At 38.3% G+C, this 139,697-nt stretch overlaps 13 protein-coding genes, 1 long non-coding RNA gene, 1 other non-coding gene and 1 pseudogene across 25 annotated transcripts in view; 7 read left to right on the top strand and 9 right to left on the bottom strand.

Annotated features, from left to right (window-relative positions):
- Positions 1-878, bottom strand: part of LOC131310250 (uncharacterized) — a 1,044-nt gene extending 166 nt beyond the window's left edge. Inside the window, exon 1 of the mRNA XM_058337171.1 lies at positions 1-878. This exon is cut by the window's left edge and continues 166 nt beyond it. Coding sequence (XP_058193154.1) covers positions 88-519 — 432 coding nt within the window. The 5' untranslated portion in view covers positions 520-878 and the 3' untranslated portion in view covers positions 1-87.
- A 6,062-nt stretch (positions 879-6,940) lies between these two features.
- LOC131310249 (probable glucan endo-1,3-beta-glucosidase At4g16260) lies at positions 6,941-8,587 on the top strand. Its single transcript, XM_058337169.1, has 2 exons — positions 6,941-7,168; positions 7,479-8,587. The coding sequence occupies exons 1-2, from the start codon at positions 7,093-7,095 to the stop codon at positions 8,438-8,440; spliced, it is 1,038 nt and encodes a 345-aa protein (XP_058193152.1). The 5' UTR covers positions 6,941-7,092; the 3' UTR covers positions 8,441-8,587.
- Positions 8,588-9,210: 623 nt separating this feature from the next.
- Positions 9,211-19,641, bottom strand: LOC131310248 (pantothenate kinase 2). The gene is made up of 10 exons (XM_058337168.1): positions 19,421-19,641; positions 17,050-17,253; positions 16,328-16,374; positions 15,348-15,464; positions 13,432-13,551; positions 13,235-13,329; positions 13,048-13,141; positions 11,693-11,824; positions 10,296-10,408; positions 9,211-9,673 (listed from the first exon to the last, which is right to left on the bottom strand). Exons 1-10 carry the CDS (start codon positions 19,482-19,484, stop codon positions 9,556-9,558), a joined length of 1,104 nt encoding a protein of 367 aa, XP_058193151.1. The 5' UTR covers positions 19,485-19,641; the 3' UTR covers positions 9,211-9,555.
- A 1,977-nt stretch (positions 19,642-21,618) lies between these two features.
- LOC131310247 (type 2 DNA topoisomerase 6 subunit B-like) lies at positions 21,619-30,960 on the top strand. The gene is made up of 12 exons (XM_058337167.1): positions 21,619-21,737; positions 21,888-21,996; positions 23,264-23,347; positions 24,143-24,169; positions 25,061-25,169; positions 25,250-25,325; positions 25,467-25,487; positions 27,331-27,527; positions 28,540-28,687; positions 29,643-29,835; positions 29,987-30,117; positions 30,493-30,960. Exons 1-12 carry the CDS (start codon positions 21,702-21,704, stop codon positions 30,793-30,795), a joined length of 1,434 nt encoding a protein of 477 aa, XP_058193150.1. The 5' UTR covers positions 21,619-21,701; the 3' UTR covers positions 30,796-30,960.
- A 1,101-nt stretch (positions 30,961-32,061) lies between these two features.
- On the bottom strand, positions 32,062-34,899 carry LOC131310245 (uncharacterized). Of its 3 annotated transcripts, none has more exons than XM_058337165.1 (3): positions 34,690-34,899; positions 33,152-33,479; positions 32,062-32,281 (listed from the first exon to the last, which is right to left on the bottom strand). In XM_058337165.1, the coding sequence occupies exons 1-3, from the start codon at positions 34,780-34,782 to the stop codon at positions 32,271-32,273; spliced, it is 432 nt and encodes a 143-aa protein (XP_058193148.1). In that variant the 5' UTR covers positions 34,783-34,899; the 3' UTR covers positions 32,062-32,270. The 3 variants fall into 3 exon arrangements, with proteins under 3 accessions (XP_058193148.1, XP_058193147.1, XP_058193149.1); XM_058337164.1 differs by having other exon boundaries at positions 32,062-32,273; XM_058337166.1 differs by lacking the exon at positions 32,062-32,281 and adding an exon at positions 32,731-32,952.
- A 3,288-nt stretch (positions 34,900-38,187) lies between these two features.
- On the bottom strand, positions 38,188-43,329 carry LOC131310244 (ADP-ribosylation factor-like; annotated as a pseudogene).
- Positions 43,330-49,264: 5,935 nt separating this feature from the next.
- Positions 49,265-52,953, top strand: LOC131310243 (uncharacterized). Of its 2 annotated transcripts, XR_009195153.1 has the most exons (4): positions 49,265-50,333; positions 51,333-51,805; positions 52,473-52,579; positions 52,676-52,953. It is a non-coding gene; the product is annotated as an uncharacterized LOC131310243 (long non-coding RNA). The 2 variants fall into 2 exon arrangements; XR_009195152.1 differs by having other exon boundaries at positions 49,265-51,805.
- A 360-nt stretch (positions 52,954-53,313) lies between these two features.
- LOC131310242 (polygalacturonase At1g48100-like) lies at positions 53,314-57,996 on the bottom strand. Its single transcript, XM_058337163.1, has 7 exons — positions 57,420-57,996; positions 56,130-56,261; positions 55,651-55,878; positions 55,500-55,544; positions 55,202-55,409; positions 54,260-54,450; positions 53,314-54,008 (listed from the first exon to the last, which is right to left on the bottom strand). Exons 1-7 carry the CDS (start codon positions 57,813-57,815, stop codon positions 53,616-53,618), a joined length of 1,593 nt encoding a protein of 530 aa, XP_058193146.1. The 5' UTR covers positions 57,816-57,996; the 3' UTR covers positions 53,314-53,615.
- A 24,124-nt stretch (positions 57,997-82,120) lies between these two features.
- On the bottom strand, positions 82,121-88,375 carry LOC131310235 (probable polygalacturonase At1g80170). Of its 3 annotated transcripts, XM_058337151.1 has the most exons (10): positions 88,239-88,375; positions 85,262-85,470; positions 84,640-84,768; positions 84,321-84,491; positions 84,186-84,206; positions 83,839-84,046; positions 83,616-83,697; positions 83,382-83,490; positions 82,847-82,963; positions 82,121-82,714 (listed from the first exon to the last, which is right to left on the bottom strand). In XM_058337151.1, exons 1-10 carry the CDS (start codon positions 88,285-88,287, stop codon positions 82,403-82,405), a joined length of 1,407 nt encoding a protein of 468 aa, XP_058193134.1. In that variant the 5' UTR covers positions 88,288-88,375; the 3' UTR covers positions 82,121-82,402. The 3 variants fall into 3 exon arrangements, with proteins under 3 accessions (XP_058193134.1, XP_058193135.1, XP_058193133.1); XM_058337152.1 differs by lacking the exon at positions 88,239-88,375 and having other exon boundaries at positions 83,839-83,916; positions 84,107-84,206; positions 85,262-85,785; XM_058337150.1 differs by lacking the exon at positions 88,239-88,375 and having other exon boundaries at positions 85,262-85,656.
- Positions 88,293-91,801, top strand: LOC131310241 (uncharacterized). Of its 2 annotated transcripts, XM_058337161.1 has the most exons (8): positions 88,293-88,451; positions 88,965-89,048; positions 89,852-89,932; positions 90,046-90,185; positions 90,292-90,382; positions 90,481-90,553; positions 91,291-91,353; positions 91,450-91,801. In XM_058337161.1, exons 1-8 carry the CDS (start codon positions 88,390-88,392, stop codon positions 91,522-91,524), a joined length of 669 nt encoding a protein of 222 aa, XP_058193144.1. In that variant the 5' UTR covers positions 88,293-88,389; the 3' UTR covers positions 91,525-91,801. The 2 variants fall into 2 exon arrangements, with proteins under 2 accessions (XP_058193144.1, XP_058193145.1); XM_058337162.1 differs by lacking the exon at positions 88,965-89,048 and having other exon boundaries at positions 88,309-88,451.
- On the top strand, positions 90,423-137,049 carry LOC131310236 (ATP-citrate synthase alpha chain protein 1). The gene is made up of 14 exons (XM_058337153.1): positions 90,423-90,433; positions 131,483-131,500; positions 131,830-131,939; positions 133,497-133,673; positions 133,777-133,938; positions 134,077-134,157; positions 134,276-134,327; positions 134,438-134,552; positions 134,664-134,745; positions 135,089-135,184; positions 135,263-135,364; positions 135,840-135,956; positions 136,047-136,163; positions 136,731-137,049. Exons 3-14 carry the CDS (start codon positions 131,841-131,843, stop codon positions 136,800-136,802), a joined length of 1,272 nt encoding a protein of 423 aa, XP_058193136.1. The 5' UTR covers positions 90,423-90,433; positions 131,483-131,500; positions 131,830-131,840; the 3' UTR covers positions 136,803-137,049.
- Positions 92,881-96,265, bottom strand: LOC131310238 (E3 ubiquitin-protein ligase BOI-like). 2 transcript variants are annotated; one of them, XM_058337156.1, is made up of 5 exons: positions 96,112-96,265; positions 95,970-96,021; positions 94,726-94,873; positions 93,668-94,023; positions 92,881-93,531 (listed from the first exon to the last, which is right to left on the bottom strand). In XM_058337156.1, exons 3-5 carry the CDS (start codon positions 94,829-94,831, stop codon positions 93,007-93,009), a joined length of 987 nt encoding a protein of 328 aa, XP_058193139.1. In that variant the 5' UTR covers positions 94,832-94,873; positions 95,970-96,021; positions 96,112-96,265; the 3' UTR covers positions 92,881-93,006. The 2 variants fall into 2 exon arrangements, with proteins under 2 accessions (XP_058193139.1, XP_058193138.1); XM_058337155.1 differs by having other exon boundaries at positions 94,726-94,910; positions 96,112-96,264.
- LOC131312215 (U1 spliceosomal RNA) lies at positions 101,558-101,718 on the top strand. Its single transcript, XR_009195784.1, has one exon. It is a non-coding gene; the product is annotated as a U1 spliceosomal RNA (small nuclear RNA).
- Positions 102,046-109,154, bottom strand: LOC131310234 (CRS2-associated factor 2, chloroplastic). 2 transcript variants are annotated; one of them, XM_058337148.1, is made up of 7 exons: positions 108,615-109,154; positions 107,252-107,567; positions 106,673-106,821; positions 105,410-105,635; positions 104,762-104,889; positions 103,896-104,040; positions 102,046-102,837 (listed from the first exon to the last, which is right to left on the bottom strand). In XM_058337148.1, the coding sequence occupies exons 1-7, from the start codon at positions 108,945-108,947 to the stop codon at positions 102,470-102,472; spliced, it is 1,665 nt and encodes a 554-aa protein (XP_058193131.1). In that variant the 5' UTR covers positions 108,948-109,154; the 3' UTR covers positions 102,046-102,469. The 2 variants fall into 2 exon arrangements, with proteins under 2 accessions (XP_058193131.1, XP_058193132.1); XM_058337149.1 differs by having other exon boundaries at positions 106,694-106,821; positions 108,615-109,099.
- LOC131310237 (uncharacterized) lies at positions 112,198-120,564 on the top strand. The gene is made up of 9 exons (XM_058337154.1): positions 112,198-112,487; positions 113,795-114,146; positions 114,736-114,769; positions 115,865-116,104; positions 117,978-118,067; positions 119,126-119,191; positions 119,278-119,369; positions 119,492-119,539; positions 120,084-120,564. The coding sequence occupies exons 2-9, from the start codon at positions 113,824-113,826 to the stop codon at positions 120,193-120,195; spliced, it is 1,005 nt and encodes a 334-aa protein (XP_058193137.1). The 5' UTR covers positions 112,198-112,487; positions 113,795-113,823; the 3' UTR covers positions 120,196-120,564.
- On the bottom strand, positions 121,770-125,501 carry LOC131310240 (uncharacterized). 3 transcript variants are annotated; one of them, XM_058337157.1, is made up of 7 exons: positions 125,345-125,501; positions 125,063-125,264; positions 123,930-124,012; positions 123,341-123,427; positions 122,991-123,139; positions 122,770-122,901; positions 121,770-122,337 (listed from the first exon to the last, which is right to left on the bottom strand). In XM_058337157.1, the coding sequence occupies exons 2-7, from the start codon at positions 125,205-125,207 to the stop codon at positions 122,148-122,150; spliced, it is 786 nt and encodes a 261-aa protein (XP_058193140.1). In that variant the 5' UTR covers positions 125,208-125,264; positions 125,345-125,501; the 3' UTR covers positions 121,770-122,147. The 3 variants fall into 3 exon arrangements, with proteins under 3 accessions (XP_058193140.1, XP_058193142.1, XP_058193141.1); XM_058337159.1 differs by having other exon boundaries at positions 125,063-125,219; positions 125,345-125,489; XM_058337158.1 differs by having other exon boundaries at positions 125,063-125,219; positions 125,318-125,356.
- Positions 137,050-139,697: the final 2,648 nt, after the last annotated feature.

Below are 139,697 nucleotides of genomic sequence, written 5' to 3'. Positions count from 1 at the left end.
AATTATTTCCTCTGAGTCAGCCATCGCCAAGCATAAACAGCCCGGATAAGTTCAACACCTAAGCTGTCCCCATTTCGTGTTATAATACTAGTACTGACCAGCTTTCCCCTCCCATTCACCAGCAAACATCTGCTCACCCCTGATTTCACCATTCCCACCTGGTTTAAACCCCTTAGCACCTCCTTTACCATTCTGTTTGGCAGCTGGATTAAACCCTCCGTTCTCGAACCCGAACTCGATATCTCCGTCTCTGCCGTGAACCGCGTTCTTCGACTTCGTATCCTTGTGTTTGGAACCGTGGCTCTTCTTGTCCTTGGGATGGCTCTTTTTGTAACGCTTGTTACAAAGCCGTCCGAGAAAACAAGCAATGGCTGATATGATGACAATCACAGCCAGGACAATGAAAACCGACCCGAACGAGCCGTTGGAGGAGTGTGAAGAAGGCTGATTGCTGTTAACAGAGTTTGGGTAAACCTGGACAACTGGCTGCTCCTGGACAACTGGCTGCTCCGTCGACATATTGAATCTGGGGATTTTAAGACTAATTAAGAGGGGAAAATTGGATTTAGTACAAGTTGTGTGATGGGTTTGTTCTTGGAGTGGAATGGAAGGCAGAAATGGGTGGAGTCATTGAAGAAGCAAGAACTTATGCAAACAGGGGATTAAGGGTTAGTTCACAATTATATGGGGGGTTTTGAAATCATGAAAAGAGGAGCTTTTTCTTTAATAAAGAGGAGATAAAGATTATTCCTTGTGGTTTTCTTTATCCCCGAAGAAGGGGGTGTGTTTTCATTGCTTTGTTTGAAGAGAAAGTAAGATTTTGGCTGCTTTGGTGATCAATAACTCAAGCCCCCATGGAAGACCAGTCCATCCACCATGGGATAGGGGATTTGTGTAGCTTTTTTGAATCATGGTTTGAATGAGAACAACTTTAGTGCATTCCATATATATTCATCTTTATTGTGTCTCCTAGCTTCATAGATGTCATTGTCACATGCTAAATGAAATCTTTTTGTATAGCAGTAATTTTGGTTGTCGATCAAAATTAATTGCTTTTGTGAGGACAACAACAAAAACACATCAAGATTGAGAGGCAGATTGAACAACATGAGGGCCAAGGGGTATGTGATGATGATAGATCGATATTTGCTAATGGTATAAACTTGATTATGTTGGGAGTTTACCCGTCACTGCATGCTGCTCAAGACTCAATTTCTATGAGAGTAACTGCAAAAGTCCACCACATTATTTGGGCCTAATATAATTTGGATGAACTCAACACCACTCGATAGGGGCTTATTGAACAGCTAGCATGATGTGTCATTTGTTGTCCTTTTATCCCGTCCCAAAATACCCACTTCGCCAATGGGCTCTAGCCCAGGTGACATCTCCTGATTCGAGCTTCATTGTGGCCATTTGGGATTCAGGGCTATGGAATTAGCCTCTAAAACTCACTATAAACTATCTTACTAGCTCTCTGTTTAACTAGCTCTCTGTTTAACCTCCGCTGGTATATGTAATATTGGGAAAAAAATGTAAAATTACCGCTTCTATCATGAAAATTATTAAAATGGATTGCAGAATCAATTTTAGTCCTTGTGAGACTTGACAATTTGTTGCCTCAATGACGTCCAGCGTTTTATATAAAATACTACACTGAGATTCCCAAATCATTTTTTGCAGCAATACCAAAAAAGAAAAAGTCAGTGCGAAAGTTGGATTTTGTAGAAATATATATCAGCTCAATGGAGACCCAGCATGCTTGATTTTTCATCTTTATTCTTTTCTTATCCCCAAAGCAGGAATCTGCCGGAATTAAGGTGGGGTTTTGTGTCCTCTAATGATTAAAACAGTCAGTGGGTATATTATGATAATTATCATGCATCTAATGATGCATATGATTATAAGATTGGGCAAAGTCCATTTTCACCCATGTGATTTGGGCCATGTACGGATACACCCATATAGTTCAAAAGTGTGCATATAATCCCCGTGATTTGTGAAAACGTGCAGAAAACCCTCCATGCCGTCATGTTTTTCATCCATATTAACGGAGGTGTATCTCACACGACTCTAGAATCTAATCCAAGTGGTTCATAATTTATTAAATAAAGAAAATAACATATCTGTAAAAAAAAATCATCTTGATCAGGCATCAATAACCCAGTGATTTATTCTTGGTAAATTCAAATTTGAAAATTCAATTTCATAATAAATTTGATTCGACAATGAGATTTTCATTTTTCGATCGACTTGAACTTTGGCATGAATGTAGTACTCGTCAAACTCTACAATATCAACGGTTCGGATCCAATTTTTGGTACATGGATTGATTAGATTTAAGGAAGGAGAAGAATCAAGAGAGAGAATGAGGGTATATCGGTCTTTTAATGTTGTGTCTGTTAATATGGATGGAAAACATAATGGCAATAGGGTCTATCTACATATTTTCACAAACCACAGAGGGTTACGTGCACACTTTTGAACCATATGGGTGTATCCGCACATGGCTCAAACCACACGGGTGAAAATGGACTTTGCCCAATCTCTTATAATCATATGCATCGCTAGATGCATGATAATTATCATAATATACCCACTGACTGTTTTAATCATTAGATGCATGATAATGAATGTAATTTGGAACAATGTTAATTGACAAAAGCCACTCTTCCAGTGCAAAAGGGCAAGTTCCTATGGAGCCTTTCTCCTGGCCCGTCATCATAGATATGGTACCCGAGAACTCTTGAATAGCTTCTTTTTTGGATTCATATAAATTTATTAATAGTTGTAGACTCCACTGAAATGTACGAACGTCGAAAGGTTTTGGACAGCGGTGCCCCATGAGCAACTGACACTTTTTTCTCCAAATAAAAGGTGGAGAGTGCGAATTTTTCCACCCATATAGTTAGCGGCTGAACAAACTTTTCATGATTAATGTAGCTGATGGATCATCTTGCTGCCTGCGCAGGCACTTATGAAGTTGGGCAAACATGAGCAAAAGTGGAAGAAAACCAGTAATTCTTGCAACCGGCCCGTTGTATTCTACTACATAGCTATATCGATGCCCGATCAAATTAAACCATTGCATGGGTCACTTGCTAGCTCGACATGATCACGAAGAAAACAAACAAATCAAATTAAATAACTGAGTCTGAACTTAGAATGGGCCCGTTATTGGCCGCATAACAAGCGTGCTACGCCTAAAACCTATGGATACGTAGGACACATTGAATTTGAAACAGAAGATCTTTCTTCTCTCTCTCATTTTATGATGTAAGGAAAATTAGGATTTGTTCCGCTAACTAAAATAAGTACTACTTATTTTATGTATTGTGAGATAATGACTTCTGTCTCGTAAAGTGATAAATAAGTACTTAAAAAAATAAAAAACTTTAGCAGAGCGGGACCTAATGGGGTCAATGTCACAGGGGTGGTCATGTAGAAGGTGACGAGTCCAGTGAAAATAATCCCCTAGAAATAATGAAATAGACTGCTTCTTCAATTGTCATTTTACTGGGTCTGCATATATTTTTCTAATACGAAAGAACCCAGTTGTTAGAATTTGGTTGCAATGGCTAGGTGGTTTAAGTTTTGGTGAAAATCCTAATTCGCATGAGTCACAAATATCCAAACAACAAGCCCCGGGTTAGTCCGGTTGGTTGGTGGGTTTCCTCCAAACACAATTGATTAGGATTGGACTCTTGGGGTCAGCAGCAAAAAGTAAATTTCTTTTGCATCTCCTAGCTCCAACGTGCATGGATGGTTTGTCTTTGACTAAACCGAAAAGGGGATTAGTTGAGGTGCGCGTAAGCTAGCCCAGGCACCCCGGACCCGGGGATCCTGTAGGGCACTCCGCCCTACAAGGGTTGGTTGTGCACAGCCGTTAATCTCATCAATCAACGGTCCAAATCAAAAATCAATTTTGACCGATAAAAACTATTTCTTATATACCGGTCAAAATTAAAAACCACATCTCAGCCATTCATTGCCGAGATCGACAACCCGTGTGCACCCTGCAAGATGCCCTACAGGGTATTGCACTACAGAATTTCCCCATCCGGGGCACCCCAACCGTCTAACAAAAAGAAAATCCCAATAACATTTGCGTGGCGGGGGCCTTCTCGCATGGTATTAATATATGATGATATTGTCGCATTTCTCAGTCAAGGTTAGGTAGATTGCCTATAGTTAAGTCCATTCATGACTAACTATTGGCAGGATTAATCCATAGTTAAAAGCCAAAAGCCAGAAATCAGCTACAGAATCGGCCAAATTATAACTAAACAGATGACACAGTTTTATTAGCAAAAACACTACGGGACCAACCAATAATGGGGCCCACTTTTCAAAAATAATCAGTGGTTTGGATTATTTGCATGGAACCTCGAAGTTGGCCCCACAATTGGTCGGTACCCGTCGGTCCCCGTAGAAGGGCTCTTTTATTAGTTAATGACTTGGTGAGATCCACTTTTAAAAGATCATGTCCATCCGCACACTTAATGAAATGGATTTCTGCAAAATAATAAATCGTTCATAAAAGATATCATTTGAATATGGAAAAGTATTCAATACACATTCCTTTTATGAATTTTTGTAGCCCATTTTACAAAACATTTTGGCTCATTTTATGAATTTTTATGGCTCGTTTTATTTTTGGGTGCACCTTTTACCAATTTTGTGGCTCATTTTATGAAATTTTTGTGGCCCGAGATATGAATTTTGTGGTGGTTTATTTTTTTGAATATTTGTGGTTACTTTTACAAAATTCCATGGTGTTGTTTATGAAATTTGTAGTAGTAAAAAAGATGACGCAAGCTCAAAAAAGGCAGCCCCAAAGTTATGAATTTTTGTGAGGTTAGTTTTTGTGGTCGTGTTTATGATTTTTTGTGGTCCAATATATAAATTTTTTGGTGTTCAATTACGAGATTTTGAGGCGATTTACGTATTTTTTTTTATACAAAAGTACGTACTATACCCCAATTTTTATGGGTACCCTAGCCATGTCCTTCGAATTTAAAAGTCTCCAAAACAAAAGTTGACTGAAGACGTGCAGTGGATGATTTTTCGATTGGCTTGAAATGCAGAGAGCAGACATACAAGCACAAGTTTAACTTTATTTTATTTCCAATTGAACTTTAGTGAATTTGATTACAGGGAGGATTTGCAACTTTGTCATTTATATTCCACCTTAACTCATGAACTTATCCAGTCTAATTAAAGTTGAGCTCAACAAATTGGAGAAAGCTATAATATATAGAATGTTAGGAACCCCTTCCGTTTCAAATTGTTCGTCCTTTGTATTCCCTCCGTCCTATTTTTATTGTCTATTATTTTGTTTATTTTTTTTATGTCTTTTGCCTATATTTTATAGTGTGAATCTTAAAAAATGTATGCAATATAGATTTTGTTTGATAGATCCCGATTAGTTCAATAATACAAAGTTTTTAAAATTATGAAAAATATTATAGATTGAAATATATAAGCAATTCAAAAATGACACGCAATTCAAAAATGAACAATGAAAATGTGACGGAGAGAGTACTATTTTGAAATGTTCCAAATTGTTAGTCCTCTTCGAAAAGTCCAAACAAAATGCATGTATTCGATCTTCCAAAATAGTCTATTTACCAATAACAAGTTGAAATATGAATGCATTCAGGGCCGGCTCTAGGCATAAGCCCACCAGGCGGCCACCTAGGGCCTCCCGTTTTTGGGCCAATAATAGGGCCCCAAAATATGGTATATGTTAAGTATTATGTATGTCAATTATTTTTCAAATGGACTAGTCTGGTTGTAAGAACTCTGTCTTAGATTTGCAAGGTTATGGGTTCGTTCTTGCAACTTTTAGTTTTAAAGTGAATAGTTTTTGAATTTGTGCCAAAAAATGTCCTCTAGCAGACTCAAACTCGAGACCATGGTGTCCAAAAGTTGATTTAAGCACGTGCTGCCACTAAACTACACGGTAATATTAGTTCTCAAATCAAATAACTAATTTATATAGACAAAAGTGAGAGGCCCCATTTTGAATCTCGCCTAGGGCCAAAAAAAACTCAGGGCCGGGCATGAATGCATTGTAGGAAACCAATGTATTTTTGAAATGTGAATGCATTTATGTTACGTGCAATAAATGTATTCACACTTAAAAAGATACATGGATTTTCAACAATGCCCTAATATTTCAACTTTTTGCATATGTTATGTGTAATTTTGGTGTATGTTACGCATGTTTTTGCTAGTTACGAAAGGGGTGTCCCATGGAAATATATGGTACAAATAGTTTTGGATAATGAGACATTTTTTGTGCCTGTTATGCTTGTTTGGTGTATGGTATGCATATTTTTTGACTCATTAGTTACGCATTTTTATAGTATCAGCTACGTGTTTTTTTTTTTTTTTTTGAGATTATGAATAGCTGTGTGCGGTACACCCCAAAATAAGTATTGAACAAATAAATACCAAATGAGATTAGAATGAGTGGAACTTGATACGTTCCTTGAGCTTGTGCATGTTTTGGCACAACTCAACAGCCCATTTTTCAGAGCCATTCACGTGAGAAGGTGGCCCAAAGTACCTCTTCTGAACAGGGCAAATTATGCAAAGCGAGAAGTTTTTGGGTGCCGAGCGGGCACCACACACGTGATATCCCGTTAGCGATCCCAACCGTCCAAACGTATTTTGGATGGCCTAGATTTGTTTCCTCTCTCTCCTCTCACCACACCACTCTCCGTGCAAAACACATTTTAACGGTTGGAATCGCCAACGCGTAACGCCATGCGGTACCCGCTCGGCACCCAAAAATTTCTCAAAGCAAAGCTAAAGCCAAAAGCCTCTCTTCTCAGCACCGACCGTTGGAATTTGGAAAGTTCATACAACGGCTATCACAAACGGAACACATCTCAGTTAAAGGAATCAGTACATCCAAAAGCAACCTAACCATTTCAAACCAAAATCAAACCAGTCCCCATAACCTCTCTCTCTCTCTCTCTCTCTCTCTCTCTCTCTCTCATCATCTACTACTATATAGGACCTCCATGGCTCCATGCATTGCACAGGAGAACAAATTCAACTAACACTATCAAGATTTCAAGAATGGAAATTCAACATCTCTTTCTCTCTCTAACCTCTCTCCTCTGTCTCTCCATCCTCCTCTTTCCACATTCAACAGGTTTCTTTCATCAATACCCATTTTCCATACTGATTCTTCTAAATGATTTTCTTTCCATGGTAGAGTTGTTTTAAAATCGAAGCCGTTACTACTTCATGACTTGGCACGTTCACAGTAAAAAAAAACTCGTTATTTGTTCTGCGAGATTTCTTCTAGTATCTTTCTCTTTCACTTTGTTTGGTTCTCATCTCAGAAATATTTTCTGCAAAATTTTTTACTGTTTCGTCAATCCGTATTTTTTCGTTTTTGGTGATTTTTTACTAGTTCTACTTCCTCAAGATTTCTGACATTACTTCCCTTGATATTGCAGCGGCTGCCCCAGTAGGAATCTGCTACGGCCGCGTCGCCAGCAACCTCCCTCCACCGTCCACCGCCGTCGAACTCGTCAAATCAAACGGAATCGCCACCGTCCGTCTCTTCAACACCGATCCCGAAACTCTCACGGCGTTTTCCGGCTCTGGAATCTCCCTCATGATCGGAATCCCCAACGAAATCCTCCCTTCCCTCGCCAACGGCCCCGTAGATTCCTCCCTCCACTGGCTCCAATCCAATCTTTTCTCCCACGTTCCCCCAAATCAAATCCGGTACATTGCCGTAGGAAATGAAATCCTCCTAAAAGACACGTTTTATAATGCCTACCTAGTTCCTGCCATGCAAAATATGTACAAAGCTTTACAAACCTTAAACCTAGCCGATACGATCAAGCTCTCCTCTGCTCACGCAGCTTCTATTCTTTCCAATTCATACCCTCCCTCCGCCGGAGCTTTTGATCCAAATTTCCTACCCATTATGATTCCTCTCCTGCAGTTTTTGCGCGATACTCAATCGCCGTTGATGGTGAACGTTTACCCATACTTCAGCTACGTAAACAACCCACAAGATGTATCGCTAGACTCTGTTTTGTTCCGTTCAACCAACATCGCAAATGACCAAAACATGGCTTACGACAACGTCTTTGACATGACCGTCGACGCGTTTGTGTACGCGATGGACAGGGAAGGGTTTGCCGGGATCCCGGTGGTGGTGACGGAGACGGGGTGGCCGACAGGCGGTGGAGCGGCGGCGAGCGCCGAGAATGCTTTGGCCTATAATGGGAATGTGGCGAGGAGAGCTTTGGAGAACGTGGGTACGCCCAGAAGGCCTGGGGTTGGAGTGGAAGTGTTCTTGTTTGATCTGTTTGATGAGAATGAGAAAGATGGGGAGGAATCTGAGAAGCATTTTGGGGTTTTTGGTGTTGATGGGGTTAAGACATATCCCCTTAATTTCAACTAAAATCAACTCCTATGGTATTGTTTGCTAGCTTCCACTTTGTACTGAAACAGAGTGTTATTATAGGGCATGTTTACTAGGTTTGAAACAGGAATGCTAAAGTACATTCATCAGTGAATAATAATATAAGTTGGTATTTTGATGATTCAACAATGTGATTGCAAAAAATTCAAATGTGGAGGCCATATTTAGGTGTACTTTTTCTTTTTTTTTTGTCACAGCAATATACATCAGCGGGTTAGTGAGTTAGTTGTTAGGGGAAGGGGAGGCCACCAAATGAGTGGGGCAGACATGGGAATCGAACCCAAGCCAAACGAATGGGGCAAAGGGTGCTCGACCAACTAAGACACCACCCACATTCATATTAAGGTGTTCAAGTTTCAACTAGTTAACACATACGTCAACTACTCCAATAAACCAGCTAAAAAAAGAACTACCATGTTCTACTACAATCTACCCATTTCTTAGTTGTAGGAGACACAAGGAGCCTACTTTTGTTTACCAAATGTTTGGCCACATTTAGCAAAGCCCTTAACAGGGTCATTTTCAGACGACGTCAATAGAGAAGGGGGCATAAGGATCACATATTTATTACACAGTCTCGGGTAGACCTCAACCTCAAAAGCTAGCTCTTGAAGTAAGCGTGTCCTCACACTTATATACTTCATATTACTTTGATACTCAGAAGATGTGGGACTTCGCTTCACAGGATTGACCCTTGGAGACATATGTTCACCTAGTAGAGAACAAAGATTTCTAAAAAAGGATATATGTGAAGCCAAAAAAAATCGTTCGAGCTCTGTTTTTATTTGATTCCATTGATAGCACCGAATTAGTGGTAGTATATTAGTATACATATACGGCTTACAATAGTGCCTTCTGGAATCATAATACTTTTCACCCTTTTGCGGGGCTTTCTCTAAGGAAATGGCTAGTCCAAATACAAGACAGCAGAGTTGTAATTGGGTGTGGAGAGTCTACAGTTTGATACCTTGGACTAAGGATAAGTGCTGAGGAATACTGAAACACCGTGCTTGATAACTAATGCAATTTGTAAGCAGCTCTGAAGCGGCAAAATTCTTCTAATCTTCTCGTATAGAATGTAATGATTGGGTCGTTCACGAACTAGGGGTGATTATAGTATCAAGACCATGAGTTTCATAGCTCATGAACGCTCCCAACGCTCCAAGAAACCCTTCATGCTTCAAAAACATTGCCTGTGCCTCTCCTTTTGACCTGACAATGGAAGGATACATCCACAATGGGAATCCATCGGTGCAAATCGACACGAATGATAAAATAGAGAAATGAAAACAAATGCTACAGCAGAATGGCCAAGATTGAGGTTGTCATGGTGATGTTGCATTCATGAAGATAGAAATAGATATACAGGGAGTTGGGAAAATTTTCATGTGATTCAGTAAACAGATTTCATGTTATCCAGTAAACGGAACAGAAATTGAATTATCATGTCAAAGATAAAGAAAAAATTAGACACTGCATAATGCAAAACGCCCTTTTGGAATATTAAGCGGAGTGAAGCGATCGGTTCATTTATCCTATCCGACTTATCCTATCCGACGACACCAATTACAGAATGCAGATACATCTAAATTGTAAAACGCAGAAGATTTGTTCCTAAGAGTTAGATTGTCCAACTTAGGTATCAAGTTCTATCAGAAATGTTAAGGCATCCAATTCAAAACCAATTGACAACAAAAAAGGCCCAAGCTCATATACTAGTTGTTCAAGAGATAATTACCCAATGCGAGACAAACTCTAACAGTAAATATAGACTGCAAAGGAGGAATTATCATTACTGGAACTCCAAATTACTACAAAATTGAACAATAATTACCAGAAATGAACAGCAACAGAAATTGTGTCCATGGTGTAAGCATGACCACGAATGAAAAAACCTCCAAAAAATATCCGCTTGAGTCCAAAACGAAGTGCATTCAAGTAAGAGATCTGGGGGAAACAAAAGATTTTAACGATGTCAGAATCTCCAAGAAATTAAAATATAACCCAGGATGCTTTCTAAATAAATAACACACATAACAGACAATGTCTGGGAAATAAGTACAGCTTTATTCTGCATGTGATAGGTATCATGCAAACATGAGAATTAAAGAGCCTAACAGACATGCTTAAAAGTACCGAGGAAAGCCCACCGTAACAAGATAATGACAATTAAAGCTGGAAAACCAGATGTGTGCTAAATCAAAGACATTGACATGTTTTATGTCTTTTAGATTGAGCAGTAGAGCTGGTATCACAAGAATCTCTAAGGCCATGCATGCAGCGAGGCCCTTGATGATATGGAACCAGGTATCAAAATGGGAAACGGAATGCTACCATGCACGTCACAGGCATGGAAATGAATATATGAATTTCACGTTTTAGAAGAGACTCCCAAAACCTCCAAGATTTTACAATACCTTATTGGAAACGATTACACAATACATAAGCATACGTTATTTTATAACTAGCAATAAGCATAAGTTTACAAGTAAATACACGGACCCTGAGGTTCATTGACAAAGCTGATTTGTTTCTAGATCACAAAATAAAGCCAAAAAGTAGACATGAAAGGGGATCCAGTAAATAGTTAGGACAGGTGCAACAAGGTGCATGATCAATAAAAATGATATCAAGCAAACCGTATTTGGAATTTGGGTTATCACATTTTCTAAGATCAAATCTTAATATGTCTTGAATTCGAAGTCAAAACCAAAGTGACAGATGACAATTAGACAACTCATAACATCTAAAGGACAAAGACCCTATTTCTTTTCTCTCTTTTTTATGGAAAAAGGCCTTATAAAATATTCTAAATGGAGCAACTTAATACCACACAATGCAACAAAGCCTAGTCTATAGTATTTGAGACGGCCAAATGACCAATTTTCCACTATTGCACTCCATATAGATTAGGAATTTTTGCACAATGATAACTGCTATAAAAGTGTATTCAGCTATGAACAATGTAGTGATAATTGTCAACAACTATAATATATGATGTGAAGCGTTAAAAAATTATATGAGGAATCTACAACGTAAACTACAATGAAAAACAAATCAATGTTTTAGCAGTGAAGAAAAGGAATGCTGACTTCTTTGAACTTCAGCTTCCTTAAGTTAGAACGCTTCATGGAGAAACATTCACACGATTGTGTGATTGTTGGAAGTCTGCTTTTGCATTCAATTTATGACCTTTAATGCTCACAAAAACCGAGTCCCATAACAGTTTACCTGCCCAATATTATTTGAGATCATTCTTAGTAGGGACCGAGAGATATCTTCAGGCCTGTAGTCTCCAAGTTCTTTATTTTCAGAAATGGCCTTTCCAAAGCTAGAAGCGATGGTTGTTGAAGTAAGACCTATCTGTCACCATTAAAAAACTAAGATTTGAATGGCCGCTACATAGAGAAGAGAACTGAATGAAAATAAATAACAGGAAATAACTGCTACTAATTTACAGGGAGATTTCAATGTCAGAGCAATAAAGTTCAAATAATAGAAGAGATACCATCACACAGATTGTATCTCTACCAGATCTTTGATCTGCATGGGCAAATGAAGTCCCTAACCTAAGCTATAGGTGCTGATGCATCCAACCTTTATTATAAAAACTGCAGCAAGATGCCGTATGACACTGTAGTCCAAAAAATACACCGAACGACATTTAGGTGAAAAAAAGACACTAAGACTTTACAAAGAGAGCTGAGACGTCCCATCGTCAGTCTGAAATATTATCCCTCACACAGTAGTATAACTTGAAAAGCTTCAAATGGGAAGTCAAAACACATCCATCAAATCTGAATGGTAACAACCTACAGTACAATACTTGCCAAGAAAATGCTCAGCAACATCAGAAATTTTATGAAACTTTCTATACTAGCGTTTGCTTAGCACATATATATCGATTTTCACAATTACCAACCTATCTGTTTTAGCAGTTTACGTGACACAAGAACTAGACACAATTCAACATACTTTTGAATGAGAAATGATACAATAGTGGGGAAAAGGGAATCAGAACAAACGAAAATTATCGTCATGCATATCAACTGCTCCGTTACAGGCCCCAAGAGGTGAACAAGTCCTGTCTTACCAAATGGATAGATTGCCGCCAAAACATGCACAGGTTTCAGGCGTGGGAAAATTAAGATGCCTTATATGCTACCTCTTTTGTATATGAGCAGAATCAAGAACATGGCATCTTAAATGCTCACAGGAGTGTCGCCCTTATAGACAAAGTCAACGTCGACACGAATAGCCATAGAATTTCTATCTCTTGAAAGAGAAGAGATTTTGAAATGATAAGTACCAAACAAGAATCAACTTATTGGTTGTTATTCACTTAAACAGTCATAGATTACATAATGGAGTAACCAGAAGTCTTACGGAACTTCAATGTGAGCTATGAAACCCTATGCAAACATAGCATATCTTACTCCGCGGTTGACGTGATAAGGAAAAAGCCTTATCCAGATTATAGTTTCACCTCAAAGAAGGCAACCAAATCCACTCCACAATTACAGAAACAACAATTTTGCAATCGTTTACTTGTTTCACTGCAAGTATGATATCCAGAATATGAATACCTTCTTGTAGTCCGTTCCACCGTAGATGTCTCCAACAAGCATGTCTATAACTCTATTATTCCCATTGTGGCTCAACTCTAGCAATTCATCAAAACTAGAAAAACAAATACAAAAGATTAAACACCTTAAAAAAAAAAAAACAAGGCTAGTTAAAAAAAGAAAGGTTAATAATTTCGGCATGGATAACCTCTTGCAGTTGGTTAAAAGCCTTCCCAAACCCCAAAAAGTGCCACCACCAACACTTGTTCCGCTAACTCTTTCAAACTTTCCATCTCCATCCACCTACATGATGGCAAACTGCGAAAAAATTAAAAAAAAAAAGTGAAAAAAAATTGGACCGATTACAAATTCACTTACTGTGGAAAAAGAAATGATGAGAATAACCTTTATCATGCTGACACCAGATCCAATATTCACAAGGAGATAAGGGTACAAATCATTAGGGTCTATCTGCACATACTCCTCACGACCATCGATGTAAGTAAAAGCTTCCGGGTGCACTGCCTACTCGACAAACAGGTGGAATAACAATTCAAATTGCCAGCCAAAATCACTCACAAAGCAGAGAAATATGAGAGGTAAGAGAGAGATTTTCTGGTCAGAAACAAAAAAAAAAAATAAGAAAAAGGAATAGTCATGCTTGTAATGTATAAGGGCTAAATGCACACTTTTGGTCAACTATGGAATTACAGTATCACCAAGAACTCTCAACGCAAGAGCAAAATATACACCAACTTCTAAAGGATCATAAAGGTCCAGAACCCAATGGGCTGAGAGCTCCATTATAGGAGCCTGACCCATATCATGATTTAGTTCTGTGAAATTAGTAGCCCCTTCAAAGAGAAGACTATCACAATTATTCACCAAGACTCTCAACGCAAGAGGAAAATATACACCTAATTCTGAAGGATTTGTAGAGTTCCATAACCCACTAGGGCTGAGAGCTCCATCACCGGAGCCTGACCCCTATGAGGCTTTAGGTCTGTGAAATTAGTAGCCCCTTCAAAGAGAAGACTGCCACAATTATTCACTGACAAGAAAGCATTCTGAATGACAACCACTTGCTCAGAAATCACTGAACTAACAATGTAGCAATATGTATCATAAACATTATTAAAAGCTGGCAAAACAAATAAAGCACTTCACTCTCCTTGGTAGGTATGTGCGTGTGTCTTTTTTCTTTCCCCTTTCCCTTTTTCATAATGGGAAAGGAGAGGGGAACTAAAAATCAACAACTGTCCAAAATGATAAGTTTCTATAAGATATAACCCACATATTGAATGGATATTTTCCCATTGAAAGGGCATAAGCGTGTACAGTGTAAAATGGTATAGCCTAAACTTGAAAGAATCAGATTGCATATCCTAAACTTGAAAGAAATCGTGTCTTTACTCACGGGTAACAGTACAGCTTAAACTTGAAATCACAATGAAACTGCATGTACAACGATCGCCCTATTTTCAGATACAACCAAGTTGACAATAAACTATATTGAGAAGACGTATTACTGTTTAGTATTAGCATTTGATATATGTTAATGACATCATTAAGAGAAGCATACAGATGGCAAGTTACCTGACCTGGCGGTACCCTTCTAGACCTGAGCTTAATGGGGAGGGATTGAGAGTTGGAAAATTTTGCAAAGCGTAGGTGCGGGTTCGGGGGCTAAAAAGGTAAACGCAATAGGCTTTGTTGTGGCAGTGGGAGGTGGGTACCTCGGTCAGCACCAATATGTTTGCACGAAGTTATGCCAAAGCTAATTATGCTACCAAGTTCACCCCATCCAGACTACCATCAACGAAGACTAAACTAAGCGTATGTTTTTGTATACAGAGAAATTCAAGTTTAGTAGACTGAGTGTCCTATACATTCATACTTAAGGGCTAATTATGCTTTACACCCCAAAAGTACCACCCCATTTTCACTTTCCCCTTAAACTTTATGCTTTCCTGATTTTGTCCTTGAACTATTAAATTCTTGTCCATGCCGTCCAGTTGGCAACTGCAAGCAAGTTCTCCAATGGAAAATACCGTAAGGTAGTGCACCCATCATCCAAAGTTTGAATATTTTATACTTCAAGTGAAAAATGGGAAAGTAAAATATTTGGACTTTTAAGGGAACACAGTGGGAAAAGTTTAAGGGTTATACGGCCTTTTCCGTTTTCAATTCAATAGTTGAACGACCAAATTTTCAGAATCCTATTCTAAATATCTCCTCCTTGTGTCTATCAACCTGCAAAAGCATAAATATAGAACCTGTACATAAAATAAGCAAATCAATATATGGTATCAGGATCTCACGTTAAGTAGAAAATTTGCTCCAGACACAAGACAATCCATTTCGTCTACTTTGTCAAGGCCAACACCCAGCTTCTCTTTGAATAGATCTGCAAACCGGTAAGCCCCACCTCCGGTGGCCTTCACAAAGTTCATAGCTAGTTAGTGGAGTTCACAAAAAGGAATGATTTCAATGTGCTACAAACACTAGGGTTGTGTTTGGTCATAGAAAGGAAGTTGAACTGCTCTACCGTATTACATAGAACATTTCCGCAAAAGTTCATCAGCTCAAATAGGATCATTGCAGACAGTAAGACAGTCATGGTATGACTCAATTGTCAGTTTTTAGCTGTAGAGCTATATCGATGGTAAGACTTTTTGGAGGTGAAATGTTCCTCACAAAATTGTAAAATGTGAAAGCATCATTTAACTGTTCACCTTTTAAATATCTAGATGTCTCAAGAGACTGTCCTAAGTTTCTTTTTATTCACTAAGAAAATTCTTCCACTAAATATGATTAAGCACTTGGCTCTGAAAGATGGAGATCTCTAAAACTCAACCAAAGCTTAATGTGATTTCTGAAAATTGCTTCACAATGCTAAACAACTTTGCAATTGGATGTACTAGAGTACAGAGGCTGAAGGCTTTTTGATGAGCAGATGAGCAAAGATCAGATTATTGCATGGATGTGATGACAAGCACTTCAAGAAAATAATACAACTGCCTGTTATTCTCAAGACCTTTCTAACATTTAACAAATGCCATTCCGAATCAAATCATTCCGGTAATGATGTTAATGTTCAAAATCGAAGCTTAACTCACACCATGCTGACATGAACAGTAAAATAATCAAAGTGTAATAATCCCTTGATCTCCCTAGTTCTACAAACTGTTTTATGTTTCCTCATACTAAATCGAGTTCCATATAAAAGCAATACCTCCCAGCTACTAAGATAACCAGAAGCGGATTATTTCGCAAATTTGCAATCCTGTCAGAACTGTACCTTTATAGTGTCCTTGTCGCGACCGGCAGCCTCATGATGCCAACGACCTGAATTTATATGCACCCATAAGCAATCAGAATTGAAAGTGACATTCAAGAATTGACTTCGAGCTTATTCTGACTTGGTTTGAGTTCAATGGGTATTAAAGTAGCTTAGTTTAGTTAAGATTCAATTTGAGTTGGATTGCCTGACAAGCCATTTTAACTGACATTGACTTGATACATCCTCAGGTGATTGAGTTAGTCATCAACTTGTTACCAGAAGCAACTTCCCAAAAGTGAGTTACCAAAAAAAAACCTTTCCAAAAGTGCAACGATCTTAAAAATAACACAAATAAACAGATCATAAAAGATAGGAAATAAAATTTACCATTTGCATTACAAATTAATCAACAAACTAGACTGCCACTGCAAAATTTCTACTAGTAACAGGAGGAACGCTAGATTCTGGAGAACAACTTTCTGGTGGGATGAGCTTATTAAGAAACCATGATGGCATGATTAATTAACAAGTTGGAGCTCAAGCAAACATAAACTATGTAAGGAATAAGCATTAACAAGCTAGTTGAATTTGTGGGCAAGATCAATACATATTTAATCAAAATAAACATGCAAGGCGCATCAATTAGCCATCGAGCTTGCCATTACCCCGAAAGAAGACCATGAATTACAATCATAAATTTTTTGGGAATCAAGGTGCAATGGAAAAGAGAGAGACTGTACCGTGTCGGTGAAGCTGCTTAGATGAAATAAATTCCAAGCAATCGTTGATCTTGCTTGTCTCAAACTTTGCAAAATGGAGCCTACCACCAAGAACCGGATAATCATTACTGTCATTGGAAACTCCTGAACATTCCTTTGAAGACTGTTTACCCTTATCATCAGGCTCACTATTATTTGAGGAATACACCAATTTGATGAGAGAGCCTACCCAAAAAGACAAGTTACTACATATGTTATTAGTCTATAGATAGCACAAAATAACTTACAGCCGCTTGGACAAAATGCACCAAAAGTCAATTAAAAATATCATGTGAAAACTTTAAAGGCCATATTTGTTCCCATGCAATGGACTATTTTGAAATAATCTGGTAGAGTCTCTGTTTGGTATGCAATCCCTGGGTTGGATCGTATCCACTCCCACAAACTTAATTCCCATTATACTCCATATGGGGAAAATCCTTGTCCAATTGGACGAATGTTGGTCACTACATTGTGGGACATGGGAGTCGGATTGTTAGTTGGACTAACAATCCGACTCCCATGACACCTTAGTCAGCCTAATTGATACAACAGTAAAAGCATGGTATCAGCAAATGCATGTTACAAGAATTACGTCATAGGGCTTGTCACAACCTAGTTTCATTTTTAGATATGCGTTGGAGTTCAATAGAATTATGAAATTGATTAAGAAGGGAAAAGAAGGGTTCATTCACTTCATTGAATAAGAATGTAGATTAAAAAGTAAATGTGCAACCCACAATTTTATTTACTTTTTGATAATCCAAATGTGCAACCTAATAAAATGATGCAGCACAATGGAAAAGTTGGAAGACTTCTACCTTTCCATGGGATCAAAAGAATTTGACTGAACTAACTTCATAGTTAAGGTAAATTTCTTAGCAATAATATAAGGGAAGGCAGAAAATCAACACACATAGCCAAAATAAATAAGGCCCAACAAAAGCACCAACACGGCCAAGGCCTAACTTGATGGATCCTGATATAGTGATATACTCATGCTAGTCTGCACCAAACATTCCATTGAGCAACAAATGGAACAAAACTTACAAAAATTTAGGAACCACGTAAACCTAATTTCTTTAAAAATTGCTACTTTTCCTGCCAAATCACATAAAAGAAAAATGATTATTCCCTGTGAAAGTTGGTCTATTCTATGGACATCCACTCTCATTCAGGCTACCTATGTATTAAATTATGTGAACGTGGTGAGAAGGCCTATTTTAGCAGATAAAAATTTATTGTTAAACTGTCACGATATTCAAACAAATTAATGGAATTCCTTGTTGGTATTCAAACCCTTTCTACCTAACCAAATGCATTTAAAACCACTACTGCCTAACCAACCAAGTAACATGCTGAAGAATTCCTCTTTGTTTCATTTTCCTTCAATTGACTTCATTTAAAGTTCTGGTCATTTTAACCAAATAAATCCCACAGTTTTTTTAACTTTTCTATCAAACAGGAGATAAAGCAAATGAACAGCTCTAATAGTCACACCAAAAAGAAAAGAAACAGAAACAAGGATGGGGAATCAAAAAGTCCAATTCCAGCTCTTGGACAGGAATTAAGAAGTCAGATTGGAATTTGGTCTTGGCTTCCGCCTGGAACGTTCCTGGCAGAATTTTTTTATAGGATTTAATTGTTGTATGTCTGGTTGTTTGTTCTCGCTGACTTTTCACTCTGATAGTATCTAGGTAGTTATATGCCTGTGTGTTTTTAGAGTGTTTTAGTGGGGCTCTTTTGAGTTGGTTGTAATGTTTCTGGGGAATGCCCCTGTGCTTTTGTAATGGGTTTTGTCAAAAAAATTAACTTACCCAAAAACAAAAAACAAAAAAGTCCTGTTCCATAGCAATTAAACAAGGAAAGCACTATACTCAAGTGGATTACTGATAGAGAGAGAAGATTACAACAGCTGTAACTTTTCTACCAAAGAATGAGGAACCAAAGTCCAATTCCAGAGTTTTCCGGTCTGCTTTGCAGTATGTGTCATTTGAGCCTGCAATGTGCACGTGCTCGTGTCTAGATGATTGATAGTTTTGATTCATTCCTGTTCTATGTAAATGAATTCGCTGGTACTGCCTTCGGGCTTCGAGTGAAATTTCGCCGTGATCAACAAAGAAAAGAAAAAAAAAGTCCAATTCCAGAGCAATTAAACAAGATAGCAATATAAACGAGTCGATTATTTTTTGATATACATATAGAAAAGAGAGAATTCACTATTCAGCAGCTGTAACTTTTCTACCAAAGAATGAGAAATCAATGTCCAATTCCCCTATCAAACAAGGGAGGGAAAGCAATAGGCATGAGTCGATTTTTTTATACTGAAAAAAGAAATTGAGAAGATCGTTACCTCCAATATCTATGGCCAGGTGTGACCCTTCATCGGCTGATGGCTGTGGCGACGCAATCTCCATCGCTCTGTCCGTGATTCCTCAACACCTTCAGTTCTCTCTCTCTCTCTCTCTCTCTCTCTCTAGATACGCATGTTTATATTGTGATGAAGGTGTACCACTGTACTGACTTGTGTGACTTAACCACTCTGCTAAGACCCAGTAAAATTAACGGGAACCGATCAACCTGACCCCACAACGGAAAAGCCTCGGAATTTGGCGGTCTTCACGAAGCTGTCCATAAAAGGTAGATGAAACTTTTCATCTAATCAGAATCGTTCATCGGCCTTTCATGAATAGTTTCATGAAAATTTTAATACTACAGTATATGGTAACATTTTCGTTTGGTGGCGGCTGCTTGGTAACATTTTCAGATACAGCTATATTTGCATTCGGATTTCAATAATACTACAATCACAAACGCTTTCATACAAAAATTCTCTTATGTTGAGTGTGAAGCCACAGGCGCAATATATGCGCATCGCGTGTGAACTCCGCACAGAATTGTTCGGATTTGGTGTATGAAAGCAAGCGTGGATAACGTTTTTTATGTTTCGTGTGCAAATTGACCTTGTAAATGGCGTGACACTAAAGCAGTCTGAGCCTGACCATAAAAATGCTTAGTTAATTACTACTCCAGTATGTGTGCCGGTCAAAGATGGCGTGCTTTTAATCCCATTTGGTTTTGTTAACAACCCATAGGGCATCTTTTTAATGCTCCTCATCCTAACTTAGGTATACGAACAAATTTACGTGAAAAATTTGCAGAAAGGTTTAACTCCATCACTAATTTGCGAACATTCTAATTAAAGTCAAAACAAAATTTTAGGCAACAAGCGCTTTTAAACATGACAACATGACGTTAGGCTAATTAAGCCGGGATGGGCCCAAACTATTATGACCGCACCATGCCAAGTTTACGTCAATAACCCAGAGAGAGGTTTAACTTCATTGCTGACTTGCGAGCATCCTAATTAAAAATTTTAAATCAGGACAAAATTCTAAGCGGCAGGCTCTTCTGGGCAGGTAGCATGGCGTTAGGCTAGCTAAGTGGGGATAGGCCCAAACTATTATGCCCACAACCATGCCAAGGCCCATAGACCTACGTTAGGCTAATTCATTGCTAAAGCCCAAGGCCTACCGTTTTGTACCTACATCGGCCCTTTCCCATGAAAACATTTTCTCACCCAAACTGCTTTGTTTGGAACTTGCGGAAATAAAGGGAAAAAAAAAAAGAAGGAAAATTAAAATTTTTTCCTCTCCCATTATTTGGTTTGGAGAGAAAGGAGAGAAAACAGAAAATTTCTAAAATTGTGTATAGTATATTTTCCCTCCCATTTTTCTTTAATTTTCCTTTCCTTTCCTTTCTCTCACTTTCCTTATTTGGAAGTTGATGAAAGTGAGAGAAAATTGAGAGGAAAATTATACTATTCACACTTCTAAATTTTCGTATTTTCTCTCATCTTTCTCTCCGTTGTTTGGCAAAATAAGTCAAATAGCTTATTTTTGTCCTTATTTAATTTTGTTTTGCATTTGTTAGTTTTTCGTCGATTTTTAGGATTATTGCTTCTTCATGACGAGAGAAATCTAAAAAGTAAAAATTATTATCAAAATCCAATTTTTTTGAATAAAGACAAAAAAAAGTTAAGTTTTCTGTTTTTATTCAAAAAATATAGGTTTCTATCGTAATTTTTTACTTTTTCAATTTCTCATGTTATGAAGAAGCAATAATCTTAAAAAAATGACAAAAAAAAATTAACAAATGTAAAAAAAATTAAATAAAGAAAAAATTTATGCCTTGTTCTCTTTGCTTTTCAAAAAGTATTTTTTTAAAAATTTCCCCTAGATTTCCCCTATCTTCTCACTATTTTCAATATTTCACTCTCTATCTCTCTCCATTTATTATCCATACTATTTAAAAATAATAATAATAATCAAAACACAAACCAAACACAGCATAAGCCATTTGACTTATTATGCCAAATGAGGCGTAAATAATGGGAGAGGAAATTTTTTAGGGAATTTAATTTCTACACTTCATTTTTTTTATAACCACATTTTTTTATTTTAATGTTGAAAGTGTACTTTTTTTTTCTTCTTTTTTTTTTTGTTAAAAGAAAAAAGTGACAAAAGATGGAGTGTATAAAGCTCAAAATAGAGAAATCACAACACGCGGGAAGTGTTCTTTCATTCATCAGTTTCAGTGCGTCTGTTTCTGAGAGAGAACAACGCAATAGAAAAATGGAGGTTTCTTCAGTTCAGCAACTCTGTGAACACGTGAGTAGCTGCTATCTGATCTCTCGAGCAAATCCAAATGATGTTTTCTTCCGAACTTGCAAATTTCTGTTGGCTTCGTTGTTTGATTTTTGATTCTTCGTCGTGTTTAATTTCACATTCTATTCTATGTATTTGACAATATTGTAACAGTTAATTTCTTGTGCAATTCAAAGATGCCGCATGTCCGACCACCTCTGTAGACTCTCAGTCCTTCTCAAATACTCTCCGTCGTCCGATCCTACTCTCGTTCGAATCTCAGGCAATAATCTCTCTCTCTCTCTCTCTCTCTCTCTCTCTCTCTCTCTCTCTCTCTCTCTCTCTCTCCATGTGCGTGTGTTTTGATTTGGTATGTACTGTACAGGTTTTATATAAACCATATGCACGTCAATGCATGTAGGCAATTTCGGATTTCCCTAATTTTCCGAAATATTTACTTTCAAAATGGTCACAGGTTCTAGTTCTACTTGTGGACTTAAACTGAGTTCACGCAATTTTTTTTTTGTTTTTATGTCTTTGGTAATTTTTGTCTAAAACTTACCTTTCTTAATTTTTGTTTAGCTTTTCCTCGTAATTTTTGGACTGAAGTTGAAAGAAATTCATATAAAACGATACTGTAGACAACAACCAAAAATATTATGCTGAACTCATTCTCAGTTATCTGCGCTATTTTTATGGTTTACATGTAGTATAGATGACATGAAGACGTGTATGTATGTATGTAAGTTATTTTCCCTAATCATTTACGGTATTTGCTTCCAAAATGGTCTCAGACTCTCAGTTTCTTCTTAGTTAGTTATATATCTTCCTTTCTTTCAGATACGAGGTTGATGTTGCTTGTCCTTAGTGTAATAGGTTTTACGTACTGCATTGCCGTTTTGATTTAGTGAGAATTGAGGGGGTGAAATAGACTCGGTTATATCGACCCAATTGCTTAAACGTGTGGCAAGTGTCGGCGATTTTTGTCGTCTAGTGTATGGCAAGGATTATCCTGAGAATTTTTTGCTTGGGATGTTTTGATAAACTCTAGAAGCAACGTTAATTTGATGTTCAGGCTTAGAAAGGATTGAGAAGTAATTAAACAAATTGTGGAGTTGAGTTGTTCACTAATTTGAAGGTAAATAAGGATCTAAATTTGGGTATGTGTCGATTTCAAATGAGGATATTTTACTTTGTCTCAGTAAGAATATTTCCCATTAATGTTTGATTGTTTACTTTTGAATTTCAAAGTTGAGTTTGGGAGCTTTACCTGGATGATTTCAAATGATCATTTATAGCACTATTTTTCATTTTTCATCTTAAGGATCCTTTTTGTACATGTATGCTACCGAACCAAAGTTTCTCTCGTTCTATTCAAATCCATAATCTACTCTAGTGTGTCTAGTGTCACAAACCACCCAACCACCTCTATTTTTGCTAAAATAGAATTTCTTTTCAAATCCATAGCTATCCAAATGGATTCTACAATTTTCTTAATGGGCAATTGTTTTGTAACAGAATGAGACTTTTTTTGCTTTTACCACTAGCAGTTTCAGATACAGGCGTCGGGAGCTGCTTGGAGGAATTTCAGTGCTTGAAATATGCAGTGGATCCTGCTTCAGCTGAAAAATGGGGTAATGTAGAATGATCCAATGTGTCAATATATTAAATAAGATTGTATTCCAATGTCTATCTTACAAAAAGTTGAGAAGACCGATATGTAGCCTGAATTAGAGCTCCATAGTCAGTACTAATTTGTGATGTTAAAGTGAAATAGATGCTTAGGGGGAGTGATGCCTTACACTTCAAATTGGAAATGGAACTTGTAAATTTAGTACTTGAAGGATTCGTGCTGATGGGAGAACCAGAATTGAATATTAAGTCAGCCTCTCTTGTTTTGACCATTCAAAGAGTGCTATTAATGCGTAATCCCAGTAAACTAAAAACTCAGGACTTTGTAGTATTGGCTTACATACAAATTCTAACATGTCATTGATGAATCGATTTCATGTTACTTTGGTCTGTGCAGTAATCAAGGTGGTCCTCATGACCCCTCCCATTATCTTATCTTCTATATCCTTTCAAGCACTAACAAGCCATTGCTGTTGGCTCTCTGTGATTTATTTAGTTGAAAATTACGAGGGAGCATTTAGTCTTGGTAAAAAGGTAATTTGTCAGGTAGTCCAACAACTGCAACTCTTCAAAAAACTTACCAAGTCAACCACTTCAAGAATGCCCATGCACATATGATAGAATGATGCACCAATCAATGTATTGATGACGTGGAAGCCAGTAAAATTATGGATAACTAATAAACCATTTGCATCTCAAAAAAAACTAATAAACCATTTGAATTTAGTTTGTAGGAAAGCATTGTACTGGTATTGAATTTGGGTGGTCTTTCTGACATGATTTACCATGCATTGCAGATGGAGTGCTTTCTCTTACAACTACCAGTAAGTGCCATTTCATCAGAGATATTTTTCTTTTGGGTTGACAATATTATATTCACGTAAGCTTGAGACATTGTCAGTTTAATAAACTTGTTTATATCATTGGAAGGCAGTGCAATAAAACCCATTTCATTTTACTAGCTGCACAGGAAAAGTAGGGGCAACATAAGCTGTGGCTTTAAAGATTCATGCACCTGTATCTTATTTTTCGTTGGCATTTCTTCACTCTGCAAATAGCACAAAGAATTTATGTGTTTACGTTTGGGCAAATTAGAGTTGCCACCTGCCGGCGATGCTGTTTGTTTCAGTTATCGTTGTTGTTTGGGTGATCCAGAACCGATATCACCAACTGCAACTTGTGTCACGTGGCCACACTGTAAACCGGAGCCACCTTCCACAACTGTTTTGCACAAGTTTTCGCTTGAAGGGAGGGTGGCCCAATGGATTTTGCTCTTAGCTTGAACAACCTAGATATCCTGATCACTTCGTCTATAAGGCTGCATGCTTCATTGGTCTTTGTTTGTAGTGCTCCTCTCCTCTATCAGGGTTTCTTGGACATTAGTTACCATGCTCCTTGAGATAAAGGTACAAAGACTTTGATGTTTCTTCCAGCAAACTGAAGGATTTTCATACTTTTAGAGCACACATATTTGATTAGTTTAAATTTTCTGCAGAAAAAAGTTGATGGGAAATTACTCAAATCATCGATGAAGTTATAAATTCTTAATCATACTTATCAAAATGTTGTAGCATACTAGCGGGCCAGCCGCTGTTATTATTAATAATGAATCAAAGTAATACACATCTTCCTCTCTTTTGCCCCAAGGGTAAGGCCCTTAAAGCGTGTCTTTATGACTTCTCATTTTCCTCTGCCCTTATTTGTTTATACAACAGATATTACTGATGATGAGATATATCAATATCATCTGAATCTAAAAGAAAATGTTCCCACGAGAAGTCTCACAAAGCTACCTTCAAGCTCTAAGAATGGTGCAACATTCAGGCATGCTACTTGCTACAATTCTTCCTTGTCATTCATTTGTGAACTATTTGTCAACAACCTGCTAGTTATTTTTCTTCCAGTGGAACTGAAATGAATCTGTCCATATTTGGAAGTGTTGATGCCTTACTGATGAAGCTCACACATTTTTTGGGGAAGGTAGATTGCTGCATCTCAAATCTCAAAATTCATGTTCCAAGCAACTTATGCTTCTATCTCTAAAAGGCTAGCAATTTCTGATTGTTTCATCCATTTTTGCTTTTTGTTAATATGATGTCTTACTTGTGATTGTTTTTGCAGACTGTCATTTTGAAGATTCCCGTAAGTTCAATATACTACCTTCAATGCTCTATGATTAGACTATTTCCCTGTTCTCTATTTTCTTGGAAATGATGAAGGCATTGAGGTTTTTGGACAATATCAGGGACCTTCTGACATTTCTTGGGTAATGGCTGTTGAATTCTTACCTGGTCTTATTGGATTGGCAGATAAGTCTAGCGACAGAAAATGGAAATACCATTTCGAATCATACTCTCAAACTTTTCTCTGCGTACCCAGCGCCAAGTTGGTTTGTCTGCATTTTAACATCCCCTTTGGCTCTTACTATTCATTACATTGACCGCAAAAAGGATGTTGGAACATAGGCATGTTGCCTCTGTGTCATGACTCATACGGTGCATGTCACTTCTTTAGGGTTGCCAATTGTTTTACCCCATTCACTCGTGGCACGTCTCTCCTTCCATCCATAACAAACTGAAATGGGTAAACTTTAGTTCCAGATTTTTGAAAATTTTCTTTGATCAGGCGTCATCAAGTTTCTACCAATTTTTTGGACTAGTTTGTTTAATGTGTAGTAATATACTTTAAATGTTTCTGAAAGGCACCTTGAAAAAGGCAATCCTCTTGTTATAGTACGACTATAAATCCCAATGTCATCATAGAGATGTCACTTGTGTCATGTTTTTTGGATCTCAAGGAAGTTTGGAAAAGAAGCTGGTACAAATGCACCGAAATATATTCTAAAAATCAGAGATAGAATGGTTAAATGAATGGGAGAATCTTCTAGCTACAAACTGGATGTGCAACATCCATGAGATCGTATTGAATTTTGCCCCTTGCATTTTCTCAAGAGGTTTCTCTTTCAAGAGTGGCTGCTTAGGAAAAACATCCTAGCTGTCTCTACACCCCTACCTCCTTTATCACTGAGCGGTCACTTAGGGGCCTTAGCTGGGATCCGGGCTGTTTCCCTCTCGACGATGAAGCTTCGTCTCAATGGCCAACGCCAACTTTGACCCCTGTTATTTTGAGGTCATATCTAGTATTCCAAGTTTGCCGATTTGGTACCTCTCTCGCAACCCGCACCAAAACAGTGCTTTACCCCTGGATGTCTAGCCGACTGCTGGGCCTCAAAGCATTTCGGGGAGAACCAGCTAGCTCTAGGTTCGAGTGGTATTTCAACCCTAACCACAACTTATCCGCTTAGATGATCAGTTGGTTCGGACCTCTACTTAGTTTCACCCAAGTGTCATCCTGGTCATGGATAGATCACCCAAGTTTGGGTCCATAAGCAGTGACAATTGCCCAAGGAAGACTCGCTTTCACTGTGGCTCCGGTGGGTCCCTTAACCAAGTCACTGCCTATGAGTCGCTGGTTCATTCTTCAACAGGCACGCGGTCAGAGCCCCGGGCTCCTCCCACTACTTGGGAAACTAGGCTACCAACCCATTGTTCTTTGTCCCACTTCAACTTGCATATAAAAGGGCACTCAGGTCTCCCTACCCAACAACTTGACTGCCCCTGAGCTGGGGAAGGTCACAGAGTAAGAGCACCCAATGATTGTTCTGTCCATACTCTAGATTTTTGGAAAAACTAAGTCTCGCATTTGTGTGGACATTGTCACCAACTTTTCGTCACAACAATGTTTAAATACACTCACAGCAGTTAGTCAAAAACAATTATCCAGATCCAATATCTTCTGGTCATGGAATCTGATAAAAAAATAATAATACGGAGTAATAAATTTTTGCAGTTGCAACTTTGACATAGTCTTCCACTGATTGTTGTGCGATCTGGCATAGTGATGTTATATCATGTTTTGTCAGGCCTGGATTATCTTTGGTGCGACATTGAACCTGACTTGCTGATTGTTTCTGAATCTTTTCTAGAATGTTGTAATTGAATTGGCAGTCGAATGCGGTGATATTCCTGGATCACGATGTGAAAAAATTGTTCCAGCAAAAGAATGCAGTGTTTTATCTTCTGCTGCATCCAACATTGAACGCCTGAAGTCCGGACTCAAGGAATATGTTTTCAAGCATGGAAACAGTTCAAGTGACATCTGTCACTCTTGCTTCTCCGATGGGTGAGTGCCAACTGGATTCATACCAGCTTCCCGTTTATGTTGTTGTTCCAACTTGTGTTGATTTAGAGTATTGCTGTAGTTGCACCACTGCTGGGAGATATTCTTCACATAAGTGCTCCTGAAAAGTTCTCTCAACAACTCAGCCCTTTGGATTTTTCTTTTTTACAATTGTATTGTACTCGGAACCACTTTTTCTGTTGATTTGTACCACCATGTCTTTTATTTCAATTTAGTCAAATAGAAACGCTAATTACACAGCAATCTGAACTTGATGTTGATCTGAGGTGTTACTTTTGTATTGAATCCTTATCAACTTTCTCAAACTGTTCTGTTAACCTCCTTGTCAACAAAATCTAATGTTTTCCTCAATTTTACACCTTGCAGATGTTGGGGAGTTGAAGTTATATTTACAAACGAAGTTTAAACATTTTGATTCGTTGGAAGCTACCACATCACTTCATGATGACCGTCTGTTCAAGTGTCTTCCATGAGTCAAATTTTTTGTTTTAAGAACATTCAAATCATAAACTTGATCAATAGCTCAATTCACTTCCTAACAGCTGACTCGGATCTTAGACCTGAGCTTAGGAAGGCTTTTGATCTATGTTCTTGCAAAGATATTTGTCTATAGTGGTTAACTTGTCCGGCATGGCAACCTTACATTTGGTGAATATGGGATAGTGTTCAGTCAGTTCTGTGTTCTTCTATGTTTGTCATGACCTATTCTGGTTAATTATAAAGGTTTTATTATCTTGCCCCATATCGTTTATAATCGGTGTTTTCAACCTATAGCATCCGATCAAAAAAACCCATAGCTAATTGTGTTGGACGTTGTTGTTTACTTTTGCAATGAAAACCAATTTGTTTGTAACAAATGGACATGATTAAGTACTGGACTGTATCTTGTACACCATGTGTTCGTTGACATTACAGATTGGACAATATGTGTGACCTGTAAGCCTTAATTTAACTATGGCTTTAAGTTAACTGGATTTTCTTTGCATATTTTCAGGGTGCATCTGAAGGTTGGAAGTGGGGTGGCTTGCTGCACAGAAAGCCACAGAAATAGTGGACAAAAGATGGAAGCCGTGATTATTATTAACGAAGTGTCAAATCCAACCACTCCCTCCTGCTTCAGAGCATGTGATGCGAAAACAGAGGTTGGAAACTTGGAATTGTGTTTAACAATATGTTATTCTAAGGGAAGTTTGGAACTTATGGAAAATAAAATAAAATAAAAAATTTGTTCTTTCATTGTTTGGTTTGGAGAGAAATAGGGGAGAAAATAGAAAATCCCAGTATTGCTTACAGTGAGATTTTGTGCAATTATCTTGTAAATATGTGTTAACCACCAATTGACATGGCTATATCAAAGGATTTTAGTTAGTGAGACGGGAAAGAAAATGTTAGGTTTTTCTACTCCGGATCATCATCCTATTCTGTGGAAGCATATTTTGGCTGTATGACCAATTCTCAGTCCTTTTGGCTGCCATTGATTTTGGTCTCACACTCCACCAAATCTACTTAGCAAATCTTAAGGACTTGTACGTCATAATTGATCTGCTATCAGTATCTTCTTTTTAATCGGGCTGGTCATTGTATCTTACCTTATTTCTTCGGGTACTCTGAGCAAGCTCTTGTATATATTGCTCATCCAAATGATATGGCGTGGAAGTACCTAAGATTGGTTATTGACTTGAAACATAAGAACCAGTCTGATAAGACAATTGGGAAATAAGTAACAAGAAAAACTTACCTGAGAATCAAATTACATCACATTACATAGAACTGTACTAACATTTATGCCATTTATGTACTTGCGTTTATACCAATACAGGCAATAAAAGCTATCCATGCTGGAATCCTACGTGAGGGCATGCGTTCTTCTCGTATCTGTTCCTCTGCAAATAACTATTATGATCACTCCTTGTGTTGCTTTTTTTCCCCCAACATGTTTCAATTATAAATGGAGTAAGGGAAAGGGAAAGAGAGAAAGGAAGATACGCGTATCATTTGCGTTTGTGCCTGGGTTTTATTTACTTTATGAATCCAATCAAGTTATGTCTGCCTGGTTTATAATGCTAACTTTCTGATGATCCAAAACACTCTTTCCAGGTTTTATATTTCAAGGACTTCTCACCTTGTTCAATTTCCCAATCAGCTCTGAACGGATTGACAAGCATTGACTGGAAAAATTATGGGTTGTCTTTGAGGAGCATTGCGGATCAAGATGGCTACATATTCCTAGAATGGGAGAACTTGCCGGCAAATACCCATGTTGATCTTGTCCTCCACTGTTATCATAAGGAATATCCATCGCATATTTGTTATCATTTCTTTAGCATCTTCTTTTGATATTACATGAGAGTTTGCGTCATGTCCTTACATCCTAGTTCTTGTTATTTTCTAGTTAGTCTACCCTTTGGCACACATTTTGTCTATCCCTTAACGTGCTGCTAAGGTCATGCTGCCATCAACCCTGCACAAGACTCGTCTTGAACGAACAATTACGCGAAAGGCTGTTAAGCTTGCATTGAATGATTTGAAGGATAGAAACACAGGAGCTCTTCTCAGTTCACATGCTATCAAGGTCTCTCTCTCTCTCTCTCTCTCTCTCTCTCTCTCTCTCAATCAAGAAAGAAAGAAAGAAAGAAACCTCAAAGTTAATGGGATTTGGATTTGGATCTTGGCATCCTTTCCCTTATACACTAAGGCTATTATTATGGAAGGAGGACTTTGATAAGGAAATGAAACATGATATCATTGGGCCGTGTCTTGGATTATGGAAGGACTTTGATAAGGAAATGAAACATAAAATTCATTTCTTCATGGTCAAATGATATACTATCGCTCGAATTCACGATACAAACGCAGCTTAAGTTACAATTGGGCCGTGTCGAAGTTGCAATGAGTACTGAATTCTATCCATACTGTGTAGGCTCACATGTTCTGTCCTGATTCTCAGATATGCAGTTATGCCCCTGATCTTGCAAGAACAATTGCGGGTCTGGTCTTGTCTTCTAATGACTCGCTCTTCCAAGGAGAATGCCTTTCTCTTCTTGGGTTACAGCCTCAAGAAATCGGAGGAAGAATCGTTGAAGACTGCATCAATGAAAAGATTATCTCAGCTATAGAGATCAATGATAGAAAGCCTCAAACAAAACGCGAAGCTGCACCTTTTCTTTTTGAAGATGACTTCAACCTGGAACCATATGTCGACGACGACGAATACAAAGGCAAGGAAGTTTTTAGTGCGTTAGACCTATAGAAAACAATGTCTGCGATATGCCATCACTCGCTTTAGGTGACTAGTATTTTTTTTGATTGCATGACATAAGTTACATAATGAAATCTAGATATAGATGCTATGGTAATGCGGTTGGGTGTTCACGTATAGGAGCAGCCACTTTGTGCGTACACCAAAATAAGCCACGCAATTAATCGACTCGTATAACCCATTAATGGCTAATACCTGTTATGCCATAGTGATGTGTGGATCTAAAATGTTTTGTTAATGGCAAGGTCTTTCACTTGAGGGCTCCAAAACACTGGCGGAACCACATTAAAGCTTGTGGGCCCTGCCCCGCGTACTTTTAAACACACTCAATTAATGATTTTACTTTACTTCAATTCCTATGATATTAGACAACAAGAACTGTGTGATATATTGAATGCATTTTCACTTGCAAATGTCTCTTAAGTCAACAAAGGTAGCTCAACCCATAAAATCAAGGGATAAGCCCGGAGAAAGAAAAATTGATTTGCAACTTCGTGTACAAACACTAAGTAGGTTAGGATCGTAGAGAGAATACAAGACACAGGATATATTAGGAAGACACTGGCTTTCATTAACTTAATTTTTACAAAGGTGAAGCTCTCCTTTTATAGACGGAGTAAGGAGGCTTAAATAGAGTTTACATAATTGGTGCCCATCCATTTTTCTACTACATAGTACATCATCTAAGACTTTTGTTACTGGGCATTTACTACGTTTATTTGACTATACTATTACAAGACTTTACTTTACAGGCATTTATTACTTTACAGACTTTCACCCCTCTGAAAGGGAATGAAAAGACCGATACGCAACACACCTATTAATATTTCTGTACTGAATGCAATTGCTTGCACATATTCATTCCTCTATAGGTAAACATCTATTAATTTCCCTCTCTTTTCCTTGCCCAATCTTTCCCTTAACTAAGATCCCAAACACTGCTATCGTAAAGCATATATAACCTTAGGATTACACATTAGGAATTTTAGTTTGAAATCCTAAGGGGTTGATCAAATGAGAGCATGGCAACATGGGATTTATTCTTCCAAACTCGCACAATCGATTCACAAGCCAATACAATAACTCCCGGGCCAGCCTTGGTTGTTGATTTCAACGCTCTAGGATTAGGTAAGTTGTGCATAATATAGTTCGGACATTCTGTAATACTCCATAAAACAAGGGATTTGAGCATGAAAGAAATACTCCCAAGGCACAAAACATGATTGTTATTTCTATAAAAAAAAAATTTAAAAATAATAATAATAATAATAATAATAATAATAATTAATAAATAAATAAATAAATAAATTGATGGGCCACCCTCGTGTTCTATAACAAGGCCATAAAAACCAGCAAACATCATATTCAAACCTTCCTACATTGTATGAGAAAAAAATGGAAAAAATATATATAGATAAAAGCTGCATCCAGGATCACGCCACCAGAACGTGTTCCACGAATCCACATCACTTCATGCCTGCAACCAGACAAAAACAAAAGGAGCCAGATTAGTAAAGTTGAATGACATAAATTGCAGTCCATCGGTTAATCAATGGTTATTCAACTTATTCTAAGAGCAACTTCAACACATTCGTCAAATTTGTTATCAAAAAAAAAGTACTTTGTTGAATTATATTGTCATTTTGAAGACTAATGTTTTTATTTCTAAAACTTGTGACGCCAACCCACTCTTCAAATTTCATGTATCTAATTATCTATCTTTATGTCAAAATCATAAATAATAGAGCGACCACCATCGATCTGAATTAGAAAATCCACCCAAAGAAATGAAACGGAAATAAAACACACATCAAGCACCAAAATTCTGAAAAACCTTCAGGTGAACTAACTCAATTTAAGATAACCACGAAATTGCTTAGGTGAGTTGATATGTGGAATTATCTTCTTTCCCTCCTTCAAAGAGGGAACCACCATCTGAATTAGAATATCACCCAAAGAAATGAAACGGAAATAAAACACACATCAAGCACCAAAATTCCGAAAAACCTTCATGTGCACTAACTAAATTTAAGATAACCGTGAAATTGTGAGAGTTTGCACCTCCGCATCATAAGAGTTCAGTACCCCAAAACTGAAATCCTAGATCCGTCTTTGTAGCAACATAATATGACCAATCATGTCAAGACCCTGATCACAGGCGTATGAAACTTCAACACAGTAATGCATGATGAAGTAAGTTTATGATCCGAAATATGTACTTTTTTCCAGCAAAGTTTCATAATTGTTTGATTGAGCATTTCTGGTCCTTGCATTTTTGTTTCAACCCTAAACACACGAAGAGACCTACACAAGCTTCAGAAATAATCTAAGAAAGAAAATACCTTACCTGAAGATTCCAACGTAACTCTGATTATCTTTCTTTTGAGCTGTTCCCTAAACTCTGCAATCCGTTTGTCACGCCTTGCAATATCTTGGTTACGCTTTGCAATCTGTTCCATGCACCAAGCAGTCCGTTTCTTGCTGCAAGCAGTCTGTTCCACAACCACAGCAATCTCTTTTTTGATCCTTGCAATCATCTCGTCTTGCAAGGCAATATGTTCCTTGAGCTTCACAACCACTTTCTCTGCCGCTAAATGCCTTTCCATGTTTTCATTCGCCCTCTTAAGACTTTCATTGGCTTCAGAAAGTATATTATACGATGCTGCCATGTCCTCCTGTTTTTTTTTTTTGGCAACACCACAATAAGTTCAGCTCAACAATTGCTTCAATAGGCTCTGATCTAGTTCGCTATCAATTACTTTTAATGATCAGGAAAACGCGGTTTCAGTTGTTCTCTAATTGAAGAAATCAATGAAAGAGTGTTCTCAAGTAAAATCCTTGAGAAGTTAACCCCTCCGCTCCCCTCCCTTGTCTTGCCGCCTCAAAATCATCAATTACGCGAACCAATCTGTGTGCGGATTAGGGAATCTCTAACAGAGTGTTTTGAGTTTCGTGCTTTCGTTTTGTCTGCCTGGGAGATGTGTAAAGTTTAGTTGGAGCTGTTGATGCTACTCCTTGTTTTGGTTGTTCGATCTGTTCTAACAAAAGACTATATCTTGGTTTGTGTCCTGTTGGTTGTATTAAGGAGGTGCATGTGTCATCCTTGCCGCTTTCGAGTTATGTGGCTATGAAATTTTAACCTACCCAGAAACCCCCCAAAAACAGAAAGAGAAACCAAAAAAAGAGACACAAAACAGCAGCAGTAATAGGGAGGGGGGGTGGGGTGGGGTTTCAAAGGCCTTGAGAAAATTTCTATAGATTCACAGAAGTAAGCAAAAGTTAGAATAAACCCTAAAGGATGAAACACAGAGAGAACAGCCCTGGCCTTTAGGAAGCTAATGAACAAAAGATGACACAATTCGACACAAGAAATAAAACACACAAACACCAAAACGACACAAGAAATAAAACACACAAACCCAAACACCAAAACACGCGCATACACACACACAAGATAAGCGCAAAAACACGCGCATACACACGCACACACAAGATACGCGCAATTATGTAGATGAATCAAGAGAGAGAAAATCTATCTACCTATCTATTTTATCGGTAAAGGGAGAGCACAAGTTGGTCAAGTTTGCGTGGACAAAATTCTCAGGCTGTCTCATATTTTCACCATACCCGCATTGCCCTTCTAACTGTCACAAAATTTCCTTACTACACCACGTGTTATCCCCAAACTAAAATTGTTTGACTTCGTAACTACCTAAAGGATAATAATGCCTTTTCTCTTTTTTCGAACTGAAAAAAAGTTGCATTTATATTTCAGGTTTTTGTTCTCTCTTATATTGATTTTGCCTAAATTAAATCAAATTGCACACGTATCGGATCGCATGTGCCCAGCCGCTAGTCAGAGATAGAGATATAGAGAGAGCGTACATCATCACTCATGTCTTCATAGTCGTCGTCGTCCTCCTCCTCCTCCTCGTAGTCGAATTTCTCGTGATTCTCCGTTGAGTCCGTTCCTGCCATCCTCTCTCTCCCCGATCTGCTCTGTTTACAAATTAGGTTACAAGGGCAGGGATAGGTTTTGTTTTGGAAGTTGAGAAAAGACAATGGGAGAAAATTGTTAAGTAAACGAGAAATCTCTCTCTCTCTCTCTCTCTCTCTCTCTCTATCTATCTTCTCGAAATTTCTTATACATCACTACTCCTCTGTGGGAAAAAAATTTCAGTGCCGAGTCGGTATCAAGTAATGCTTGCTCGCACATCCGAGCCGTCCATTCTGTGTTTGAACGGCTCAAATTTGGAGAGAGAAAAATAAGAGAGAAAGTGTTGGAGTAAGATGAGAGAGAAAATGGTGGAGGGAGAGGAGATAGAGAGTTTCAATCTGAGCCACCCAAAAGTGTGTCGAACGGCTCGAATATGTCCAACGGATATCATGTAGGATATACCGGTTCGGAACGGAAAAATATCTCCCTTTGTGGGTTCCAAAGTAAGAGAAAATAAGAGAAATTTTTTGAGATTAACTTATTCACGGAAGAGTCGTGATTCTCTTATTCAAGGAAGTATTCACTATAATTTCGTTAAAATGATATTCTCAATTTTTTTTTACCATCGTTTGGTTTTAAGGGAAAGACGAGAAAAAATAGAAAATTCTAAAATTGTGCATAGTACATTTTTCTTTTCTTTTTATCCTATTTTCCTTTCTCTTCTTTTTTTTCCATTTTCTTTAAGTTCCAAACAAAGCATAAATAATTATACAAATTGCTATATATTTTTTTTAATTCTTAGGCCCTTTTCGGTTAGGGGAAATATGGCCCCTTTCCGCTATAATTCATATTTTTTAAGTACTTATTTTCTGCGTTATGAAATAAATCATTCTCTCACAATAAACTTTTAATTTAAAAAAATAAGTACTTATTCAATTTCCTTTTGAATTTATGAGTTTTGTTTCCCTTTTTGTGAATTTTTTATTCATATCGACGAGAGAAATCGAAAAAATTAAAAATTATGAACCGAACTAATTGTGTTGTGAAAAAATCTGTCATTTTTCGCTATTTTGTCTTTATTGAACTTTATTAAGGTTTTGATCATTATTTATTTTTTAGATTTCCATTGATAAGACGAACCAATAATCCATACAAAATTAACGCAAAATTAACAAAACGATGACTTCAAAAGAGTAGATTTTTGTTTGATCGGAAGTGATCGTCCAGTGTGCGGGCAACATGTACGTTCATGATCAATGGTGTTAGTCTACAGTAGTAGCCAACAGTGACGGGCTACAATAAATTTTTGGGTGTCCAGTAGGTATATTCCACGTGATACCGACTCGATATATTCGGGCCGTCCAATACACTTGTGGACGACTCGGATTAAAACTCTCTCTCTCCTCTCACCCCAACATTTTCTCTCTCCAAATCCAAACCGTCCAAAAACTCAATGGACAGCTTGGATGCACCGAGTGAGCACCACGTGGTACCCGCTTAGCACAGAAAATTTTCCCGCGGTTTTGGCGGCTTTTTTTGCTGAAATACTCAGTTTAAGTTTGGGTCCAACAATTGCTTGTGAAAAACAAAATCAAGATAATGAACAGAAGGAATTGCCTATGTGAGTTGGTATGTGAAATTACCTAGGTGAGTTGGTATGTGAAATTACCCTCTTACCCTCATTCAAAACAAGAGGAAACATTAGCAGATGGGGCTACAATGCCTCAAATTGTGCATCTTGTATCTGTCACTTGAAATTCCCGATTGTCGTTCTCTTGTTTTTCTGGGGTGATGCAATATTGTCGTGCTCGAAAAGAGACGACCTAATCTATTTCTTCAAAAATTGTCACTAGAAGGCCAAGTATGTTGGTGGGGATAATAAACTTCAGCCCCAGCAATGATGTCTAATTCGCGATTTAGTCGAGATGCGCGTAAGCTGGTCCGGACATGCAGTTATTAAAAAAAATGATGTCTAATTGACCGAGGGAAGAACTCCATCACGTTACCTAACAAGTCCGCCAACACAAACAAAACCAAAGCCAGCACATGCAGCTACTACATATCATGATCTTCGTGGGTGAATTTCCAGATTAACCAAGACTCCTCACAAATGACCAAGGATCAAGCAAAAATGAGTTTGAATGCAACGCGTTTGTGCTTCCTCGATCAAAAAAAAAAAAAAAAACCTGCCGAGAAACCAGAGTTATATGCTGAATATGGGGTTTTTCACGGGACTAGTTACATGACAGTCGTTGCTCTGACAATCTCGAATGGAGTCCTGAGGAGCTGAATCCACAAAATTCACCCCCTTTGAAGGACATTAGGTATTTACAAAGAAAAACACCAGAGCAATGACTACTTGTCCTTCAGAAAATACTTTAGGTATTTGCAAAGAAATTTTGGCATCCCAGTTCCAGGGAAGACAAATTAACAGTCAAGCACCACAAGAATGAAAGGAATCTATAAATAGGCACAGCATCTTCAACTTTACGACAGACCGGAGCACCGTGATTCATGCATAATTTCTTCTCATCATGAATTGTGTTCATTAAGTAAACATGGTTCCACCGATTACAGGGTACAAATCAAACAAGCACAAGAGAAAGGCATGTTCAATGATGACCACTGAAGCTTTAGTCGTGTCGGAGATGCCACTGGCAAGATTTCAAAGCAGAGGTAGCAAATCGGTACCATTTAGTTGAGTAGCTATTGTGTGATTTTCTTTGGGGAAGTACCACAAACAGTTTGCTTTCAATGTTGACCATTGAAGCTTTAGTCGCGTTGGAGATGCCGCTGGCATGATTTCAAAGCAGAGAACTTAACAGAGCGGATGAAGAACATCATCTTTTGGTAGCTTCCTTAATGCATTCTGGATTTTGCATTGTTACTGTTTGGGAGTTTAGGCCGAAAATGTATTCTTTAACAATCCATTTTCAAAATCACACAAATAGAGCCGCAATTTGAGAATCGCCTCAAGAGAACTACAACAAGAGAAGCTTTTGTAGTTCTCTTTTTCCCTACGGACCAAAAGATGGAATTACCTCGACCCGACCTTTGATGGAATTGCCCCAACCTTAGTTATGAATAATCAAGGACAACATAGTTAAAAACCAATAATAGTAGTAATTGATTTGTATGATGATACTTTCAAGTACCACTGTTGTGGCTTTATCAGTCTCCTAAAACAACTCTTGGCCCTTGGGGCCAGTTCGATTGTCGACTTCAGGGCTCTAGATCAGTCAAGTTGCGCCATGGGCTGGTCCTAACATCATCAGGTAATCGCAAACAAGGAATTTGAGCTTGATAAAATAACCTCTTACGGCAGTAGCTTCATATGCAAATGAGCACGGTGTTGATATATGAGAAAACATGATTGTTGGGCAACGAACCCAGTCCACAGGCGTGTTATGTAACAAAGCCTTAAAAACAAGTTGAAACATGAAGTATAAACAGAACCATAATATGTATTAAACTGTCTCAAATAACGTCAGCAACAAAATTATCTCATCACCATAACAAATATCATATTCAAACCTAAACAATCTACTAGACATTTCAACTGCGAAATTCTCAATGAAGTGAAGGGCGTTCCAATAAATGAATTCATAACCACATTGTCTAACAAAAAACATGAGATAGATAAACACCGTCCTGCATCCAGGATCATGCCACCACAACATGTTGCGCATTACCTCATGCCTGTAACCGAACAAAAGTTGTAGGGAAAAAAATGAATAAAAGGAGAGAGATTAGTTAAGCGTAAAACATAAATTGCGCACCATTGCTTAGTCAATGGTAATTCTTAGAGCAGCTCCGACCCATTGTTCAAATTTGATGACCACAAATGTACTTTGTTGACCTATGTGTCTCACTGAGGAATAATATTTCCATTTCTGAAACTTATGACAGCCACCCTTTTCTAAAATTTCATCCATTTTATAGTTTCTTATCTGTTTCTTTATGTCAAACCCATGAATAAAGGAGGAAACCACCATTTGTTCAATCGACATATATGAAGAGACTACGCTCGATAAATTAGTGCTTAGATTTGCTGCGTGGGTTGAAACTTGAAACACGTTTTTTTTTCCTGTGGCTCTTCAAAAAAATTGAAAAAGGCATTTGTAGAGTGGGTTGGAGATGCTGTAAGAAAGAGTAATATAGGGTATCTGATACTAGCCTTGTTAGCAATGTTGTTGGAGAGCCAATCCAACCCCTCATACAGCCCCTCCCCAGAGGTTGCGCAGGTGCTCTGGATGTACCTGAAAAGAGCAAATAATTGGGTTAAAATGGCATATAATGATGGCCTTATTTCAGATTAACAAAGGAAAACTATCAATGCGAAAATACCAGTGGCGCTGTCGGAGAGAGTGGAGACCAAGCTTGTCGGTAATTTCAGCAGCGTTCATCGCATTAGGAAGATCTTGTTTGTTAGCAAACACAAGCAACACTGCATCTCGCAACTCATCCTGGAGTAGGAAGCCTAACTGTCAGTGCTCATAATACTTCTTAATTCTAGTCTTCAAATATATAAAAGAAAAAACTGCTACTCGAGCATCCCATAGAAAATACAACATAGCTAAACAACATATAACATAGAATTGAAAAATGTAGTGTCAAATGGTTTGTAGGTAATAGCATTTGCTATCTGACATCTATCAAATATATTCATTTAACGCAGTAAGAGAAGGAGAGCAAATGTTGACTGAGAGAAGCTGAACCTTAATTTTAGTCTTAACTATGCAACTGATAATTATTCAAATCCCAAACTTCTAGAAGCATCGAAATATATAAGACATTTCCAGTACTTTTGCAGGGTCAAATAGATTTACAGAAGAAAATACTACAAGAATGAACACATGGCAAGTTACCTCATTCAACATGCGATGCAATTCATCCCTTGCCTCAACAACACGGTCTCTGTCATTGCTATCCACCACAAAAATAAGACCCTGTGTGTTCTGGAAATAGTGCCTCCACAATGGGCGAATCTGAACAACAGTTTTCCACTCCTTAGTATCCAATCTTAAAATTAGGTTTAAAAAGAAGGAAACAGAATACTCCAGCTATTCTATTACAACAGATTAGCCCTTTGAATACGTGTTCATTGGCTATACACTGATCATAAACAAATACATCAAGCCCATACCTTGTCTTGGCCACCGACATCCCAGACAGTGAAGCTGATATTTTTGTACTCAACAGTCTCAACATTAAAGCCTGCAGTTTTTTTTTAAGTTAATAAATATATTAAAAGGAAGGCATTAAGGGAATGCCACCCATATACAAAAAAGGCCACGAGACAAAAAGGCCTTGTACACTTCCAGCGCAATGGAAAAGCTCAAACCAATCGAAAAATTAGTCAAGAGACTGATCAGTACAGAGGTTTTTCCACCCCTGCAGATATTACCATTTTGCAAATAAAATTACAACACTTCTCTAAACAAATCAAAGCAAAACTACAACATTGTTGATAAGCATCAACAACAAAGTGACTCCTGAGTCCTGGCTCCATAATTATAAGATAACTTTAGCTAATTAGTATAATGATTCTAATAGTTGCATCATATCTCCATCTAATCACCCAAAGGCTTGCAAGGCTGAGATTTCCACAGTCATCCTTAAAAAAAATTATTAACTCGGATAAGGTGCCTTTATAAGTCGGAACATGCACGTGTGTGTGTGTGTTAAATTCAAGTGAGCACCATGAGCGGGTGCAAGCCTTCGAACTGATGTGCTGGCAGACTTCTATACCCTATGGCAATTCTGCCAGGGGGATATGCATCTGTGCAGAAGGTAAGCATTTTATTACATCAGAGGCTTTGCAACACAATTCTCTAGAACTAAAGGCTTGACTCTTAAACAAGGGAGACATCAAGTCACTCATTCCCAAATGAATACCCCCTAGAGTTGGAGGTATACGGTAACTGACTTCTGATAACTGATAAGCTTTCGACTCCCTTTCAAAAGTCAGTCATATGTCGCCAAGGTACGCATTTTATTATCTTAGTGGCTCAACGACAATCTACTATGTCACTAACCGCAATCCCTACCTCATTGGATTGCATAGATAATCAGGTCAACAAATGTAAAGGAGAATCCAGGAAGAGATCACTCCAGAAAGTGCTTCATGAAGTACAACTGAATCCATAAAATGCTAAGTACAACTGAATATTCTTCGTAGGAGAGCTAGACAACGGAAACAAAACCTAAGAAACATGACAGAAAATGAAAATAGGTGGTGGTTCCATAGCATTTGAAACACGGTTTACTATTCAATTTAATATTGAAGGAGTGAAATAACAGATACTGCAAAAGGAAATAGTGAATAAATCTAAGTTGAATGGCCAGTCGATCAGGAGGAAAATGATTGAATTCAATACCAAAGCCTACTATTCAAATCAATAGTGATAAAAGCTGATGAATTAAGCTCCCTCTTCAATGGATTAATCACAAAAAAAAAAAAGCTTGTCTATAGAGCAAGGAAACAAGATAATAAGGTCATAGTAAAAATTTAATGAACCTTAGATGCAAAACAATTACATAATAGCACTTACCAATGGTGGGAATGGTGGTCACAATCTCCCCCAGCTTAAGCTTGTATAAAATGGTGGTCTTACCAGCGGCATCAAGACCAACCATAAGGATGCGCATCTCTTTCTTGGCGAAAAGCCGGCTGAAAAGCTTGGTGAATGTCAACCCCATGTTGCTCTCAGGCTGAATCCCTACAGGTGAACGCAACAAGTTGGGTATATCAGCCAAAACAATCATTGAGATCCTCCGGTATCATTCAGATTCACACTTGGAGATAAATAAAGAACAATACTTCACAAATGTCCCTAGATCAGGTGATCTAAGATTCTGAAGCTAAGAGCATATCATCCCTTAGAAATCAGGTAAACCGTAAAACTTCACTGTGTTAAACTCCATTAAAATCTTATATTTCAATGCAAGAAGACTGTTCAAATTGCAGTTGCACTAACCTTGAGTGCCACAGATCAGAACAAATTTAACGCAATCCTCAGATCAGAAAATTACAAAACTGTGATGCCTTATACTTCCTATCAACTACACAATCTTCAAATCGAAAATAATATTTCCAATCAACAAAGAAATTACAAAACCATGAAAACGTATCCTAAATCAGTTTTTGTTCAAAATTGGAATTAATAGAAATAAAGCAAATTTAAACGCAAGTGCACCTAAAAAGCTTATAAGATCCAATCGATCAACCGCTAAGATGCGTACTAGAACGACTTTGTAAAGCTCCTTTATGGATTCAAATTTCAATACATTTCTTCATTTAGGACAAGTAACGCACATCAAACAACAAAAATTCAAAAACCTTCATAGTGGTTTATCGGCTTTAGGCTAGTGCCCTTGCCTTGAAACTTGAAAACTACAAAAATATTCCAGGGAGGGGCTGGGCTTCACCCATCTAGCTCGACCAGTATTGCCAGTTAAGTGATGATCAAGATCACCTCTGTTCAAGGTCTCCTTTCTCTAAACCGTGGGGAGCGTCAAGTAGTTTACCAAGTACAATTTAAGACGACCGCAAAATTATAAGAGTTTACACCTCCACAATCCACATTATACGAGATCACACGAGTTGAGTTTTGTTCACCCTCCACTTAAGATGGTAAACATTACCCTCCTTCCTATTGGCTGAAATGATGTAGATCTCACCACAAAGTGATGTCATGCTTACCAAAAAGTGTATTGCACAGGTGGAACCTACACCATTTCAACCAATAAAAGGGAGGTAATGTTCACCCTCCTTAAACAAAATTGCACTCAGGTCACACTCCCCAAAATTGAAACCCTAGATCCGTCTACATAACAACGACGACGTATTTCCAATCATGTCAAAACCGAGATCACGAACATTCAACATAATCCCAAATCAGCAATAAACAGCCTTAAATCCTAACAAATGCACTCCATAATAGGCCATTTCAAACAAAATACAAAATACAAAAAAAAAAAAAAAAAGTCTTTTCAAAAATAAAAAATGATTACAAGAACATATTCGATAATTAGCTCATAACCCCTGATCCGATCATCAGATACCTCAAATTGACAAAAGATAACTTGAAAGCTCTTATCTGAAAAAGAATGCCATAGATCTCACGAATTGTGCATATATATCAACACATAACGACTAAAAAAATTCAAAAAACGTAAAAGCATTTCAGAGGAAAAAAACAGACTTATTTTAAAAACATGGAATAATTACAGGGACATATATATATAAAAGCATTAGCCTATAAACCCAGATTCGATCATCAGATGCCTCAATTGGAATAAGAACGGGATCCGAAAGAAAACCCAAGATTTTTCACGAACGCTTTTGAATTTGCGTACACGTGTACAGAAATATAGTAACGGGTAACAGAATCATGGAACGGAGATTTGAATGCAGCGAGGTTTTACCTGCCGGCAGGATTTGCAGAGGGATCTAGAGAGAGAGAGAGAGAGAAAGAGAGAAACCAACGCCCAGTATATGAAGGCGGAACGTTAAGACCAGGGGGCCAAATAAAGGAGATCTATCTCGGCAGTAAGAGTCCGAAAATGGGTTTTGGTTTTGGTTTGAATAACGGAAATGCCCCCTCGTGCCTTGGGTATGGCCCCGTATGGGCGGGCGTTGAAGTTCCTTCCTTGGGTACTTCTGCATCTAGAATTCGGTTGTTCCAGCAATCAGATCGTGCCACGTCATAGTATGCATTTTTTTTTTTTTGGAAAGGAATCTATCTAGTTAAGGATCTCGCTTCTCTGCGATCAACATTTTTATTTTACCGGTCCCGTTAATGGGTGTCCCTGGGCAATGATTTATGTGTAATTAATATACCTTAATGTATGAGTTGTATTTACGAGTACTCATAAAGTATCATTTTTCATCACTATTTTCTAAACTAGCCATAAATATTTGTAATACTTTTTTGTAGTGACAATATTACTCTCATTTCCTTTTAGAAATTAGGTAGGTGAAAGGTTTCAATACAAATAGAACTTGTAAATTATAGAGTAATTTTTATTCCGTTGTTCCTGTAACATGCATGTTTTCTAAACTAAACAAAAATGGTTTAATCAACAGCAACATTAGTTTGGGATAATAAAGAACCTTAAATGTATGTGATTGAAATTCTGAAGAGTAGTTTCTAGTAGTACCCTATACTCAAATGTAATTTTTTCCGTTCTAGTAGTTCTTTACATGAAGATAAACTATAAAAGAAATAGAGAAAAACAAAAATAATCTATAATCAGAGAATTAGGTTTTTTCAGGAAGAGAGAGAAAATGGATGAGCACTACCCATGGATAGGGCTGTAAATGAACTGAGTCGTTCGTGAACTGTTCAAGGCTCGACTCGGTAAAGGCTCGTTCGAGTTCGATTTGTCTACTAAATGAACCGAACCTGAACCTCAATTTTAGGCTCGTTTCATAAATGAGCCGAACATGAACGCAACAGTATTCGACTCGATTAGGCTCGCGAACCTGAAGTATATGTATATCATGGGGATTTTATATAGTTATAGAGTAAAAATTTTAAAACTTGTACAAGTCTAAACGTTTACAATTACTAAAAATTTACTTATGTATATGTTTTTATCTTTTTATATGTATATGAACATATTTATGTACATAATGAAAATTTTATTTGCAGTTTTAGACCTGTATAAGAACATAAAAATATGATATTATTGAAACGTTAAGGCTCGTAAACAAGCTCAAGTTCGACCCAAACCTGGGCAAGCTCGGTTCGAGTTTGGCTCGTCATAATTTTCATTGAGTTCGGCTCGAGCTCGAGTTCGCTAAAAAACTTAACGAACGAATCTGAGTATTCTAATATTCGGCTCGATTCGTCTCGTTTACAGCCCTACCCATGGACAGCCACATGAAGAAAAAATTATTATACGCCTCTGGAGCACAACCACATGATTTCCACCACACATACACATTTTGATCTTTTTATTTTTAGAAGATCGAACATTTATTTAGGGATGAAGGGAGTAACAAGTAACGTGCTCAATAAAAAAACAAACTCATTATCCAATTCTTATTTATCCAAGAAAATTTTAGTCATTTATTATGGGAATATGTGAATATATAGGAAACATAGGCCTTGAGTTTATTTTTTGAAACCAAATTGCATACGAGGTAAATTTGACACTTAAATGGTGTATACTCCAATTGATACAAGTAGTTAGAGAAGAGTACTCTTCGTTTACCGATGCAATTAATTACCGTTCCAAGTTAAAAATGGTGTGTACCAATATTTTTAGCTCATTTAATATGCTTTTTCTTGTGCCCCAGGGCAACCGTTAGCATTTGCCTTTTTTTATTAGCAAAAAATGTGGGAGGGGGCGATCAGCGTAGCAACCTCTCTTGAGCTTGACCATAGAGGCTCCCTACCTTATGGTCACTGCGATCAACTACAGAGAAGAATGTTCAGTTCAATTTGAAGCGTTTGTATTGATAATTAATGGTTTAGATCTATTGAATACTTTTACCGGAAAGAATAGTATGAAAACAAATATGGACCATTAAAAACATTATTCGATGGTTACAAACACTCGGACTACCTGCAATTTAAATCTGGACTGTAGACAAGCCATTTCCTTGCAATAAAGCGAAATTTCTCCAACGGACTGGACGGACTAATTCGATAAAAATACAAATACAGATGTCAAGACAATTCATTTTCTTCACATATGCATTAACTAAATTTTTCTTTAGGGCAGCAATTTTCACTCTTTTTGATAAATGCATTACAATTTTTGTCTTTTAGTGAGACTTTTATGTTTAATATTTGTGCATTAAAAGAACATAAGTGAAGTGCATTTATCAAAAATGGAATGGGAAAATTATTTTACGGAAACAACTTATATAAAATTCGTAAGCTATGAGACGAACGTAAACCAGTCGTACAAAATTGAAATTTTTTCAAACAACCCCCTCAACTCTCATTATAATCTTAACTCTCATATTAATTTCCAGAAAATCCACTGCACTCTCATTTTTACTCTCATTTTCAAACAACCCCCTCAACTCTCATAAACTGAAACTTGATAGGACTTCAATTACATCTGTTCCACCTTGCAAATATCAAGGATTCTTCAGACCACAGGGGAGCTATGTGGTGGTAAATGAAGGTTAGGGGGTGTATCCGCGCAGCGAGAAAACCATGAGGATGTAAGTGAAGTTTGTCCTAGTAAAAATGAATGGGTCTGATTCTGAGAGAAAGGAGGTGCAAATAGAATTCTTCGTTGGGGTGGGCCTATCATTTTGACGATGGTATCTCGACGATAATAATTTTGTTTATTCTCTTTTGAAGAAAGTGAACATTACTCTTTTTATGATTGGTTGAAATTGGACACATGATGAAAAATACGCAGGCATATTTACACTAACATCCGAATGATGGTGGATTTTGATATTAATGTCATAACCAAAACCAAATCTTACTCAATTTTTTCCCACAAGAATCCTACACGAATTCAAAACGACGTCGGTTTAGATTGAAGATTAAAAGAAGAAAGAACCCTAACTATCGTGGAAGAAATTCATTTTATGTATTCACTTGTTGGAAAGAGTGGCATCAATAAATCTTTTTGTACTTTAATTTATTAACATGTGTTATTGGAGTATATATGTTATTTGTATTCGAGATTTGATTAGTGTTCTTAAAGTAAACATTGGCTTTTGTAATTCATAAATTAACTTTAATGAAGCACATTTATGTACTCCCTCCGTCTCTAAATAAATGTCCATGTTACTATTTCAGACATTTTAAAAACCGAAAAATCTATGAGTACCGACCATTGGGGGAGAGAAAACGTACCGACGGCCGCCGGCGGGCCATCTCCGGCCACCGGACGGCCGATCCGAGCCGTTCAAAAATTCTAAAAAATAAAACCGAGGGGGTCAACGCGGGAATCAAGGGCATCCGAGGTGTTTAGGGTGCTTGATCAAAGCACCCTTTTTTCGTGTATATATGTACACACACATATATACACGAAAAAAGGGTGCTTTGATCAAGCACCCTAAACACCTCGGATGCCCTTGATTCCCGCGTTGACCCCCTCGGTTTTATTTTTTAGAATTTTTGAACGGCTCGGATCGGCCGTCCGGTGGCCGGAGACGGCCCGCCGGCGGCCGTCGGTACGTTTTCCCTCCCCGTGGTCGGTACATATAGCAACACTCTTTAAAAACTCATTTATATCTTTCAAAGTATATTATTTTTATATGCAATATAGATCTTATTTGATAGATCTCAATTGGTTCTATTATACAAAATTTTGAAAATTATGAAAAATGGTAGTATAAATTAAAAGATAGAACTAATTTAAAAAAATTGGGGAAAAGTGAAATTAGACACTTATTTAGGGATGGACAGAGTATAAGAAATTGGCTTCTCTGCAATCTAAAAGTGGACTGCAAAGGTAGTTTGTATGATCGGTGTTGTCCAAAAATATTTTTAATAGGCCAAATTTGTGGAAGAATCCGACAAGTAAGATACTAAATTAATTTTGAATGGGGCCAGCTATTTGCAACCACAAAATTCCTGAATGTAGCTTGTTTATACTATGGTTCACATTAAATGTGCATACGAAAACATGCCACGTTCAAGAAATTTGTGGTTGCAAATAGTCCCGCCCTTTTGAATTTTTATATCAATCGGTAGATTTACATGCAAAATGATGTCGTTTTGAATTCGTGCACGATTCTTCAAAGGGAACTTTGTTTAGAGAATAAGAATTTGTTTTAACCGAGTATAATATTAGGACCACCACAATGAAAATGGTCTCTCATAAATGTGATTGCAAAATGTGTTTGGTCCACAATTGGTGATTATAGTTGCATCAAGTACCAAAAAAATATTTTAATTGAATAAAGAAGTTAAGTTTTTTTATATTCTTGTCTAACAAATCTAAATTAGTAACGTTAAATAAAATTTTAGAACTCATAAAAATAGTCCGGATCCAGTCAGGGATCTCGTACGGAGGCTCTGGTGCGGACCTCGCTCTCAGCCGTTGGATTGTGTTTTGAATGATCAGGATCCTTGACTCCTCATAAAAATATTTCAAATCAAAACGATTTAAAAATAACACGAATAAGAGAAAAGTTAGAGGCATGTTTGCTAATAATCCAAAAGAATTGGAGTATTATTTTGGTTTGAATAAAGGAGATCAATCTCGGCAGTAAGAGTCCGAGAATGGGTTCTGGTTTTGGTTTGAATAACGGAAATGCCCCCTCGTGCTTTGGGTATGGCCCCGTATGAGCGGGCGTTGAAGTTTCTTCCTTGGGTACTTCTGCATCTAGAATTCGGTTGTTCCAGCAATCAGATCGTGCCACGTCATATGTATGCATTTTTTTTTTTGGAAAGGAATCTATCTAGTTAAGGATCTCGCTTCTCTGCTATCAACAATTTTATTTTACCGGTCCCACTAATGGGTGCCCCTGGGGCAATGATTTATGTGTAATTAATATACCTTAATGTATGAGTTGTATTTATGAGTATTCACAAAATATCATTTTTCATCACTATTTTCTAAACTAGTCATAAATGCTTGTAATACTTTTTTGTAGTGACAATATTACCCTCATTTCCTTTTAGAAATTAGGTAGGTGAAAGGTTTCAATACAAATAGAACTTGTAAATTATAGAGTAATTTTTATTCTGTTGTTCCTGTAACATGCATGTTTTCTAAACCAAACAAAAATGGTTTAATCAACAGCGACATTAGTTTGTGTAAATAAAGAACCTTAAATGTATGTGATTGAAATTCTGAGGAGTAGTTTCTAGTAGTATCCCTATACTCAAATGTAATTTTTTCCGTTCTAATAGTTCTTTACATGAAGATAAACTATAAAAGAAATAGAGAAAAACAAAAATAATCTATAATCAGAGAATTAGATTTTTCCAGGAAGAGAGAGAAAATGGATGAGCACTACCCATGGACAGCCACATGAAGAAAAAATTATTATATGCCTCTGGAGCACAACCACATGATTTCCACAACACATACGCATTTTGATCTTTTTATTTTTAGAAATTAAGAAATGCATTTTGTTCGAAGCCTAGGTTTGCAGATCGAACATTTATTTAGAGATGAATGGAGTAACAAGTAACGTGCTCAATAAAAAAACAAACTCATTATCCAATTCTTATTTATCCAAGAAAATTTTAGTCATTTATTATGGAAATATGTGAATATATAGCAAACATAAGCCTTGCGTTTATTTTTTGAAACCATCCAGAAAAATCAATAATTCATAAAAATTAGTGCAAAAGTTTTTAAAAAGACGAAAACCTTTGATAAAAGATAAAAATTTAATAATTCTTCGCCGTAACAATTTGGAATGAAGGGGACGGAGTGTAATAATTAGAGAAAATGGCGGATCAGGACGTCTTTTGATAATTAATACTCGTTAAAAATATTTATTAATATCAAAAAATATTATTAACGGATATTAATTATCAAAATACGTCATTGTCAGTAATTTTCTCTAATAATTATCCGTTAGGGCATCGGAACGGGTAAATCAGTTGGAAAAATCGCGGGACGAACCACCCAAGAGGCGAGAAACCCTAGCCCTAGATATCTCCAGTCGAGAAACATGGCGAGAGCAACGAGTAGCGGCACCACCACAACCACCCTAACCCTAAATCATCACCATTCCTCTCCATTCCCTTCCTCCTCCTCTTCCCATCACCAGCGGACTCCGCAAGCCCTAACTTTGCGACGTGGAAGGAAGGCACCGTCGACAACGAGTTCCTCCAGAGGAAGAGCCCCAAGATATGCTGTATCTTTCACAAGGACAAGCGGTTTGACGAGGACGACAGCGATGACGATGATGATAAAGATTGCAATGGTTGTTCCGAGGAGAATCACGGCCCCCCGTGAGTGGACGGTGGGTTTATCCCTTGATTAGTTGCACCTAAGCTCGCCCGGGCATTGAGTTATGAAAAAAGGGAAGGAAGAATCACGATCCCCGGTGGTGGAGGGGGCTTTGCCCCCAACTTTAATTGAGTTCCGCTAGTAGAAAGTGGGATCGGTCCTGCTTCAGTCCACGTGCGCTTAAGCTCGTACAGATACCTGATTATGAAAGAGAAGAAGAGGAAGAAGAAGAAGAATCATTGCGGCCACGTTTATCGTGTTGCTCATTGTTCTCACGGAAACAGAGGAAATTGATGTAGAAACATAGAATTTAGGAAGGAATGTGTGTTTGAATGTGTTTCGTAGAAGGATAAAGCTTGGGAATTTGGGGGTGAAGTTTTTGTCAGGGGACTTTTTGCATGTGGAGAAACATGGGAGTGTTGAGTGAATTGGTTTGTGAATTTGCGTATTAACTATTAAGCATGTTCTAGTTTTCATTTTTATTTGGTTTCCATCACCATGCGATAAGGTTCCTTCCATTTAGATTTTCAAATTCTTTTAGAGAATTGAGTCTTGTTTGTATGAATTGGCGAATTGAGTTGACAATTTCTACACTAAGACTATCTCTGTGTCAATCAGTATATTGTTCTGACGGAAATGGATGTAGAAACATGGAAGTGGGATGAACCTGTGTATGAATGTGTTCCGTGGAAAGGTAAAGATTAGGACTTCAGGGGTTAAGTTTTTGTCATGATTCTTTTGCATTTGGAGAAATTTAGGAGATTTGAGTGAATGCTGTGAATTGATTTGAGAATCTTCATATTGAGTTTTTTTTTTTTTTATTGGTTCCATTCACCATGCTATAAGGCTCTTTCCATTTAGTTTTCATCCTGAAGAGGATGCTTGCTGTTCTAGCAGTGATGGACGAGAATGCTTATATACATGTGCAAATGAAATACCTGGATTCCGGGGTGAATAGTTTTTGTCAATGTTCTTCTTTTTAATCCTTGAACCTCGTTGTCATTGAGAAATTCTTTGGGAGAATTTACTATTGTTTGTATGAATTGGTGAATTCAGCTGTGGATTTCTAGTTGAAGACTGTTTATGTGTCAATGACTCGTCACTTTATGGTGAGATCCCATTCAGCTTCTACTTACTGCTTAGATTCAGAACTCTTGGCCATTGTAAGTGTGTATATCGGTTTTGTTGGTTTATATTAGTGAAAAAGGGATGTTAAAGATTGAATGCGCTTGTTATTGACCATTAAGTTCATGACTCATTGAGACAAAACTTGGATTGGTAAGCTTCATATATGGAATGATGGGTCAATGTGTGCAAGAAGTTAGATATCTGTTTTGGTCCTCGGAGAACTATGAGCTGATCATTTATGTAAGTTATGTTGTCACGCTTCGCAACTACTCTACGAGAAATTGCAACACTCTCAATGAGAGCATTTACATGCCAATAAATCCTCTACTTCTGTGGCAGTTGGGTGCTTTGGCAAGATGATGGTTTAGAAAATGACGCGTTTAGAAATGTCATCTAGAAACATCATCTAATCTTGCACATTCTTTACATCATCTTTGCGGTTCTAAATGACATTTAAAGTTGTAGTAATCGGTCTTATATTATCAAGGTGCTTTCCTATTCTGAATAGGCAAAGGTTTCTTGGCTTTCAGTTGAGATTTTCTTATTTTTGCTTTATTGCCACCAGGCCTCAAGCTTTGCATAATTCCTTTGCAATTGGGTGGGGGTCATGAGAACATGCATTCAACGACCCCCTCATGAAATTATTCCAGAAATTTGCTTTGCCTTTCATGTCTCAGACGCGATTGTGCTTGAGTTTAATTATTTGTGGGAAGTCCAGGTGCCTAATGTGAGCATGCAAGTTGGTTGCCTGAAGAAATTGCGAGAGGCCATGGGGGGTGCCATGGCCAGTTGTCACTGTATTTTACACCCAGAGAAGGTACTAATGTCCCTATGAAAGTGATCTCTTGTTGCACGATGCAATTAATGCTCTAGGGAATCATTTATGCGGAACGTGAGATACATATTGTCAATTGAGCGGGACTATAATTTTCTGCTGTAGAGATAGGGGGAAAAAATCAGTAGAGGAGGAATCCAGAGAGGGTGATAAATGTTCTTATCTCTGCTTGCCAGGAGGAAAATATGAAGACTCTCCAAGAGGTAAGTTCAACCTTCACGTTTCGGCTTCACAAATGACTTTCAAAATGCCAGTTCAGAACACCTTCTTGTCGGTTGTCGTGGTGTCATTGCTTTATCTGCAATTTTGGAAGATATACTTCAACTCAGTAGCTACATGTTTTGCTCTAGGTAGATAGTCACTAGTCATGAGTTGATTCCTCCATACCTTCTTACCACTGCTAAAATAATTTTCCTAATCATCATATGTTGAGTTCATCTCAATGCATCATGATCAAAGGGATAGACCTTTTAGCTTCTTTAGTATTAATACTTAATGGCTATCGTTCCAGTTTCCCATCCCAACTTGGCTGAATCTATGCCGCCCTGTATATAACTATTTTCTTTTATCAGCGCCCAGTACATAACTTCTTTAGTGATTTGGCAATCACTTTCTTTTTCTCGCTTTAGATAAACTGTGTGTAAAAAGTTGAGAGCTCAGTTGTTCATAATCAAGCAGCTCTGGCATCAGCAGAGGGGTTGCCACAATATTGATTGGATTTTGTTCTCGACAGACACGATCCTTCTGATTCTCCAAGATCTGAAGATATTTTCCCATTTGCCAACATCAGTTTAAAATCAAGACGGCTAATTGAGAAGATTATGTTATCACCACTTCTTATAGACTATATCTCTTTGTTGCATAGCTTAGGTCAGAGATAGGTGTCATCGGAAAGCAAGGACGAGCTACATGCGGGGATGCTCCCTTGAACTCTTTCTTCTTCAATCACTTGGTTTCCGCGGGAGGGATTTCTTGAGGTTGGCGGTTCGTCAGTTAATATTTTCTTGTAGCGGGACTGATGTAGTAATAAAATGCTTGATGTTCAACTTATTTCGCATGCTTTTTCTTTGCAGTGTTCGGCCACTATGAAGAGGGACAGGGTTTGATATGCAAGTTGCAGAAGTGGTGCTATTTTCCCTCCAGAATGATTGTGCCCTCCTAGGCCCTACTGACTCCTTTTGAATAGTTAGCTAATACTTGAAACTTTAGATCCAACCAGAAAGCTTAACCTATTTGGTGGATAGGTCCCAATGTTATAGTAAGTGATCACTCATTTCATACTCAACCACTGTGTTACTTATATTTCTTACATACTCTATATCCAACAGCCTTGCGGTTAGAGGAATGGACATCACTCATAACCGTTGGCATCTTTTTTTCTTGAGTTTCCTTGTGTTAGATTGTGAACTGGTTGCTTACTATTCCTTAAAACGATGGTTTTCATCATGTGTTCTCTCACTAAGTAGGGCCATATTCCAGAGGGAGGCATATGTATAGTACTGATCCAATCTACTGCCAAGATCCAGGGTTGAAGAGCATTTATGTACTTGGATCATAATGAGTCTGGGCGCTCTCATTAACTTCGTACACCCTGAGGGAAATGACCAGATAGAGTTTAAAATATACTTGGTGAATTTCAAATTTGGAAAGTGTAAACAACTGTCCATATTTTAGTGGTAGTGTTTAGAAGTGCATTGATACTGATGAAAAGTGTACTGAAATTTGCAAATCATTAATGTGTTCAAAATTGCCAATTATTTTAGCACACATCTTCTAAATACGAATGTATGCATATATAACGATGGAGATATACTTAGCAGACAAGGATTCATTAGACCTACTATCAACCTCTTAGCTACAAACTATATTTACTCTCACACAAACCAGGAACTAATGTAACCCTCATAGAGAACAATAGCTAATACAACCACTGCTGATCCTAAAGGTGTGAAAGGGGTCAGGAAATAGTGCCGACCACACAAGCAAATACACCGGAATTTACATTAGCTGGGCTCAACATGAATCATGATCAGTTTGAATCCGGTTGCTTGATGGCTTGCCAACTTGTAAACAATCTATTGGAGGTGTAGTGGGAGTGTTCAACTCTCCAAAAGTCTGCCAACAGAAGGGATCATACATATGGTACTTTTCTAGTTGTGGTTTCAGCTCTATGTCAGCTAGCGTGACATCGACACATGGCAGGTTGTCACTGCAGGCAAGGTGTACAGGTTTCACCGTGTAAGTTCCTCTTATCTTTTCGTATGAGATTCCTGATAGAGCAACAGCGGATGATTGGTTCTTGCATGTGCTTTTATCACAATAGTATTGGTCAATCACAATGGGGAGTTGGACTTCAGAAACTTGAATGTTTGAGAAAAGTACACCTTGCACAGACCCTGACCCACCCTGCAAAAGTACATTAGAACTAGGTAAGAATGTCAAGTTGAGTTAGTAAAAAAATGGCTTTTTTAGGCGAACTTCTATTATATAGTACAAACTCCATATCGTTTGAAAACTTCATTTTACTTGAGTCTTTTTAGCGATTTCCATTGGTGGAAGATAGCTTGCTTGGATTTGAGACTTTTTTGGTACTATGAAATCTTATCTGTCATCTCAAATTCGTATTCAATCAGATGAGTTCCAGATGGAATCTTTACCTGCCACGTCTTTATCCTGACACCATTCATTGTGTTATGCATATTGATATCACGAACCGTAATGTTCGAGACACATGCCCTACTCGCATCCTTTCCTAGCCCACCAATGCTGATTCCATGTCCAGGTCCACAGTTCACATTGTGTATGTACACATTTGTGCATCCAGTTTGTATAGAAACACAGTCATCTCCTGCACAAAAGCATTAAAACTTGAGATCCTAGCATACCATTTACTTGATGCATTGACATTTTTTCTTCATTGTCTATGACTGTTATAAACTGGTTTTGTTGCAAGTTGTTAGCAGAAGAATACAAGGAGAAAAGGGAAGAAAGCATGTTCTTATTTGTAGTGAAGACAAAAGAAAAATTTAATGAATGTGACAAAAAGAGAAATGTCTTCCTGTGAATCCTGTCTGTGGGGCATGTGGGTTCAAACCTAATCTCCCTCAAGGCATGACGCGTGTCCGGCCAGCCACAGTAAGCTTATACTGGACAAGGATTATATGACAGATGACTTGGTGCCATGTGTCTCAATATTAGTGGTTGAAAATTCAGTTATGTGTTTTGTATATATGGTGGCTTTTAAAAGGATAAGTTTGGGGCATGATTTGGACGAATTTATCCCAGATGTCTTATCTCAGTTTACCTAGGGCTCGTGTCCGTTAAGCTAGCAGTGACATTTATTGGACACTAGTTCATATCAGATAACCTTGATTTTGGACTCCAGAGGTCTTTTTAAGAGGAGTAACAGAGTTTAATGAAAAGACTAAATATGGCTAGCTTAGTTAGCCAGAATTTTGGTGAGGCCAACGGTTCGAATTCGGCCATAGCCAAGATTCCCTCCTCAATGCTATGGATAGATAGCCTCCTGATGTATGAAAAAAAGGGGTTCAATGAAATTGAGAATGTAATCTTATAGTACCAATTTAGAGGTAAATTACCGCAACCAAGATTAGAACTGCGGATTAGCACGTCTCTGGAGTTCTGTAAGTGGATGCCATCGGTGTTTGGGCTGTCACCGGGAGATGAGATGTTTATATTGGCTACGGAAACTCCTATGCAGTTGTCAAACTTGAGGTGGCACTGGGGACTGTTTTGAATTGTTACACCCGTGACAGACACATTGAAGCTCCCGTAGAATCTCAATGCCTGTGTAGTCAAATTACAGCTATCCTGTTACTAGGGTTGCATTTTTGGAAGCTGAAAAAAATGCAGAGAGAATTTTGAAGTGGTCCTTACTGTTGGCTTTATGCTTGGCATTTTCCCAATTAGAGAACTGCTCATCTGCCACACAATTGACACAATGGAAGCATGGTGAGGGGTTGGATTATGGTGGAAACTAGATATAGACAAATCAATGAGAAAAAGTTAGAGGGAAGCCGAAAATTACAGGAATTGGGGGTTTTTCTTGAACCGTGTCGTTTAATGGGATGATTAGGTTTGATTCGCCGTCTAAGGGGTCATCGTAGATGGAATTCTGCCACCAGATTGAGCCTCTGCCATCTATGGTCCCTGTTCCTTGAACCGCGATTCCTTTTAGTTTAGTAAATTCAAGCCATTGTAGGAGACCTGAACCCCAAGGTTTAAAGCTCGTTGGAGCGATAATTGTGCCGTCAACCTGGAAAAAAATATGTAAGTTCCAGAGTTACTGATTGAATAGTGTTGGCCCGGCTTTAATAGGGGCTCCCGTTAGTGCATAGTAGGATCGACCCCCTGGGACGGTCCGAGTTTTATCAAGACAAAACACCAGTACTGGAATTCACTTGATATTTGAATGTATGATAGATACATTTCTGCATACGACCGAAACTTTTTTACAGTGGTAAGTTATGAGTTTACCTCTTTCTGAACTGAAAGTTGTGAGTTTACCTGAAAGACAATATTTGGTTGGCAATAAGGACCAGAGAAAGAAATGGGTCCCACAAGGAATGTGAATTCTGGGGGGACCACAATCGTAGATGCCTCTACTTTACAAGCAGCTGCCCATGCTGCTTGAAATGCCTGTTTTGCACCATAGAAACAAAATTTCGAAATCAGTATTACTATGTATCGGACCACTTTTCCACCATCTCTCCTAAAATTAATTGGTGTTTGAGAGGGTTTCAATTAAGTCTTTTATAGCATTCGACATTACACCCATAAGTCTGTTTTTAGAGCGATATCAGGGAGTAGCATTGTGTAATCAAATGCACGGGGCACTCCGGGGACCGGTGTATATGTAATATGTATACTAAGTTTTTCACCAGCTGGAAAGAATGTTATAAATGCATTGTGTTGATACAGTTGGTAGTTTGTATAGAACTGTATACAATTATTGTTGGAATCTGGACCAAACTGCCCTGATGGGATTCATTTGTGTTTGGATGGGCCTCATCTGGTTTTGGTGTCCAGTAATCTGGACGTTCTGTTGTTTAGCCATCGGCAGTTTCTTTCTGTTGTATTCTCAAGTCAACAATACAATGTCCAAATTACCTGCCGTCGGCTACATTAATGTCTCAATTACTTGTAGTCGGCTACATTGATCTAGTTCTATGCGTGAATACCCCACAAGATGAATTCTCAGGATCCATATTCATAAAGGCGTCGCTACAAGTTTTATGGATGTTCCCGGAATTCGACAAACCTCTCCTCTATTCTTCTATTTAGGTAGAGGTTTAGGACCGTGTGTGTAAAATGCAAAACGATAACTACCATGTAGATGGAGTTGGTTTATCGTTGTTGGACGGTATAATACTGTTTGACGCAGTACATAAGTTCTGTCCATTTCTAAATCATGTCACAATTACTCTTTTGTACTCTATGGTTATTGGGGGTAATCGGGTGTCTGGCCAAATTGCGTGTAAGTTGGTAATTTTGACCATAATGCCCTTTCGATAATCTAAGGTGCCTACTTTTTTTCCCAAACAGGGATTAGTATAGTAAATTTCTGCAATAACCCTTTCTTAATTGCGGTACTTGTCAACTCGATGAATTATGGAAAAGTTACAACTAAAATGCATAATCAATTGCATTATTCTCTCTCTCTCTCTCTCTCTCTCTCTCGTGACAACAACTTTATCTTCATTGCCTATGATTATTATAGTTGCAGAGTGAAAACACAGAACATTGGAAAACGTAAAATTTATAATTCTTGTGACATTATGTGAAATTTGAAGGTACCTTCGTGTCATCACTTGTTCCATCTCCCTTTGCACCAAAATCTTGTACATTAAAGACTGAGGAAGCCGCGGTGTTGGACCCTTTCTTTGGTGGGGATGGCGGAATATCTGGTTTCGGAGCCGGAGGTGGCGGAATATCTGGGTTCGGTGGCGGGGATGGAGGAGATGGTGCTTTTGGTGGTGGTGGTGCTTTCGGTGATGGCATTTTATGTTTCGATTTACCGGCATTGCCATGATGGTGATTCTTTGCTTTCTTCTTGTACATAGACGTAGAGACTCCTCTGTTTTGCCTCCAATGCTTCCCTCTTCTAGCATTGCAAGTGTCTATTTGTGATGACCAAATGAGGAAGGCTATGAAGAGCATAAATGTGAGGCTTCTCAAGCTAAATGCAATCATGTTTTAGGCTGTTGGAGAGAGAGAGAGAGAGAGAGGGAGAGAGAGAGATTCTTGGTGGCCAAAAGGGAGTTCTTATGGTTATGTTTATATAGGAAGAGCACAACAAAACTCATGGGGACTGTAAAGCGATGAAAAATGGTTGTTTTACACTGCTAGGAATTTATGTTCATTCTTCACTTTCCTTCTCTTTTGTAAGTGCACAAGGACCGAAGGCAAACTTAACCTTTGACGATGTATGCATAAAGTGATTGCGGGCCTATGAAAATTTACCTCGGAAACATTGGCTCCTCTAAACCTTCAAAAATCAAGAAACTCAAGTGATGTTATGTCGAGGAACCATGTACCCAAATTAAAGACTAACGGCAATAAAAAATGCAGGCCTCGCCTAGAAATCCGATTCAATTTACATGCTAATTATCTGAAATTTGGTTGGAATTTACAAGGTTCATTGAGGGTCCCATTCTGCCACATAACAGTATCTGGTTGCCTATCACTCATCCAGTTCCTCATGCAACAATGTCCTCTATCATTTACTGTACTATTTATTTTACTATTTATTTTTTAGTCAGTCGCACCACTGTATGTATAAATAAAACAAACATTTTTCTCTTCTAGCTTGCAAAGGACACTGAAATTTATGTGTGGGAAACATTTTAATTGTTCTTTTCTTTTCCCCTTTGTTTTGACAAATTATCACCCCTGTAAAATTTGATTTCTTTTTCTTATTTTGAGGAAAAGGAAAAATAACAAAAATTTGAACTTCTTTTTATGGGTGCCACTATTCGCAGCCCTTTATTTTCTCCCATAGCCCACTACATTTCGGTAAATGGTTGTTAAAAATCATAAATAACATTTCGGTAAATTGCTGTTGAAAACAAGATTATATTTCGGTAACTACATGTCGAAAATATGTTCAACTTTCGGTAAACAACTGCCGAACATGCATTTTCGGTAAACATCTGTTGAAAAAAATATTATATTTCGGTAATTGGATGCTGAAAATATATCTCAATTTCGGTAACTAACTGTCGAGTATAATTGGAAATTTTTAACGGGCTATGGGAGTAAATAGAGGGCTGCAAATAGCAGCGTCCCTTTTTATTTATACATGTAGTTTCTTTTATACTGGTAGACAGAGAGGGTGCAGGCGAGGGCCAGGCACCCCAAACACCCTAATGTTTTGAGTAATCTCATTTATCCAAATTTGTTTTGAATTTATGGAAAAATTTGGTATTTTGGCACTTAATAATTTTTTTTATTTTTTTTGGTAATACAGGGTGTCCCGGGCCAACTTGAACGAACCTCGGACTAATAATTTTATTTTATCCCTTCAAAATTAGTTGTTTACCAGAATTTCCCCAATCTCAAAATAATTTTGCATTTGACCCAAAATGCGATGGTAAGTGGTAGTATGTAATACGTATAGGTTAATTAAAAACACCTAGAGCAATAGCAGGCACAGAAGTCTGTGACAAATCCAGATACAGATATGTTTATTGTATGGTAAATATGGGGGGCCCCCACACGAGACGATACTACACACACATGTTATCATATCTGTCCACGGACGTGCGCCCGTAGCATTTTTAACATGCCATGCCGTTTTCCTATCGACCTCTTTTCGCTGGCTTTTCTTCTTTGGTTCCTACACATTGAGTTTTACCTAAAATTTTCTTTGTAGTATATTGCATGAGTAAAGAGCCAAAAAGACACACGTGAGTGGGTCGACACAATACGTCAAGGACCCAATGGAAGTGATTATAACAGCTCTTTTATGGTCACATGCAACGTTCACGGGCTATAGTTTATTTTTGTACTCACCAGGAGAATAACCAAAGTTGTTAATAATTCACTTGTCTCTCCTTTCTACCCCTCTTTATTTAGCAAACATTTTCTTATTTTTATGACATATACACGCACAGAGTATCGATCAAGTCCACACCTCTTACGGTCAGGACCGTCCGCACCTCCTCTTTTCCGATCGAATTTCGATGATTCGAGCTACTCAATGTGTTCAGAACGTGATTTTAAGAGTACATAAGAGAAATCGGGAAAAAAAAAACACCTGAAAGAGCTTGATTTGAGCAGTTTTTTATTGAACCGTTCAATAAAAACTGTTCGGATGAAGCCTTTCTTGATCATTTTTTTTGTCAATTTCTCGCGGGTACCTTTAAAATCACGTTTTGATCATATTGAGTGGCTCGGATCATCAAAATTCGATCAGAAAAGAGAAGGTGTGGACCGGAGTCAAGTCAGGGATCCTTGACCTGATCCGAACTGATATACATGTATATGTAATATGTATAGGGACGAAGACGATTGTTTACATAAGAATGGCTTCTGGTTTTGGAGGGTGTAAGGACTACGAATTCCAACACGGAATCTAATCCAATGATCTACGATGTTCATATAATTAAAACCAGGGCCCGGACCTATGTGGGGTCCCGTGGGGGCACGGGTCCCCACTCGATGTTGTGGAATTACAATTATATTCTTGGACATTTCAATTATACCCGATAAAGAGGTGATAGCTTTTCACTAAATTACTCCGCGTTCCCTTCCTATGGATCTATCTATTAGATCTAATTCTTAAGTTCACTAATTTGTGCCCCATTAGTGAAAGTTTCTGGATCCGCCACTATATATATAAATTAAAACACTATTCCAGTAATTTGTTAAAGCCTGATAACGTCATTTGCATGGCCTAAAATCCTTAAGACAAGTTACTACTCGTACACATGATGGACTATATATTGAAGATCGGCCATGCATGTAGGCTTCCGATATAAGACAGGGATGACGTAGATTTTCGGTAACTTTGTGCGTGAGAGAGAGAGAGAGAGAGAGAGAGAGAAAGAGGGAGTTAACAAAACTGACATGTTGACCTACAAGGATATGGAGATGGGTTTCAGGGTTTTTGATGTTTTCTGTAGGGAGAAACAGAGAAAATAATCGAAACGAATAATCCAAAGATTCCAAACTGTATGAATTACCAGGGTGAAAGGAAACCTCTGGCTATTGCGCCCACAGATTGCTAGTTATGTACGTACATGGATAGGCCTAGCTACTGCATGTGCATGATGATCAGTCCAATTTCCCAAGTTCCCAACCACACAAAATAATTCAGTTCACAGTAATTTCATAACAATTCAAACACTTTTCTAGTAGTAGCTCATAAGAACCCTGTGTGCTGTTTTTCATATTGCTATATATATATAAATTTTTTTGTCTCGGGGAGATAGTAATTTTTTTTAATAACTATGTTTCCGGTCTAATTTGAGGGACTAATTCCATGATCCATAAGCGCAGACTTAATTAAAACCATGGCAAAGTCCTTTACTAACCGAACTCGGGAATAGATTGAGCTAGACATGTTAATTGGTAGTTTTATATAATATAGCTAAGAATATCGGAAAAATAAGGTGGGAATATATTTGGAACATAATCGTAACTTTTACGATCGAACCAACAAGAAAATGATAGAATTAAGAGATGATATTGTGGGTGTGTTTGAATTACAGGTTTATTTAGAGATACATGGACATAAAGATCTTGTCAAAGAGTATCTGCATGTATCTATAGTTTTTTTTTTTTTTTTCTAATAATTTAGAGTGTCTGGGCCTATACACGCATCCCGGTTGACGAATTATTGGAGGACCGATTCTTCTTTAATTCAAATCATTCTCCGTTCCCTCTATGAACTTTTTAAAAAAATCCAGTTACCAAAAAAAAACTTTTAAAAAAATTCATGATCTAAACACAACCTCGATCCATAGCTATTTCTATATTTAATTGGATTGCAAAAGAATTAGTTTTGTGGACTAATTAAAAGTTTATGACAACGGAAAAATAGATTAAAAAAACGTCGGTGTAATGTGCTACTTTATTGTTACAACAAAATATACTACCCTTCCAATTCCAAGAAAGCGATGGGGATGTGATTGGCATTTTCTTCTTTTGTGAATCTGACTTGATTTGAAATAATTTGCCCTTATTTCAGAAAGATAACACGTACGCAAACATGCTCGTCCACATCACTCCTTGTGGCGTTCTAAAATTCACGGATATGCTGAACCATTAACATGCATTAATAATTATTGGATTTTGTCCCTCTCGCCTCATCTATCCCTTTCCTTGGAATCTCTCTCTCTCTCTCTCTCTCTCTCTCTCTCTCTCTCTCTAAGTTGTGGTAGACTCAGAATCCCAGATTAAAAAATTGGTCTAGGGTCCACTATTGCATGTTTCTAACTCACTAAGTCCACTGATCAAGTTTCTAACCCACTAAATCCACTAATATGTATTTAGTAAGGCATAAAGTCCAGTACATTTAAAAAAAGAAATAGTGCCTGACAGATTTACCCTTCCATTCAAATCCTATCCGTTTAGCCCATTATTCCTTATACTTTTGCAATCACGCAAAATTCTCGGGAAATAACGGTTACGTTGAATCAGTTTCGTATCTAACGTTATTGTGTTTATATAACGTTATATAACATTGTATATTCTGTTTTGTAGAGTTACGTCTTGATCTCAACTGCTTTGTTGAATTTTTTTTGAGTTTTGCTGCACAAAAACGCTCATGTAACATTATATTTTTACTTTATTGAATTGGTTCGTGCAGCGGCCTCAATGACTTGCTTCTAGTAACAATAATACACAAAAAAAAACGTAATACATGTGACAAAAAATAAACATATAACCTTATAATGTTATACATGAGATTTTGTCCTTTCTAACTCTAAAAAAAGAAAAAGAGGAGATCTCGTAACTTCTTTCCATTATATTTTCACTTTATTGAATTGGTCCGCGCAGCGACCTCAATGACTTGCTTCTAGTAACAATAATGCACAAAAAAAAACGTTATACATGAGATTTTGTCCTTTTTAACTCTAAAAAAATAAAAAGAGGAGATCTCGTAACTTCTTTCCCTTCGCCGTCGTCGCCTTCTTAACAGTCGACTTCATAGGTAACTTAATACTCTTCACCCCTTGAACAACTGCACAAATAATAGCCTTTAACAAAATTAGTATATTACCAACATTGATATAACCATATATACTATCAATCGAATCTCTAACTTAATTCAACCATACCATACCGGATCAAAGATTGATATAACCACATATACTCGCAATCAAAACCCTATCTTAACTAAACCAATACGTAACTGATCAAAGTTTGATATAACCATCTATACTCGCAATCGAAACCCTAACTTAATCTAGCCAAATTATTCATATAACCATATATACGAAGAGAAAAACTTAGCCAAACCAGTTATATAACCAAAATTCAGTCCAGCAAAGCCACCTTTATTCCGTAGTGTATCACCATTAATCATTAACTTAGCCAAACCAATTATATAACCATATAAACTGGACTGCTCAAACATAAACATAAAGATACACATAAACCATTCATAAAATTTCCCCAGGATGCTCTGTACAAAAACCCTCAAACAGAAGGTACATAACTTGTTTGAACAAGGAATCAAAGAGGTCAACAAACTCTGAACCAAAAGAAATCTAATTTATGATATAACAAAAATAAAAATAAGAAGTTAACATTGATATAACCATATATACTATCAATTTTGTATATAACCAAAAAATTGGTTATATATCATCTATTCACATACAGTTTACATTCGCAGTCTTTAACAAAATTCGTAAATAACCAACATTGATATAACCATATATACTATCAATTTTGTATATAACCAAAAAATTGCACACTTATGTAACCATTATAATGGGCTACTCGGAAGAAATCGAAACGAATAGATTAGCCACGATACAGGATTACATGAATCACCAAATACAACTAGTACTACTTTGCCCAACCATGAATCACCAAATCCTTGTTGGTTTACTATACATCAAAAAATTGCTTTCAGAAGCCCTAACTACTAGTGCAAAGCCATGGTCAAGGAAAATATAGAACATAACTAATCTCCCAATTTTCCATATTCTCCATTCTCCTTGCCCAAAAACTAGCAGTTATAATAGCATGTATACCAGTTTACATTCGCAGTCTTTAACAAAATTCGTACATAACCAACATTGATATAAGCACATTGAATCCCTAACTTAATTCAACCATACCATACCAAATCAAATATTGATATAAGCACATGCTCATGTTTGTTACACAATCAAAACCCTAACTTTACCAAACACCAACCTAGCAAATATATATAATATATACCCATAGTTCACTTTTAGTTTTCTAAGAAACATACCGACTGGATCAAAGCAAACGGAAGAGATTGACGGCAATGGGGATGATCCGAAGGGTTTCGACGGCGACGAGGATGCAGAATGATGGAGATGAATCGAACGAAATTGGAAAAGGAGAATATATAACGTTAAGGTCCGATGAACGGGCGAAGAACGACCACTGGCACCAGAATAAAACGGGTGAAGAACGGGCCACGAATAGAGACGAACGGTGACGAACTACGAAGAAGGTCGGACTGAAACTAGGGCGACGAATGGCGACGAACAGAGAAGCGAGACCGTTGGTGAACACAAAAGGCCGACGGCAATCCAGTGCTCTTCACAAACCGTCTAGGGCTGCGAGAATTTTTCAGGAATCGTCCAGTATCGTTCCTTCTGAAACGGGGGGGGGGGGGGGGGGGGGTGAGGGGTTTTGTAGTTAATCTGGAGTTTTTTTCGGGATAGGGAGAATTTTGAATAGTATGTTTTTGAACTGGATGAAAAAACGGGACAAAAAGTTTTTTAAAAACAAGGGTATATTAGACCAATCAGGGTTATTATATCCTTACTAATAGATTAGTACGTGGACCTAGGGGGTTATAGAATTTAGAAGTGGACTTATGGGGTTTGAAAAGTGGTATAATGGACTTATGAAAAATTTTATGGGATTTGAAAAGTGGTATAATGAACTTATGAAAAATTTTCCCATCTTAGATTGGCTCTTAGCCCATCACCGGGAGGTTTGAAGTTCAAGTCTATATATGGAAAGATTTTCAATCCCTTTTGATCAATCCACTAATTTTCTTCTAACTTCCACTGATGTATACAATATTGAGAACAACAACAAAAAATTGTGAAAGACTCTTGGCCAAATGAATCTTTGGCCGAGAGGGCCAAGTATACAGTAGATATCAAGTTCCAGTAGATGGAGTTAAGTTCGGTCTAGTACTGTTGTAATCTAACTTTGCTGACCCTGTGACCCACCAGGAAAAAGGTTGTGGTAGACTAGAATGGTTTGGGTTAAGAAACTTAGCAAACCCCTTTTCTAGTACTATTTCATTTTCGTTTTGTCGATCGATGCAACGTCACTGAAATAGAGGTGCTAATGGCACTTTGACTCCTAATCTTATCGTACAAGTTGCATTTACACCATGAGAAATGAAAGGTGGCACATTATACCCCGAATTCGCTATAGCTATTGCAATGTTTCCCAAATTAATTATGTTTGGACTTGGGGAATTTATTGACGCGAAACATGATGGTCCCCAAAAACTTTCAGTTTGGATCTCTCAATGGCAAAATAAGGGATTGATAATGGATAAGTACTTATTTTTTGAATTAAATGTGATGTATTGCAAAAGAATGATATGTTTCGTAAAGTGAAAAATAAATACTTACTCCCTCCATTCACCCTTGTTGGTCCATTTTGGAAATTCGTGTCATTTTTAAACCATTTTATCTTCCAATTTATAATGTTTTTCATAATAATAAAAACATAGAATAATGAAACTAATTGAAATCTATTAAACAAAATCCATATTGGATATTTTTTGAAGTCCCTAAAGGGACTAACAAACACAGACGGAGGGAGTAAAAAATAAGAATCTTAGCGGAACGGAGCCTAAGTAACCTTTATATGAATTTTTTATTTTTTTTTCACAGGAGTGAAGCTCAAAATTGAGTAAAAAAAAGAAGAGAGAGTGATGATGGATTTGTCTCCCTATTTTGATGAAGGGATAGAGTCCATAGTAACAGGTGATCAAAGGGAGTCTTCTTCAGGTTCAAACATAAAAAGCACTTCACAGGTGAAACGGATTTTTACAAAAAATAATTTGAACTTAAAATTGCCCCCTTTTTTTTTTTTGTACAAATCTATTTTGCTTGTGTTCTTATCGATTTCAATCAAGCTAATTTTTCGTGTAGATGTCATACTCAACAAGTTTTACAAAATAAACAATTCTGATTATCGTTGTGGGCCCGAAATAGGCCCACAAAGGCTCAGAACTAGACCAAACTGGATGCCCAAAAAACTAGACTGGAGCTGACTCCAATGATATGGTGACATTTGGAGAGAATAGAGGAGAGATTATTTCAGCGCCCTCGGGCTATTAGCGTGTTGAAAAGGGGCCCGAGACATCACGTGGCGGTGTCCTGTCGGCCTGAATAAACTTTTCGAATGGAGGGATTGAGTAAGGATCTTCTAAGCCGTCTTTTAGTGTGCAGAGCACATGCTCGTGATCTTCTTTAATAGACTTACAGTACTCCAATCCTCTCTCGTGAACCAGAAACTGAAAGCATGCATGTCTAGGGGATGAGAACAGTACTCTTTATCTTGCCTAGTTAAGAGAACAAAGGGAAAATTTACTTTTTTTTTTCTTTTTGTTTGATAACCGAATGTCCGAGCCAGCTTCCGCAAAACTCGACTAGTTTTAGGGCCTTGAAGTTAGTAACAGAGCAAACTCACCGAGCAAACCCTTCAGTGGCCCGAAGTTTGTATTTTTTTATTCATTCTTTCACATACGTATACCAATCAAACTCATTTTGACTTTCATTCAAAGAATCAAATAGCTGATCATATAAAGTTATAATCCAAACCTTGAAAGCGATCCTGGAAATGAAAATTATGATTAATTTGTATATGCGGGTTTCAGTGAAGAGAACGGCAGAAGGGATGTAGATCAGGGAAATTGGAGAAGACGGTTGAAGTGAGTTAATTTTTAAGCTTAAAGATAATGTATTTATCGAAATAACTTTTTTTGCACATGCAACTCCGGCACCCATTGATTGCACGTAGTTTTGTGGTCGACCAAAATTATGGAACGGAGGGAGTCGCAAGGTTTTTTCTCGCATGCCATGACACTAGCTACACGTAGCTAGCGAGAGAGTCCAAAGGCATTTCGCCTAGCTCTTTACAAAGCGGGTTGGAGTCTCAAATAGTGGGCATTGCTAGCTATTTTCGCTGAAAGGGTTCATTTGCCTAGTGACACTGCCAATTATTTTGAGGTGTCAATTTCTTTTCTTTTTTTGTCAAAAATTGAGAAGATTATATTTGTAAATTGTAATAGCCCAACGACACTTACATAATGGAGCTCATTACAAAAATATTGAACAAAGCCAAACTAATCGATCAAATTCGTGAGTTTGGGTGAGTATAAGCGAATCTTGAAGAGGTTGGGTCTTTAATCATACAACAATTTAAATTTTTTTTTGGGTAAGTTCCAACAATTGGACGTGCGAGTCATCTTTTGATAATAGAAAGCCCGGGACAAACTTTTTTAACAATTGGGTGTGCGAGCTAACTTACGCACATCTCGATAACATCAGAATTCTAAAACCAACGACCGGACAAGATTTCACTAATTCTAAGAAGTGTTTCTCTGTTGGTGGCCGGTGCATAAGAAGGAGTACTAAAAAAGGCAAGCAATAGAAAATCACTCAAATCAGGGGAAACCTAAGAAACAGGGGTTCACGGATCGTCCAAGAACTTGAAGCTAAAAAACAAAAATTCTTTCACAGTTCACAAGGCAACCGCTAGCCTCCTATCCTAAGCTTCCAAAGCTAGCTAGGGATTTCAGTAGTGATGATGTTTTGTAAAATATTTTCTGTGGCTGTTGTTTGCCTCGTGAGAATTCAGCTAGGAAAAGGGGGGCTTGTTTTTATTATGTGTATAATAAGATCTCTCATGCTTTGATTTCCTTGAAATATTTGATAACAAAACAAATGGTTAATTTGTCGCCACTTATTTGTTTCGTATACTAGCAGACTATCTAAGAGCTGAATTCAACCCAACCATCCCTACCATTCACGGATCTCTTTGACTTCAGATACAATCATACATGCAAATATTGTGTGATACGTGCGGAAAAGTCTGCAATACACACCTTTTTAAAAAGGTGTACCATGTGCGCCTATTTTATGATTCATTCATAACATTTAAGTGTGTTTCGTAATTTTTGTTCTAGAATTCATAACCTTTGAGCAGTACGATTCGTAACATTTTCATTATGATTCATAACATTTTGGTGTATCTTGTAACCTTTATACGATTCGTAACTTTTTCTCTATAATTCATGACATTTTTGGGGTGCATATGATACACAACCAAATAAAGGGTGTGTATTGTAGTCTTTCCCGATACGTGTAGGTGGAGTGGTAGCCAAATGGTAGAAATCATATACTGGGCTGCAAACGAGCCGAACCGAGCTTTGTCAAGCTCGAGCTCGGCTCGTTTAGTGCCAAAAACTTGAGCTCAAGCCGAAGGAGCCAAGCCCTTAATTAGCTGAGCTTAGTCACTTACTAAACGAGTCTCTTTAATCGAGCCAAGCCTCCCTTAACGAACCAAGCTTTTTTCGAACAAGCCAAATGGAAACTCAAGCTCGAGCTCGGCTTGTTTACTGGAGTAATAAATAAGCTGAGCTGAACTCGCAAACTGCTCAGTTCATTTGTAGCCCTACTCCTATGCAACTGGTAGGGTGTTCAAATTTTACTATAGCAAACAAAACTGACTTTCTGCCCGGAAAAAAATAAAATAAAAATAAAATAAAATTTCGGGTGATACATGGATCACAATGTCAACTACCCTACTTGAATTTTTAGAATCTTCAATATTAGTAGATTTGAAAGGTATATTAGTTTGTAAATTTGACCTCACGTTTTAAGAAAAATTGTCCCAAGTATTACATCAAATAGAAAGAAAATGTAGATCGTGGGAAAATAATGATCAAAAGATTAATGATAACTCTCTTGTGGGAAAAAAAAAAAACGAGAATCACCTTTAATTGCATCCAAATGAGCCCAATATGCATGTCTCAGTTTTCATCAAAATATCAAAAGGTTCTATCAGACTTTTTATATCAACAACAACAAAAAAAAAAGAAGGTTCTAGAGACTCAATTCTGTGAATCAATTGTATATACTGTTTTAATTATCTTAAAAAAAGGCGATTTTCTTATTATTATTAAATAAACAGAGTATAACTTGTAGTATGACTTTAGGTAAAGTTTTATAATCCAACTAATTTAACAGGATTTTTGGCACCATATAGAACAAGCCAGATGTTTTACCTATTTTGCCATGTTATCGATTCTAAATTTATAATATGGCTAATTTAATAACAATACCGATAACAATAACAATACGAGTAACGTCTTTAGGTTCGAAACCTTTCAGATTCTATTAACTCCTTTGGGTTAGACCATAGTCACCATACAGAGCAAATTAATTGGGCTCTCTGCCCTTTGGCGGTGAAATTAAGCTCTGAAATTAGTTGAGGTACGCATAAACTGATCAGAACACTAAGTTAACCAAAAAAAACAAAACAGTTGACAAGACCAAAAATAATTAGCTCATTTGAACTCATTGCTCCCCTAATAAAAAAATGGATGGCAATCCTAGCTCCACCTACCCTTGACACCAAAGTGTGCCTTACTCCATCAATCAGAACAGGAGTCCTTGTAGTATCGGGGTCGGGGTGCACTAGAAGGCGTGTAGAACAAAATCCGAGCCGTTCCTTTCAGCTATTGATGGTTTAAATTTCGTCTCGGTACTACAAGGACCCCAAGTCCCCTTCAATCACAAAAATCATCTTTATTCTGAAGATCAGGATTCAGGGCGTTGATTGTATTTCTCAATCATTCCACTGAAGTATCCTCTCATTGAGTGACACTCCTACAATTAAATGTGGAAGCAGTTGAACTTAAAACAGATTTAACTATATTTTAACAAAAAGGACACTATACCTACTATTCAAAATTCAGTTTTACTACTTGTTATAGAAGATGCTAAGGGTGGGAGTCCTACATGTTTTTTTGGATCTTTTCTCATGCGAACCGGGGTTTCTGCAGTGCAGTGGGGTGTAATGCACAATTCAAGCCGTCCGCTATCGATGGTGCTTGGATCTACGGGAGTCGAGATGAAATCTGGACGATTAATTATCGAGGCGGACAGCTCAGATGGTGCACTAAATTGAGTGGAGAGAGAAAAGAAAGAAAACCAAAGCAACAAATTTTGCTGCTTGAACCTTAATTTAAAAGATCAAAGACTGTCCGAGTTCTACGAGTATTAGACTTATCCCATATCGCTCATTTAAGCCACCCAAACTTGGTTAATATATTCTAGAGGTTACTCCACCTATTACCAATTGTTGATTTTAGATTGGAACCCTCCAAGAAATCTAACATGGTATCAGAGCTAGGTTGTCATTGATAGGTGCGTAAATATGCCTATTTACGCTCCCTAACTTAGACTTGTTTTGTCTGTTTAGCGCGCTATTTGGGTTTTGATATCTGTTAATTGTGTTTCAGGACTCTCGAAGCCGATGGATAATATTTGCAGCTAAAGCACAAAGTTCAATTTTATTTGGTGCAGAAGCATAACTAGTGAACAAATTAATTCCAAACGATTGTCCTGAGCTCTGATCGGGAATTAAGAATAAATGGTTTGGTTCAAGCATGACTAAGGCTTTGCAACACATGACCAGTGCCATCCACGTAATTGACTCTGCCATGGCAATCCATTGGCTGATGATTTGGTATAGGAAATCACAGTGTATTTGCATAAAGAAAGTTAGACTTGTGGGTCCAATAGAAAAAAAAGGCACACGTATATTGTCTTTGTTACAGTGGGCCAAGAGAAGAATAGTAAAGAGGGCTTTTCAACTTTTTACACAGGATAACTATTACGGAGTATATATGGAGTATAAAAGGAGGAGGGGTTTTATTGTTTAGGGTATCTTTTTCTGGAGACGAAAAAAAAAGAAAGAACGGAAGCTGCTGCTGCCGCCGTTGGAGGATTTCTTCCCACAGTACAAAACAGAAAAAAAGCCGAGACCGGCAGAGATCAAGAGCAGCGGGGGTTACAGTTCTTCGGTTTGAATACTATTTAATTTCTTTCGAGTTTTCTTTTCTTTAAGTTATTTAAAGTTTTGTTCAGATCTTCGCACTCCGATAATTCGTATTGATTTCTGTTCTTTATTAAAGTTGTTCGTCGGTATTCAATTAGTTGTTATCTTTTGTTTATTTATTTATTTTTTTATCTCGTTTAAAAGCATGATTAATTCTAGAGTTTTATTCCTTTTATTTTTTATAATGAGTGAGTAGTTTTTCTGAGGTTTGGTCGCTGGGTAAAGGCGCGCCGTGACCCAATTAGGATTCGTCTCGCAACTTTTTCGTGCATTAATTTAATTTAATAAATTTAGTTGGTGAAAACTGCGTCCGTTGGACGATCCGAGGCATTGTCAGGACTCATGTGAGCGGGAACGGGGGACCAAAACCTGTTCGCCGCTGTGTACGGGGCTGGCAACCTTAGGATTCGCATCCTTTGGAGTTTTCAATTCTCCCTAAATTTAACCGTTTTTAGAACCTTGAAAAGCGAGCAGATTCTGATTGGGTAGCGAGCGCCGGATTCCCTACGACCTTGCCTCTCTCTTTAATTATTTGAGCAAGTTATCTGTTAGTATTAATTAATCTCAATCAAATCGACAAAGGGTGGCTACCTAAGAGCTAATTTAAATTCTACAACCCGAGATTCCACAGCACACACTTCACCGTCCTTAGTGGATTCGACTCCGGTCTTACCGGGTATTGTGCTACATTGGTCTCAGCCCTACGCTTGGGGCAACCCATTATTTTAGGTCTAGGAATCGTGCAAGCATTTTTGGCGCCGTTGCCGGGGACGGTAACGTGTGTTAAAGAATTCGGGTAGTTAATTCTATTTTTCTTTTTCTTTTTAGTTTTGTTTGAGCCATCATAGGTAGAGGTGCGCAATCCTCCATTGTAGGAAAGCAATCACCTCTAAAGCCTAAGTACTATCGAGACAATACCAGGCGTCTCGTAGCCATTGAGAGAGAGCCGAGAGTAATCGTGGAGGGAGAGTCTTTTAGTGGTGATTCTTTTGATATCGGTGGCCTTTTCGTTGATTTAATAATTGAGCCACCAATAGCAGAGCCACCGATGTCGATGCGTGCACACATGCATCCTGAGAGGACCACTCCTCTCGGTCCAATTGTTCTACCAACCGAGACGGTGGAAGCACGTAATGCTTTCACCATTAAACCTGGTACACATAATGCCCTTCCCCAGTTTCATGGGAAGGAGAATGAGGATCCGTATGAGCACGTCCGTCATTTCGAAGGGTTGGTGCGCACCCTGGCCACTACTACTCAATGGGAGAATGCTTGCCTTAAGCTTTTCCCAGTCTCGCTCAGGGACAATGCGGATAAGTGGCTGCGGATGCAGAAGCCACAATCTCTCACGACGTGGGCTGCTGTCCGAGATTTATTCTACAAGAAATATTTCTCGGAAAGTAAATCGAAATACCTGACTCGCCAAGTCCAATCGTATAAGCAAAAAGAGGGCGAGTCATTTTTAAGGTGCTGGGAGCGGTTCAAGGACTTGCTGTTGTCCTTACCGCATCATGGTTTCGTGAAACACCAGTTGGTGTCATTTTTCTATTTGGGCTTGAATGTTGCTACGGTCCAACAAATGGAGTACCTCTGTAAAGAGGAGGATTTTCTTGATAAGTCCCCAGACGATGCGTGGGACTTTCTCGAAGAGTTGGCCGAGAAGCACCGAAGTTGGGAACCTTCCGACCTCGGTGATAGGGCCATGGCTGCACAGGGACCCAGTGGGTCTGGCATTTTTCCTTCTAATGTGCGAGAGCACAATGTCCAGTCTCAGCTGGACAAGATGGCTAAACAATTAGAGGACTTGAAGCTTAAGCAAGTCCATCAGGCGAATGAGGTGAGAGTCGAAGAGGTGTGTGCGTTATGTGAGTGTCCGGGGCATCTTGTCACTGCTTGCCCCGCATTTCCCATTGTCAAAGATGCATACCATAGTAATCAGGCTGAGGTGAACGCGCTTAACCAGCGTTGGGATCCGTATTCGAATACCTATAATCCAGGGTGGGCCCAAAACCCACTTTTGAGTTGGAGGGATCAAAAAGCCCCGGTGCAACCCCAAGCACCACCTCAGCCACAAGTTCAGCAATTCCGGCCTCCTCAAGGCCAAATGACCCAATTTCGTTACCCACCTCAGCAGCAGCAGGGGTTCGGTCCTTCATCTTTTGGACCACCCCCAGGCATAAACCATCCCCCGCGGGATAAGCAGACTGATGAGATGATGAAGGCTCTCATGCAGTCTCAGTTAAGCTTCACTGAACAAACCAAACAGGCAATTGGTGACATTAGGACCCAATTGACCCAGTTGACGGCGGCAGTTGGACAAGTCCAACAGGAGAAGGGAAAGTTTCCTTCTCAACCTTTAGTCAATGCCGCTGGTACCCATTATGTGGGCGATTCTTCTGGCCCAAGTAATCCGAATCTCAGTCTGGAAGATGCTAAGGCGATCACCACTCTCAGAAGTGGGAAGGTGATTGACAAAGATTTGCCCCCAAAGCAGAAATCGGTGCCACCCCCGGTGCCGGTAGCTATTCCAGCAGTCGTTCCAGACTTGGGAAGTGTTCCTGAGGTAGAGAAAGAGGCGGAGTCTCCTGAAGTGGTGGTGCCTGCAACTGCGGCCCCCGTGACTCCAACGCCACCCGTTGCTCCATATCCAAATCGCTTGGTGGCGAAACCTAAGGTCAATGTGAACTTTCAAATGCTTGAATTATTCAAGAAAGTTCAGTTTCCTATCTCTTTGATGGAAGCCATTGACGCAATTCCTCAGTTTGCGAAGGTCTTGAAGGATTTGTGTACGTCGAAGCGGAGAACTAAGAGTCAGGACAAAGTGCTTCTGACGGAGCAAGTAAGCTCCATTCTCCAAGCGGAGATCCCCACCAAGTGTAAGGACCCTGGTTGTCCGACCATCCCTATAGCTATTGCGGGCCAAAAGTTTGATAAGGCTTTGCTGGATTTAGGAGCGAGTGTCAACCTGCTCCCCTATTCAGCATACTTAAAGCTTGGCTTAGGCGATTTGAAAGCCACACCGGTCACACTACAGTTGGCTGACCGGAGTGTGAGAATTCCAAAGGGGGTGGTGGAGGATGTTTTAATTCAAGTGGGCGAGTTTCTTTTTCCAGTCGACTTCATTGTCCTGGATACATGCCCAATACCAGAGGTCTTTGAAAAGACTCCTATCATCCTAGGCCGTCCATTTTTAGCCACCTCCAGTGCTGTCATGAATTGCAAAACTAGACAAGTCCAATTGTCGTTTGGGGACTTAAAAATGGAGGTGAATGTTTTCAATGTGGATAGTCGGGTTGAGGATGATGAGGAGGTATATGAGGTGAGTTTGATCGACACGCTAGTGCAAGAGCATGTCGATAGTGTGTTATACAAGGATCCTCTGGAGATAACCTTAACCACCGAGGAAGCATCATTTTTAGATTCTCCAGAGGTAGGAAGTTTAATGGAGATGCTTGCAGTAGAGGATGTGTGTGGCGCCACTTGGAATCCAATTCTTGAGCCGTTGGGCGCCCCACTTCCTACAGCTCTCCCATCGTCTGTCCAGCCACCTAAACTAGAGTTAAAGCCTCTGCCGGACACACTTAAGTATGCCTTCCTTAAAGGCGATGATACTTTTCCGGTTGTGATCTCTTCATCCCTTGAGGTAGATCAAGAGGCTAAGTTGCTTACCATGTTAAGAAAGCACGTGGGTGCGATAGGCTGGACAATAGCAGATTTGCAGGGTATTAGTCCAACGGTGTGTACACACCGCATTTTTCTAGATGAGGATGTGAAGCCTACTAGGCAACCTCAGCGTCGTCTGAACCCCAATATGAAGGAGGTGGTTCGGGCTGAGGTGCTGAAGCTTTTAGATGCGGGTATTATTTACCCGATAGCCCATAGTGAGTGGGTGAGCCCAGTGCAGGTGGTGCCTAAGAAGGCAGGAGTGACTGTCGTGAGAAACGGCGAGGGCGAGCTAGTGCCAACCCGTGTTCAAACCGGGTGGCGAGTTTGCATCGATTACCGGAAGCTCAATGCGAGCACCCGGAAAGACCATTTCCCTCTCCCATTCATTGATCAAATTCTGGAGAGAGTGGCTGGCCGGGCATTTTATTGCTTCCTGGATGGGTACTCTGGCTACAATCAAATTGAGGTAGCCATGGAGGATCAGGAGAAGACCACATTCACGTGCCCATATGGTACGTTTGCCTACCGTCGCATGCCCTTTGGCTTGTGCAATGCTCCCGGAACCTTTTCAAGGTGCATGATGGGAATTTTTAGCGACATGGTAGAGAAGATCGTGGAGGTGTTTATGGATGACTTTTCAGTTTTCGGGGATTCGTTTGACGAATGCCTCGAGAACTTAGAAAAGGTCTTGCAACGGTGCGAGGAGAAGCAGCTTGTGCTTAACTGGGAGAAGTGCCACTTCATGGTGACCCAAGGGATTGTGTTGGGACACATTGTCTCATCCAAGGGTATTGAGGTGGATAAGGCGAAGATTGATTTGATCGCAAATCTTCCCACTCCAAAGTCTGTAAAAGACATTCGATCTTTCCTCGGTCACGCCGGTTTCTATAGGCGTTTCATTAAGGGATTCAGTGCTATTTCCCGGCCGTTGTGTCAATTGCTGTCAAAAGACACCCCATTTGTGTGGTCTAAGTCGTGTGAGGAGGCATTCCAGACATTGAAGCAGAGTCTCACTACTCCGCCGATTGTTCAGCCTCCGGATTGGAGTTTGCCCTTTGAGTTGATGTGTGACGCCTCTGACTATGCAGTCGGAGCGGTTTTAGGGCAGAGGCGAGGAAAAGAGCCCTGCGTCATTTATTATGCGAGCAAGATGCTGAATGAGGCACAGATGAACTACACCACTACCGAGAAGGAATTGCTCGCGGTGGTGTTTGCCTTAGACAAGTTCCGGTCCTACTTGGTGGGTTCGCAGATTGTGGTGTATACCGATCATGCGGCCTTGAAGTATCTGATGACCAAGCAGGATGCGAAGGCTCGCCTTATCCGATGGATTCTTTTGCTGCAAGAATTCCACCTTGTGATTAAGGATAAGAAAGGGGTTGAGAATATAGTGGCCGACCACCTGTCTCGTCTGAAGTTTGAGGACCCCACCTCTCATCTCCCCATTGTGGATTCTTTCCCTGACGAGCAGTTGTTCGCTGCTAATGTGTGCCCATGGTTTGCAGATATCGCCAATTATTTGGTGACTGGGCAAATTCCACCCCATTGGTCCACAGCTGAAAAGCAGCGATTTTTGAGAGAGGTCCGGCAATATATCTACGATGATCCATATGTGTTCAAGTATTGCGCGGACCAACTTTTGCGCCGGTGTGTCCCCGACGCTGATCAAAGGGGAGTTTTAGAGTTTTGTCACACCGAGGCGTGCGGAGGTCATTTCTCCGCAAAGAAGACCGCCGCCAAGGTCAGTGAGTGTGGTTTCTATTGGCCGAGTCTATTTAAGGATGCGTATATTTTTTGTAAGTCGTGTGACCGGTGTCAGAAATTAGGTAAAATTGGCTCGCGGAATATGATGCCCCTCCAGAACATTTTTGTGATAGAGGTCTTCGATTGTTCGGGCATTGATTTCATGGGCCCGTTTCCAGGGTCATACGGTTATGAGTACATCCTCCTGGCGGTGGATTACGTTTCCAAGTGGGTTGAGGCAATTCCCACTAAGACCAGCGATTCTAAGGTCGTGCTAGAGTTCTTGCGAACTAACATTTTGTCAAGATTTGGCATGCCACGTGCCATTATCTCTGATCAGGGCACACATTTTTGCAATAGGTCTTTTGGGGCATTAATGAGTAAGTATGGCATCTCTCACAAGGTGTCTACTGCCTATCACCCTCAAACCAACGGTCAGGCTGAGCTAGCAAATCGTGAGATTAAGGGGATTCTAGAGAAGACCGTGAACCCGAATAGGAAGGATTGGTCACTTCGGTTGACTGATGCCTTGTGGGCCTACCGCACTGCTTACAAGACCGTGTTAGGTGCTTCACCCTACCGGCTCGTTTATGGTAAGGCCTGCCACTTGCCCGTTGAGATGGAGCATAAGGCCTATTGGGCAATTAAGACGCTAAATGCGCGTTTACCTGAGGCGGGTGCCCATAGAAAGCTCCAATTGTGTGAGCTTGAGGAAATTAGGAATGACGCGTATGAGAGTGCGAGTATTTATAAGGCTAAGGTTAAGGCATATCATGATAGAAATATTCAGCGCAAAACTTTTAGTGTTGGTCAGAAAGTGTTACTGTATAACTCGCGCCTTCATTTGTTTCCTGGTAAGTTGAGGTCCCGGTGGGACGGTCCCTACGTTGTGCATAAAGTTTATCCGAATGGGTCGGTAGATGTTTGTGACCCTAAGAATGGTAATATTTCCAAGGTTAATGGGCAACGTCTAAAACCATTTTTGGAATATGTGGAAATAGGTGAACCTGATGAGGTTTTGGTCGATCATGTTTATTCGGATGACCCTGTTGTGTAGCCGTTGGGCTATATCCTGACGGGTAGCTTTTGCGTACCACTCTCTTCACTAAGAAGTGGACCCGGCTCCTAGCGATAGGGGTACCCATCATTGACTTGGGTTTTGGGCACAATATCTGTATACTTGTTCTTTTATTTCTTGTTAAGCTTTTAAATCCAAAAAAAAAAAAAGTGGAAATTGGAAAAGGAAAAAAAATTAGCATAATGGTCTGGTATAGCCACCTGGTCAAAGCTATGTATGTAGTACTTAGGAGGTTGGGTCTGACGGCAGGCGCGTAGTTAGCAGCGAGAATTCTGTCTGAACCATCTGACTTTAATGTCCAAACTCTGTGGAGATTGCTTCACAAACGGAGTGGTGGGTAAGGAATCTGGAAGCCCCAGAGGGAGTGACAGCCTATTAGATGATGGCACTACTTCTCAAGATATCGTTGAATCCTATGCATACTGTCCTTCCAACAAATAGGGAAACACAGTCTTTGGCCAGGGAGAAAAGTAGTACCCGTGTCTTTCGCGTGAAGAAAGTGGATGGTTTAATTTTGTGTCTTTTATTTTATTTCTTGCCTTGTTTATTTCTTTTAGTTATTTTTCTTGCTGTCTTGGAGGCTAACATTTTTGCAGGTTGTTCGATCCAAGTTGGGGGGTCTCCCTCTATCTATAGTTTACTCTGCTTAGCCCTTCTTTTTCGAGGTGATATCTATCCTCTCTTTATGCTTATGTCCTATTTTTATTTTTCATTCTTTCAATGAGGACATTGCATAGTTCAAGTTGGGGGGAGGGATCACTTTGTTCTTCATTTGACAAAATTAAAAAATAAAAAATAGATGGAATTCTTTTTGCATGAGACTGAAAGTGGTTGAGATTGGCTCTTTATTGATTGAGTTGGAGATGTGATAGTCATTGTTTGATTATATTGTGGTGGCATTGTAGTTCTTTTTGCTAGCTTGTCGTGAAGAGTTTGTCATGGTATTCATTTTTAGCACATTTGCACTTCACGTCTGTTTGGGCTTTGGTTGCTTGTGAGCTGTGACTTGATTATTCTCGATGGTTAGTTTAGTGGAGACTTATGCCCATGTGAGTTTAGAGCCTTATCTTTTCTTGGAGTGGTGTCAAATAAACTCTTGTTTGTCACAAAAGAGCAAATTCGTTGTTGATCGATCTCATTATTTTTGTCGTCGAGTGTTGGAAATATTTTAAATTGCCTACTTATCTCTTGGGTTTGGAAAGTTGCGTGGTTGTGTTGCCCATTGGAGAGGATTATAGGCCATCTTTGCTATTTTGAGCCGGTTCGTTTCTTCATTCACACGTTTATCACTTATGAACCAATTTGAGCCTCATGCATACAGCATTTTTCTTGTTGAGCTCCACCATCTATATTGTGTCTTGAGAATGGTTAGTTAATAATGTGAAGGTGAATTATTGAGAGGGGGATGAGTGGAATTGTAAATTGAACTTTGATTGTTGGTGATCTTTCCCATTCAAAAGAAAAAAGAGAGAGAAAGACAAAAAGGGAGGACACACCAAAATTATTGTAGAAGAAGAAACACTTGTTCTTAATGTGGGATTGTATTAAAGAGTTAGGGAGAGAAATATGGTGAAGTTGAAAAGAGAAAAAGAAAAAAAGAAAAAAAAAATAAAGAAAGAAAGAGGGAACGCATCATTATATTTGTCCTATGTGAGTTGTGGTTAGTTTATTCTCAGACACTTGAATGTTTTACCCTAACCTTGAAATACTTTCTCTTACCTAACGTTATAACCAGAATGAAAGTCCTATTTGATCCTAGGGGCAATGGGCTGTGAATTGGTGGATAGAAAGAGTTTTCAATACTTGGCATTCCGTTCATGAGATCGTGTATCCACTTTGTAGAGCTTTCTTTTTGTGTCAACTTGTGCAGAGCATTTTGCTTTCAGTTACATATTTCCGACTGCACATATTGAGAGTAATATGCACCTTGATTCGAGTGATTTCATTTGTTGAGTGCATGACACGGTGAGATTTGAAGTCGAGACTCGGTCCGGAGAGAATTTTTGATTATTTTTCACTAGTAACCGAAGCCCTTGTTCACACACGCTGAGTATAGGTGCCATGACTTATTTTTCTGACTTGATAGTATCTAGAACTGTTTATGCCCATTATCTCATCGCGATGGCTTCATATTCTTTGCTTGAAATATCATTAAGCCGTCTTACAGGTTTTTGGGGTTCATGTGAAAAGTATTCACAATGTTTGCGGGTGTTCATTGCTGTAAACCCTCACGAGACTCCACTCGTCCTCTGGGGATCGCCTAGGGGTTTAAAAGGCTTGTTGCACATGCTAAGTGCAATCGTGAGTCCTACGAAAGTGACATAGTTAGAATTTATTTATTTTTACTTTCTTTGCTCGGGACTAGCAAAGTGTAAGTTGGGGGGTGTGATAGGTGCGTAAATATGCCTATTTACGCTCCCTAACTTAGACTTGTTTTGTCTGTTTAGCGCGCTATTTGGGTTTTGATATCTGTTAATTGTGTTTCAGGACTCTCGAAGCCGATGGATAATATTTGCAGCTAAAGCACAAAGTTCAATTTTATTTGGTGCAGAAGCATAACCAGTGAACAAATTAATTCCCAACGATTGTCCTGAGCTCTGATCGGGAATTAAGAATAAATGGTTTGGTTCAAGCATGACTAAGGCTTTGCAACACATGACCAGTGCCATCCACGTAATTGACTCTGCCATGGCAATCCATTGGCTGATGATTTGGTATAGGAAATCACAGTGTATTTGCATAAAGAAAGTTAGACTTGTGGGTCCAATAGAAAAAAAAGGCACACGTATATTGTCTTTGTTACAGTGGGCCAAGAGAAGAATAGTAAAGAGGGCTTTTCAACTTTTTACACAGGATAACTATTACGGAGTATATATGGAGTATAAAAGGAGGAGGGGTTTTATTGTTTAGGGTATCTTTTTCTGGAGACGAAAAAAAAAGAAAGAACGGAAGCTGCTGCTGCCGCCGTTGGAGGATTTCTTCCCACAGTACAAAACAGAAAAAAAGCCGAGACCGGCAGAGATCAAGAGCAGCGGGGGTTACAGTTCTTCGGTTTGAATACTATTTAATTTCTTTCGAGTTTTCTTTCTTTTAAGTTATTTAAAGTTTTGTTCAGATCTTCGCACTCCGATAATTCGTATTGATTTCTGTTCTTTATTAAAGTTGTTCGTCGGTATTCAATTAGTTGTTATCTTTTGTTTATTTATTTATTTTTTTATCTCGTTTAAAAGCATGATTAATTCTAGAGTTTTATTCCTTTTATTTTTTATAATGAGTGAGTAGTTTTTCTGAGGTTTGGTCGCTGGGTAAAGGCGCGCCGTGACCCAATTAGGATTCGTCTCGCAACTTTTTCGTGCATTAATTTAATTTAATAAATTTAGTTGGTGAAAACTGCGTCCGTTGGACGATCCGAGGCATTGTCAGGACTCATGTGAGCGGGAACGGGGGACCAAAACCTGTTCGCCGCTGTGTACGGGGCTGGCAACCTTAGGATTCGCATCCTTTGGAGTTTTCAATTCTCCCTAAATTTAACCGTTTTTAGAACCTTGAAAAGCGAGCAGATTCTGATTGGGTAGCGAGCGCCGGATTCCCTACGACCTTGCCTCTCTCTTTAATTATTTGAGCAAGTTATCTGTTAGTATTAATTAATCTCAATCAAATCGACAAAGGGTGGCTACCTAAGAGCTAATTTAAATTCTACAACCCGAGATTCCACAGCACACACTTCACCGTCCTTAGTGGATTCGACTCCGGTCTTACCGGGTATTGTGCTACATCGGTCTCAGCCCTACGCTTGGGGCAACCCATTATTTTAGGTCTAGGAATCGTGCAAGCAGTCATCTCTATCCCGAGTTAATCGCTGGTCTCCTGGTCTGTCATAGACTGCACGTGAGGGGGAGTATTAGACTTACCCCACATCGCTTATTTAAGCCACTCAAGCTTGGTTAATATATTTTAGAGGTTACTCCACATATTGCCAATTGGTTTTAGCTTGAAACCCTCTAAGAAATCTAACAGCGAGTGCAATTTTGTTTACGTACACTTTTTGATGTGCATTTCAATTAAGTCTGAGACATCATTTGCCTGAGCTAGACTTGCCATGGCACATTATTTCCACACCTAGATCTGGGATGATGTTTGCTGATGTATGCTTTCCACCACCTCGTATTAGTATGGACCTTGTTTCAAGGTTTTGAATCTCGTACCGTACCGGTCAGGACCAGCTAGTACTTACTCCGGTATTGATCAAATCTGGTACCCTACATCTCTAATTTTACTCCAGCTCAAATATTGATCTGTACTAGTCTATAGTCAATACTTGACTACTTTTAAATTTATTTTTCTCTTTGAGTACGGTTAATACAGTCAATATCAGACTACTTTGAAATATATTTTTGTTTTTACTAAAGGTATATATTATACTTATGTTTGTTCCACTAGCTAAAATAAGTGCTTATTTTTCAAATACATAATTATTTTTTGAATTAAATGTGATGTATTGTGACACCTTCTTTCCATGTCTACCATGTCTAGCTTGGCCAGCAAATAAGATGCCTTGCAAATGATGGATGGGAAAGGAAACTTCAAGTTTACCTCTACAAGACTTGGCTAGCATTTGGTGCCTAGATGATGATAGCAACACAGAGATGGCATTACAATTGAGTACACTTTTTCTATGTGTATTGGTAAAGCCAATGCATAACAAGAAACAACTTAAAATTTAAACGGCATCATTCTTGTAAGATTGATTTTAGAAGCAAAACGTGTACTCCAAATCAACAAAAACCCATATTCTAGTAGATCATATCTACAAATTCTTGTCCAGTGTATTGCATAAAATTGTTCTATGTGGTCCTTTTGTTCATATTATGATCTGCAAACGAAGGTATCGTTCGACTCTATTCATGAAAAAATTTCTAGTCAATGCTTCTGTTCTGAGTAATGAAAATAATTTAGCATTAACCTCCTAGAGGGAGACAAGTCAGAGCTCAGTGTGAATGAGGTTCTCTCTACTCTGTGCCGCGAGATCAACCTCTTCGGTCTGCTTGATTATCGAGTCTTTGTCAGAGGAAGTTAGGCATTCAGCCAGAGGCCACACGTATCCGTACCAAAAGCCCGTGACAGAGTTGCAGTGTGTCTTAACCATGGCATCTTTCTTCTCCAAGTAGATGTTGTTCAGGATTAATTGTTTGCATGGAACTGTGTCACTGCATGCGAATTTCATGGCAATTTCAGTCTTCGATGTCCCACTTATGTTCCGATACAAGATTTTACTTATTTCCAGAGCCGATGTCTGAAAAACCCAAAAAAAATGTAGTTGATGTAAATATTCTGCACATGTTATCCGATTATTTCGCTTGCGTTTATGAAATAGTTGGGAATTGTGAGTCTTCGGGACTCAGATGTTTGAACATGAAGGTTTTACCTGGTTTTGACAAGTAGTTGGGGAATCACAGTAGAATTGGTCTATGATAATGGGATATGAAACATTCTCCATCCTCACATTCTGGTAACGCACAGAATGAACGTAACCGGATCCTCCCTACACCATACGATCAGAAAGAGAAAATAGTCTATATGTTAGAAACATTTTAAGTATATCGGATGATCTTATCAAGAGTAAACCGTTCTATGGAGAGGGATCAGCAAGAAATGTTCTCTTCATGACCTATATTTGGTTGATGATATATAAATCTGGTTAAAAGCATATCATCCAATGGCCAAAAGAATGCACTTGAAGATTAATTAGCTCTGCCATACGAATTCATTCTGTAGCACACGTGCGTGGGATTCAAAACGATGTTTAAGTAATCGTTTTCAGTAATTTCAAAGTCTACTAGATGGTTTGCAGAGCAAGTTCTATCTCAGGTACCCCCGAAAAAGAAACAAAATATGCCAAACTTAGGTTGCAATGCCATCAGTTTAAATGAAACTTTTTGATTATAGAGCGCGGGCATTACCTGCCAAGTCTTAATCCTGAGGCCATTGGTAGTGTCCTTGAGGAATGCTGTATCCAAGTCCACCTTCGTTACCATGTCTGTAGAGTTGCCCTTCCCAAGGCTTCCTATGCTAGAACACGAGAATTATACACCAAAAGATTCAGTAAGACCAACCTCGAATTTTATGAACTCATAATTCTTTATCCACCCTGAACAACGAATGGCAAACCACCAGGCTAGATCATACATTCGTACCTGATTCCGTGACCAGGTCCACAATAGATTGTCTTCATCTTGATATTTGAGCTACCACTGACAATTGAAATGCAATCGTCCCCTACACAAAATGAATAAAAAACCGCCAGGCTATGTGTTCAGTCACCCTCCGATAAGTGAGAAAAAGGATGGAACTTGTGTAGGTACACATGAATTTATTTTGTCCTATGAAATGAGAACATAGAGGGTGGGGTTGGGGAACCTGTTCCAATTTTACAGTTCTCAAGAAGTACGTTTGTTGATGCAGTTATATGGATTCCATCTGTGTTCGGGCTGTCGCCTGGAGCAGAAATTTGTACATCAGACAAGCGAACAGATCGAGAACGGGAAACGATGAAATGCATCTGTTGGCTGTTTTGGATAGTAAGGCCTTTCACCTTAATAGCTGAACTCGAATCTATGGTAAATGCCTGCAATAAACTCCTCATATAACTTCCAGTGTGAAAGAGAATAACAAGAATGAACTTCACTTACTAGTAATTCCTCATGTAACCATTGGATGACTTGTTCTAGTATTAGATTCAAGAAAACCAAGGGGGAGAAACTTACGGTTGGCGCGCCTACGCAAGGCTGTCAATTAAGAACAAAAAAAGGGATAAAAAGAAGAAACTCAGAGGAGGAACAGATGAGATTTGCTTATTGATTTCACATACACGAGTAGTCTAGGAAAAAAAAAACCATTACATTTGACTTGTTCCTTTTGCATGATGCTGCCCACCATTTGCTTCCTGAGCCATCAATAACTCCACCCCCTTGGAAAAGGACACCAGTCAGATTGAAAAAATCAAGCCAAATTCGCGGGTTTTTCGGATCCCAGTTTTTTGGCTCATCTGGCGCTACAATCGTTCCTTCGATCTGTACCCAACAGGTATAACAGCAAAAAGAATAACTCATCAGACATGACCAGTGGCGGACACAGGGGTTCCGATATAATCTGCAATGAAATCCCAAGACACAGCCTTCTCGTCTTCGAGGGGAAGGTGAAAATAGTGTTGGAGACTACCTGGACTATAAAGTTGTTAGAACAAGGCCCCCGGAATCTTGTGGCATTGACTAGGTAACGGCGTCCTTTGGGAACCAAGAAAACTGAATTTGATGTGTTGCAAGCCAGCTTCCATGCCTTCCCGAAGGCCTGGTAACAATAACAAGGCACGCAAAGAAGGGAAAACTCAATGGAGGTACGAATTAATTTGATTCAACAAATCTGTCAAATAGTACTTAAAATAGACTGCCAATTGGAATGTTGAGGTTCCAATTCTTGTTGATCAGTTCATTGTTTGTAGGCATGAAATGCCGCTACAACTTGTCCTGGAGTTATAGACCGAGGGCCCGTTTGTTTGACCAGATATGAGTATCGAGATGAACTATGTGGATATACTATCAATAAAGTCATCAGTGTCAGTCCAATACGATTACATATCCAATGTAGTTATATATCTCCTTCCTATTAGTCCCGTCAAACAAACCGGCCATTGGCAATTTTCATGCAAATTTTGAGCCCTAGGAGAGTTTTCATGCAAATTTAACTGTAGCTTCACCAGATATATGTGAGGGCCATTGTGTCAATATTCAGACACAAAAATCAAATAAGATGTGATAATAAAACAGGCCGGCCAATGAATCACCTGGGTATCATCAGAAACTCCATCTCCCACAGCTCCAAAACCATCTACATTCACAAGAACCTTGCTACCCTTTTCACTCGTCAACGACGGGTTGTCGAAAAGCTCTACATCATCTCCTTCTTCTACATCCAAGCTTTCAAGCTCTCGAAGAACAGCAATGTCGTCCGACAACGTTTCTGCAGCTCCCTGAGCCCCTATGATCAGCAAACCTACGAACGAAACACATAAGATTTTTTCCATGTTTTTATTGCTATTGGTGGCTCGATAAGGTTGCTTCATTTAAATAATTCAAACTCAAGACATCAGGTAGGAGTATTATTTTATATACATAGACTAGTCATGAAGATGAATGTTTTTGTGGGATACATATGGCTTGACTTGAAAGTATTCTAGTATTTTCGTATTTTCTACAAGCCAACACTTGAAGTGTAAGAATGATTTCTCGCGAGTCCTTACGCTTTACTCCTCCACCTGCTGCCTGCATGTGGTCCAATCCACTGACATGGGGGTGGTGAAAGTTCTCTTTTGTGATCTGGGTTCTGATTTTGTTGGATAGCATTTTTTTTTGTTTTACGGTATCCCCACACCCAAATGGGATGAGACTGATACACTTAGGGCTTGCCGCAGGAAACCAACATCACGAAAAACGGTTAGAAACAGCTAGGAGGGGAGACTACTAGACACGCCCATGAGGCTATCCATGTGGACTTTCACCTTGATCCCAATTGTTTGGCTTACCCCCGAGAATCAAACTCACACCTTCAAAGTGGGAGCGAACCCCTGGCCAGTGAAGACAACCCTCGTTGGGTGTTAGATGTAGCAAATCAAAAGTTTTCTTTTTTGGGCAATCTCCCAAGAAATCTCAATGCGATTGTCAGGGTAAATACTAAGATGGTTGCAGTATGAATGAGAAGTTTCCTGCGGATGGAGGAGGGGAAAAGCCATCATACATAGTGGGAACAATTAACATCATTCCAATTTACTCAAAGCAGGCCAAGCATTCTACCATCATCAAAGAGGTCCTTTCAGGGACGGAACCAAGATCTTGTAAACACGAGGGCCAACCTATGAACACGATTTTGAAATTTGAAGGTTCGGGAATCTAATAGTTTGTTTGGTTTAAATTTTAAGGGATGTTTTTTTGGGTAGTAAGTAGAGAGAGATAGAAAAAGAAATGAGATCAATAATTGAAGGAAAAATTTATGGGAGACCGTGCACAGAGAGAGAAATTGGGTTTTGGGACAAAAAACGAACACATTTTTATGTCTAAATAATATCCAATACAAAATACAATACCTAGATGTTCTCACCAAAACAAAACAAAAATATTTACAAAAAAAAAAAAAAAACCCGAAACCGCGCGGGGGCCTTGGCCCCCATATGCCCACACCTCCCTCCGTCTCTGGGTCCTTTCATACTGTTATTATGCAATAACAAAGAGTATGCTCATCGCGCATGTGACCTAAATAGGACCACCACAATTTTGTTTGATGATTCGAGTCGTCCATTTTGTAGCTACGCTTGTATGTATCGTCAATGCTGAAAGTCACACAAACCCTCCGGTGACTTATCACCTGCCCTGCTTGAGGAATAGTCACGAACATGGAGACGACTCTGGTTGATGGGACACAACACATCGATACAGACTTAGGGTTTTTTTGATAACCTAAATTCAGCACTTAAAATTGAATCAATTAAGTAATAAGTGATTCAGTAAGTTTGATAACAACATTATACATTGCTTAACAAATTAAGTGCTACTTAAAATGTAGACTAAAAAGTTGAAAAAAAAATAAGTAGCTTTGAGCTACTTAATTCTAGCTGAATTCTTGTGTACCTGCATTTAATCACCATACCACCACCACCACCACCACTCCCCTATCGCTCCATCACCACCACCACCACCATTACCACACTGCCACCACCACTACCACACCGTCGCCGCCGCCACCACCACAATGCCACCATTGCACAACTATCACTCCACCTACACCACTCACTGTCACCAGTACACCATCACTCCACCGCCGCCGCCACCATCGTTACATCACCATCACTCCACCACCACCATTACACCACTATCGTCAGCACTCCAACACCACCACTGCCGCCACCACTCCATCACCACCAACACACCACCACCACCACAATCACCATTCCACCATTATTATAAGTACATTGTGACCATTAGTAAATTAAGAGAGAATCGGAACAAAAATTAATTTATCGTTTTTTAATTCAGTACTTAATATGTTTACCAAATAGTTTTTCAGCTTAAAAAATTCAGCATTCAGCACTTAATTTTTCAGCATTCAATTTCAGTTTTCAGTTTTATCAAACAGACCCTTAGTCGAATCAGGCATATCAGAAAGAAATAAGAAGTCAGACTTTCAGAGTATGCTTCGCTGATATGGACACCAATACCCGATGAAGTCTTTGCATGGATGATAAACACATTGACGCCTGCAATGTGAGCGACTTAGATCATTAGATGGATGTGAACCCATATGCATGAAGGGCTCTTGATGGATGTGAACCCATATGCTACTATTAAACTTTTGAAAAAGTTTAGGAGCACACCTTTCGGACACTGCTCCGGATCGATGCAACTGTGTCGGAAATCATTAGATGGATCATGGATGTGAACCCATATGCATGAAGGGCTCTTTATGCAATTGTATGAAGAGCTCTTTAAAATTTTCTTCCTGTCATTGCTCTAAATTTTCTTCATATAAGCTTTTCGGGCTTTTTCTTGGATATTTCACTAAATATTTTTTTTGCTAAGTATTTCACTAAATACTTGTATAAAAGGCATAATTTCTTACTTTTTCGATTCCTCTCGTCAAGACAAACTCATAATTCATAAAAATTTGGTGCAAAACTAACATACGTAAAAAAAATTTTGAATAAAAACAAAACTAAAAAATTGTGGTAACAACTTATAGCTCAGAAAGAAGGTCTCAAAGATCTTACCCACCTAGGATGGAAAACAAAGCCCACAAAACAAGGCCCAAATTACGGCCCATGATGTTAACCTACGTCAGTAGTACGTCGTCTTCCTGGTTTCCTCAGTTCTTGATTCAACCGAAAGACTCAGTTAAGTTCCGTTCGATTTAACTCAGTCCGACATGCCTCGGTACAAAGACGAACCCCCTGCGATTCGCGTCTACACAGTTTGCGACGAATCCAAGTTTCTCTCTCTCTCTCTCTCTCTCTCTCTCTCTCTCTCTCTCTCTCTGTGCGTGTGTGTTTGCATATGAATAGACAAACCTATTTGCAGTTTATATCTATAGGTACTTATTCAATTACGTGAATAGATTGGTACCAACTAAACCCTCACAGCTCCTTTGGATTTGAGGGATTTGATAAGAAAAAAGTGAAGAAAGGATTAGAGGTTCTTACCAAATCAGTACTCATAATGGAGAGAAGTGTATAACAATGATAATTTTTCGAGTGGTTCCTTTTTCTTTTCTCACCGAACCTCATGACAATGGTGAGACTTGGTGAGAAAGTAATCCTCCTTTGTTATCACACCTTTCTCGCAATCGGTGCGGGCTAATTTTTTTACGCAGTTTCGGAAGTTATGACTTTTTTTTTCTTTTGAATTTCTGCTTCTTGTTTGGAATTATGGAATTGTGTTCCATTCTTGTTAGAAAACCCTAAGTAGCAAGTAGCTCAGTCGAATTTCGCGTGGTTATGACAGGTACTTGATCGTGAAGAACGTTCCGGCTTTAGGATGTGGTGATGAGTTGTCGAGATTATTCGGGTCTTATGGGGATATTGAAGAGTAATTTCTCGTCTCTCTCCCACAATCAAGCACATAAGCACACACAGTTGTATGGTGTATTATGCTTCTAGGGTTTATTTGATTGACCTAACTAGGATTTCGTTTGGATTGCAAATTTTTATTTCTATGGGACCGTTTGAACGCGACAATTAGTTGATGTGTTACGTATTCATTGTGTACTACAACCTATCCTACAAAGTACCAGGTAGGGCTGCAAATGCTCTGAGCCAAGCTGAGCCTTGTAGTGTTAGAGCTCAGCTTGTTCAAAACTAGTCTAGCCTAGTCGAGTCCAAATAATTGAGAGCTCAAGCTCAGCTCGTTTAATCTTGAGTTGCTCGAGAAATATTGTCCTATGGATCATATAACGTGTCACTATTAGTCCAATGACTCCAATCAAACGGGTAATGGAGCTAAGGTATTGCTAATGCTAATCACCCCCACTATTTGTCCTGTGGGATTAGTCACCCAATGGAAATCTTGGGATTACATACTTCCTCGTGGTTAACATGCCCGAGAGATTTGTATACTAGTGACATTTTTATTTCATTTTTTAAGATCAAGTAGTGAGAATTGACTATTGAGAACCCAATATTCAATGTGATTGCCATATCGTCCTTGGTAATCACCTCAATCTTAGACCCATGGGATTAGTCCGTTTGGGATCACATACTCCGTCGTGATTAACAAGCCCTATAGAGATTTGTAAAGTAGTGTGAATTGAGAGCCCAATATTTGATTTTTTTTGCCATATTGTACTTGGTAAGTTGGTAACTTACGGTCATTTCTGCATTTTCCTTCTTCAGATGCAAACCAATGGATTATGAAGATTGTGAACCATTTACAGATGTATATTGGGTAAAATTTCGTCAAGTAAACAATGCCAGGTGCCTAAAATTGTTGCCATTATGATGCTCCACTGTTTATAGATTGCTTAAGTTTGGGTTTCATGTTCATAGAGGACTTTGGCATGTTTGAATCTTTAATTCTATGGTTGTAGGTTTGCAAAAAGGAAATTGGACGAGTTTGTTTTCCTGGGGAATCGATTACAGGTCTCATATGCCCCTCAATATGAGAGCCTATCAGACACAAAAGAGAAATTAGACGGCCGGAGAAAGGAAGTTCTAGCACGATTGAGCCGTAAGGTTCTTTGTTTATTTTACACCATCCTAATTTCCTTATTTGGTCTTTGATTTGAAAACTAGTCCTAATTGTTTCAGCCATGCCAATATCTCAATGATTTCAGCTGGAAGATCCAATGGGTCTACGGCTCATATCCGAGGTGCGTCAACACCACAGACAGAACACATTTCCCAATCAATAAACACTAACCAAAGGTAGTCTGCTGTATAGTCAAATTTGTAGGTGTTCTCTGATTAAAGCCTCCTGGAGATTCTATCGTTGTATGAGAGACGGTTTTCTTTCCTTATCGCAGGAACACTGGAGAGTTTCAGCATATTTCTCACAATGCAGATTCTTCTTCCATGACCAGGGTTACTTCTGACAAGGTTTGGCACTATTTTTAAGTACCAATTAAACTGCTTCATCCCCACAAGCCGGTGCTTTTCTACCCCACTCAAAGGAGTAGTTAAGTTGTGTTCAAATCTTTAGACGAGTGGATTCGTAGATGTTTCTCGTTTTTCATTTGTAACCTTCACTCCTTGCAATAACCAATACAATAGGTTCCCTGGGATGGTCATGTTACCTGGAACTCAGATGCTTTCGGTACGACGAACAGGAATGGAAGCATGGTACACCACATGTCCTAAATAGTGGCACAGTGGATGTAGGCTTCTATGGACTACGTTATTGGATCATTCCTTTTTCTGTATCGTTCCTTTTTTCAAGAGATAAACATCTAATAAAATAAAGCTTTATTGTCATGTAGAACACTATGACAGTCATTTTTCATAATTTGTCTTGCTAAAGCTCCGATCTCTCGAGTTTGTAGAGGAAAAACTTTGAGATTGCTTTGGCAATATTTGCTAGATTCACTGTTTTGGAACGTAAGTGTACCATATCGCGGGACATGCGTTCCAAAACGTAATTCGGTGGTGACATCAGTTTTTCTGTTCTTGTATTGTCTTGGCCTCTAGGAATGAGCTGTCCAGGAATGATTCATGTTAGTTTGGCGATGTTAGTTATTGACCTTGGTTAACCTTCTCATGCGTAGATTTGGAAAAAGGTCGCTTACTATCCACGTTTCACGGTCTAATCCTTTTTCGGTTTTGCCGGAACATTGCAGGATTATTTCCCAACCCAATCAATGAATCAGACGGCCCAATTCGTCAGGGATAAGCTTAATAAGGTAACTAAATCACTCATACGTAGTTTTCTTCTTTTCTTCCAAAAAAAATTAAAATTATGTGGGTTTTAATTATTTTCTTCTTTTTCCGTGTTTTAGATACAATCAAGCACGCAAAATATAGAAACAGGTCCTTCAAAGAAGCCACGAGTGGACAATAGACGCCGAATCTAATTAACTTCGACAGGAGAGGATTACTGTTGTCTACAAGTTCTTTTTCTTCTCCAGCTCTGCTTTATGAGACGTTTTGCATTTGACAAAATGGAAATTTTAACTGCCAGTTAACCTGTCTGATTATGTTGAATTTTGAATCTTGTTTATATTGAAATTCTTACCATTGTTTTGTGGCCTACTCCACATTGTAAATAAGTATGTATCATAAACAGGGTTAAAATGTTTAGTGTACCGTTTGAATCGACTTTGTTGAGTTGAGATCTATATTTTCCTCTTCCTCTCTGACCAGGTACTGGTATAAATCCAAAGTTTTTTTTTTTTTTTTTTTTTCTCAGCAAAAGTCTGCTTTGTTACTTCAGGTTCACTTCAGCAACCGAAAGCCCTTATGAAATATCTAACCCTAGCATCTTCAGTTCACGGAAATAACAGATCCATTTTACTTTCACAAATGGCATCTGCATTGGAAATGTGAAGCTCTCTCTCTTTTCTTTTGCCATATGAAAGGATGTTAGTTGCGTACTTGTAGTGGGCCGATAGGTAACTGGTTGCGTTTGACTGGGAGGAAGAGGATGGCTAGCTTAACCCGCTTACAAGGAGATCTTAGAGAGGGGGGGGGGGGGGGGGGGGGGGGGGGGGTGGGTTCGACCCGAAGAGTGAACACCACCCCTACGGGACAAGTTAGAGAGTATTATGAGGCCAATCTCTTGTTCCTAGGAGTCGAACCCTAAAATGCTTCAATGGATTGCTACACAACCATTGGGCCAAATCCCAAGGTTGAGTGTTGTATATCTTGCCAAATCTTTCAGTTTCCTTGTCCCATGAGTAAAGCCATCTGGCTAAGCAAGAGAACGTATGCTTGTCATTTTGTAGGATGGATGACAAGTAAGAGCCTGTTTGGTTATTCATCTTACTACTTATTGTCATATACTGGGTCTGAAATTGTGGACACAAAACGGGCCCTAAGTCTTCAAACCTCAACCGTCTGTTGAATCATTTGTCAACTTGTAAAGAATGCTTGCCAAACAAGGTATAATGCGTGTTCACTAGAAACTAGCAGCAACACGTTACATAGACATTTGGGGCACAAACATATATATTCACACAATTCTTGTATGCCCAAAAACTTGTCATAAAACAATTCAGGGCAGAAGAATGGAACCCCAAGCCGAACCCGAAACTTCATCCTGGTAAAAGGAAAGCCTCGCGACTTGGCTACCTCTTTGTTCTCTCATCAAATTCACCATGCGTCATTAGATAACAAGAATCAACTTGTGATTAATAAATCACAAGGATCGATCGTAAAGGTATATGGAAACCTTTTAACCGTAGATACACATGCAAATGAACACCTTGAAAGGAAGCAAAAGAGGCAGCGTGTACATTCTCGACAAGAATAAATTGCCATGAGCGCGATCAGTTTTAACTTGACAAGTGATTCACATCATCCAGCCCTCTTCTGAGTCACGTAATCTGATGAATAATTCAGGACAGGTACACCTGAACACTAGCCGTTTTTACCATCTGGCATATAGGACAAACAATTGTTAACCCATCACAATCCTTGCACAAACACAAGTGCCTACAAGGCATTAACATGATGGACACCTCCTTATACTTACATGCTCTGCATATCAAGGAACCAACCTTCGCGGGTGGAACCGAAATGCAAAAATAGTTGCTCGGGGCAATGTAGGAAGCAGCATCATCAATCTCATTGTCTCCAAATCCTTCCCTGCCTTGGTCGGGACCCAGTGACATTGCCTGCTGGAGGTTGTTTTTTAGGAGATTAACCACGGACTCGTTGTACTTGGCTGTGTATTGCCAGTTCTGGGCTTCTGTGGCCACTTGATTTATTCTCTCAAGCAGTTCCCTGTTCTTCTGGTTTATGGTCTCTATCCGTAGATCTTTCTCGCGTAATTTCTGACTAACGCCTTTTTCTAAGGCAGTCAGGAACGATGCTGTGTGTCTCTGCTCAATGTCTCTTAACCCCTTCACCAGATTTTCTTCCTGTTTCCACAAGTATATATATTTTTATATACAAGTCAAGATACGAAAGCAACATAAAAACCCATCATAGTAACTACTACTTTTAGTGCTCAATTTTGCCTCATAGTTCCAAATACGAGGACAGCAGTCAACATACCTGAACCTTAATGTACCGATCGAGCTCTTTTTTCTGCCGGTCAAGTTCAGTCCTTAAGTCACCGAGAGACAAAATTGTTGGCGGTGCCCCAGTCATACTGCCACTCCCAGAAGTAACAGAGGAGTTGCGTTCATCATCATCATAAGACAGCCTTAACCCAGTTGATACAGGATTTTGGTTTGGTATGCTTGCCGACCGATCAGAGCCATCAAGACACGCATTGTAATTTAGGGAAATATCGAAATGCTGTTGGCTTGAAATATTTTCTGCTGCCCTGCTTCGTTTATTAGGCCCGAGAGTGGCGATATGCTCATTTCCAAAATAGTTTACTAAATCAACGTTACATCCCACTGGTACGGTAGCAAAATTGCAAAATGGTTACAGAATTAGTCCAACTATAAGATAGCCAACGAGATGAGCAAAGTCAAAACCAGATTTTACAAAACAGCTCCAACAACACATTGTCAAGACCTAGGAAAAGCTGTTTATTAATAAAAACTACAATGAGTTTTTCAAGCAGACGACGTAACTGATACCGAGGTCAATTTTCAGCAGCGGTGGGAGTTATTAGCATAAATAAGCAGGGAAAGGTATATCTAAGGAAAATAAGAATATTTCATGCTGCAATTTTCCCTGACATTCACTCCAATGGGTAGTCTAATCAAGTAAAAACCATGAAGAGCAGGCTGAACACATTGTGAAGGAATAATCAACTAAGTAACAGATTCACCGCCATCTGTTAGCACTACTAGAAGCAACCCTCAAATGGTCCAAGCTTAGGAAGTTTCTATGATCAAGAACCAACAGAAGTAAACAACTTCTGTTAGAACAGAAGAGTAAAATCCACAATAGGTAAAAGGTAAGCAAAATACACTCCCTTGTGTGATAGTAGCATACAAGAACAAAAACATAAATGCATCTAAGATACGCCACTAACTTAAAGGCCAATATGAATCCAACATCAGCATTCAATGTCACAAAAGGACAGATACAATCACTGGAGACAACTTGCAAAGTTCAAGATTCAGAAATTCTAACTGACTGAACAGGAAACTCACAATTTCCAAATAACTGTAATTGATTTGTTGCATTAGCAGGGTACTGCAAACGGTTCTCGTCAAGGAAAAAGGGAAGCACGGCATCATTGTTGTTGCCTCCCAACATTTTCCAATAGACAAATCAAACTGACTGCAGATCGTATTGCTTCTGAAAAGTGCAAATAAAATGAACAGCAAAAGTCCACCTGTAAGACGATGAGAAGTCAGATTCTGAAGTATCACAAGCTGGCAATGCATGAAATACTGAGGCCTTTATATCGCCAAACCACACACACTCAACATGGAATCTCCTCAAGTTTCATTACAACCAATACCCAAAGGCATACAATACAAGATCCATCATAGCTGCCTTTTATTAACAATGACTTCTACGTCGAGGATATTGAGTTCAAATTTGAGAACTCAAATGATTCATGCCATTTTTTATTGGCATGACCCGCATCATGTATGGGGGTAGATGAACAGTCCCACTAAATTAATACTGAGGGGCTAGCAATACCCTCATCCCAGTTTCTTATACAGGGTTAGTTGTCCAACAGATATTTAGTCTCTCAATTTTTTATTGCATCCAAACGCCAGAGATGACTTTCCAAGGGTTTGTAATTCAACCAATATATATCTGGCCAATCAAACACAACCTTGAGGAGTTATGCCTCGGTTTATACATACAAAACCATTGTTGACATTTTGAATACTTCATCTAGAAAAATCAATAAAACATAAACAATTTTCTCCAAAATGACGGAACTATTAAATAAACAGTTCCAAACTTGCACTTACCAACAAAAATGTCATTCTTTAAATGTAGAGAGAAAAACGAAGAAGAGAGACAACCATACAAAACAAGAACGTAAGACTCTGAGATTTTTACGTGGTTCCCCAACTGTGCGTACATCCACGACTCATACCAGTTTTCACTATGTATTGAATGCAAAGAGTACAAGTTTTTTTTTGGGTAAATTACATCGGCTGCCGCATATAACAGATGTTTATAAACAAAGGTTTACATAACCAATTACTGAATACCCAATACCCCGCCTAGGTTTTGAGGGCGCTATGACTATCTCCTGGCCCCCGCGACCTGACCGGGCGGGTTGAACCCAAACAGTCGGCGAAGCGCAACCCAAATCAAATCAGGCTTCACAAGCCCAACAATAATTACACGCAGAAAAGTGAGAAATGACTCCACAAACAGAAAAAAAATACTCCAATGACCAATATGCACATATTTTCCCGTAAATTACCTCAAAAGGTAGTGGATTGACTCAGGTTCAAAGCAAAGAACTGAACTAGATCCTGCAAATCCAACAGCACGCCGTATATCAAACAGAAACAAAGGCATTTTTGCAACATCTTATACATGGAATTTATACGAAAAAAATATACCTGAAAATGTTGGGTTTTTTGAATTGTTATATGTACAGGGAGACAGATCAATCGAAGAGGACTGATGAATGAATGGAGAGTGGAGATCTGAGAGAGAGAGAGAGAGAGATTGAAGCGTAAACCGAAGCGGTAAAAAAAAAACCCGGAAATGGGGAATCGTACGGTGCGGAGTTAATAAATTGAAGATCGGTGCAGGTGGTTACGTAAAGGGGAATGATACACCCACCGAAGCAACCCCCACCGCACCACCACCGCACGTCGCCGGGCCCACTCCGGCCAATCCAAACCGTCCAAAAATTCTTTAAAAAAAAACCGAGTGAGCTTTCGCTAGAATCAACGGCATCCGAAGTGTGTAGGTGCTCGATCTGAACTTTCAAAAATCAGATGATCCGAGCCGTTAAAAATGAAAGTTTGGATCGAGCACCTACACACGTCGGATGCCGTTGATTCTAGCGTAGGCCCACTAGGTTTTTTTTTTTATAAAATTTTTGGACGGTTCGGATTGGCCGGAGTGGGCCCGGCGACGTGCGGTGGGTGGTGCGGTGGGGATTGCTTCGGTGGGTGTATCATTTCCCTTAAGTAAAAGGACTTTTGTTTATGTCATTGTCGATTAAGGGTTCTGACTCCTTGATGAGAGAGAACGAGGGGGTGTTCTGCTGCAAACGAACCGTTCTGCTCAAATTTTGGGTGTATAGACTGGGTGCATTTAAATATGTTCGTTGCATAAATTAGCCGGACTCGACTCACTTACAACCAAGTCGAGCTCGAATACTATGAAGCTTGACTCATCTCAGCTCGTTTACTCCCCTGAGAGAGAGAGGGAGGAGGAGGAGGAGGAAGAAGTCGGATGGTGGTTGTCCATGGGGGTTTAGGTGTGCAAACTCGAGCCGAGGCATGTAACCATTCGAGTTTGGCTGGTTTGTAAATAAGTCAAGTTTTTAAAGATTTGAGCTCGGGTTTTTTTTTTAAATGAGTCTCTTTGTAAATAAGCTAAACCTATACAAACAAGTCAAGCTTTAAAGTGTTGAATTCAATTAGTTTATTATACAAGCCTAAAGTTTGTGCTCGGCTTGATACTAAATGAGTCGAGCCGACCCTTGACTTGCTCGTGAGCAGCTCGATTCGATGGGATTAAGAAGAAAGCCAAAGAGTCCAAAATTTTTTTGTCTAAAGCCACATGCAAATGCACGTACTTGCACACCCATTCACATACATTGTTGATCTTACTTCAAAATTTTCAGTTGGAGCTTCCTTCCGCTCTTACTATCTATTCTTGTTTTACGCTATCTTTCTTAAAGCTCAGACTTTAAAATTTTACTATTAGTTTGAGATATTTTTAAAAGACACTTACATGCCGATTTAGGATCTCACACACATTAGACCACGGTGTATTTGAGTTTATATATATACACTTTCATGTGACACTACAATTCGTTGATTACCAAAATAACCGAGGGCCACACCATCATTTTTAGCAAACTAGCATAGAACGAGCTAAATCTGGTCATTATGTTAATTTAAAAAATTTATAAGTGTATGTGTTACGCCCTAGCATGTTTACTTAATTATATTGCTATTTTAATAATTGAGTGTTGTGTAGTCGATCTCAATTAATTATTTTTGCGTGCGTACACAACGGGTGCAATTGTCGTTATTATAACTACTACAAGAAGGGTATGAGCTTTTTAACCATAGTAATTTTTTTTACCTCAGTTAGAATTTTAGATATTTTGTTTAACCAGATGACTATAATTTAATTATGGTGTGACATGAGTAGTGGGCGGTTCTAAGAGCAATACTTACGGTTTTTATACATAAGCTGATGAGGGTTTTGTTTTTATAGTACAGTATTAGAGTCATTGTTCCAAAGGAAAAAGAAAAGAGCCAGCGCAGTCCAAGTCGGAGTTGAAGAATTCGGAAGTGGTTTCTTCTGGGGTGAATTTGGTATCTCCCGTTTCATTCTCTTTCGACCTCTATATAGATTTTCGAGAAGAATCAAATACTTAATTAGGAAAAATTATTTAGAGTGATTCATTGAATTGTATTGGCGGTGTGCGGTGGGTACGATTTACGGTGATATGCATTGGACTTGCAGTCGGTTGGAAATTGCCAAAGAATTCGGCATTTGTGAAGTACTAGTAATTTTGATGTTAAACGTAGTAGAAAGAACCAAAAGGATTTGGGCTTTGATCTTATGTTGTAGGAACATGTGCTTTGTATTCAATTCATGTGCGGACAAAATTGTTACAGTAGTTTGGAAGAATAAAGTAGCGGCATGGACGTTGTTCTTAGAGACAAAATAAATCCTTGGTTGTTTGTAGGTGGATTTTTGTGGTGGCCACGGGTGGTTTGTATTGTCAGTGATATATTTAAATTACTAGGAATTTAGGAAGGGGTTAAGTTGGGGTAATTGAATAATAAGAGTGTTCCTAATTTGTATTGTCGGTGATATATTTAAATTACTTATAGTTATTTGAATGTTTTACTTGTACAGGAGGATAGTCCCGTTTTGTGTGATTCAAGTTTCATTGCCTTTGTTCGGTTTTCATTTTAGTTTTCAATCATTACTCCTATCTCTTCCCAATCATTACTCCTATTTTTAATTATTACTTTAATTTTTTCTCTCTATATCTCTCCAATCATTACCCCTATTTTCCAATTATTACTTTTACAAGGGGATAGTCTCGTTTTGCATGATTCGAGTTTTATTACTTTTTTGACCCAAGTGAGTGGTTAAACATGTTACGTACTTTTGAACTTTCTCATGTCCCTTAAATTGTTGTTTTGGAAAATTTACTATTGAAAACACATATTGTTTATATTTGATTATATTAAATTGGCATGCGTTATCGGTGAAACCATTTGTTGATCGAATAATCATTTGATGAGAACTTTGTGAATATTGATGGGAACATATTTTGGAAATCCAGGGAAATTAATCCCGTGTGCTGGTGACTCTGGCCATTAGGGAAGAGACCGGATTAGGCCGGTGACACAAATGTTCAACGGTTGTTATTGACCGGATCATTCTTAGGGAAAAGTTCCATGGGTTGCCTACTCGTGGTGACTCTTTCGATATTAGATCCAATTTTGAGATATTTGTTCACTAGCACTTGGTACTATTTGGTTTTGGTCGTGGTTCCCTATTGTGGTTGGATATTGTATTGTGATCACCATTAAGACTTATTGGTTAAATTATTCATTGGGTTGGTTTATATTTTGTTGTTCTCCGCATATGCCAAATTATATTGATATGGTAAATTATTTTGATCCCAGTTTCAGAACCTTATTCTAATATACATGTTTTGCCATTCATTGAGCTCGTCAGCTAACGGATTTATTTCAGCTTCTTTTTCAGGCTAGTTGGGGAGTTAGGCGAGGGCTTTGGTGGTATCTTGGGGATTTCTTGTATTTGACCTCCATAGGATATTGCATTTTAGTAATAGGATTTTAATCATCGCTTCCGCACTTTGTATTATTGGTGGTAAATTTGTATTGGTTGGTTCATGGGATGGTTGTGCCCCATGCTCATCGTTGAGATTCGTATGGCTTGGATTTTGTTCAATAATGAAAAAACATTTATTTTTTGAAGACATTATTTTATTCTAGGCTGCGTGTTCCATGGGTTGGTCTTATGACCGGTATAAAGCTGGTCACTTCTCATTTTTAGGGCGTGACAGCATGTTGAACAATTTTTTTCCTTGCTATACTTAAGAAGAAGCTGCATTACCATAGCATCAATCCAACTCATCAACGAGAGTATCAATATCTTCTCTACAGCCTACAGGAGTTCAACTTACAACCTCTCTGCACTTAAGTACAACTACACAAGCGTTGAGTCAATTGCCCGTGACCATGTCAAAAACTTATACTGAATAGATCGCCTTCATTATTGACATCTAGAGATTTTTTTTATATTTTTTTGACAATGTCTACCAATATCATCTCCAATCACCAGATACATTATCTGAACACTAGATATTGTCATATGGTTCACATCATAAATACATTTTTAAATCATTTTTGTCTTTGGCACATAAATTCTTGGATATAAAAATTGTGAATCTTCTCAACTAATCTTGTTTGGTAGCTGCTATACTGTTGAATTTGTCTTTCATCAACTAAACTGTAGCATATAAGTATTAGTTTTTTTTTTTTAAAAATCAGACAAAACTGACATATAATTGTTGTAGATTATTGTTGCTGCTAGTAAGTTAGTAACCATTAATTTCTCCATCAACATCGATGACCAACAAATATCATGTATTCATCTAGGATCTCGTTACACCAATTTTAATCGCTTAAATTCCCCTATCATTAATGTCGTTCGCCTAAATCATTTTTGCGGTTCAAGATTATATTTTTTGAATTGTTAGGTCGGTTTCCTTACGACGATCATTAAAGAAAAACCCAACGAGGAAAGAGGGATTCAAACGCCTCCCGTTTCTTGAAATTAGTTGACAAAAATAGGCGAACAATTGCCAAATTATTACGTTGAACGAACATCAGGACTAGGCCATGATTCTAGTAACGGGGAGATCAAGTCTGGCTCAGAAGCGGCTATTAATTTCATCAACGAAAGATTTTCTCAACTCGCCTCACTCGCAAGAGAAGAATGCAAAACAGATAATAGAAGAGTGCAAAGCAATGTTGCTGATGACAGGATGCACGCCCAAGGTAGTGTTGGAAGTCTTTAAACTGTTTTGAATTCAAGTTAAATTTTTTCTACGATTGAACACTGTCACACAGAGTCGGCTCATAATTTTCGGGGGCCGGAAGAGAATCGCTTGAATGAGGCCCACTCTATAATTTTCATAGTACAAAGGTTGGTGAACGGAGATTTTCATAATTAAAAAAAAATCATTACAAAAGATTTACTATTACAAAAATCAAATTGGACATATTTTGTGTCGAGAAGACTTAGAGTAGGCCCCGTTCTACTAAGTTTCTTATTTTTTAAGTACGTATTTTTCGCTGTACGAGACAAATCATTTTCTTACAAACCTTTAATTCAAAAAAAAAATACTTATTTTAGTTAATAAAACACACCCTAAATATTTTTGGGCCTAAAATATATATAGGGATCCTAAAAATTTAGAAGCCCTATTTTTAGTTTTTTGGGGGAGGCCCAAAGCTTAGGCTTCCTTGGCTTCTCTCATAAGCTGGCTCTGAACATATATGCCAAGAAGGCAAAATCAACTCTCTTTTTTATTTGTTTGTAACCCACTATAAATCCTGATTCAGAGATTTGTATTGGGATGATGGAGAAAAGGCAGCAAAGGTGTTGGGTGATTCCAGGTCTCTAGGACGTAGGAAACCAGGAACTGAGAAGAGTGGGTCAGGGGAACAAAGGCTGTGCTGAGTTCCTAGAGTCCCACATCGAAAGTGTAAGGAGTGAGTGAGATTGGGGAGGGGTATACAATAAGGCAAGAGGGCAATGGACAACATACTTACCTGGACGGGGTCAATGGGCAATCAATAAGGCCCATGGCCTAGGTTGACGACCTCCATTGCACTTGGGAGGGGTGTCCGCCTAAGGTCTACCCAAGTGGTGGAGCCTACGTCATAATTTGTGATAGCGGGGGCCTGCGTTCGCGCGGCCCCTCCAAATCTCAGTTCAAAATTTCAAGCTCGTGCTTGATAGGGAGACTTCGGTTTGATAGAAAACAGTCGATTGATGAAACTCTAACCTGAATTTAGCAAAATCTGGAATGTCTGAAAATAAGGCAGCAACTACTTGAACCTTCACAAAAATTACACTAATTTCAATAGAGTGTCACGCACGGTCGAATGAGTGTTTCCAAGCAGAAAATACCAATCGAGAGTTCCCCGTAATGAGTAAGTCCCAATCGAATGAGTTCCCAAGCGGAAAATACCATGTAATCTCTAATCGAGAGTTCCCTTCATGAGAAGCAAGTGGCAATCAACATAATGTTTTAAGAACTTGAATGGGTTTTCCTCCCCTAACTAATGCATTACTTCATTGCCATTGAGGCCAAAATTAGGGTTAATGATCAAATGCACTATCTACAGTACGCACATCCTCTCAAATTGAGCACACAAGCGAAGGAATGAACGATTTAATTACCAGCAGGAGCACTTTCCCCAGACATGAAAAATTACAAAAAAAAAAAATGTAAAAACTTCCACCAATTATGATGCTTACATTACTTATACCTGTACACCTGGGAACCACTCTGTTGAGACAGACATTGCCATTGCTGTTCATAACTCGATCTAAACCTTGATAGCGTTTTGGCCAAGAAACCGAAATTTGCCTCAAGCAGAGCTTAAATGCAATGAGCATAATATATTCACGACCCAGCTGGAAGAACTTCCATAGATCTTAAGTCAGTTTTCACTGCTCATCCGGCTGCGTTGCTATCCAATCCACAGGTAAGGATCCGATAGGGACTGATGACTCTGTTCCTTCAAACGGGTCGCTGAGAAAATCTTCGCCGTCATCCTCATCCTCCTCACTTCCGTCGTCGTGACTACTATTGCCATCTTCACTGGAGAAGACTAACGCTGGATAGGAATGCTCTGTTGCCTGAGACATGCCGTCGAATTCCTCCACTTTCTGCAAGAGTGAGTCAGGCCCGAGACCAATATCCTCCAGCAACATTGCCTTGCTTGTTTCGATTGCACGCTGCCACAGGGACATCATTTTAGGGCTTGATATTACTGTCTTAGGGTCTGGTTTCTGATAGTCATCGCTTCTACTTCCTGAAGTCAAAAGAACATAGTGCATTTAGAATTGGTGATGCAGAGCAAGGACATCATAACATAACCCTATTTTCGTTTAAACTAGGAGTCATGAAACAAGCAAAACTCTTGAAATCACAGTGTAATCAAGTTGCTGATGAAATTGAAAAGAATAAGATGCATCTTCAAGATATTTGTGCTGTTCGAAGCAATCTCAATGGCAAAGGAGTAACTCACCAAGTCAGATTTTGTTTGTTAAACATTCCTTTTACGCGATTACATCTTTATATTATGTTCCAGAAGCCAGCTAGTAAGTGTAACAAGATAAAAATGACCAAAAAGACAAAACAAGAAGTCAGCTAGTAAGTACAAAATCCGGAGAGGTCAGATTTATCCTGTTCCAAGTACTTATTTAAGAAGAGAAACACTTCACGGAAAAACAAAATCTTGGAAATGTAACCTCCAGGAAGCTGCTACAGTCGTTATATTTGACGCAAATTGCTTCCAAAGGGGGTGGGTGCTTATCAGAAGTTATTTCTGAACTTTAATGAGCTCAGTGACAGCTGAAGCTTCTTTCTTGAATATGGTCCCAAAGGCCCAATCAACCCGGGTGATATCACGCTATATCTGAAGAACCAGATTGATGCTATTCCTAACACTGCTAATTGCAGGCCATGCAAACAGTAAAATGATATAGCCAACCGTGCAAAAGTTAGACTCCTTTCTTCAAATATATTTTCCTTCTTTCTAACCTACCCACAACAGGCTATCTTCACATTTGGTGGATCAAACGTTAATCAAATGGGCAAAATGAAACTGTGGAGTCAAACCTGTGTGCTGTATACCTGGGTACGACCGAAGAGGAGCAATGAAGATCTAAGGTTCATATAAGATCCTAAGAAGATGCATACATTAACTATAATGGCCTGTGGACATCCACAGTATTGTGCTATGTAATATCTGTATATTACTTTTGATCCCCAAAAAGGTGATATAAGAAAGCAAAATTGCAAAAAAGTGAAGTGAAAGCCTTTGGAAATTATCATGCCATTCTATTTGCCTCTTGGTCTCCTGCATACCAGAAAAGTTGAAACCATTTGCGGTGTCACTATCTGCAGAAATAGAACCTGAAGGAGCTTCTGGGTACATTGATTTCCAACCTTGTCCCCTCCACATCAATATTTGTTCATTGTCAAAAGACAATAGCACGCAAGGAACCAAGTCCTGTCGGGAGACAAGGAGAGAGTGAGTAAAGAAATAACAGATTATCAAAACATAGTTCAATGGAAAATACTACTGCCAAGTATTACTTACGAACAACATAAACCTGCAATGCTTTGTAATACTGGTTACATGTTTGTAGGAGCTACTGGAGAGTTAGGCCTGAATACATAGTAGTCTTTTTCTTATTTTTCTATTTTGTTCAAGGCTATGCAATTTTTTGAAAAAACTAGATCATATAGACATCGCAATGACCAAAATTTTCTAGAAATTGGGACTTCCAGGGGCCAAAAAGGGCTTTCTGATGTACTCGACAGAGATCTCTCATGTTGATGTACACACTTCAATAGGTGAGCCAAAGCTTCTCTTTTTTTTTTTTTTTGATCGGCAAAAGTAACATTTTATTAAGAGGGGAAGGGGATTCCAACCAAAGGTTGGAAAGTACAGCCAAAGCTTGTTATTGAACTCATTAAGGTAATATACGATAACAGATAGTTTGGCTAGATTGTAGAAAGGATCGAACATTTTGCAACTCAGAGGATTACATATTATTTTCATAGAAACATAGTGATTCATCACCTAGCATTTGATATATTTGCCTCGTACGTTTTGGTCTTAGTTGTTAGAACACACCCATTTAACAAATCAGATAATGAGATCTAAAATCAGGATGCATCCCGGATGCACTGATAATTAGAAATAGTAATTTCCATGTGACACAAACCTTCAGCTTAGCGCCAATCTTTTTGTAGTCACTAGGCTCCAGCCGCTCGCAATTAATCTTAACTAATGGACTTCCTTCAAAAGCATTCCTCACATCTTTCACTAGGGAAGTGTACACACCATTTTTTGCTGCAGCAGGAAGGGAGGAAAGGATGAATCTCAACAAACAAAAACAATAGACAATCTTTTTCAGTAAATAAGTTTCAGTAATGAGATCTTATCCCAACCGACAAGGTGAATGGATTGAAGAGAACTTTCTCTTCCGCAATGTATGACATTTTCCTTGAACGACCTCGACAAGTTTCCAGAAGAAGACCCTTAACACACCATATGGAACCGATGATTAACTAATTAGCCTCTTTTTCTTAAGTTGAGCCACAAGCAACATGTTCAGAGTGATTTAAACAAATCAACGAATCCGACTTCCAATTGATGAGCTGTGCTTAATTCTTAAAAGTGGATCAGCATCCTGCTCACATTTGTGTGCATAAGAATTAAGCATCAGTTCAGTTGCTAGAGTTAGACATCGTGTGTGCTGTAAGTGTAAATAACATGAAAAACAAGATAAAACAGAGAACCCAATGTTAAACGGGAAAATAATATTTTCACAAGCACATGAACTAGAAGAATACTGGGGTTCATTGTGTACCTAATCTACAAATCGGCAAAAGGTTTTTCCCTTTCTTCCGTAGCTCGTCTGCTTCAGCTTTTGTCAAACCTTCTGGAGCTTCTTGTATGAGCTTCGGATAAACTGGTGTGGCTGGTTTCCAGAGCATAACGGGGTACCATGGACGAGTGCGATGGTCATAGTTTCTGCCACGGAAAATATAAACTGTACCACCAACTCGGTGGATGATCTTTCCGCCAGTTTTTTCCTGGTATAACAAAACAAAATTAAGCGTGTGTAGTAGTCCACTGCAAATTTAAGACTTTTAACGTAATATATTAACACATAACCAACTCAATTGGTTTATTATCAAACAAATGTATGTTAAAACTCCAGATGGCAAACAGTGTGCCACATACATTGAAGTATCACACATACAATGTAGATACAAAAATCCTGACTTCCTCTTTCCATGTTTAACAACATATTTAAAGCAGTTCCATCACAATTTTCAAGAGAAAAAAAAACGCTTAAGTGTTATTTGTCGGGAATCTTGGGATAGTGATAATCCAATGGGTAAAACACATTATAGACTATAGGTTTCGAAAAGTGACACAAATGATACACATGCTTCTTTTCGATATTGCAAAGTAGTGGGAATGCCTTTCCCACCGTTGTGTTGGCCATGGGGGAAAAACAGACCAAACCATACCTTTTGAAAGGTTTTGATAAGGTTTAGCATCTGTATTCTGCAAGTGCTTAAACTTGAATGTTCAAGCTAATTGGCTTTCGTTAACAGTTTGATAGCTAGCCAGAATGCAGTGGGAGAATCACCCAAAAATTTGCCAAAAGTGAAATCAAAAGTTCGTGCAACAGTACCCCAAGCTCTGACAAAAAAAAGTAGACTTGAGTACTCATGCATGAAACATACGTGCTCTATTAGAATTGCATAGAAGCTACTTCTTACCATTTTAGAGCAGCATTAAGTCCTTACAAAAGGTAATATAACGATTGACAGGGTAAGTTCACAACAAAGTATTCTGATGATAAAGTACCAAGAGAACAAGTCATGGAGCTAGCCAATAAGATCGAGTTGTCAGAACATTCAATCAACAAACAAATGCAAAGGAGTTTGCAAAGTTGCAAACTTGCAATCAGTATAGTGGTTGGTCAAATTTACTCGTGCGAAACAAGAAGCCCTGAGTTCTTTTTTGGAAGTTCATCTTGCAGCATTACTGAACCCCACAGAAACATAGAACACGAACAGAACAAGATCACAAGTGAAAATTTGAACAGATTCCCCACCAAGTAAAAGCTATGGCAAACCTCAAGACAACGGCAAACATTATTCATATCGACAGTTGGAACACCCAGGCATCGAACTTTACAAACTGGCCGTCGCTTCCAATGTGTATGCACCAACTCCAACATATTATGTGTCAATCCATCCCTTCCTAAATTTCATTCAAGAACTAAATTAAACACAACTCTGCACCACATATTTGTATATCAAAATTCAAGTCTTTCCACAATATTATTTCATCTTTGGTTAATTTTTAAAGCTGTTGCTCAGCATCAAGTAACCAGAAGATCAAAAGAAAAAATTATACATCCAACTTCAGACGAAATCATTGAAGGGACCAAGAAAACAAATTTCAAGTTTTTTATTCTTTTTTTCGTGATATTTTCTAGTTTAGTCTAAGTGAACTCTTTTTACATTTTTTTTCCTCTTTAGACAATTAGTAATTTCATCTGTATTTCTTTCAATGTTGCAATCCCTCAAGAAAAGATGAACAAAATTCAGCGGACGATTCTGATATATGCATATTCCCATACCAAAAAAATATCCAACTGGCCAAATTTTAAATTTTAAATGAACCTTACCTAAATTGACTTGTCGATTGCTTCCAATGTGAGGCTTCAAAAGCTCATAAATCTCCGCTCTCGTCAACGGCATTCCAATCACCTTCTGTCTTGGTTTCACCTCCGCCGGAAACCTCCCCATCTCCAACGGCCTCACCATTTCCAACCGCTTCACTCTGCCTTCCTCCTCCGCCACGGGATTCATTGACTCAACCAACGCAATCTTCCTCGCCTTCCTCCTCTCATTCTTCATCGGCGCCTTCCCCGTCCACGGCCGTGGCATTGTCGGCGGCGCAAAGGGCAAGAACGCCGGCTCCCGAATTGCCACCGGCTTCACCTGTTATAGATATTCATTGGAATTTATGTAAACCAAATAAAAGGAGATAAAGCAACAACAGTAAAATGTTGACATAGTGCTCTAAGTAGAGAAATATAGTACAGAGAAATCGAGCATGCGAAAATGCTCTCTTTAGAAAAGAAACGTCCCTTTGTGCACCAGGATGAATAACGTTCTACTCTCAAGATAGAACGATCTTTCACAAATTTTGTGTGCAACTAAAGCCCTCTCATGAACCTAGAACAACCCTTATATAGATCAAAACCCAGATCAATACTCCAACTCAATAGCATCCAATATATGACAATAAAAATCCCATGAATGTGTTTGGACACTCAGGCAGGCGGACACAAACGGTGCAGAGGTGCCCGGGCACTCCAAATATTCTTACTAATTGTATTAGTTTTCAACGCTAATTTAAAAAATTCTATGGGATTGGCCCCTCTAAGTCCCTTGGGTGCATAAAAGTTCTTAAAATTCATATATAGGTGTGTGGAAAACCCCGTAAAATTTCATGTTACTAACATTTTTTTGGTCGCGCGTGTAAAGTTAAATGACGGTTATGCATATATACATAAGTTCCTCTCTTAACCTAGCAAATGGTAATACTCCTATATACTTATAGAATAATTCCCTCCGTCTCGTATTGTTGGTCACTTGGTCCACTACGGAAAGACTATTTGGACAAAAAATAAAGTACTTTCGTGCTTCAAATTAGCTTCTGCTATTTCAAGAGTTTGCTGAGCTTCTTGTGGATCAATGTCGCTACTCTTCTTTAATTTGGTGTCAAGAAGCCAAAAAAAATTATGAGCGGGAAGTATTTTATTTTTCGATCCTAAAATTACACATCCTTCCGTAGCGGACCGGAGGGAATACATTTTTGTTATTAACTTAAATGTATGTGGTCAGGATTCCCGCTAAATACAAATTCTGCGTCAAGCCTCGTTAATACAAAATATTATTAAAATTCATCATAGTCCCAATGGTTCGAAATAATAAAACAAAATATTCCAAATATAAGTTATTAAAGGTGTTCTCTAACATCACCTTGGGAGTCTCTGAGTAGCTGAATTGGAACTCGAACGGGGCGCCGGGGAGGAGATAGGACAAACCGGACTCTCCGACGACGACGGCCCGGTCGCCGTCGGAGGAGATGACTCCCGGTTTGACGGGTTTGTGGTACTTGGTGTTGCGGTGGAGGGTTTTGAAGGCGGGGTTTGGAGGGTGTTTTCGGGATTTGAGGGGAGGCGGGGGGTATTTGGGGACTGGGATTGGGGGTTGGGGGGGAGAGGAGGTGTGGCGGCGGGGGGTGTTTGGTGGTGGCGTTGATGGCAGGGTTGAGAAGAGGTTGGGAGATGGTAGTTTGGCAATAATCGGCATTTTAGAGAGAGAGAGAGAGAGAGAGAGAGAGAGAGAGGATTAAGGGGTGAAGTAGTTGGAGGGAAAATGGATGCTGGTTTTTCTGTTGCAGAAGAAAGGAGGGAGAGAGTGAGGAAGAGGATGATAGTGGATAAAATTCAGCAATAATGATACGCATACACCCACCGACGAGTGTGGCCGGATTTGTTATCTGTGAGTGTACTAAAGATTTTCAAAAGAATTTTTCACTCCTCTTTTGTATATCCGCACTTTCTTTTTTGTGTTTTTAACAAAAAGAATAAATACACTTTCGATACTAAAAATAAAAAATTGTCTGAATATCACTCTCGAAGATTTTTTCTGCAATTTCTCGAGGCTTTGTGGTGTATGAAGTTGCGATAAATGGCGTCGTTTTCGGGACCCTATCAATAGGGATGCCCATATGGAAATGGGGCGGATGGTCAGGCAGGCTGAATTTATTTATAATTTCATGTCCCATCTCCGTTCAGTTTTTATCAGATTGGAGTTGGAGCAAGCGAAATCGGAGAGGTGGCGGATCGAGGAATAATCGAGTCCCAATTTATAGTTGTTATTTGTACTATTTTTTTCTCCTGAGATGATATTTATAATAAAATAAAATAGTAAAGAGTGACGAGAATTTAAATAACGGAAATCAAAGTAATGAAAATTGTGATTTGTTATTTTTGTATTTTGCTCTTACTATATTTAATCAATAAAATCTAGATAGATACATAGATACAATAAAATATTAGTTACAGTAACCGACACAGAATAGGTGAAACAGGATAGAGAAACATATATCATTCCCACCCTATTTTTTTATCTGATTGGAAAATATTAATCCACATAGATTGGGACAGAGAGGTTGAAGGAGGAGGCGGGACGAGGAAATTGTCATCCCTACCATCACACCACGGATAGGGTTGATAAATGAGCTTAGCTATTCAATATTCATAGTCATGTTCAACTCCTTAAAAGTTTTTGAGGTTGGTTTGTAAACAACATAAAATAAGCTTGAACAAATTGTTAAACGCGTTAAGCTTTCGAATCGAATTTGAACGAGTTATTATTCGACTCATTCGAGTTACAACATTCAAAAGATTCAAGCAACTCCTAATCGGTACGATTAAAATTTATTTTAGATTAACTCATTTGACAAATAAATAAACATTTATCATATAAGTCTAATTTTATATACCTTTATGAGCTTGAACAATCTATTGCTCAACTCGTTGAACAATCTATTGCTCAACTCGTTTGACTCTTTTTGGAAAATTCCGCTATATCTTTGTGTGAATTACTTGTACTTTGTTTGTTTGGAGCTTAGGAACAAATAAAAAGAAAGGGAAAGTAAAAGAGAAAAATTGCAAAAAAAAAATGGTTATCGTTCTTTGTTTGATTTTGTAAAGAAAAGCAAATATGAGAAATGAGATTTAGTCAAAAATTCCTCATATTTACATTTTTTTTAATTCAAAGACGAGCACTTTTTGCAATCAAACATAAAAGTGCCTAAAACCTTATATTACCTTATGAAAGTGCCTAAAATCATAGGATACCCTATGAAAATGCCTAAAATCCTAGGGTACCATATATATGAAATTGCCTAAACTACTAAAATCCTATAATAGGAAAGTGAATCCTAAAACTCTATAAAAGCGCCTAAACATGTTTTGACTTTATGGCTAAAAAACTCTCAAAAAGTTGAAGGACATCAACTAAAAATTATTTTGCTCGCATCCTTTCCCTAAATAAAAACTATTTTACCGTCATTATGACTAATTTTTTCGGAAAAGAATAATGAATATTGAGAGTGACAAATAGAGAAAAAAGAGGACAAACAGCTTTCTTCTATTTTTTCCCTTGATTTTCTTTTCTTCTCCATTTCTTTCCTCTCTATTATTATACTAAAATGAACAACTGTTAATACTAATTAAGGGAATATTTCTATTATATCTCTTCAACTTTACACGAAAATTCACTTTGGTCCTTCTAGTTTCAATTTGAACAATTCTAACCATCGATTTTGGATTACGTTTCAATGTGAACCTTTCGTAGCCTTCCGTTTATTTTTTGAACGGAAAACATGCATGTGCCTCTCACATGACCAAATGGGAGGGGTATAATGGCCAATTCTCTCCCTCCCTTTCCCTAGAGAGAAAAATCGCTCCCAAATTCTCCGCCCAAACTCATCCCCAACCACCACCGCCGTCTCCCATCACCAAAGCCCCCACCACCGACCTCCTCACCAAATTAAAACCCTCTCCCTAATTTATTTCCCACCGCCACCACCATAGAACCAATTTTCAGAAAAGTTAGACCCCCCCGCTCTCTCTCTCTCTCTCTCTCTCTCTCTCTCTCTCTCTCTCTCTCTCTCTCTCTCCTTGAAAGCCCAAAATCAAGACCTTTTACTCTCTGTTTATCACCCCCCACCCCCTCTCGCTTCCCCTAATTCTACTTTGGGTTTTTTAAAATAAAAAACATAGAGAGATGATTTGGCCCAGTAAGTCTTTTTTTACTTTATTGATCTTTTGGTTAATTTGTTTATTTTTATTCTATTATTGTTAAGATATTTGCACGCAACTCACAACACATGGAGTAATTGATAGTACTATGTATGTGGGTTTATATTATTTGCAACGAGCAGGGTATGGAGGAAATGCAAACAGGCAGTGACACAATCGCTGGCTCGGAGAGAGAGAGAGAGAGAGAGAGAGAGGAGTTGGGTTTGCAGTTTTCGGACAACTTGCTAAGTCGTCTTATTCCAAAACAACCTATTTCGATTTGGCGCTGTTGCTGGAAGGAAGCTGAGCTTTGCTAGTTGGAAAATGACCGATGAATCCACTATCCGCCTTGTTCTCTACGCTTACAATTTGAAGGAGCTTTCCTTTTCCTCTGTTTTCAAATTTGCCTTCATTGGGAGGTTTTTTTTTTTTTTTTTGAAAATTGGGAGGTTTGTTATTGATGTGGGAGGGGATGATTTTTGTTGATGACATGGATTTTGAGAGAGGAATGGGGAATGGCTGTAAGCAAGAGGAATTAACGGGCAAATATATCCCTCCCATTTGGTCATGTGAGAGGCACATGTATGTTTTCGGTCCAAAAAATTAACGGAAGGCAATGGAGGGTTCACATTGAAACATAATCCTAAATTGAAGGTTAGAATTGTCCAAATTGAAACTAGAAGTACCAAAGTGAATTTTCTTGTAAAGTCGAAGGGAGGATATAACCGAAATTTTTCTCTACTATTATAGAGTAAGTTCTAGCAGTTGAAAATGGAAGTTTCTTGTAAAAAAAAAAAAAAAAGGAAGTTAAACTCCAATGGTAGTCGCCATTTTTCACATACAGTGTCGTGTTCCTCGTGGACGTCCTCACTTACGTAATTCTTCGTCACCACCTACCTCTCTCTCTCTCTCTCTCTCTCTCTCTCTCTCTCTAACTGGTCCAACATATGCTGGGTTTTGTCAATTGATGTTCCTCACGCCGCTCCAAGTAATCCCACTGAAGGGCGTGAGCAAGGTTGATCCCACAAGGAGTAAAAAGGTAGTAATCCAAAAACCTGCTTCTCTCATGTTTACTTGATTCTTGAGAGAGAGGCTGCGTTGTATTCTTTTATCTGCATTTCCTTCGTACATATGTGCTGTATATTCTTAATCCTTCTGCATATTCAAGATTGTTGGTAGTTAAATTCCTGATTTACCCTTTGAATTCGGAGAAATGGTAGCAAAACATAAAAGAAAGGATGATCAAGTCACTTGTTTGCATAATTAAAAGAGCCGTGAGAATTGAGAGGATGAGAATTGCGAAAGGAAAAAGAAGATTGGATTTTTTTCTCACTAATTTCTTTTAACCCCCTTTGTCTGAATCCAAAGGGTGCTATGAAAATGGTAGAGTTCCTTAATGAGCCCTAATTACTTTGACTGAGGGTTTCGTTTTGTTTCCATTTGGGGATAACATTTGGCCCAAAAAAGTTTACTTAAATAGTTTGTTTTCTTTTTCTTTGGTTGAAATTTGACTTCTCCTTTCAGCCTGACATTGCTAAATATGGTTCTCCCCCCACCTCCCCGACTAATTTGCAACTAAGATTTCAATTCTAGTTGTTTTTGGCTGATAAGTTACGGTATCAGTATACTTGATGATCAATTTCACCTCTCTGTTTTTTTTCTTCTAAATTTGTACTTGGTTAGAGCTCCTCATGTAAGGGCTCATAAACGAACCAAGCTACTAGAGTTTGGTCTCTTGTTCGCTCGCAAAATGCTCGTTTGACATGGGTTTGTTAGATAATTAAATTAAGCTTAAAGATTTTTTAATGCTCGCTAAGCTTTTAAACCAATCTTGAACGAAATATTACTTGGCTCATTCAACGTATGATGTTTAAAAAATTCAATCTACGCGTGATTGGTTTGATTAAAGCTCGTTTGAGGTTGGCCTGCCTGGTAAATAAGCCAAGCATGAATATAACATTTTAAGCTCATTAAGTTTGCAAACCAAGCAAAAACGTTCCAGCTTTTGGCTCATTCAGCTCATTTATTAGTTCTATCCTCATGCATCAACCTTTTTTCTGTAAGCAAACATTTACTGCTGTGGAACTTTGTAAGTTGACTTGGAACTCCCTATGAGAAATTCAGTTTCCGTTTTGCATTTTCATTTTTGCTTATTATTGTGTGCATGAAATTCTTTACCAGATCATTCATGCGTATAATTGCCGTACTAATTGTGAAGTATATCTGATATTAGTTATGTATTTGCGCTTCTCGCAACTGGAGTTTTGAAATAGAATTTTGTTTCATGAGAAGATAGATATTTTCATCTGGCATTGGAATATGTGAACTTTGTGAATTTCTTAACAGGATAATCGGACCATACATGTTTGCCAGTCATGACAACGGATACAACCGACCTGAGTTATTGGTTAAACTGGAGGTTCTTCACCTGTGCAGTATTTGTCTTTGGATCTATGGTTGTGTCAGTATTTGTAATATGGAAATATGAAGGTTTCAAAAAATCAAAAACAGAGAGAAGATATAATTGGCAAGACACGGCAGGGATTTTATACAAGGACGAAACATGGAGGACATCCTTGAAAGTGATCCGTCCCACCTGGCTTCTTGCTTACAGAGTGACTGCTTTCATTGTGCTTTTGTCATTGCTCATTTTGAATGTCGTGCTTGATGGAGGCGGCATATTTTACTATTATACTCAGTAAGTGATGTTTCTCTGTAAATTTTAGTTTTCTTCTGAGCCATTTCAAATGTAAAGTGGATTTGGTGACATTTTAATTTGATTTCCTTGTTTGAGAAGTCCGATCTGTATATCCACACTACATTATTCTGACAGATCTAATTATTTGAATAACATGATGTGCAATTGTTTATACGGACAATCCTAGTGCTCTTGGCTGTGAAATTAAGCTAGTTGCCTGTATAATCTGCTTAAGCTGGATTTTTTTTTACTGGTACTTGAAGAGGTGTTGGATGATCACTATCATTTAGATTTTAGAGTGTCCCTGAAACAAACCTAATGTAACACGAATGCAGTTACTGCCAAAATCTATGAGAGCTAAAGTATCATATGTCTCTTTGGCTTTTTCGCTTTTCGGTAAACTTCTACAAGAAGTTGGACTTGCTCCTGTCTTAATTTTGAACTATTTCTAGCATGATGGGTTTTGAAAATTCTATGGAACATGAAGGAAACGACATGAAAAATATTAAATGACTAGTCACTTTGAGGAACAAATGTTGCCAACTTAGCTAACGTTTTCTGTTTTGCGATGTTTGTTGGTTCTGAACAGGTGGACATTTTCATTGGTCACCCTATATTTTGGGGTAATCGTCTCCATTCCTACAAGTTTTGTGTCTACATCTGTCTTTATTTTCTTCCTTTGAATTATCTGAAGTGGAGCGGTAATGGAATTTATTAGATTGTTGACTACCAACTCATCTAAAAGCTTAAGCTGTTAGAGGGAGGCACAACTTTATTATTTATACCTTCAACACGCCCCCTCGCGTGTAGCCAGGCTCTTCTCCATAAATGGGCTAAATACGTGTAAATATTTTAACATTAGGTAGGCGGTGAGGTTTGAACACATGATCTATTGCTTGCTCTGATACCATATTAGATTGTTGACCACCAACTCATCTAACAACTTAAACTGTTAGAGAGAGGCACAACTTTATTATTTATACCTTCAACAGAATTCTTGGATTTGTTTCTGATTATTATGTACTATTCCTAGATGGCATCCATGTTGTAATCTATAATATTTTTGCATAGATGATGATACGACTGCAAACGAGCCAAGTTGTTCTTGAATGGCTCAACCTCGGCTTGTTTGAACTAAGCTTGATTTGCTTAAAAACGAGCTCGAGTCAATCTTTTAAGGCTCGTTTAAAATCGAGCAAGCTTGAGTAACCCTAGCTGGGATAGATTGGCCCGTGTACACAAGGAGGTTATACTCGCCAACTCTTATTCACATGAATACATGCATAAATTTGCAGTATTTATTAAGATAATCTCAATTCTAGCTTGAACTCTCCACAGGTAGGCTTGGCCCGGCTCGACACGTTTGCAGCCCTATCATTGACCTTGCTTTCATCTAGTTTGGTTTGTGGAATCGACCCAAACCAACTCACTCTCCCAATCCACATAGAATAATCAAGCAAAGAGAAAAGCATGACACTAGATTTTACGTGGTTCCCCAATTGGGTAATTGGGTACATCCACGGTTGACGCCATTTTTCACTATGTATTGAATAGAGAAGAGTGTAGACACAAAATGTACAAGCAAAATGAGAGGCATTGATATGTAAACTGCGAATATCACCCCTTTTAATACAAGAGTTGTGTTGTATTCTGGTTTTGAGTTAAGATTTTCTGTTTTCACGCTTATATAATGCTTATTTCTGAATTTCCTTTTGCAGCTTGCATCTTTATTCTCCATTCATGGTTGTCGCCAATGCTGCCATGAAGCTGGTGTTGCTAGGGTTGATCAGGTCGCTTTAGATGCAGAGCGGGGCACTTATGTGGCTCTAAGTTTGGAGGAAAATGCGAATATGCCAAGTATGTCCAAAAGCTTACATTCGGGCTTGAATTCCCACGAAGAATATCTCGCTCGGAAAACTGCAGGCATATGGGGCTATATCTTTCAGATTATTTACCAGGTAGCATTCTCCGATGACATTGTTTTTGCCTTGCCCCAATGTGCAGAATTTGGTAAAGAAACCAAAACGCTCAAAGATTATGTGTGGAATGGGATGGAATCCAGCAGTATCAGTTTTTTTTTGGTTAATTGTTCCATTATCGGAGAGAACCCCGTTTGGAAAGCATTGATTTGAACTTCTGTTTAGTACCGCTGCTTGAGATTTTTGAGTGTAACACTCTTGCTGCTTAAGTGAATTCACGAGGTGGATTTATTTGGGCCTTTTATGAGTGTAACCAAATTGGAGATCCATAGTTGCAAAAAACAAAGGAAGAAAAATAATGTATAATAACAACAAAACAAAACAACGAACTTGAAAAACAAACAAAGTAATGAACCGAACAGCATACCGCATCTTAATACTTCCATTCCACGTACTGAACACTTGTATGCACATACTGCAGAAGATTGACGTGTTTTTTTGGGCGGATAGTAAATTCATAGATGAACTTTTTCCTAGTTATACCTCCTCTTGGTTTCATGTCAAAGGCGATGACTAGAAATCCTAAAGATAGCGTTTATTCAGGACAAATAATATTAATGGGCTATCACTTTACAACAAATCAAGAGCCCCTATAGAAGACCCACTTTAAGTTAATGGCTTACATGACTATTGCAGGCATACAGCTCTGCCATGTGACACAGTCACGTCACTCACAGCATTGTACCAATGTGACTCTACTGCTCGAGTATATCTTCTGCTATAGTTGTGAACCGGGGCACACTTTGGTCGCTTGAGCTAGCCCCCGTGGTTAGATACCATTATACCATTATGTTGGGGATTCTTTGTGGTGCACAATACATGAGCGATGGGTCTTCTTTCCATCATCTCCAACTAGATAGGCTTAAGGCTCTCCAATGCTCTCAGTTTTCTGTTCCATTGTTATAGGACTCAATGCTCTCTCTCCGTGATAGGATTGCTTCATAACCACCTCACTTCCAGCAATCATTCTGCAGATAGTAGACAACTTCTGAGTTGTGCCAATTATAAAATAGCCGAATTGTGACAGTCAAAACACTCATTAGCATAATTCATCTCAAGCATGAACAAACCGCCCTAGCAATTACAGTAATCTCATGTCGAATGTACAACGATGTTATCCAAATACATTTATGTTCCGCTCTCTTACTATTTACCGCATTAGCATTTCGTTGTGTATCTTTGTCCTCCACTGCGGACGATGTTATGTAAACCAGCACAAGGTGTGGTTTAACAACATTATAGTAATAGTAACATCAGTGGCTCTTGAATCAAGCCCTCAGAGAGAATATTGGTTTCTCCCTATTTCTTTTTCTCTCTTCTGTTCTCCTTTCCTTGATAACTTCTTTTTTCTCCCGGGGACTGCAACTTATCAACTAGAAACAGCTTACATTAACGAGTACTGCTAACAAACTTGAGGAGGGTATCCTTCATCCTGACACCATAAGTGGGAGCCTTACAAAATAGCAACAAACCTAGTTGCTATTTTAATCAGCTTTTCCAAGACCCAATCTGGCATTGCCTTTGTTGGGCTAGAAATGCATGCGGCCATCTTGACGAATTGAAGTTTCAGTGACTGCAATTTTAGTCTTTGGCCTGGTCGTGTGTTTAAAATGGTTGCTTTGAGATTGGGTATTTTATTTTGTTGAAAACCTCGAAGAGTGATTTTATGAGTTTGAACTTGGAAACGTTAATAGCTCTCACATTAATAGAAGATAGGAGAGTTTTGCATTTTAAGTAACTTGAACTCTAATGTAAGTTTGACTCGACTTGATGGTTTCATATAAAGTTTATTCTTAATCATTCTTTATGACGTATCCTATTGTATATTCTTAATCATTTCTTCCTTGAACAGATATGTGCAGGTGCAGTGGTGCTTACTGATTGCGTCTTTTGGTTCATAATTTTTCCGTTTCTCACCTCCGATGATTACAGCTTGGATTTTGTAAGTTTCAATTTCAGCCCTTAGTTCTTGTTTTTTCTCTTTTGCAGAGTTGCATGTATAGGCACAGTGACGACCAAAATCGAGTCCTAGCAATTTAGTAGGTTAAGCTGTTGGCGCCTGAGGTCTATTATGACCCCTAATGTACATATAAACTTCTCATTCAGACATATTCTGAGCCACTGAATCAGTCTTGACTTTAAGAAAAGTGTAAAATATTGTTCCTTTTGGACAATTGCAGTTAGGCACCTAAGTTGATTGTTCAAGTTAGGTGTTCCAATTTATCAGCTCAACCTAAAAGGGGAAGCAATGAACAAGTGATGCCTTTCGAAATGGAGAGTTGTGTAATTGACAATGATTACAAATCTTCGTTTCTTTGTCGATTATAACTTAATGGTTATCATAAGGAAACATGATCTTATTCTTATTCTTTTCACATTTTGATGTCAGTTTGTCTCAAGCGTTATGGGAGATATTAAGCTAAATGGTTGTTTTAGCCTATCTGGAGAATATAGGGGTATTGTTGGCAATATTCCTACTTCCCAGTAACATAATTACCAAAACGCAACCAAACTAATCCTTGTGTCCAAAGCAATTGGGATTGGTTACATGAATCCCTTTTCTCCATTTTGCTTCGTCTAGGGCTATATTATTAAGTATGAACACTAAAGCTTACTAAATCATATTCCAGTGATATTATGGTGGTACTAAATTTCTTGTATTTAATTGACCAAAGAGATACAGAATCAAATTAGACTTGAACTATTGGACTAGCACTGATTGTGGCAGAATTAAATGTACACTCACACATGGTAGTGTTTGGCTCACGTTAGTTAATTATCTCTTCCAAAACTAGTATATGCGGCTGAACGTTCTGTCCACTCATAGCCAATGGTTTTGAGCATGTTTTTTTAAACACACAAATATACAATAAACGAAGTTATGCAAGCATGTGTCGTAAGTATTACTACCAACTTTCATGGACATAACAAAGTACATTTATATTGGTGTCCTCACTCAACAACTGTTCCTCAGATTGATCTACTATGCTTCAATTGCAGATTGATGCTACTTTTCATTCACTCAATGCTGTTTTGCTGCTCGGTGACGTGATTTTGAATTGCTTGGTAAGTTGCAGTCCGTTTGTGCTTTGGTAGTTATCTATTTTTTAATTTTGCTTCATGACCAACTAGAATGTATTATTTCCTTCCAGCGGTTCCCTTTCTTTCGAATAACATATTTTATTCAGTGGACGAGTATATATGTCATTTTCCAATGGATCGTCCATGCTTGTGTTTCAATGTGGTATGTTGGATTTATATCCCTTATGTCTTCTCTTTTCTTTGATTCTCTTTCTTTATCTTCTTGTTTCTCTTTGGTCATTAACAATGTCTAATCTTCACTCGTAATCATTCCCTTTGTTACAGGTGGCCTTATCCATTTCTTGACTTAACCACTCCATATGCTCCGATATGGTATGTATTTCCACACCCACATGAACACGTAATATCGGTGCGATGTTTCTATGATGTTGCTGGTGGTGGTTTTAGTATTCAATTTATGAAGGAAAAAAAAAAAAAGTAGGCTGGGAGGTAATACTTAAAACCTGTACTGAACTCTCTTGAATCATCTGGCTCCACCATGGACCGGAAAGATTATGTGGCCTTCTTTAAACATACTGTGTTTTGAACTTGAGTGCAGCTCAGGTGGTTTTAACTTTTAACTTGTACCCTTGCGTGCCAAGGCCAGGTTTGGGCTTTGAATTTTTGGAGAACCATGGGATACTCTATTCTGATAGCCTAGGATACTAACCTGCTAACATCCTACCTTTGGCAAGCACAAATCTTAAAAAACAGTAGCATCCTGTGTTGGTCGGACGAGATTTGGTTAGAAGGGTGACCACCTCTATGTTTGATTATTTGTCGTGGTCTAGCTTACAACTGTTTGATAGCGACAAATTGGTGAAAAGAACGAAAACAAGTGAGTTTCATCTTCTTCTGCCATTACAATCTTTAACAGGTACTTGGCAGTGGGGATTCTGCATCTCCCATGCTATGGCGTCTTTACTCTCATAATAAGGTTGAAGAACTATTGGTTGTCGAAAGCATTCCCAGATGCTATTCAGATATGAGAAGAGAGAGGTAACACGACGTTTGGGCTTCTTCGCACCATGGAAGAGTCAAGCATGCTCAACTCTACTCAGGTCCTTTTGCATTTAACATTGCTAGTCCGACTTCATTCATGTTGCGTTTTGAAATTTGGTTCATATTAAAGTGGGGCAGCTATATTCCATAGAGATTTTGAATTTTATTAGCGTGATATTTATGGGATACTGTTGATGTGTGGAAGATGTAACAACTTTAAGAGTTGAGGAAACCAGAAGTGCATGATTCTTGCTGGAAGGTGTCTGTTTCACAATCTTCATCTACTGTTGTATACACAACCCTGTAATGTACTTCTATATTTTTCATTCAAAGAAACAAAGCTAGACTTTGAATTACCGATGCCCCATTCTTATTTCTGTTTGGCAAATTCGTATGTTATTACACTATCTGTTTGGCAATGTAACGCTTGCCGGGAGGAAAAGCAGCAAATGGACAGTTAATAGATGGGAATGAGCTTTCAACATAGCTACAGGAAAAGATGCAGATAGAACACTTCACGGAACCCCAATGTTATGCCCAGTCAGGACGAAGTTGGGAGTTCACTGTTGACACGTAGTGCGGATTACAGAACCATTAGGGCTTGGGCCGACCAATTGGGCCAGGCCCAAGGCTAGAGCCCATCTCGTGGCATAACAAGAGTGGGCCAGAGTGTTCAGTAGGGGGCTGAACCTGGAGGATTGAGGCAATAGCTAGAAGGAAGCCCGGTCAATACAGCTCGGCACTGCGTTGATGGCAGCCAGAGACAGCTCGGCCACGTGGCATTTGGTTTACAATGTGAACTTTACATGGAGGGTGGCAGGCATCACGTCCCGTTATAGATCCTACATTGGTTAAGGAGGCCATGTGTGACCTCCGTGATATATGATATATGAGATGTGAAATTGGCTATTAGGCACACGAGCTGAGCATGAGACGACCATAATCCTACCCACCATAGTAACGAAATAAGTAATTTTGTGAGACGTATAAGGGCCGTTCCACTTTTGTGGAAAAAAAACTTTTTGAAAAAGAAGGCAATTTCAAGCTTAAAAATCATGTGTTTACGCAAATAATTTTTCTACCAATATGAATCTTGTTTGATAGATCTCATTAAGATCTTTTAAACGGTGCAAAAAAATTTAAAAAAATATTTTTCATTTTTATTATATTTGAGTTTAAAATTATCTTTGTTTGAAAAAAAAGTACTTTTTGGAAAAGTAGAACACCACCTATGCTACGTTAAGACAAGCAGATAAACAACTTCCATGTACTACGTTAAGACAAGCAGATAAACAACTTCCATGTAATTGTAAGAGAGTACTACGTTAAAGACAAGGAGATCCCAAGGCACCTATGTCGGAGTCGAAGTTAAGGTACGGCATACCAAGAGACTAAGAAAACCTGAACTTAAACATTGAGCGAGAAATCTAAGTACTTTAAACATTGAACCTATCACTTGGTTGCAAGACATTTTTAATGAATAACTGCTGTGTACAGAAAATAGCCGGAGGAAAATTGTACTTGATAAGAAACTAAACAGAAGAAAGAGCAACAGGAAAGATAATAAGAAGATGGCCGCAAAAACACCAGCGGTTAATGACTTAGATGCACGAAAGAGTGAACAGATACAAAGTTTGCTTGCAATTTGCAGCCATTGACACCAACTTCTTAATTGTCAACAGAAAACAATTAGAATTGAAGGCAAAACAAGGATTATACAAACCAAAATAAAGACACGCCGTCGCTGTTAACAATACACTCGATGGCAACTACCTCCTTCTATAAGTTAGAAAGGACACCTCTGCTTCGTAACTCCTATCATATTTTCAGTTTTTGCAGTTCAATCAACCGCTTCCTTCGAATTACTCAAGCATAAAGACACAGACTAATTCCATTTCCAAGAGACGACGGAAAATGACGATGGGGGTGGAATATCCACTTAAGCCTTAACGTGCTCTCTGACGAACTGTTCCAGCTGAGATATTTCACCAGTCAAACCGGAAGCTTCTGCAACAGTCACTTTGTTCTGGCACTGAGAGAATGCAAAGACTTCACCAGGTACACCAAGTGAGTACTCGTTAGCCACATCTGCCTCTGAAACAGCAGTTCTTGATGCCCGAAGCTTGTCACTGCAAAATGAAATTGGCAAAAAAGAATTGATACACAGACATTGGCGATGCTGGAGAAGCAGACGTTGCACTTGGGACTGATATGAATGGAAATACATAACAAATGACAAGATAATGACAGCAGCCATAAAAAGTTCTCAGAATGAGCAGAAACATCCAATTCAAAGCATTGTAAGGTCACTTAATGATGGTTATGAGATAGACATGAACATCTAACAACACTAGGCGCTAACTACCAGAGAGGGAAAGATAAGGTAATTGTAACAGCACAAAGCAGTAATAGTCGGATCATCAAAATGGCTAAGAAGAATTGAGCCTTAACAGCTCTTTGATCCCACCCAGCCTTTGAGAAAGATAAGATAATTATAACAACACAGAGCAGTAATAGTAGGATCATCAAAATGCTAATAAGAATTGAGCTTCGGTGCATACATTTCTTTTTCCAGTTGTTTTCGTATGAACTCCTTGGTATGTGCTGTCACTTTATCCACTTTGTTGCAGAGGATGAGTACTGGAATTTTCTTCCTCACAACAATTGCTTTGGTCAAAATATCATAAAGGTACCTTTTACACATGAAAGAATCAAATGTTAGACTCCTTATACAGTCATTTCATTTGCATGTTTGAATCCACAAAGTGCATGATGCACATACTCTGAGGCTGCACGACAGTTTGGCAAGAACTCCAAAGCATCCACAACGAAAACAATGCCAGCTGCTTGAGGAAAGAATTCATCTAGTTTGGGCCGAAGACGAGAATGCCCAGGAACGTCAACAATATGGACAGGCTTTATCTTTCCTTTCTGTCCATGAAACATAAACGAGGGTTGTTGAGAATAATATAACCTAGAGTTTGAGAATCTGCTTAACGACAACAAGACAAGAGAGGGAGAAGAAATTGCAACGATGCAAACGCTGAACTTCTCACCACAAGTACGAACAAAAAAAAATTCAGGTTACTTGCGTAGCATATGTTGCGACATGGTTAAAGTATAACATATTACCTTGTTAATTTCAGAATGTAGCACAAATGTGCCTTCATTTGGTTCCATTGACGTTACAGTACCCTGATGGGACGAGCCATCTCGAAGCTGGAAAATAATCGAATTGACATCCACAAGGCACAGATTAGATGTTTGTAGAAAGAAATACACAGGGCAACTGATCATTCAGCAGAATTACAACTTGATGGTCATCAAGTCCAGTGTTGATGCTTTAAAGTTATCTTAAAAAACCGTTATAAAAAGAAGAGAGAAAAGGGAGGTAGTGAAGAAAGAGAAAGATAGACTAGAGCATAGAAACAATAGACACAGTGAATAACCATGTAAGAGTATCATGAATAACATCTTTTAGTTGGGATGGCCCAAATTGACAAACCAGTTTGTCCAAATTGGGAAATCAAAGCAATGGGTTGATCACAGAAATGAGATAAATCTCAGCCTAGGATCATTGACATTGCCTCTCAGTCCCTCGTACAATGGGTTCATCTTCAAGAGTGGATCAACTTATCCTTTACTATTCATCCAACTCTTGTCATTAATAGGGGAAAAAAATCACCCGCTAACTAACAAAAAATTACTTATGAGTGCTTACTTGGTAAAATATGACAGTTTTTCCACTTCCGCTAAGCCCAGTCAAGACAACGGTATTGGGCTTTGCACGCTTGAACAACCGAACTGCATAGTGAAGCAGGAGAAAAGGATTTGAAAAACTAGTCTTTCATACCTTCTACTCGAACAAAACAACAAAACATTTACAAACAATGACAACAGACAATAACTAAGCATATACACTAAATTTTCTTGAACCATAATGGAATCTTTAAAATGATTCAACACAAAAATCAAGGCATCGACAACAAGTGATGAAGTCATCACACTAACTATAAATCACCACAACACTTGAGAGAGAGAGAACCTAACGTAATGTTTTTTTATTATTAAAAAAAGAAAAAAACACAGCAAACCACCAAAGAGGCAGGCCTACAACCAAACTAATCCATTTCACACTAGCCGAAGGCATGCAAAAGTCTAACAATGGATTGCCTTTCGACACAACAATTTAACCTAAAACAGAAACAAACACACAGAAGACTCATTGCCATCCCTGAGCTCCGAAAATCCTTTTAATTTTCCTAGAGTTTGCTCTTGGGTCCAATCATTAAGAGCTGCCCACCACCACACAAACCCCACCAAACGAAAAAAGTTCTACCATACACAGCACCATCATGGTGAGATCAATTCTTTGCATCTATCAAAAGAGCTTAATGTTCATACGTAAATCGCAATTCCACGGGAAATTATAGAGGATGATAACTGTTAATTCCAATACTGCAGAAAATTCAACAGAACCAACAATATGAACCAAACAAACTTGGATTTTTCCTCTGTCCTCACTCAATTTTTTATTTTTTTATTTGTTAGTTTTGAAAGTATTTTTGAAAATATCCAAGAAAAAGTACAAACAGTCATGAATTTTAACTTTTCTGATTCCTCTTGTAGAGACAAAACTAACAAATGCGAAAAAAATTTGAATAAGGACCAAAAGAAAAAAAACCAAGTTGTCTTTTTTTTGTTTTTTGGAAACTGGGCCTAAATGAAACAAGCAACTACAACAAAACATTCAATGTGAACCAAGATGTAAATGAATCAATTAGAACAAAAATTGACCAGCACGTCAAACATTTCTGAGAAATGATTCAAGTATAAGGGATTAGCTTGAATTACCTAATAAGAAGAAAAAGATGGTTAGCAACACGACCCCAATTGCAGCGTAGAGTTGAGTTTGGGGTATCTGATGAACCAATTTTTCCGCTTCTCGCACCCATTCCTCTGCCTGATGCTTCAATTGCTCAAACCCATCTTTTTCCATGTCTAAATACTCCTTTAGTGGTCCGAAAAATCAAAAAAGGGTACGAAAAATTCAACCCTGTAACGAAGAACTGTAAGAAAGACAGAAACATATACATAGTATAGACGTACAAGATCACGGACATGGATAAAAATAACCTGGAATTGGTGGGAAGAGTCGAAATCCAGTGGTGTAGATCGCGAGATATACAAACCCTAGAAAGTGTGTTTAGGGGAAAGCAAGAACTGACTTTGGAAAAATAAAACAAAAGATGATTTGAAATTCAGAACCGGGTGATTCGGGTACGGGCCGATTGTAAATTGCCCGAAACCCAATGAGAATGGGCGTTGGCCCAGCAGAATTTGAATCCTGTGAAGAAGGTGTGCACCAGTTGAGTCGGACTGGGTTCGGCCTCGCCCAGCCACTCAATCTGAAGTGGCCCGGTTTCTCTGATGAAAACCGATTTCGGCCAGCGAAAAATTGTTCAGGATTTTGAGGCATCGCTACGTGGTGTTCCAAAGACCTTTTCAATTATCTATGGTGTGGGGCCCACAATAAAATGTGTTGGTCCCACCCATGATGTGTGGTGCAAAAAGTGGTGTGGCACTGAATAATTTCTTGTTCGTTGTAGTATAAATGGAGAGAAGTCTAACGTTCAGAAGTCTCTTCCGCAGGGGCTAGGGTAGACTAGAAAGAGAGCTCATGTAAAAATACATGGAATTCGCAGCTATGGCCAATCCATTATCTATCACACGATGCCCTATAAATATTTCACCACACATTTTGGAAAGTCGAGAAGATAAATAGTATAGACTCTGTCACAATGTGTGATGAAAAAGGAGTCTGGGCCACCTAATAATCTCGCTTCACCGCAACTTTCGAAAATTTTGGAAGCGGAGTTGACGGGCTTGGATTTGAACCGTCCACATATAATCAGACCGGGTCCATCAGTTTTGTTGGGCCATGCATAGAATTAAGATTTTACACTAATTTAAACACTTCTATCAATTAGTACGTGATTGTAGTAGTATCAATTTTGAGATAAACAGATCTTATTTAGAATGTCAATTTATATATAATGTAATTTTATGTTAATTGATATTTGACAAAGCGAACCAATTGAACTTAATTATTTATCTTAGTGATATTCTAATAATTGATCCTTACAGTTTTTTTAATTTTTTGTTTGTTTCCCAATAATCGAGCTGAACTCAAGAATAATATGTTAATTGGAGCTAAATCCTTTTAATTGAGGATGAATTTTTATTTTTTTTATTTTTTTTTTTGAGATTTCAAATCGCAAACTCATATCTTGTTGGAGTAAAAACCTTAGATGCCATAAAAGAATTTTAAAAAAGAGATTAAATTCTTTACACTGCCAGTGTAAACATTTATTTTCTCCTAATCAATTATAATGCACCACGTCGCCATGTTTTATTGACTAGGACCACTATTTTACAACATGACGCAATGTAATTGATTTAGAGGAAACAAATATTTATACCGGCGGTGTAAAAAATTTATTCTCTTTAAAAAAACTCTCCCATTTTTTTCCGTTTGAAATGGGGAGAAGCAGGCATTCAACTTGGAACCCCCAATTGTACCAAGGAATAGGTAAAACATGGATTCTTTTTAATCCCAAAGGGTTTTGGCCATATCGGCTTGAGAAAGCACTTAAAGGGCACTTAAAGGGCTTATTCGGCAATTAACTTTAGCGCTCAAAATTAGTTGAGGGTCACACAAGTTAAGTTCAAATATCCGGTTGTAAAAGTGGATCTTGCGCAACGATAAAACTGTTCTATTGTTCATGAAAGTCACAGATAGGTTTGAGGATTCGATTGTAAAGAACAGTCTCTTCATGCAACACTAACCGGTAAAACTACGCACGTCAACTCTTCCTATGGGATGCACTCTCCTACGTGAGTGAGGAATTTGTAAATAAGTCAAACAGGGAGCGTCTGGGTATGAAAATAATTGAGAGCCATCCACACTTGACTTCAAAGTCAAGATTGGAAACTGTCCATTTTTTAATTTTAATTTTTTGGAACATGAAACTTATTGTCTGCACCAACGATTCTGTAATCAAACAATGACTTTGGCCCGTTTCAGTTTAGCTAAACTACAAGTTGCAGACTAAATTTTTTAATTTATTTTGTATTTGTTTGTTTGAGTCAAATTTTTATGTATTATTTGTTCGTTTTGACAAAAAATATCGGAAAAGTAAAAAATTACAAAATTTACACTACTATTTTTGAAAATATTCAAAAAAGTCAAAAAGTTAGTTTTTTGGGCTTTATAGACAAATCTATACTACTCCAAAAATAAAATTACCAAGCTCTCTCCTTAATTCTCTCTCCTATGTGGCAGTCTCCTAATAAAATTTATTTTCTTCTTTTCTTCCTACAACTTTCAAAATTCCAAAACTTAAATATAAAAAATTAGAAAAAAGCTATCGAACTTCCTTTCATGCTTAAACATTTTCTTATTAAAACTTTTACATTTAACGTTAAATTATTACTACTAATAGCAAGACTTTACCCATAGCTATATAAAACATTAAACATAATTGATTTTTTTTTTCTTGCTTCCTTGCATAGCACTCGTATAGGACGCTTGTATTAGGATTATTCACTTGTTGTCATGAGGGTACTATATATTAGAAATTAAGCACTGTTCTTGCTAAATTTTTGTTTGTCTTTTCTAAATTGGTGTTAGATTTACGTCAATTTTTATGCACTAATTCATCTCGACGGGCCGGGAGAAGTCTACAAAATCAAAAGTTGCGATCAAAATGGGAAAAAAAATCGCTAGATATGAAAAAGGTTGAAACAATACTTGTTTTTTTTGTTGAATCGCTAGACAGTGGGCTCCTCATAGTTGAATTTCTTTTAATGTTGGTTCAAATTTTCTATATTTTTTAAATTCTTCTCGTTGATACGAATTATTGCTCCTAACATTTTTTTATGAAAGATAAAATAAAAAATCACTAAAAAGAAATAATATACCGACCATCTTTGAGACAAAATAATTTAAATTTTTGATAGCCACTGTCTTGAATTTTAAACATCTTTGATCTGATGCAAACATCCTACCAAAGTTGATACTATAATAATAATCTGAGTTGCGTAATGTGGAGAGTTAGAATGATTTTGAGGGAGAAAGAGTTGTACGTTATTGACTTTGGTCAACTCCTAAGGTGGATTGTTTTTTAAGCGCTCTCTCACTTTCTCCCTCTCAACCCGTAAAAAAGCCGCCGCCCCCATCTCCCTCCTTACCCCCCCTAGGGTTTTACGCCCCAATGGGTGACGGGAGGGGAGGGATTTCTTCTCCTTGTGAGGTTTTTTCATATCCCGATCCTACATTTCTGAGGTTTTCTCTTATTTTCCCTTCACCCCCATCTTCCTCCTCTCCAAACCACCATCCACCGCCTCTTTTGCCATGTGTCCGACGGCTGTTCAAGGTAGTGCTTCGTAGATCGTGGTCGCTAGAGGCGTCCTCCCCCGCCGGAGTGAGAGATTTAGGTTGATGGATGAAGTCTACTCTGATGTGCCAGACTCCATCCCGTTCTGTTACCGGTTTTTCTTTTCTCTTTTTTTTTTTATATTTTTTCCTTCTAGTTCTCTTCTTTGGTGTCCCCTACGTGGGATTTCTCCCAGTTTGTGGGACTTCTTTCACCCTTGTGTAGGTGTTTTTTGTTATTTTCTGTAGTACTCCATCTATTTGGAGATGTGGGTTTAGTTGGAGTTGGGTGTAGTTTTTGGACCTAGTCTCCTCCCGTTTGGTTTCTTGATCCCTTGTATAGAGATAGAGTTTCCTCTTATGTATTATTTTTTGAATCTATAATATTATCTGTTATTGTTTTGAAAAAAAAAAAAAAATTTCCTTAGGTGGACTGCCATACGGACCTACGGTATCATAATCCAACATTCTATACTACTCCATATCATATGTTTGAATAGTTTGGTATGTCGTCCGATATTTTAAGAAAACTTGTATAATAAATTCGTACTCCACCAATTAGCTAGTTGTTCAACACGCCGCCAAGTTTTGAGATATTTAGCGACGAGTACGATCTGGATCCTCTCCAATGCAAAATATATAGTGCGATTGGCCGAATTTTAGCTTGTAGGCACACATTAGCGGTTTAAATTGATCAACTAATTTTGGATGATTAATGACGAGGTAGATCTAGATCCTCCCGAACCCAAAATATACCCTACGCAGTGCGGTTGCCCATATTTTAGCTCATAGGAATAGTGGTTTAGGTTGTTCATGTTACGGGTCTTCTTTTTTGTTTGGATATTATACTAATTGAACATCACTAACCACTTAATCAAATCACTTTTACCTTTAAAATATAGTAGTATGAAGTACTAGTCGTTGATTTGTCTGGAACGGGAAATAAGTTCTTATTTTTTAAAAAGGCAATTACAAGCTCAAAAATAATGGATTTACTAAAATTTTAAAATATACAATATGGAATTTGTTTGAAAGATCTCATCGAGATCTTTTATGTGGTGCAAAAAAAAATCAAAAAAATATTTTTTATTTACATTATTTTGGAGTTTAAAAATGTAAAATAAATACTTATTTTTTAAAAAAGTATTTTGAAACGGAGTCTAAGAAGAAAAAACCTATATAGGGATTAACGATATTTGATGAACACACACATATTTTAATAATTGATCCGTTCAGTAAGTCATAGTATAAAATGAAGATTTCAAAAATCCTGTATATAACCTGTGATGGGTCCACTGTTGTAAACTTTTTGCAGCAAATTCGAACTATAGATATTCCAAGTATAGCATATTAAAAAATGAACCTGGGAATTCCATTACCACAAGTTAAATCGAGGTAAAAAAATAGTCTATTTCATTAGAGGAAGACGTTTTCTTTAAGGTTGCTTGTCTTGTTAGATTAAAGAACAAAGAACACAACGGGTAAACATGATGTAGAAAATTGGGCAGTGAATACTGATAATGCTAAAAGTATTTTTTCCGTGTCAAAACTTCAGTACATAAAAGAATTGCACATTGAATATGGTACGAGCCTCCCATTAAAGTGGTCACTAACAAAAACAGTTTTGCATTATATCATTTCTCAGAAAATTTTCTATTACAAAATCAATGTGGGATTTCAGCTTCAGTGTCGGGACCCACAAATTTACTCATCTCGGTGGATGGAAAATTCCTAATTTGCATCAAGCTAAAGCCCGTTCCTGTTGCAATTGCTGCGCTATGATTCTATTTTCTTGTATTTACTGGATGTGTGTGTCTTTTAGGTTCAAAACCTCCCAAGTGTTCAAGTTTGGCTTGAGCTTAATTTTTTTTTTGAGACTTAACGGTCAAGCTTGGCTTGCATGTAAAGTTTTGTGTTCGTGATAAGTTTGACTTGGTTCGTGAAATATAAATATCAATCTCAAGCTTTTAAGTTTGAATTTAATTAAACTCGTGGCATTTCGAACTTTCAAGATTGAGTTTAAGATGAAGCTCGATCATTAAATTTCAAAATGAAGTAAGCTAATTTAAAGTCTTAAAAAAGAACCAGCATAACTAATCTAGGCCAAAAAACTTTGCATAGATATAAAATTCGGTTTACTATAGCTACCTTTCATCAAGTTAAAACCTCAAATTTGTCTTAAAATCATCTATAGCAAAAAGGAAAACAAACTCCCAATTTTCATATTTCACATAGGAGTTTTTCTATCTCAATGTAATAGTGCCGTAAAATTGGTGAAAATATCTATACGAAAGGCTGACTCAAATCTCATATTTTGAGATATTTATTTCCTACATTGTAATATTTATTGAATGACCCATTTGTTCTGAGCCTATCGTGCCCAACATTTATATGCTTATGCTTGTCTTGAATTCATACAAAAAACGTGATTGAGCTTGGCTTATATTCACGAGTTTGAAAAAATCAAAAGTCGAGCCGAGCTAAAGCTAGTTGGTTCATTTGGTAGGCCTACTCTAAATTTTTAAAAAAATAAAAATTAAGTAACAATGTGCAGTTTTACCGGTTGGTCATTTATGGGTAGGTAGGTCTGCGCATTTGCATGTTCATACCTTCCCGCGGAATTTCTACATGCTATAGATATGATGATATATAGATACATGCATATTTTCTCTAATCTATTCAACAAACCAAGTCAATTTTGTGGTTTTGTTACATAAAATAATGATGGAAAACCCCCCAAATACTCGATTATAAATAGACCCATCAAAGCTCTGGGATTGCGGTTGGTGTTGTATCTCTCTCACAAGTGCCCAAAGCCTCCTCCCACTCTCGAGTTCCCCACTCTCTTTCAAACGGTAATTAATTTCTCAATTTTTTGTTTCATTATTTCTCTAATTCCAAGCCCAGATCTCTCTTGCCACGCTGTTGATAAATCTGTTCAGTTTTTTTTGGTTAAATCTGTACATTAAATATTTGTATTTCGCTCTAAATATATATGTATATGTATGTATATAGATATATTTGTTGTTTGAGAGTGTCATTATGCTTTTTGTTTGCTGATATGATTTGGGTTTTGTTTGTTTTGAGGAAAATCATTGTTTGTTGTTCAATCTTGTGATCTGGGTATGTGGATCTGAGTTGAAATTATAAGTCTTTGAGGATTGGTGGGTTTTTTTCTGTGCAGGTTGAAGAGAAATGGCAAGGAAGAAGATCAGAGAGTATGATTCCAAGAGATTGTTGAAGGAACACTACAAGAGGCTTGCTGGAAAGGAATTGGGAATTAAATCGGCACAAGTGCGTGCAAATTTCTTTCATTTTGGCTTTATTTCTTTGCAGATCTATTTCATGAATCCCCTGTGATTGATTGAGTTTCTGGAATTGAGTGTGGTCTTGGGAATGGATTCTGTTCTTTTTTTTAGTGGATGCAAGAAATCCAAGTTTATCCAACCTAGGAGGTGGGAAACCGGACCTAGGATTAGAAATTTAGAATGAACCCAGGTCCTTATTTTCGAAAAATGGAAAGTCGGGCTATCGTTTGTTCAATTATGGGAGTGATCCTCTCCGGTAATTGTCTGGGACAACTGTTGGACTTGTCTCACAAGTGTGGGTCTTACAAACGTACCTTCACGTGAATTATTTGGTGCTAATTTTGCACAAACTTAACCAACAGGCTTGGCGTGGTGTTCAATGCCCATAGTTTGCTCCCTATTAGGTCTCGGTTTGAAATCTCCTTTATGCTATCAACTCTTATAGGCCAGTCTATATGGGGTATTGTTACATTTTTAATCGGGTCCTTGCTAGTCGAGGTGCAAGTAAGTTAGCCCGGGTACCTTATTTATCCAAAAAAATGTGCATGAGCTTTCAGTCAATGGAAAGATAATTCTATTTGCTACAACTACTAGAAATTAGGTTTATGTAAGGTTCAGGTAAATCCTACTTTGCATTCGTTACCATTTGGGGTAATTGTTGGAGAAAGACTTTCCCAAGTGCTGTCAAGTGTGATTCAAGAACACAACAATAACACAGGTAAGACATAAAGGACAATTATACACAAGAGACACCAAGATTTATGATGGTTGTCATCGGCCCAACTAACAGTTACAAGTTCTTGGGTATTACTCCCAACAATCACTTGAGAGACCTATTGTTTCAGCTATTGGGTGGTAACTGGGAAATGGAATTGAATGTTACGAGGTCTGGTCTGACCATGTAATCTAAAAATTCTAAGCCTATGTTTAAAGGTCGAGAGAGTCTTGACCTCTGTGCATGATTTCATCAATAATTGTGGTTAAGTTACGTGTTATGGGTCGTTGCGTTGAAGTTTGGTCTTGATGTTACTACATCGTCATCTTAAACTTGACTTTTAGTTGGCCTGGAGAAACTCGACACTTTCTGATATAGAGATCTGTGTCCAGGAGGCATCAACAGAATTTTGGGCATGTTGCAATTGAAACTGGACCTTGGCACAATTACGGAAAGATTGCGCAAGTGTCAATTAAGACCATTGAGCCACTATTAAGAGTGACATCCTAAAAGGAAGAAACATTACATTTTTCAAAGTATGATATTGTCTCTTTACAATTAATCCCTTGCATGTTGGCAAGATAAACTCCTACTGCGTGCAATGTTTAAAACCATCTAATGTCTTTTCCTAATATTCTGTGGCATGCTTGATTGTTTGGAACCGTTCCTAATTTGGTCTGATCAGTAATCATAACTACTAGTAACATGCAAATCCTTTGTAGCTTTGCGTTTCCCCTATTTTCACATAAGAAGTGCAGAAGGTGCTTGAATTAATCTTTCTGGATATAAAGAGAGTTAATCGAGATTTGTTTTCTTCTTCTGCATCAGATTACAGAATCAACTGATGTCAATGAGCTAGTGGAGAAGGAGCCTTGGCTCTCATCAGAGAAACTGGTTGTGAAACCTGATATGTTGTTTGGGAAGCGTGGAAAGAGTGGGTTAGTTGCCTTGAATCTTGATTTGGCTGCAGTAGCTGTTTTTGTCAAAGAGCGACTTGGAAAAGAGGTAGTTGAAATCTTCCTTTCTTTACAGCAAGTATCAATAACAACTGTTTTTGTACATGTCTTTCATTAATGTTCTACTTATTTCCATTTATTTTGATCAACAGGTTGAGATGGGAGGATGCAAAGGACCCATAACAACTTTTATTGTTGAACCTTTCGTCCCTCACAATGAAGAGTTTTACCTCAATATTGTGTCAGAACGACTTGGGTGTAGCGTTAGTTTTTCTGAATGTGGAGGAATTGAAATTGAAGAGAACTGGGACAAGGTAATTATGAATGAGATATCTACTCTTTATTTCTACAAGCCAATGAAGTCCTCTTTCTAAATCTAAACGGTTTCTTTTATCTGGTTTTATTTATTTCATACCCCTACTAATTACTGAAGATATATCTGCTTTGTCTAGGTTAAAACCATAGTTGTCCCGACAGGGGTGGCCTTCACATCAGAGACATGTGCTCCACTTGTTGCAACCCTTCCCTTGGAGGTAATTTGTGGGCATAGTGGAGTATTACGTAATTATGTTAGATTCCTCGTTGTTTGGTATAGACACTTCGTATCCTGTTCATGTACAATAGTAACATGATGCCTGTTCTTCCATTCAGATCAAAGGTGAAATTGAGGAGTTCATTAAACAGGTTTTTGCTCTATTTTTAGGTAGGCTGAGATTCTACAATAAATAATTTCCGTTTTAGAGTTACCCGGGTCCCAGTCAACATGAACAACAAATAATAATTCACTTTTGCTGACTATTTTCTATTTGTCAGATCTGGATTTTACTTTCATGGAGATGAATCCCTTCACGTTGGTGAACGGAAAGCCTTATCCTTTGGATATGAGAGGGGAACTTGATGATACTGCGGCCTTCAAGAACTTTAAGAAGTATGTTCTAATTTGAGTTTTATTGTCCTTTTGTAGCACAGAAATCATGGGATTCTATACGATGCCTTTTCTACTCTGGTGTCATCATCAAAGTTTTATTTTATTTTGTAGATGGGGTAACATCGAATTTCCTATGCCATTTGGAAGAGTTATGAGTCCTACTGAGAGCTTTATTCATGGGCTAGACGAAAAGGTACAAATTGATGCATCACTACTGCCTCCGCTATCTGTTTTCACCCGCTGATAAATCCTACCTTTATGAAAAATGTCAGATTAGAGGGTTTTTTTCCCCCCAACTCTTCTTCAATCCTAGTGTTGTTATCTGGTGAAATCCAAGAGCTGTGGGTTTATTCCTTTGAAACTTGAAATTTCTGTTGCAAAATCCTACGTTTTTGGTGGCCCTTTTCCTTCGATTGGGTGGGCTTCTGATTTGGGAGTCTTGTGACAGCTAATTAAATCACATGCTGTTTATTTTCAACCCTATGACCTCACACAAAACAACTTTATTTGACGTCCGGATTTGTTATTTCTTCCAGACAAGTGCATCATTGAAGTTCACAGTTTTGAACCCGAAGGGGCGAATCTGGACAATGGTAGCTGGAGGAGGTGCTAGTGTCATCTACGCAGATACAGTATGGTTTTCAAGCTTTACTATAGATTAAGATAGTAATTTGGCTTGCTTCGTATATCTAACTAGTTTTCTTGACCAGGTTGGGGATCTTGGCTTTGCTTCTGAGCTTGGGAACTATGCTGAATACAGCGGAGCACCCAATGAAGAGGAGGTGTTGCAGTATGCTAGAGTTGTAATCGATGTAAGAACTACTTTCAAATTCGATATTGTGCAACAAAATCGGGCCAAATTAGTAGTATACTATCTCACACAAAATAACAAAGACAACACTGCTTCCTTTAGTATGCCGAAGAGCATCACATTGGCAGCCATTTTCTCTTACCAAAAAGCCATAATTTGGTAAGAGGTCTAAAAAAGACCTGTAAAAAAGACCTGTACTGGCTTGTGAATTGCTGAGCCAAAAATTGGCTTTGGCGTTTCTTATCTTAGGCCAAAAAGAACGTCAAAGCCAATTTTTTACTGCATGAGCAATTGAGCAGTGTTATTTATACTGTTTGAATCTCCATGAAGTTATCCAAGTGATCCAGGTCCTGATGGGTTGAGGGAAAAATGGATTTGGCACCATTGGAGATGCTCTAATAGATTGTTAGAACTTCCGAAATTTTGTTCTTTTTCTACTGTATAACTTTGGATTTAATCTCGTGAATACCGTACAGTGTGCAACTGCAGATCCTGATGGCCAAAAGAGGGCCCTTGTGATAGGAGGAGGAATTGCTAACTTCACTGATGTTGCAGCTACATTTAATGGCATAATTAGAGCATTGAAGGAGAAGGTGAGCTCATATATTATCAAGCTCTGCTTATTCTAAAGGTCATCCTTTCACCGTGAGCTATAATAACTGAGTCTGGTATTTTTGAAACAGGAGTCCAAGCTTAAAGCTGCAAGGATGCATTTATATGTTAGGAGAGGAGGTCCGAATTACCAAAGGGGACTCGCGAAAATGCGGACACTCGGAGAGGAAATCGGTATCCCTCTTGAGGTACTAATACACACCTCCTAAGTATGAAAAGTTGCCTCTGATGGTGTTATAACCATATTTACCCGGAAACTCTCTTTTAGAGGGAAATCACTTCCTTGTCATTTTAGGAACAAAGATAAAATTCTTATGAAAAATTAAGGTAGACTTTTGAGATACTTTTTTGAGACGTTTCCAAAACTATTACAAATCCTAAAGAAACTTGTCAAAACTCTTGAAACATGTTGTGCAAACTCTCGAGAAACTCACTTCTCATGCTTTTTGCTAGTTTTTCCTAGATTAAATAACATTTGTAATAAACTTATTTGAAAAAGAATATACCATTAATGTCTAATTGAATGTGAAAACGCTATAGCATATACTGTCGTTTTCAATGTCATGAGCGATTTTTTGCGATGGATATCCTATTTGACCTTGCATCACCTTGCGTTTCCCATTTCCCATTTAACTTTTGCAACATGTTTCCCAGTTTGTTTCCTGCTTCAGCTTTCTGCGATGTAAACATCTGACGTAGAAAATGTTGTCAACTTCTTGTATGAGGAATTATCGCATTTCTACATTCTATTGCAGGTTTATGGACCTGAGGCAACAATGACTGGCATATGCAAACAGGCAATTGAGTGCATCACTGCAGCTGCGTAAACTTGTCAATCTTCTTGTTGTTATGACTTTTTTTCTTTTCTTCTATTTCAATGGCAAGTTTCTGGTGTGCATCAGTCTTAGTACATCATAATTGCATTTTCCTGTTTCGCAACTAAGTCCCGGTACCACCATAAGTGTATCCTACACGTCTGGATTTGGGAAATCAGAAATGTATTTTGACATTGATTGGGAAGTACTCCAATGTTCTCCACTCTCAACAAATGAAACTAGTTCCTATCCTATGTTATTTTTCACTGTGTCGAAATACCCCGTGGTTAACAAAGTGTCGCTTGGTGAGAGCTTATTCACTGCTATATCTAAGGCATTGCTCCTCTCTCGCACAAAAGTGTGTGGGTACTTTTTCCGCTCGGACCTTTTCGTCCGTTAGTTGGGGCCATGCGGTTCACCAAAGCAGCATTATAATCACAAGAGGACTTTTATAGGCCGGTCCAGTTTTTGAACTTATTTCCCAACAAGGAGAAGACAGATTTTGCATCATAATAATTATCAGAGCCTTTGAAATTTCGCATTGCACCTCAGAGTTGGAAATGAACAGAGAGATTGGAAAAAGGTTAATTCTGTGCAATCCATAAGGACGGGTTCTGGAGTTAGTTGTGGGATCACAGTCTTTTGTCCCGGTCATTGCAGCACGTGCGTCACCAAAATCCAAAATAAGATCCAAAATAGTACTGGAAAAATTCTCACTCTCACCTAGGACATTTTTTCACATCTAGAATTGACACATAAAACATACTCGGTATATATCACTGCCGAAAAGCAAATTTTTTATTTGGGTATTTCGATTTAAGGAGGGGATAACAAATACTTGTGCCATAATACTACAAAAGAGTGGCATATAAAATTTGATGGTCTAACACAGACATGCAGAATACAAAAGTAACAAAACCATGAACAAATACACTAGATTCTATTTGAGATCTCTCAATTGAATCAAAGAAGTAAGCAAAGGAAGTACATGCAACTATAAAAACCTGAGATATATAATGTTGTGGTGGATTAACGAATGCAAAAGGCAAAAGCAAAAAATAATACTTAAGACAACCAAATATAAACTATGTACCATTTACTCCAAACAATAATGATTCAAGTTCTAAAAATTGAGGAAAATTATTTATAAAAAACATGTAAGTTTTTTATAGATTCTTCCCAGTATGGAGTTTCTTACACGAGTTGTACTCTATCGAGTGTGATTGGCGTTTTCATTGTTGAACTTCGTTGTATATACATGCACAAGACGCTTCCCCTTTCAACTAGTGTAGGTACATCAAGACGCATAAACCTTTTCTTTTTATATACTGGTCTTTCGTCCTTATCTCCATCATGTTACCTATAGATTATAGTTACGGGCCTAACGGCTCTTGGCCACCTTGATTTTTTTAATGCAAACCACCAATTGACCCAGAAGTCTTTGTTTTTGTATTTTTTTCTTTTTTCTTTCTACACATAGGGATGGTATTTACAAGCACGGTACTCGTGCTATGCATGGAAGCACAAAAAATATTTGATGATTTTATCTACAATAATGATAACGGTACAGAAAGTGTATTGTATAGAAAATGAATATCGGCCCGTGGGGCTCACTTTTGGGTCTCACACAAATAATCCAAATCGTCCATTAGTTTTCAAATAATTTTTCGACTGCCCTTGCAAAAAATTATGTCCATTGGTCCATTGGATATGCGTTAGTGATGGATCCAATCTTTCAAGTTTCATTCAAAACTTACCCCTACGTTCTCAAAATCAAAACCCTAATCTTATGCAGCGTGCCCGAGCTCTCTGGGTACGTTGAAGCCTTGAAGGACAAGCTCAGCTGTGATTAAATAACGGTACTGCTGGCACAATTTTAGTAAGTTCAACAAATACTTGAGGCAAAAACTTTTTTGACATTTTTTTCAGAAATTAATGATTCAAGTTTTAAAAATCGAAGAAAATAATTTTACTAAACAAGTAAGATTTTGCCATATTCTTCCATTATGTGAGTTTCTTTACATAGGTTTGTTTGACCTTTCGATTGTTGGACTTTGTTTCCTACATGTGCACAAGAGCCTTTCCTTTTCAACTGGTGTAAGTACATCTATATATATATAAATCTTTTCTTTTCATATCGGTGTTTTGTCTTTATCTCCAACATATTACTACTAGAATACAGCTACACAATGTTTTGAAACCCGGACCGGTGGACGAATTGGAAACGGGACCAGGCGGACAGGTCACCGGTTCAACCGCTATTGAACCATGACGTCATAATTATGTCATAACTATATATATTTTAATATGGAAAAAATAAAATTATTACATAAAATAATACAGGGGTAAAATAAGCTAAGAATAACATGCATGAAATGGGAAGAATTGGCTAAACTTGGCTTTACCCAAAAGTTTGCTTGTCCTGGTGTTTTTTCAAGCAGACTTTTCATATACATATCATGCACAGATCATTATGTGGGGCCCACTAAGGGTCCCACACAAACAATCCAAACCGTTCATTAAATGTAAAATATTTTTTCAAGGGGCTCCATAAAAAATCAGCTCAATCCGATACATATAGATGCTCGATCCAATCATCTAACTTTTCATTATCTTGAAATTCGAATGAAAAGTTAGATGATTGGATCGAGCCTCTATAAGTAACGGATTGAGCTGATTTTTCGCGTGGACCATTGAAAAAATGTTTTACATTTAATGAATGGCTCGGATTATTCGTGTGGGACCCTTAGTCCCACATTGAAATCTATGTACAGAAATCTGTGTGGATAGCAACATCCGAGCCTTTCTCAAATCAACAAATAGTTAAAAATTTACCCAACGGTTTGAGTGACCCGCCTCCGGTTTTGGTGGGTCACCGGTTCAACCCTTGGTTCAGAACGGTTTCAC

This window comes from Rhododendron vialii, chromosome 12a (assembly GCF_030253575.1).
Source record: "Rhododendron vialii isolate Sample 1 chromosome 12a, ASM3025357v1".
In the NCBI taxonomy this organism is placed as follows: domain Eukaryota; kingdom Viridiplantae; phylum Streptophyta; class Magnoliopsida; order Ericales; family Ericaceae; genus Rhododendron; species Rhododendron vialii.
This window is presented reverse-complemented; position numbering and strand designations above follow the sequence as displayed.

What these genes read in the sequence shown, in the direction of transcription:
- LOC131310234 (XM_058337148.1), bottom strand. Translation starts at nt 108,947, where the DNA reads ATGCCGATTATTGCCAAACTACCATCTCCCAACCTCTTCTCAACCCTG. An exon ending in TTTGCCGATTTGTAGATTAG is followed by an intron (nt 104,890 to 105,409) that starts GTACACAATGAA and finishes TTCCTGCTGCAG; the next exon opens with CAAAAAATGGTGTGTACACT. An exon ending in AGATTGGCGCTAAGCTGAAG is followed by an intron (nt 104,041 to 104,761) that starts GTTTGTGTCACA and finishes GTCTCCCGACAG; the next exon opens with GACTTGGTTCCTTGCGTGCT.
- LOC131310247 (XM_058337167.1), top strand. Translation starts at nt 21,702, where the DNA reads ATGGAGGTTTCTTCAGTTCAGCAACTCTGTGAACAC. An exon ending in GCTTTCTCTTACAACTACCA is followed by an intron (nt 24,170 to 25,060) that starts GTAAGTGCCATT and finishes TTTATACAACAG; the next exon opens with ATATTACTGATGATGAGATA. An exon ending in CACTCTTGCTTCTCCGATGG is followed by an intron (nt 27,528 to 28,539) that starts GTGAGTGCCAAC and finishes GCATATTTTCAG; the next exon opens with GGTGCATCTGAAGGTTGGAA.
- LOC131310235 (XM_058337150.1), bottom strand. Translation starts at nt 85,540, where the DNA reads ATGAAGCAACCTTATCGAGCCACCAATAGCAATAAAAACATGGAAAAA. An exon ending in GAGTTTCTGATGATACCCAG is followed by an intron (nt 84,769 to 85,261) that starts GTGATTCATTGG and finishes TATTGTTACCAG; the next exon opens with GCCTTCGGGAAGGCATGGAA. An exon ending in CTTGCGTAGGCGCGCCAACC is followed by an intron (nt 84,047 to 84,185) that starts GTAAGTTTCTCC and finishes AGTTTATTGCAG; the next exon opens with GCATTTACCATAGATTCGAG.
- LOC131310240 (XM_058337157.1), bottom strand. Translation starts at nt 125,207, where the DNA reads ATGGAAAAAGATGGGTTTGAGCAATTGAAGCATCAGGCAGAGGAATGG. An exon ending in AAACTGTCATATTTTACCAA is followed by an intron (nt 123,428 to 123,929) that starts GTAAGCACTCAT and finishes ATTATTTTCCAG; the next exon opens with CTTCGAGATGGCTCGTCCCA. An exon ending in AACTGTCGTGCAGCCTCAGA is followed by an intron (nt 122,902 to 122,990) that starts GTATGTGCATCA and finishes CATGTGTAAAAG; the next exon opens with GTACCTTTATGATATTTTGA.
- LOC131310248 (XM_058337168.1), bottom strand. Translation starts at nt 19,484, where the DNA reads ATGGAGATTGCGTCGCCACAGCCATCAGCCGATGAAGGGTCACACCTG. An exon ending in TAAGCAGCTTCACCGACACG is followed by an intron (nt 16,375 to 17,049) that starts GTACAGTCTCTC and finishes ATATAAATTCAG; the next exon opens with GTCGTTGGCATCATGAGGCT. An exon ending in GTGGAACGGACTACAAGAAG is followed by an intron (nt 11,825 to 13,047) that starts GTATTCATATTC and finishes TAATGGTGACAG; the next exon opens with ATAGGTCTTACTTCAACAAC.
- LOC131310236 (XM_058337153.1), top strand. Translation starts at nt 131,841, where the DNA reads ATGGCAAGGAAGAAGATCAGAGAGTATGATTCCAAGAGATTGTTGAAG. An exon ending in AAGAGCGACTTGGAAAAGAG is followed by an intron (nt 133,674 to 133,776) that starts GTAGTTGAAATC and finishes TTTGATCAACAG; the next exon opens with GTTGAGATGGGAGGATGCAA. An exon ending in AAATCGGTATCCCTCTTGAG is followed by an intron (nt 136,164 to 136,730) that starts GTACTAATACAC and finishes ATTCTATTGCAG; the next exon opens with GTTTATGGACCTGAGGCAAC.
- LOC131310242 (XM_058337163.1), bottom strand. Translation starts at nt 57,815, where the DNA reads ATGATTGCATTTAGCTTGAGAAGCCTCACATTTATGCTCTTCATAGCC. An exon ending in GAACAAGTGATGACACGAAG is followed by an intron (nt 56,262 to 57,419) that starts GTACCTTCAAAT and finishes GGTGCAAAACAG; the next exon opens with GCATTTCAAGCAGCATGGGC. An exon ending in AACCAAATATTGTCTTTCAG is followed by an intron (nt 55,879 to 56,129) that starts GTAAACTCACAA and finishes ATTTTTTTCCAG; the next exon opens with GTTGACGGCACAATTATCGC.
- LOC131310249 (XM_058337169.1), top strand. Translation starts at nt 7,093, where the DNA reads ATGGAAATTCAACATCTCTTTCTCTCTCTAACCTCTCTCCTCTGTCTC. An exon ending in CCTCTTTCCACATTCAACAG is followed by an intron (nt 7,169 to 7,478) that starts GTTTCTTTCATC and finishes TTGATATTGCAG; the next exon opens with CGGCTGCCCCAGTAGGAATC.
- LOC131310245 (XM_058337164.1), bottom strand. Translation starts at nt 34,782, where the DNA reads ATGGCAGGAACGGACTCAACGGAGAATCACGAGAAATTCGACTACGAG. An exon ending in ATGAAGACATGAGTGATGAT is followed by an intron (nt 33,480 to 34,689) that starts GTACGCTCTCTC and finishes AAAAAAAAACAG; the next exon opens with GAGGACATGGCAGCATCGTA. An exon ending in AGTTACGTTGGAATCTTCAG is followed by an intron (nt 32,274 to 33,151) that starts GTAAGGTATTTT and finishes GCAGGCATGAAG; the next exon opens with TGATGTGGATTCGTGGAACA.
- LOC131310237 (XM_058337154.1), top strand. Translation starts at nt 113,824, where the DNA reads ATGACAACGGATACAACCGACCTGAGTTATTGGTTAAACTGGAGGTTC. An exon ending in TGGTCACCCTATATTTTGGG is followed by an intron (nt 114,770 to 115,864) that starts GTAATCGTCTCC and finishes TTCCTTTTGCAG; the next exon opens with CTTGCATCTTTATTCTCCAT. An exon ending in TCTTTCAGATTATTTACCAG is followed by an intron (nt 116,105 to 117,977) that starts GTAGCATTCTCC and finishes TTCCTTGAACAG; the next exon opens with ATATGTGCAGGTGCAGTGGT.
- LOC131310241 (XM_058337161.1), top strand. Translation starts at nt 88,390, where the DNA reads ATGCCTCGGTACAAAGACGAACCCCCTGCGATTCGCGTCTACACAGTT. An exon ending in TCTTATGGGGATATTGAAGA is followed by an intron (nt 89,049 to 89,851) that starts GTAATTTCTCGT and finishes TTCCTTCTTCAG; the next exon opens with ATGCAAACCAATGGATTATG. An exon ending in TCAATAAACACTAACCAAAG is followed by an intron (nt 90,383 to 90,480) that starts GTAGTCTGCTGT and finishes TCCTTATCGCAG; the next exon opens with GAACACTGGAGAGTTTCAGC.
- LOC131310238 (XM_058337156.1), bottom strand. Translation starts at nt 94,831, where the DNA reads ATGTTGGGAGGCAACAACAATGATGCCGTGCTTCCCTTTTTCCTTGAC. An exon ending in ATTACAGTTATTTGGAAATT is followed by an intron (nt 94,024 to 94,725) that starts GTGAGTTTCCTG and finishes ATTTTGCTACCG; the next exon opens with TACCAGTGGGATGTAACGTT. An exon ending in ATCGGTACATTAAGGTTCAG is followed by an intron (nt 93,532 to 93,667) that starts GTATGTTGACTG and finishes TTGTGGAAACAG; the next exon opens with GAAGAAAATCTGGTGAAGGG.